The sequence below is a fragment of the Castor canadensis genome, chromosome 7 (genome assembly GCF_047511655.1).
Source record: "Castor canadensis chromosome 7, mCasCan1.hap1v2, whole genome shotgun sequence".
In the NCBI taxonomy this organism is placed as follows: domain Eukaryota; kingdom Metazoa; phylum Chordata; class Mammalia; order Rodentia; family Castoridae; genus Castor; species Castor canadensis.
The window spans coordinates 132,235,013-132,379,191 of NC_133392.1; the positions used below are offsets into that span (position 1 = coordinate 132,235,013).

General features: G+C 43.8%; 2 protein-coding genes and 1 non-coding gene across 12 annotated transcripts; 2 read left to right on the forward strand and 1 right to left on the reverse strand.

Moving 5' to 3' along the window:
• Positions 1-6,665: 6,665 nt before the first annotated feature.
• On the reverse strand, positions 6,666-67,314 carry Nfyc (nuclear transcription factor Y subunit gamma). 8 transcript variants are annotated; one of them, XM_074080461.1, is made up of 10 exons: positions 67,083-67,314; positions 33,074-33,186; positions 26,339-26,410; positions 24,819-24,932; positions 22,035-22,130; positions 16,871-17,044; positions 13,603-13,761; positions 10,734-10,841; positions 8,334-8,393; positions 6,666-7,420 (listed from the first exon to the last, which is right to left on the reverse strand). In XM_074080461.1, exons 2-10 carry the CDS (start codon positions 33,176-33,178, stop codon positions 6,992-6,994), a joined length of 1,317 nt encoding a protein of 438 aa, XP_073936562.1. In that variant the 5' UTR covers positions 33,179-33,186; positions 67,083-67,314; the 3' UTR covers positions 6,666-6,991. The 8 variants fall into 8 exon arrangements, with proteins under 8 accessions (XP_073936562.1, XP_073936563.1, XP_020028351.1 ...); XM_074080462.1 differs by lacking the exon at positions 67,083-67,314 and adding an exon at positions 66,652-66,775; XM_020172762.2 differs by lacking the exon at positions 67,083-67,314 and adding an exon at positions 54,244-55,164.
• A 20,110-nt stretch (positions 67,315-87,424) lies between these two features.
• Rims3 (regulating synaptic membrane exocytosis 3) lies at positions 87,425-126,883 on the forward strand. Of its 3 annotated transcripts, none has more exons than XM_074080466.1 (8): positions 87,426-87,735; positions 103,897-104,071; positions 108,623-108,870; positions 113,521-113,662; positions 116,663-116,775; positions 118,501-118,602; positions 118,916-119,055; positions 120,866-126,883. In XM_074080466.1, the coding sequence occupies exons 3-8, from the start codon at positions 108,654-108,656 to the stop codon at positions 121,076-121,078; spliced, it is 927 nt and encodes a 308-aa protein (XP_073936567.1). In that variant the 5' UTR covers positions 87,426-87,735; positions 103,897-104,071; positions 108,623-108,653; the 3' UTR covers positions 121,079-126,883. The 3 variants fall into 3 exon arrangements, with proteins under 3 accessions (XP_020027279.1, XP_073936567.1, XP_073936568.1); XM_074080467.1 differs by lacking the exon at positions 87,426-87,735 and adding an exon at positions 102,083-102,233; XM_020171690.2 differs by lacking the exon at positions 103,897-104,071 and having other exon boundaries at positions 87,425-87,735.
• A 2,781-nt stretch (positions 126,884-129,664) lies between these two features.
• LOC141425137 (U6 spliceosomal RNA) lies at positions 129,665-129,771 on the forward strand. The gene has a single exon (XR_012450229.1). It is a non-coding gene; the product is annotated as a U6 spliceosomal RNA (small nuclear RNA).
• The last annotated feature ends 14,408 nt before the right edge of the window (positions 129,772-144,179 follow it).

The window sequence follows — 144,179 nt, forward strand, 5'->3', positions numbered from 1 at the left end:
CCATTCCTTCTTGCACTGCTCCTCTTCTGCCTTCATGATTCTTCCTCCTTACCCTCTCCTGCTAGAGGACCATGCAGAAGGCAACAATACTTAGGTTCTGCTGGTAGGCTCCATGTTCTCAGAGGGAGCCACTGGGATCGTGGAGTTGTTGGGAAGCATAGAGGGAGGAGTGTTGTGAGTTGTTGAGTGTGCAGTAGAAAAAGCTTCCAAGCTCTCCTAGGAGAAACTTGGGTGAGGATTCCAGGAAGGTGATGATGTCAACAGGAGGGACTAAAGACTGAGTGGCTGGGAAGTGGGTTCAGAAAAGGAATGGATAATACTTGGTAAGGGACATAGGGATTCATGGAGGAGAATGGAAAGGCAAGGGGCTTGGTGACAGGGTGGAGAGGCTCAGAGAGCAGAACTCCCAGGTCTAGGTTGATCTCAAGCTATCTCAGGCTCCTGGAAGCTCACAATCTTACTTACTCAAACATCTATGGAAGTCCTTCCTTGAAATATTAGAGTTGTAAGAGAAATACTAGAGTATCTCTTTTAAGAAAATAGATATCCAAGCTCAAAAGCAAGAATGAGAAATCTTTAAGGGCAGAAGTGAGAGGGCATTCCTGGTGATGAGCATAAGTGGAGGCTACAACCTCTGAGGAGTCCAGTGTTCCTGTAGGGACTGGTCTTATAGTTGTAGACCTCACAAGTGGAATGGCTGGGGCTACAGTGGGCTCCCTGCTTAATGCTGGATCTGGGACAGAGCTAAACCATCTCTGCCCATCAGCCACCTGGCCATGACTTTAGATCGAAAGGGTACCTATATGACACCTTAGCCTCTCCCCACAGGCTGGAGGCTCAGGATCTAATATCCATGTCATGCAAAAAACTCAAGCCAACACTCTAACATAAGAGCTGTCTTGAGGCTGGTACATTCCCATATGGCTTGGGCACATACAACTGAGAAACCATTCCTTGGGGTGACCTCCACATCCCATGGTACAGTCAGGAAAACGTGTTAACAATAATCTCAAGGATAAACTCCACAACATACTAGAAGTACAATGCCTTGCGATACATAGCTCCCACAGAAGAATTCATACCTAAAGATCTAGAGATAATAGAGCAGTTCGAAAGGAAGTTTGATACAGTTAACGTTCAAGAAGATGAAAAAATAGCATCTATAAAACAAGAACAGAAAGACATCAAATAGGGACATGTAGCAGAAATGAACAGAACTACCTAGAACTTTTAGAAACCAAAGGCACTGGCATTTAAAAACAAAGCAAAACAAAAACCTCAATAGGTGAGTTAGTGAATGCAGGTGAAGAGAGAATTAATGAATTAGAAGCTAGAACTGGGGACATCCTTCATTATGAAGGACAGAACAATAAAATACAAAATATGAAAGAAGAGACAGACGATTGATGAGAAACTCCAGTATATGTGCTATTAGTTTCAGAAGGATACTGGAAAGTGATCAAGCTCTTTCTAGAAATAAGACATGAATTTCTAGATTTAGAAGACTCAGACTGCTTAGTAAGAGATCTTAAAAAACAAAACTACACCTAAACACCTTGTAGTCAAAAATGTAGACTATCAAGAATAAAGAGGAAATTCTACAAGCCACCAGAGAGAAAAGAGAGCTTATCTACAAAGGTCCAGTAATTGAATTGACAGTAAACTTCTCATCAGCAACAACAGATGCCAAAAAACAATGGAAGAAGATCTTCAGAGTGCTGAGGGCAAATAATTGTGAACCTACAATTCGGTATCTTGCCAAACTGTCATTTAAATCAAAGGACAAAATAAAGACATCTGGACTTGTATGAAATCTTAGAAAGCTTCTATCCCACAGACCTTCATTGAAAGATAGTCGCAGGGCCTTGGGGGAGGGGTTGGAAGCTCACAGAGGTGTCCTGGGGTTCAGTGGCAGCCAGGACTCAAAGGATCAGCAAGAGGCTCAGGGGTGTGGGTGAGCCCAAGGCTGTTTCGGATCTCACCTCAGCACCAGCCAGACTGAGGAGCCCAGCCCAGCCTGGCCCAAGTAGGACTCAGCTCCAGTGCCAGCTTTGCTGTCCTCCTGTCCCCTCTTCCTGGGCTGTGGTAGTGGCCTGACACCCAAGCTAAGGTTGACAACTATCAGCCTGGTTCTAGGGCCCTCAAAAGGCAATGCCCAAGTTACTCATGTGACTGGGCACTTGACCTCCACCCTACAGTCCTCTTCTCTAGGGAGACCAGATGCCACCTTACAAAAGCCTATAGATGACTGGTACCAAGACAAAAGCTAGGTCCCTGCCCAGGACTTGGTGAGAGAGATTTTCATTCTCTACAGGAAAAGAATCATAAACAGAGCAGACAAGACCAATGGGGGCTGAGCCAATGTTGGTCACCTTGGACAGGAGACTTTGGAGCATCTGTCTCCATTGCACCAGCCAGTAGCCTTGGACAACTTTTTTTCGATACTGGATTTGAACTCAGGGCTTCATGCTTCCTAGCAGGCACTCTACCACTTGAGCCACACCTCTAGCCCATCCTTGGACAATTTCTTAACCTCTTTGAGCCTCATTTTCTTGCTTACAAAATGGGAAGCAAGAAAAGACGTACTTAATGAGGATGTAAAAATGAAATGAGAATCCACTTAGGTACCAAACTTTAGCTATATTTTCCTACACAGAAATGTCTTAAAAGGATAATCTCTGACGGTCCTGCCTAGCACTCATCAGTCGTCAATAAAAAACTGTTAGCAAGAAAAAGTGATGGTGAGAGCAGACAAGCAGGGGTGGGATGTATGCACAGTGCTGAAGCTATAACAGCAGGGACCTCACCTAGCTTGTTTTCAGTTAGATTCGTAATGACCAAAACAACATCTGACATACAGAAGGTACCAAAGAAATACTTGGTGAATGACTGTGTATGTGAACTCTAATAAAGGTATGTAGAAGTTGATATGGAAGCATCAAAGAAGTCCTTGCTGACTCTGCCCCAGGAATTAGAAGTTTCTCAGTGAGAACCATTTAACTTGGGGCTTGATGGATGTATAAGAGATCAATACATGAAAAGGAGAGTAAAAGTGTATTCCAAGCATTGGAGACAGCACATTCTGAAAACATGGAGGTTAGGAAACAGAAGCACAAAGTGTAAGGGATGTGGAGAAGAGGAAAGTGGAAAGAAAGCTTGGGAGATAAGGAGGACCTTGAATGAACTTGGGCTGTCAGAAAGTCCCTATTAAAATCTAACCAACTGCCTTGATACAGTACTCTAGAGAGGGGAGTTTCCAGTCCTTAGTGTTTTCCCACAGGGGGCCCTTCCTTCAAAGAGTGAGGGTCTTGCCAGGATTGATGATTCACACCTGTAATCCTAGCTACTTGGGAGGCAGAGATTAGGAGGACAGCAGTTCAAAGCAGATCCCTGGCATATAGTTTAAGAGACTCTATCTCGAAAATACCCAACACAAAAAGGGCTGGCAGAGTGGTTCAAGAGATTAGAGGGCCTGCCTAGCAAGCATGAGGCCCTGAGTTCAAACCCCAGTACCACCTTAAAAAAGAGAGTGAGGGTCTTATCAGAAAGGGGGCTAAGCATCTGATACCCACTAAGAAAGGGGACAGTCACACACCCTTTAGTACCTTCTGGCACCTCCCAATGACCCAGGTAAGGGCTGTCTGCTGCCCCCTTGTGGCCTTGGCAGACTTGAGTAGCAAGGGAGACAGTCAAATCCTCTGCTCATAATCCCAGGGGTTTCCCATCTCCACCAGCCTCCTGTAAAGTTATCCTAGACCAGACCTGATGGCTTTATTAATTCCACACACACTCAGGGATGGGCCAGGGGGCTCACAGAGGTTGAGTAAAAGGAGACAGTGGGCATTTGGTAAAGCCCTGCTCATTCTTAAACACACACATACCAGAGAGAGCAACAGCGTATGTACAGGGGGGTCAGGAGACCAGTGTTTTAACTCCACCCCTAATTCATGGAGTGACCTTGGGCAAGTCACTGCACTTCACTAGGCCTCTCATGACTCCATCTGTACCACAGGGATCGTCATCACTCTCCCTGTCTCTCCTGCAGGGTCACTGTGAAGATCATCAAGAGGACGGATGGTTCAAATGCTAGGGAAAACGTTTAAAGACTGTTCCGGATGTAAGGGAATCGTGCTGGGTATTAGATAGGGGCTCTCTTGGGCAGCACCAAAGGGTTTATTTACACCAGGATGGGACCTGCTGGCAGGGCCATTTAAAGGGAACGTGCTCAGCAGAGAAGCTGCTTGCCAATCACAATTGATCAAAGCATTTCCAAAACAAGAGTGGAATTTATGGGAAAACAGACCCGCTGACCAGCCTGGAATTCCAGTTGTGCTTGGATTTTGGATTTCCAGGAAAAGTATATGGGACAGAGGGTGCCAGGAAATGGGATAGCAGAGCTTTTCCCTTTCTGAGACCAGGGCATGTCTGCCTGCTCGCTTTCTCGTGCACTCTGTGCAGGCCTAGGCACGTGGCCTCCATTGAAAACCTGCTCATTGCTATGATGTCTTAAGATATACTTGGGTATATGACAAATAGAAAGGCCTGAAGGCTCCCTTTAGAGACAAACCTAGGGCTAGAATGAAGATAGTTGGATATAGAAGGAGGGACTGAACAAGCATGAGAGGTCCAAATGTGGTGACTCACTTCTATAATCCCAGTTACTCAGGAGATTGGGAGGATTACAGTCCCAGGCCATACTGGAGAAAAACTTACCAAGACCCCATCTCAACCAATAAGCTAGTTGTAGTGGTTGTGTCTATGATGCTAGCTATGTGGGAGGCAAAGGTAGGACTGTGGTCCATAGGTGGCCCCAGGCAGAAATGCAAGACCCTCTCTGAAAAATAACTAAAGCAAAAGAAAAAAAAAAAAGTTTGAGTTGGGATTCCCCAACTCTGTGTGCTATATTAAATGGGCAGACTGACTTATGATGAAAGGGTACAATGTATCAAAAACCTTCAAACTAGGAAAATCTTTGCTTTATCTAAAGCAGTTATTTTTCTTCCTTTTATAATGTGAATTAGCTTTTATGTGGTCCCATCTCTTACACTTATTTTTGCTTTGGTGACCAGGAAGCTCAGCATCAAATCATTCTGTGTAGGTTGTGTTATTTCTTATGATCCTGATTTCCTACTCAATTATATTTTCCCTAATTCTAAATTGTCCTGTTATTTCATTGTGTGAGAAGGAGTGTTTTTCATGGTAAGCTGTCTGTTTTTTTTATGGAATGAGATATGGTACACTTAAGTAAGCAAAACAGGAGGATGACGCATGACAGATGATCAAGTATAGCCACCACTTCCCCCATCCAGAGAGTAAAGGGAAGAGGTGCCAGACCTGTACCTAGACAAGACACCGATATAGGTGTGTGTGTGGGGAAGTGATCTCAGGAGGAGCAATGAATAGTGGGGCCACCCTGAGTCTTCCCTAATTCTCCAATGCCATTTCACGTTCTACTGCCAGTTGACTGTGGTGTGTATTTGGTGAGGAAATCCTAAGAGCATCAGGTGCAGGCCTGAAATTGCCTAATACGAGCTGCTTCTCCTTTCCCACCTTACCCTTTAAATAGTCCCAAAGACAAGTGAATTGCTCATGATTTCATGGTAAACTGATACCTGCTTTGCCTGGAACCCAGCTCACTGCTCTTCTCACAAGAGGCTTGACTCTGGGTGTAAAGATGTACGGTGGAGGTCAGAAAAAAGTCTTGTCACTGGTTCTATGTCCCTGCTTCAGTGGACTGAAAGAAGCCCTTATCTGCTGGCTGACAAAGGGCTTGGATTGCCCACCATGGCATATGCCAGGCCTTCAGTAATGAGCATGGCCATACCAGGCATCTCTGAGGGCCAGCCTGCACCAAATAGAACTGCAGTGTTTCCTCCAGTACTTATTTGCAAGGTAGAGCCAGCATTCTCCAGGAGAGACATCCCCGGTCCTAAACCAAGTGAGCCACAATTCCATCGGCCTCACATGTGGTAATCAGTTAGGTGAGGCAGGTGGGCACATCTGAGTAGCAGACATGTTCTGTTGAAGTTCACCTGTAAGGCTGGCCAAGGACCTCAGTTTGAATCTGGTATGTGATATTTAGATTCCCTTAGCTTTGGGCCCCTGCTCAGTTTTCCAGAAACCCAATCTGAGGGCAATCTTTCCGAGTCTTTCCCAAGCAAGAGACCCCATATATGTCCCCAGACACAGAAATCGACTCTAAAGTGTCTAAAATGAGGTTTATTGCGTTTCATGCGGTTTGAAGTCCATGCAGCAAAGAAGACTGGCACAATATTTAATGTACTTAAAAAATAAAATAAAGGTGGAGGGGGCAGCAGATGCACCAAGTTCTAGTCTCCTTGGATCCCTGGGAGAGGAAGGTTGAGAATGAAACCATTGCTCTCTGTGGGAAATGAGTTCCTCTCCTAAAAAGAAGGAACACTTCCATGACCTCTGGATACCAATACAAAGCTCGGTGGAGGGCAGATGGGACAGAAGCACTGGTGGAAAAGGAGCTACATCCCTTCACCTGATTCAATTTGAGTGCAGACAGGATTGGTGGGGGGGAGAATCTTGGGGGCAACAGCTGTTCCAAGAGTCAGAATATCCCATGTACCCCTAGGAAGGATGATCTGCTCCTATGAAGTGGCGGTAGGAACCAAAAAAGAAAAACAAATGGAGAAATATTTCTTCAACCACACGCATTCAAGAAAATGCCATAAATATGTATTTAATTTTTTCATTTCATAGCATTGGACACACAGCTCAACATATTGAAGTACTGACTCCTTAAGAGAAAAAAATGGAAAAATGGAAATAAAAAATATTGCATCTTTCTGTTGGAGAATCTTGACACCCCTCCCCCCCAGGCGCAGGGTGCAGTGCACCAATGTCCTAGCCTGCAGGAGGCGCTGAGGTCGCCGGGTCGTCTGGGGAGGGAGGTTGTGCCCATCGCCTGGGGCTGTATGGCAAAAATTGTGTTGGGTGTCCTTGGCCTTGCCAGCTCAGGCCCTCAATCGCCGGTCACCTGGGGGGCCTGCCCGTCGGAGGGCTGGTTGGCTGACTGGATGAACATGGGCTGGGCGAGGTCCTGGCCTGCAGGCATGGTGACTTGCTGGATCTGGTAGAGCTGCTGCGAGGGGTGGAGAGGAGAGAGTGAGGTCACCCCTGGGAGAGGCGCAGGCAGCTCCCTGTGGGCCTCGAACTGGTTGGGGGCCCCAGATACCTCAACCACTACCCACTGCAAGGCGTCAGAGGGAGGAGGGGGGGTGGCGCTCTGCTGGGGCTGGGAGCAGCAGACACAGGAGGCACCAGCCTGATGTGAGGGGTGGGGTGTGGTGGGCAGGGAGGAGGTGCAGGGAGTTGCATTTCCTGTGGCTTTCACTTCTCTGGGCTCTGCCTCCGTTAGCTCAGAGCCTCGAGCTTGCTGCACGCTGTTCCTCTGTGACAAACACAAGCAATTCGAGCACTATACCAGCAGCTTGGAAGTCAGACTTTCCCCAGCTCTTGGTGATCCTCACTGGCAGGGGCAATAGAATTACCCACCTCTTCCTCCTTTCCTCAGAAAACCAAGCTCAGATGGAGGCTAAACTGAACCTGCACTTCCTACATGGGCCCTATGAAGGAGGCAGCCTGAAACACTTCCTACGGCCAAGCCCCAGGAGGGTGAAGATTCTTCCTCGGCCGATTAGGAAGATTAAGGCTTACTGACCTCTTGGTTTTGCCAAGACCCCCAACTACCTGGCAGGAGAACCTAGCATCTCGTGCTGGCGGAAGCCAGAGGGGGCCCTGATGCCTGTTCTTAGCCCTTTTGGGCAGCAGAGAGCCCAACTTTGGACATGTCATCCTGTCATGTACTCAGTGGTCCCTGGGACCACGCTGTGAGGGGAAAACAGGCAAGACGGAAGGTCCCTACCTCATGTGTTTACAATTACTGAATCCCAGGCACCCACAGAGCTCAAGAGGTCACATATTCTCTGCATTTCAACTAATCCACACTGTTAAAAAGCATCATGGCTTAGGAAAAAAAAAAAACAAAATGGTTCTACAGGGGAAAACAGGAGATCTCCATGCTGAATAAGCACGGACAAGGTACTTCCCATCTCTAGGGCTCAGTTTATTCATCTGCAAAAATTGCAATCTGGGCTATATAATCTCTAAGATTATTTTTAGCTTCCATAGTCTACAAATCTAAAGATATGTGCCCTCACTTAAAGACTACTTGTGTTAACAATTTCTGTCCACTCAGTGGAGGACAGGGCAGTTGCCCTAACCATCCAAACAAACATACCCCCCACAACCCTGGCCCCCCCCAACTCTTTTCCCTTTGCCCCTACCCAGGCTGGGCACCCTACCTGTCCATCTGTGAACTGGCTGAATTGCTGCTGTCCTTGCTGGACCTCTGTCTGTGTGATCTGTGAGAGGTGAGAAGGCAGAGCAGGCACATCAGCTACAGGGTCTGTCTACCAGTCCACCACCCAGAAAGAGCAAATGAGACAACACCTACAAAGCGCCCAGAACGAGGCCTGCACAGAACAGGTGCTCGAAGAGGGGCTGGAAAGCAAGCATCCCTCCAATCTCCTAGCATGGACAGCTACCCTAAGAGTTGGCACCAGACAGGCACACTGAGAACCGTAGAGCATGTAACACACAGCAGCCAGGCCCATATCTATGAATGCGTACCTCCTCCCACAACTACCCCTCACCTCCATGTCTGAAGTTCAAAGAGAACACCCAGCTCCTCAGCTTTAACATGAGAAGGCACAAGTTACGGCTTTGGTAGAAGCCCTAGGAGTCCATCTTTCAGCCAGCAAGGGTAGATTGCACAATGCTGGGCAATGTGGTGAGTGGCCCACCATTGGAAGGTGGGCTCAAAACCAAATCCCTATCACCCGGATTATCTGACTGGAATATGAAACACCCTGGCGAGCAGTGGCCTTGGCCCTGGCAGCCCTTACGGCAAACCTTCGAAGTATTTTCCGAGAGGCAAAGTGCAGCCCTCTGGGCCAGGGGGGTGGGGCGCAGTAGGGTGCAAAAATGGGACAGGAATGGGGGGCTGTAGCAAGAAAACATTTATGGTGTGCATTTAAAATCTTATGTGGGGATTTTAAAATGAATTTGCTGACACGCAGAGCTGTAGCACATATTGACAGGTGCTGGGAGCAGCTTGTCAACTAGAAAGAAGACTAGAGCGAGTGTGTATGTGTGTGTCTCATGGATCATCTGACTGGCAATGGCTTCTGTGTATCACCTCCTGAAATTGTCACAGCCAACCTGCAAGTCCTCTCAAGTGTCCTCATGATAGTCAAACAACCCCTGCAAGCTTCCCCATGAAGCTATGAGTAGCAAGCAAGGGGACAGGTGACAAAGGCCTTCTTAAGATATTTTTTCTTAGTCTGGTCCTTCTTCTCCCATAGGTCTATTACCTGCATGAAGATAGGAGCTATGTTTTGTCTTTATACGCCTAGTACAAAGGAAGCATTCAAGAAATGCTTGCGGAATGAATGAGCCTGAGACAAACGGAAAATCCTTCTATGAGATGGCTAACTGTGCCTTGGGGCCAGAAGGACTGCTGCTCACAGTAACTAAGAAAGTTTCATTTACTTTTAAATCACATACACATTTTATCTGGCATTTATTCAACAAACATTTATTGAGCACCTACTAAGTGCTGAGTTGTCACAATTACATGTTATTACAGAGGTTTGCTTCTCTTCCCTCTTTTCCACTTTGCTTTTGTTCTGTTCCCCAAACTGACCTCTCAGGAACAAAGAACCCTTCTCACTTCCTCTCATTCCCATGCCATAAAAGGTTTTGGGATCTCAGGAAGAATCCTTTTAAAGGGAGATGGACCTAAAGGCATGAATAGTCTTGAGATTTTAATCAGTGTCAGAGAGCCCTAAGAAAATAATGGAAAACCCTTCATCTATAGGCAAGCAGGCAGCATGTCTTGAAAGGGCCCTTTAATGATCCCAGAGACTACATGGAGCTCAGAAGCCTTGCTTTTGGCTCATTCCTCACATTTTCCAAGTGAGACCTTTGGAGACCTGTTCTACAAACTCAGCTCTGTCACCACCGTCAATAGATACATCACCAGAAATGCAACTGGGCCAGACGGGTCCAGCTCTTAAACGATCGCTGCTTTTTTTGGGTCTGAGGCAAAAGAATCCATTAACAATGCCTCCCCTTGATCAGAGTCTCCCATCCTCTGCAAATGATGCCCACATCTCTCAAGCCCCTAAGGCCAGGAGGGCAGCCCCCTCAGCATCTGTGGCTCACAGTCTTCAATACTGTAGGGCAGGGCATGTGTACAGGGGGGTGGAGGATAAACTAAGTAGTCTACTCCAGAATTACTGGAGTAGTTCTTTCCAGAGGTGCCAGAACATAACTGCCATTCAGATTTAAAGATGAAAACAGCCTGAGGTCTAAGCTTCTCTGGCCTGATGTGTGTGCGCGCGCACACACACACACACACACACACACACACACATTGGGGCGTCTTTCAAGTACCCTTGAGGCTTCTGCTTGAGTTCCTTTGCTCCTTGAGAACAAGATGGTAAAAGACACATTTTGAACCCAATCCTCCCATCACTCCCATCCATTCCTTGGATGCCACACAGATGTGTGTATGGAGGGGGGTGTTCTTGCTGAAGGATGAGTTGGTAAAAGTTGTGTGCTGACCACTCCTTTCCCATCAGAAGTTGGACAGCTGCTGCACATCTCCAACTCAAACTCTGGATCTCCAGGGTACATACCTGTTGGGCATTGGTGGCAAGTGTCTGGATCTGTCCCTGCACGACCTGGGTGCCTGATACAGGCTGGGCTAAGCGGATATACTGCAGCTGACCGGCATTCAGCTGCACCTAGGATGGGACAGAGACAAAGAGAGCAAGGGGAATGAACTCAATCACCTACTGGCAAACTTTCTGTGACCCCCTCATGCCCTCCAAAGCAGCCTACCCTGAAAAAAGTATTTTTAAACAGAAATCAAAACAAGCAAAGCACCACCCCCACCCTACAAGTCACATAATACAAAAGGACTTTGGAAAAACGTCCCAGATCTTGTCATGTATGGAACAGCATGGCTGCATGTTGATCAGAGCTCATCTAATCAGAGCTTGTCCAAGGCACTTATCTTAAAGACTAGCTGACATTATCAGTATGCCTGTCCTTTAACTGTGGGCCTCCTTCTCTCCATCTCTATACTTCCCAATACTGTTAAGCATTCTAGGGTCCACCAGGAGCCCAGATGGCTGTCATTCTGTGTTGCAGTCCTAGTACTGCCCAACCCCATGCTGCACATCTTGGAGGAAAACGCTCGTCTGTTTTATTGTCTCTGTCTCCAGAGCCAGGTCCAATGGGGGTCTCTGGGCTTTGAGGATCCTTGGTGTTCAGCACCAGCTTCTGGCCAAGTATCTCCCAAGGGGAAGCAGAATCAATAAACCTCTCACAGAAAACCCCATCATGGGAAACCAAAGCTACAAAAGTGCCCTTAGAGTCCCTCATGCTTACGATTAAGTCTCAGATAATACAGTAATACCACAGGCTGCATTTAATTGTGTGTTAAAAGCCTTAACTCAGGCTCTTAATGCTCCAGTGTGCCATGAAATTCTTAGTACTTTGAGCTGGGGTGCAGGGAGGATGAGGCAGTTACATGAGGAGTTGTGGCTCAGCAGAGACAACAGGTAGTAGAGGGCAACCATTCCTACCCATGACAGAGGGGCTGAAAAGGGCTGGGGGCACAGGTCAGTTTGATCTGTCTGTCTGGAGGACAGAAAGCACCCTCCTGGCTGCCCGGCCCACCTTTGTTGCAATGGGAGCTTCTTCAAGCTGACAGTGTCATATCTCTGTCCTGGCACAAGCTCCTCCTGGCCTTCAGGAGCTAATCTCACTGCAGGAATCTAACTTCCATAAGGAAAACGCTGTTAGGAAGCGTTCAATCACTTACTTGCAGTGTTCAAGCAAATGGTTCTCTGAAACTTCTGCCCTCAAAGAATTTAAACCACCAAGAAAAACTCACTGAAGTTCTTTGGTAGACCATTTCATAATTGTCTGCTTGAGGTAAAATGGAGGAACACAAACTCTAAAACCATTAAGCATCTGATTCAAATGAAACAGGGCAAGAGTATTATGACCTATGGTCATTTCTTTCCTGAGATTTTGACAAGAGGAACTGCTGGGGAGTTGTGATGCCATACCTAAATTCCCTACCAATTGTAATGCAACTTCCTGGTGACAGTGTTAAGTTGCTTATGGGAAGGAAGGCAGCTGGGAAGAAGCCTGGGAAACCTCAATTATTGATACTGATAGTGGCTGGTCCCAGATGTCACCAGAAAGTCAGCCAAGGATCCCAGAGTGAAATACCAGAGGCTTGCCCCAGGGGAGGAGGAAGGGGAACTGACAGTCACAGGTATTTTAAATTTCCTAGCTGGAAAGCTTTATTACAGAGAAAATAAGCCTATCCCTTGGGTTTCTAAAAGAGAAGTAAAGTTTCTGTCCTGAAGGTTATCACTGTTATAAGCATACTGCTGAGCAGCTTAAAGGGTCTAGTAATGCAGACTCCTAAGAAGGTGTCCAAGACCAGTGAAGATAAGGTTGTGGATTCTGCAACAAATCTGAGCTAAACCTTTATGCCACAGAAGATTAAAGTTACTGTGACATGGGAACTTTTCCTTAGTTTAAATTACCTTGTTTTGGTTCTTTCACATACAAAAGGAGAACCATTCATTAAGGTCTTGGGGCTAAAACAATGAGGCAAGGCAGAGCCCAGGCACCTGGAATTGGTGGTGTGGGTATATGTGTATAAGAGACAGACAGAGGCAACAGGAAGACAGGCCAGACACACACACACACACACACACACACACACACCCCATTTTCCTAAATTTTCTCCTGGCTTATTATTTGGTAACTTAAGTTCCTAAAACTGAGCTCAAGATACTTTTTGAGCTTTTTTTTTCAAAAGAAGTGGCTATCAAGTGAGTATATGCACCAGTCTGCATACTCTATGATACTTCCCAGTTTCTGGTGGCAAAATGGCCAATATACAGACTGTGATTGTTTTATATCTATAGTATATATAAAATACATTTTATAAAAGAATAAGTAAAAAAGATTACAAATCTTTTTTACAAATCTAAGAAATGAAATCCCTCAGGGCACACAGTAAGCAGTAATCTACAGCAAAGGAATGCGTAAGTTAAATGAAAGCCAAAAATATACTTTGCTGCAGGCGCCACTGGGAACTGACTCATGAATATGCAACAAGTGTATTTATGGCCTTCCCTATACACCTCCCTCTTGTTCTTTGCTAATCGAAAGACAGGCCAACCTCACAGGGCTTTTGGGCCCTGGATTGGGGTAGTAGTTACACTGACTTCTCTGTATGGGGGGGGAGTGAGGGGAAATCGAGAAGAGCAGCCCCAATGTGGTGAACCTGAACCTGGACTGAAGCAAAGTAGAGTAAATATAGTGAAGGAAGCTGGGGGACAGGGAGAAACAGAGTGTAATGGGAACACAGATTTTAAAAGAGACACACATATTGTGTGTGCAGGGCATAAAATGTTAAGATACTTCCATCACAAGCTGAGAACAGAGCTATGCAGGCCAGGGAAACAGGCTTACCGGGATCTGCTGGATCTCTCCTGTGTTAGTGATGATCTGCTGCATCACCTGCATGGTCTGTCCAGTGCCACTCTGGGCCTGCTGGGCTTGACCCTGAGGCTGGGCCTGCACAATCTGCACCTGCTGGCCTTCTCCAACCTGCATCGTCACAGGCGTGGTCTGGAAGAAAGAGTCAAGAGAAAGCTGCCCAAGCTCTGGCTGAGAGCCTGAAGGATTACCAGAGGGCTAAAAATGAATGGTTATGCAAGAGTACACACTTTATTAATGTCTAAATTCATCTCAACACTATTAAAACTCAACCTGTAGCGTCCTTTGGATCTAAAGCACTGAAGTTAACTCTCTTAAATGAGAGATGAGAAAGCCAAACCAGGCTTCAAGCTCAGAGTGCAGAATATTTGCCTGGGCCCCAAGCATAAATGCCTGGGCTTCAAATGTTGTAACTTTTTATGGCCCTTTCAATGGTAATGTGCATGCAGCATAGAAAAAACTCGAAAGCAATCACAACATTTCACTTGAGAAATGGTCACGGTCAAGCCTAGAGCACATGATTTGGAGGGCAAAATAAAACAGAAAGCGGCCCCGGGAATTTATTAAATCTAGAGTCTGAGCTCCTTCTCAGGCATGAATGACAACTCTGGACCTAGTCCATGCTAGCTTTCACCCCGTTCAAGGAGCAGAGCAACTCCTGCCTACATTTGCCAGATGGCTGCTCTGGACCACAGCATGGCTTCCTATGGGACAGTTGATACATTACACACTGATCTGACTCTTAGCTGAGCTTACCTCTAATTAGAATTTTAACTTTCTAGAAATGGAAATTTCAGATTAAAGAAATTTCTGCCCAATATATATGACTTGGCAGAGTCTGTGTTTTCAATCACAACGGCTTGTAGTTCTAGGAAGCTGATTCATTGGTGAGGTGGTAAAGATCTGTCACATGAGTTAATCATTCCTTCAAATCTCAAGACTTTAGCCCTCAATGTGACTTCTTACCAATTTCCCAGAGAAATAAGCCCAGCATACATGGTGGTGGCAAGTAGTGGAGGTGGGTAGAGTCCTTTAAACCACACCTGTAGTACCAACTTCAAAGCCCTCAAACCCCCACCTCGATTCAGACACAGCATCTCTCTGCTCTGAGCTAATCACAGCAATAACATGGCTCTGGGAGTTCCAATGAATTATGAACTTCAACTGATGTTGCTGTTCTGATGTTCTTAACTCTGACTGCAGAGGCCTATTAGACATTATAACTATGCACCTAGAGTTACAAGGGCAGAGGATACATTCTTGGAACAACAGATAAGATTCAGGAGATTATTAGGTAAGGAGAAATTACTGCAAGGAGGAAGATAGGGAAGAAAGATGAGAGGGTTCTCAGTGTAAGTACCTGTGGTAGGTAGGATACCACAATTTTCAACTCAACCTACCCCCAAATCCCCAGAAGTAGTTACCAATTGAGAACAGAAAACACAGAATTCACTTTACCACAATATGCATTACTCCCAGTTTTGCTTTAGTATGTATCCTCTTTCAAAGGATATTTGCACTCAACTTGAAACAGCCACCACTATAGGTCCAAGGCCACCCTGAAGCAGCAGGACAGCAAAACAATAGCTGGGAGGGGCCAACTTCATCATCCTCCCAAGCCTTATCAGCTGCAGGCCGAATAGATCTGGGCCAGCAGAGAAGACAGATGAAATTCTCGCTGACTAAAAAAAAAAAAAAAAAAATACATGCTGCCAACTCATCACTGTACGATATCAACCCAATTTTCCCAAGAGGATTTCCAAGGTATTTCTAAATCATTTCAGGAAAATGAGGGTTTGTGTTAGCATGGCAGCTGCCAAATCATGTATGGTGTGCCCTGCTGTCAAGGCAACAGCCCTGGGCTTCTTAGGCTAATCAGCCAATCAGGGCTAGCCCTTTGAAGCCTCCCTTGAAGTATACTCTGTAAAAGGATAAAGCCTTTAGCAGGTAAAGCTCTCTCTACTGTAGAAGCACCAGCATGAGATAAGTAAGGCTCTTTAGGTATCATGGTGCAGTGAACACCTTGAGGCAGGGACTGGACTGTGATCATCTTTGAACCCCTCCTGCCTAACAACATATCTGATGTACAGAAAATAGTTAATAAACTTCTGTTCTATGGATAAATTAGTAGAAAATAAACCCATCTCTACACCAATGTTGTTCTTCTAGGCAAATCCAGCTCATTTTTATAGTATTCAAGACTATCCAGGGTATGTTCCCTGGACTTGCCTAGATGGTCCCCTATGCTGACTGCACTTTCCATCACTTCCTGTACTGTTTCTCACTTCTAAGCCTTCGCTGTGCTGCACCCTCTCCTGGCAATATCATCCTTTCTGGCTTAATTTAACTTCTAGTGTTCCCTCTAAAACTCATAATATTCCCTTCAGGAAACTTCCTTAACCACCTCCTCTTCTACCACCTCCTCGTATCTTTGTTAGGTACTCCTTTTGATATACTCCCATAATACTCTGTACATAATTCTAAGATTGTCTTACTCTTCCCACATGGTGGAATATAACCTTTAAGTATCTGTACCACAACTAGATTGTGAATTCCCTGAAAATCAGGATTATTTTATTTATGCTTATGTCCCCAATACCTAGCACAGGACTTTACTCACAGAGGATGCTCACTGTTTGATGAATAAATAAAGTAATGACTGACAGAATTTGGATTCAGAGCTCACAGTACTGAGTCCTCTGCAGCCTCTCATGACTCCCAACGGATGGTACTGCTCTCAACAGTACTATGGGGGAGAGAAAAAAATCCTCTGATTACTATTGTAAAAAGAGAAGGTAACCTGACACAAACATGGTGGGACAGAGAAATGCCAGGGAGGAGAGAAGAGGAAGGCAAGCTGGCAATGATGCCTGATCTCCCTCTTAAGGGCACAAATTCCAGTTCTGCAACAAACACACAGACAGCAGGCATGGAGTCTACTGAAAAGACCTTCTACAGAGATCCCAGCACTCTTCACGGGCACATTAGAGAGATTTTTTTTTTTCCTTCTACAATGTCTGAGCTCATAGGGATCCTGGAGAACATCTTGTCCACTGTACTTTCCTCATCTGACCTATGAGGATAACAGGGTCCAGAGAGATTAGGGCGATACACTTTGCCTCTGTGCCTGAGTCGGGGAAGGAGGAAGCTCAGGTTTCCAGACTTCAAATCCAGCATTCTACCCGCTTTCCCTATCCAAACCTACGAGGCACTAGGCATGTGCCCTCAGCAGCTCACAGACCTGGCCCTGCTGGGGCTGTGCGATGATGATCTGCCCAGGCTGGATGGTGGTCGTGGAGCTGGTGGTCTGCTGGCCTTGCTGCTGCCCCTGCACTTGGACAGCAGTGGGCTGCTGAGCCAGTGTGAAATAGTACTGGACGGGCTCGGCAGGAGTCACAGACTGACGCACCTCCTCCTGTAGGGTGGAAGGAGAAGCAGGTAAGGGGAAAAGAACCGACTCAGCAACCGCCAGTGAATTTCCACTCTTCCCCAAACAGGCTATGTGCAGTTGCCTGCTGAATGCTGAGCTCTCCACATTTAAAGCCAAAGGAAAGTAGAATCTGGAGACCAGTTGTGCTAAATCGAACTAAAAATAACAGATTCTTTAGGCTTCACAAAACATACAGCCAATTTTCTAAAGCTCTGAGTAATCACCCATTGCATGATGAGTTGCAAACAGGCAAATAATTACCGTAACTAAAAACCAAGCAGCAGCAGTGCTTGTCAGTAAATGCTGTCAAGGCCTGCGATCTGAGACCAGTGCTAACCGCCAATGCTGGGAAGATGCTACCCAAATTCACCACTCAGGCTGGCCCCAAATCTCCCAAATAGGCAGCACTCTTCTTAGTTTGCTCTCACTACTTCAGGTGGGACGAGGCAGGGCAAAGGGGAACAGGGCTTTTCCTGGGCTAGAATTTCATAATCAAATGTCAGGTTTGAGAGCACTGGTAGGCAACTGCCCAGCTTTTCACAGCACACTAGAAGTTCTGTGGTCACTGAGGGCATGTCTATCCAGCGTCACATCTGGTTCTGGTTGTACTTAGCCACAGAAGCACAACCCAGGGGGCCTGATGGACAGCTCTCCGCTGGGATGCTGCTTGGCTGACTAGGGAGGCCACACTCTGTCCGATCTGCTGAGTGAAGAGACTTTTTCTTCAGCTGACGTTTTCCATGGCAGAAGGAGTAAACAACCCTCTCCCAGCCACTTTGAACTCACAGCTGAGAGTGTAGGATGTTTACACATACTACAACATGGTTACGGCCCAGGGAGTCCGGGGGGTTGGTTGGCCCCTGACCACTGACAGAGATCGGCTTCTGATCCAGAGTGACCTGTGACACACGGTGCCCCTGCCTAAACAACAAAAATACAACCATGTAGGCTGGCTGAGTGAAAATATTAGCTAAATTTACTCACTTCCTTGTTCTGAATTAAGTTTGCCAGATTTCAGAAAAGGAAAATAAAAAGTACCTCCCTCAAGGTACAGAGACCCTGTGGACTGCCTCAATGTTTCCCTAAGTGACATTTACAAGGTCAGTACTGACCCCTCCCCTCAATGAGTTAGGTACCCCCCACAAACTGTGCTCATTACTGTCCTCATTATCTTTTATTTTTTAACCTGAATATCAAGTTAATTGCTGGTTCTGCTCAAAAGTAAATAAAACATTACCTTTCTTTAGCTCCTCACTGCCCCTACTATCCCCACTGAGGCTCTCAATAAGTGCTGGGTGAGTGATGAGTGGATTTACATAGCTAAGCAGAAAGCTGGAGACAGGAAAGTACTTTCTTTTGCTACCTTTAGGATTCTGTGGCCAGTGTGTGAAGAAAGCTGGTGTTCCCTATAGTATGGGACCGGGTATTCTTTTGCTTGCCTAGTGACTGGTGGCCCAGGATATTAGAACTAAGACTGCTAAAAACTAGCCTGCATAACAAGGTTTTCTGATGGTCATCCACTCAGAGTAAAGATACAAAGTATCATTCTGGGTATCTAAGCAAGTCTTTAAACATAAAGTGAGGGCTGGGATGTAGCTAGGTGGTACAGCGCTTACCTAGCATACATGAGGCCCTGGGTTCAATCCCAGCACCAAAAAAGAAAAGACAACAACAACAACACAAAAAAAAAAACATAAAGTGACCTTGTATTCTATGTTTTCGACCCATACAGTTTAAATCCTCAAAATGATCATGCTGAGGCAGGACAAAAAGGAGATCCCTTTTATTTCATCTAGGTCGCAGTTTCCAGAACTTAACGTTGACAAAGCCAAATCCATTTCAATTCTCACTTCTTACCATTATAAGCAAATGCCAGCCTAACTAGGTCTCAGCTGAGGCAGGGAGAAAATACTGAAACTCTTTAATACCATGAAACAAAGGCTAACTGCTCTTTTTAAAACTGCTGAGATAGGTTCAATGTATTATTTTCCACTGAGGTCTTCCTTCCTATTTTATAAAAAACACAAATCACTAAAGTCCAGACCCAGCTTAAAAAGGCTCTTGGGTGAGGAGAGGGTAGAAGGTATAGAAGATTGAGACCCAGAACCAGCTCATAGGAGCCTAGGGAACAGGGAGGCCCTGGTACTTCCTATCTTTGACCTTTGGTTATTTGTCTCCAGGTGTCCATGACTACAGCTGATCTAGCACTGAATATGGTCTTTTTACCAAACAAAAAGCAAACCCTTTACATACTCCTTCCAAAAGCCAAAATACCCTTTTGTTAAAAGCTATGCAAGCAGGTAGCTTCTCTATGCTTCCTACTGCATCCTCTTAGGTAGTTAACAGTGTGTAGGGCACTGAGTATCAACTATTAGCACTTAGGTCTGTGTTGTCATGACAAGGCATAGCTGTTTTCACATCACTGGGATGGATCTTCTGCATTATGAAGACTCATTATTCTGCCAATGGAGGTCAAGCTAGCAAGGGAATGATTATGCTTGATTTAAAGAAATGAGTGAAAAGGTAATGACATTTCAATGGGAAGGAACTTTCAACTCATAGCTTAATGGGACAGAAGTCAGACCTCAGTTACTACCTTCTATTTTCAGTCTTTATTTGCTTCCCTGAAGAAAAGTGAGATTCCCAAGCATCTCTGAGAAGTCAGGGGTCCTAGACCCACAACTCAATATTCTGGTTCGTTCCTTCTCCCAAGAGTGGGACATTACCCTAAACACTAGAATAATCCCTCGATGCCTGGTTCAATCTAGAATGTGGCACTTGTTCAACTTTAGCAGTGGCCTCTCCAACGAGAGGGCTTGTCCTTGGAATGTTTTCAGAGGCTGACACTGACAGACAATGCCAGAAAGTGAGCAGCATCACATCTTAGAGCCAATACTACAGTGCTATGTAGTCAACCTCAGACTGGAAAAAAACTACACATGCTTTAGTAGCAAGAGTGCACTGCTGCCTCCTTCAGAGGGTGAATTTTGGAGAGTAGGTGCTTTTAAAGGACTCTAGGAGGTGTCAGCCAATTTGGAGTTTGGAAAAGCGTCATGTCTACAGAGGATTAAAAATGCTATCTTAGAATTTCAGGCCAGCTTTCAGAAATCTCAACCTTTCAAAGGCCAGGCAGCATCTGTCCCAAATAGGATGCCAATCAATAACTTGAACACCTACAAAGAACTAAATCCAGGCAGCAAGGAGCTGTTTCAGCTAGACACTCTTTAAAAGGAGATGGATCAGAGCATTTCAAGTCTGACACTCTGAACCAGAAGAACTGAGAACTTTGGAGAAAGGTTAGGAAAGGCCCTTCTCTCCAGTCAGTCTATTCAGTAGGCAGTCCACAAAGAACAAGAAGTTAGCAAAATGAGAGTAAACAAGGCCTGATTTCATCATAGCATTCATCACCTTCTTTTTAGGGGGTGCGCTGCCAAGTGCCAGTAGCTCACACCTAGAATCCTAGCTACTTAGAAGGCTGGGATCAGAAGGATCAAGGTTCAAGGCCAGCCTGGACAAACTGTTAGAAGAGACGCCCATCCCCAAAAATAACCAGAGCAAAATGGACTGGAGTTATGGCTCAAGTACCTGCTTTGCAAGCACAAAGCCCTGAGTTCAAACAGTCCCACAAAAAAAAAAAAAAAAAAAAAAAAAGTACAGGGGGCTTCTGATGGAGGAAGAAAAAAATCCCAACAAGGAAAACAGAAGTGGTATTTTTTGCTCTGAAGGAAAGGAAGTGGTCTGAATTCTTGTGACTTCTCAAGAGAGGAGGAAGCACCCCAAGAAGAGGAATTGAGCCCACGGGCACAAACCTGCAATATCTCAAAGCCGATGCGCAGCTGGGGATGACTGTGGCAGCCTGCCGCTGTAAACATCCGACTGAAAGCTCCTCTGAACACCTTACAGCTTCCAGTCAAGGATGTTTACAGTAGCAAAGACTGCCCAGAAAAATGGAGCTGTAGTGAGGCACAATCTGCTCCAGTAGGGCTTGCTAATCCATAGGTCCCCATGCAGGGTCACTGCTAATGTCAATTAGGATGCCCACCTGTCCTACACTATCTCTGACTGGTTATTAATATGGGCCAGCATAAGGAGAATGGGCACGAAATGACTGTGGTTCTAAGGATAATATACTATGAAAAAATTTATTAAAAACACTTAAAATCTACTAACAAAATAAACCAAGCAGAACAAGGTATAGGTTTGCTCCTATGAGACGCTGCCACTATTTCCCAAGTGTTTCTATTACACCTAGTGAGTCATGCAAACCATGTGCCTAAAACAATGAACTACACAGGATGGGGGTCTATTATAATTGCAATTAAGAGTTAGCTATATGCTCCCAAGTACTGAAAAAACAATTGGTGTGACCTCTGGCAAGGAGCAGGCAGAAGAGAGGGGCAGGAAGACACATTGTTTCTTGTGATTGCCAAGGAAACACTTTAAGTGGTAGTTCTCAAATTTGGTTGCACACTTTTAGTGTGTACTTAGGAACTTTAAACAGCACTGATGCCTGGGCCCCAGCATCACAGATTCTGATTGGACTGACAGGGAAGATAGAGCCTAGGCACTGGTCTTTCTTAAACCCCAGAGTTCTAATGTGCAGCCAGGGGACAAGAGAAAGCCACATACAGAGTAAGAGAAAACAAAGTCCACTCACTCCAAATGCTATTTTGTACACAAAGAAGCTGTTTTTTAAAATCTGGTATCTACAACTCACTGAGAATGTTCTCCCATACCAGGTTAAGAACTCTTGATAAGACTTCCTTAAGATACTAGAATCTTTAATTTTCATTTTGTCTCTTTTCACTGAAATAACACCTCAGAGGCACTGAGTTAAAAGTATCCATAAATGAAAAAGAGAAGGAGATGTTAAGATGGAACAGTAAATGCCTTGTGCAGAGAGTGAGGAGTGTATCTGACAGCATTGTGCCAAGGCTCTGCAGTCAGCAGCACAGCCATGTCTTCCCCAGCTCACCTGGCGCTTTGGAGGTTTCAATTCGTCTCTTGGCACAATATCGATAAGAAAGTCAAACTGATCAAATTTTGTAATTGCCATGGCGATATCATTCCTCTGTAACAAAGAAAAGAAGAATGAAAAACTGACCTGGGGAGAAATTAGTTCACCTGGCTTTATACTCTCCAAGTAAGAAAAGAAGATGACTTTAAGCTAAACTAAATACCCCTGGCCAGACTTGCTGGGCACAAATTAACAAAAAGAAAGATACATGTAGCTCTAAACAGGACATTTAAGCCTTCACTCACTACTATTCCTGCTACATCTGGTCCCAAGGTTCTCTGTGTGATTATAAAAGTATCACCCTCCAGCTAAATTAGGACAAAGCCAGCAACTTCAACTGGCAGATTTCTAGTCATTCTGTGGTTAGCAAGGCCAGCCTATCATTCAACCTTATAAGCTATTTTAGGCCCTAGTAAGTATTTTGTCTTTGCATCACAAGTAGGTATATTCTAGTCACTTGATCTATATATGTTAGTTCCCACAAGGCTATGACGTTTATTTTGTAACTCAAAATTGCAGTGGTAAAATCCATGGTTTAAATCTGGTCTAATGTGGCAAGAATGCTGAAGTTTGAAGTTACTAGAGGCAGGTAGAGAGCACAGGAAATCAGCTCAGAATTAAACCATGGTTTGTTCAGATGGGATTTTTCTCTCCAAGTGTGATACTTCCTTCAAGTAATAAAATGTTAAAGTTTTGGGTTTTTTAATTAAAAATCCAACACATTGTGTATACTTAAGATTTGTGTATTTTGATTGCTTATTTATTTATTTACTTATTATTTTTGTAGTCCTGGGGACCAAACCGTGGGGCTCACACATGCTAGGCAAGTGCTCTTCTACTGAGCTACATCCCCAACCCTGAAAATTAAAAAAAAAAAAACACACACACACACAAAAAAACCAGAATTCTAGTGAATGATATGCGTACTTGAGTATTTAAGAGAAAGTAAACTTTAAAATTCACTTAAAAATAGATGAGTTGATAGATGGATGAAATGATAGATAAGAAGATAAAATTAGTAAAATGTCAGTGTTGGAATTTGGGTAGAAAATACACAGATGCTGAGTGTAAACTTTGCTTATGTTTGAAATTTTTCCATAATAAAATACTGAAGGAAAAGTCAACACACTATCAGAGACACTTAGCAACCTTTATATACCACACCTTAAGTGAAGGTGACCCATTAGACAAAGTAGGAGGGGACGGAAATTTTCTGTTTTTTCCTTCCCTGGTATCTGTGATGGCCTCAAGCCACTGAAATGCAAAACTCCAGTCCACCCTTCTTGCCAACCACCAGCTTGATACTGAAGCAGGGCACATCTTAAAGACTGCCAGATGAACACAATAGAGTGTCACATTCTTGATGATGTCACCTACTCAAGGTATCTAAATGGCTCATCTATGGACAGAATAAAGGGAGAGGGATGAGACAAAACAATAACTTCCAAACATACACCAAAATGTTCTCGAGTATTCTGGAAATACATATGCACTTAAATTGATCTAAAATTTTTACTTTGTCTTTTTATTTGGGGAGGGGGGAGGTAGTACTGGGGTTTGAACTCAGGGCCTCATGTTTACTAGGCAAGCACTCTAAAACTTGAGCCATGCCCCCAGCCCTTCCTTGTCTTTATTTTAGCCATTCCAGTGAGCAGAAAACAGCATTATATTGTAGTTTTAATTTGTACTTACTAGATGACTAACCTCTTCATAATCTTATCAGTCATTTGGATACCTTCTTTTTGGAGGGCTGTTCAAGTGTTTTGCCCATTTTATTTTTTAATCTGAATTGATCTTGATGGTAGCTTTTACAGGGTCTCCCTAGATCCACAGACTTATTTCAAGGCAGCATACATTAAGTTTTGCAATTTGCACATGCTTATCATTCACTAATGTTCAGTATTTTTTTTCTTTTTTGCTTTAAAAGTAAAGTACACAAATCTTCACTTTATGTTGCAGTGTCTAGCTGCACAAGAATGCAGGCTCCATGAGGGTGAAGATTTTTGTCTGTTTTATGTATTGTTAATCCCCAGAGCCTAGAAAAGTACCTGACACATTGTGTTTAGTGAACATTTTATAGAACAAATAAATAAACGCATGTATTTTCAATTTTGTAGTTAAAGGGAAATGAGGATAAAACAGAATTTATTTTCTTGCCTTCATTATTAAAATACTGTCACTGTTTTGTATCTGGGAAACCTGTCCTCCAAGAAGAGGACCTGACTGATGACAGGATGGGGGGATGGGAGGGATTCTAGAGGGTTCCACATACAATGTGAAGATTGGCTTTCCTAGATTTAAAAAGAAGAGAAGAGAAGAAAAGAAAAGGATTGCCAAGAAGGCTGACAAGGAACAAAAAAGCTAATGAAATGAAGACTATGGAGTCTTTCTGGATTATTGGGTCCTAGAGTTTTCCAAGGCTCCCAACCAGAAGCTGTCACATCTGGAAACATAAATATTCTGTCACTTGAGCCTTTGCTTATATGAGGGCTCACCAAGTGAAGCATTCCATCATTGAGCTGTGAAAACCACGTGAGAACTGAAAAATTACGACTCTTGGTAAGGAAACGCTATTGCCACTGCTACAAGGTATGTCTGTATCCCAAAGAAAAAGGAAGATGACATTAAATGCAGCCTGACAAAGGGCAAAGGAAGAAGCCTATGTGGTCCAAAACCATGTAAGAGAAGCAGGCAAAGGCAGCTCTTTTTCCTTGTATTCAAGATATGAGTCTGCAATATTACCTGAAGAGTACGACGCTTGTTATCCTCTGTGTGGATCCAGGCTCGAAGAGTCAGCTCTGTGATAAAAATCTGGGCTGCCTTGGCAAAGAGCACAGGGGCTTCTGCACTGATCATCTGCAACAGATGTAGGCCCTCTCTGTCAATCACCAGTAAATTATTCAAACTAGTCAGTCTCTTGCCTCACAGCCTGCTATGGGGTGACAACTGAAAAAATAAGAAGGTATCAGAGAGCAAGGAAGGAGGAGAAGGAATGCTTCACTTACCATGTGCCAGACCCTATACAAGGTGTTTTCTTTTTCTTTTTTTTTGGTGGTACTGGGGCTTGAACTGAAGACCTCATGTTTGCTAGGCAGATTCTCTACCACTTGAACCACTCCAGCAAGGTGCTTTCTTATCCTCTTAACAGCCTTTCAAGAAAACTAGAGCTTAGGAGAGGCGAAGTGACTTGACCATAGCCATAGAGCCAGTAAATGACAGAGTTTGTTTTAATCTAAGGAAAGACAATGGTTTGAGCACCAATGATTTATGTAAAAAATCTCGGACCTTGTTTTCCTCACAATGAAAAAGAGGACAACCTTCCAGTGTTATTGTAGGACTCAAATGAGATAACCTCTGAACCCAGTACAGGGCCTGGCATGTAATAAGTGCTTAAGCAATGTAAGCTGCCTCCATGTGTCTGACTTCCAAGGTCAAGCTCTCAATCAAAAAAAAAAAGCTCTACACTGTTGGTGAAGTGTATGCAGGAAAGAGCCACACGAAGAGCTCTGGGTTAAGGAAAGAGATGAGAATCAGAATCTTGGTTCTACTAATATGTTTAGTGTAAGTCACTTCACCTCTTTGTGTCTACTTCCATATCTGTAAAGTGGAACCAAGAATTCTTATCCTATGTGAGGGAGCTAATAAAGGGGGAAACTGCTATCGACTGTTAGCTTTCTGTACAAATACAAGAGAACTATTAATTTTGAGAGGTAAAGAGACAGCTGTTCTTCCCCTCGGTGTTGTAATTGAAAGTAAACTCCTAAGAATACAGAAATGGCCAGTGCCAAGGAAACCTTCACAAGTATAATTCACTCATGTAAAATAAACTAATAAGTCAAAGATCAGAACAGGTGCAATATCATCATCGGAAATTTCTTACATCACAGATTAACAAAATAGGAGACGGCAGTAAGATGCTAAGATGATGGCACTGTCCTGCTGATAAGATGATACAAGCTCTTTATATTACATAGTGAAAAGAATTAGGGATACCACATGATTTTAAAAGCAAATACTCAGCATCTTCTCAGTATCTGGAAAAAAACAGGGTATCTCTAATTTTTCAGAGAAATACAGTAATTAAAACTGTTCAATTTCACCTTATTTATGAGATAACCTGTTATTTTGTTTCAGACAAAAACCAAAAGACAACAGATAATAACAATGCTTTCATTTTTGTTTAAACTCACCCTAGAGAAATGAGCAATATCCTACCCATCATTTTGGCTTCAAGATGAATAATAAAATAAATGTGAATTCACCTTCACATCTTCATCCAGTTTCATAATCTTCTTAATACGAGCCAGTGGGAGTTCCTGTACACGGAAATCTTTCTGAAATGAGCAAAAAGAGTGGTGGGGATGAGCAATAGGTGGCAGAGCACCACAGACAGTTAGCAAACACTGACTGGTTTAGACCCTCCTTTTAGGAAAAAGGCATGAGAGAAGGGATAGATATAATGAAGAAAATACAAGCTCCAGAGAAAAATTCTTCTTTACTTAACCCATGCAGAATCCCAAGAAATTACGGGGTTTTAAAAGAAAACTTACAATGGCCTTTAACAGTACTCTCATGAAGGGCAGCCCAACCAGTACCAGATTCTTTGCCTCAGCTCAATAAAGAGGTACGTTACAAGTGCCATCTTTTTCATATGTGCATACAATGTTTGGGTCCATTAAAATAAACAAAACAAAACAAAAAAAACAACCAAGTGCCATCTTTTTCTTCTTCTTCTTTTGCAAGTAAGTTTACCAGACTACAATATGCAGACTAAGGTGAAATCTTTGCCTCAGGAACATTCCTCTAAATCGTCAGTTCTGTGTTCTATTCAGGGACTACAAGGGCAAGAACCAGCAGCACCTGACTGCAGTGACTTATGGTTCTTTTCTTAGCTAGTTAGATACTGGCCCTTTCTGACCTTTGCAGCAATCTCACAACAGAAATTGGCAAAAGACTCCTTTCATATCACAGCACAAAGGCCTTGTCTCCAAAATTTATTTCAGAATGTGGGAAGAAGGGTGTAATAAAAGGGTGAGGGTGAATTTACCAGCTGCTACTTTTTCCTTAACAAATAGGACTGGGATGGGAAAAACATGCAACTTCACTGGATGGGATTTAGGAAAGGGCTTTTGACTGGCACTACTCAACTACGTGCAATTTAAGTCCTTTTTTTTGTTGTTTTATTTTGAAGCTGCTGGTATTTAAACACATGTCCAATGATAGATGCAATTCTAGAAATAAAAGTCAATTTTGAGTTTCAGAGCTGCAATAAAGAGAAAGGTACAAAGGCAAGACACTAAATTCAGAAAAATCTCTGCTGGGACTGGGTGTCAAATGATTGATTCTGTAAGTGCTCTGAAATGTGACTCATTAAACCCAGTATCATTACCTGGAAATCTGCATCATCAGATTATAGGTGGAGGGGCTATTATTTGAAGTTTTATGAAACAAGCACAAGTGAACGTTCTTCTGCAAGACCAACAGAAAATGTCAAATATATGTCAAAGGCAACATTCTGGAAAAATATTCCAGAATCTATTTTATGATTACAAAAGGAAGAGCATCTATTAGGATAAATGTACACCAAGATATCTAATTTCTCTATGCAAACCAACAAGCTGTTTGGTTATCATTAGGTTATGAATTTTAAATATCAATTTTTTCATATTATCCTTTTCCTTTTCCAAATTAGGTAACATTTTCCATGAAGGCGCTATTAAAATTAACCCCAGAGTGGCAGAGGTTTAGAAGTTCAATTTACTAAAATTTCACCAAATGGAGACAGCAGAGCATATTCTCTCTATTCTTATTTTTCTCCTCCTCTTTCATTTTCTTATCCATGCAAGCCAACCAATTGTGAATGTATGAAAGATGCAAACCTACTCCTACCTTTGAGGAGCTTAAACATTATAATCTCCATCTTACACTAGAGGGGAGGAAGGGTATAAAATCCCACAGGGACACAAAGAAGGGAATAACCAGGTGGAAATGTAAGGCTGGAGGGAAAGGAGTTGGGAATGTGTCACAAGGGGGATGGCATCAAGACTCTGATGCTGAGAATGAAGAGAAACAATGAACACAGAAACAAAGAGACACAAAAACATGGCCTCCTGAAGTTTTAAATATATGACCTGAGTATGAAAGGGATCAGGAAGAAAGAGGAAGCTACACTGGGGTCAGACTCTGAAAGGATTTTTAAAAATGTTTAATCACAGAAATCAATCCTTTGTCTTCTTTCTTGTGTGGCACATCACACAAGATGCTACCCTGAAATACCAGAGAAGACAAGGGATGGCAATTTCTTTGGAAAGCCTTTCGAGATAATACATACAGATCAAGATTATGACCACAAGAGTTCATTCTCTTGCAAGTGCACTGTCATTTTGAATCCATTGTTTAACATAATTTACACAAGATTGGTCCATGATTACTTAACCAAAGCCCAAAGCTGATTAGATGTAAAACAGGGAGAAATTTATAAAACGGTCTCCTCCCAAACTCTTTCTTTTGAGAGAAACTTTTTTTACGATCCCCAAACGTTGAGATTTCAAGGGGAAGTATGTGAAAAGTGGATCTTGAAATCACAGCTTTTTCTTTCATGTATTTGCCTATCTACCTATCAGCAGTACTGATGTTTGAACTTGAGGTCTTGTGCTTGCTAGGCAGGCACGCTTACAGAGCCATGTCTCCAGTGAAAAGCGGCTCCTGAGATGTGTGCGTGGGGGTTCGTTATTGCTATCGATATCCTGGTTTTGTATAATCCTATCATGGCTTTTCAGTCACATGTAAGGGTTCATTGTAAGCTTTTGAGGAGGGAAGCCACTCCACTACCAGTAAGCCGAGGCTCACCACATTGGTTTTCAATTCAGTGACATGTTGCCCACGTCAAGAAGTTAGGGGAGGATTAGATTTTTCTTTTCAAGATTCAGTATCATCACCCCCCACCGCAAAAAAAGACTGTTAACTTTCTCTTCCCCACTCCCAAAGAAGGCCAGAGGGGTAAAACTTAATGTCAAGAAGTCTGCTATTGGTGCCAGGCATGCTGGTACATGCCTGTAATCCCAGCACTTGGGAGGCAGAGGCTGGAAGATCAAGAGTTCCTTGCTACATAGTGAGTTCAAGGCCAGTCAGATACATAGCGTAAGGCGCTAAGTTTGATCTCCAGCACTACAAATAAATAAATAAAATCCATTACTTCTTGTTCCTAGAGCTTTGCTAAACAGGGACATAAAGTATTTTATTTAATCACTGTGGTACAGTCACTTTGGTATGCTTTTTACTCAACTTGGATCCCAGTTCATACCTGGATTTATGACAATTAGAGATTTTAAGAACAACAGAACACGGTGGTTATGCTGAAATAAGAGATAAACTGCTTTCATGGGACTCAGACCAAAACAACTGGGGGCCAGGGTGTCCAACACAAAATATATCAGGTGGCAAACTTAAATTACTCGCTTTTGAAACAATCTCTGTGTCCCCAGTCTTAGAAGAGACTTGGAGTATTCTTGTGAGTTTAAGCATAATGGATTGTTAAAAATCTGTTAAACATTTGAATGTTGACCTAAAGTGTTCTGACATATCTGAAGAAGTCTGATTTTAAGAACGTCTGAGTTCTGGAAAGGTACAGACTATTAAGATGTGTGGCCATGTTGCACAGGCAAAGGTACAATCAGAGAGGCTGACACCTTCATGTACTGTAGTCAGAGTCCTGAGCACAAAGAAAAATAAGAATCTTATAAAAGAGAAAAAAAAAATCAACTCAAACTTTATAAGAGCTTGAACTCAGAGCCTCTCATTTGCTAGGCAGGCGCTCTACCATTTGAATCACTCTGCCAGCCCTGTTTTGTGTTGGATATTTCTCAGACAGAGTCTCATGAACTACTTGCCAGGGCTGGCTTCAAACCATGATCCTCCTGATCTCTGCCTCCTGAGTATCCAGAATTATAGGTGTGAGCCATCAGCACCCAGCAAATCACTCCAACCTTACTGGATCACATTCTTACTGAAACTTGGAAGTGGTGTTGCTTTGGACTAAGTCTGAAGTGGAGGAGTTTGATTCATTCAAACTTCTATTGTGCAGCTGCTGCATGCCAGCCATTCTTCCAAGCAGAAAATGCCATAGCATGAGCAGTCTAGGAATCTTTTAAGAGGATACAGAAGGAAGATTTTAATTAAGTCACCAACAGAAGAATGATTAAAAACAACTGCCTTCTTAGCTTCTTTCTCTTCACCCACGAAACCAGAACCAAAACAGAATCTTTGAAGTAATCGACTCTTTAAATCTCTGACAGACTAGATGTCTAAATACTAACATTTGGTCAACACCACAATCTGCTTTGTCTGCAATCCAACTTAAAAGGAAAACCAAATAGGTTAAAACTCAAAGCCCAGGGTCTCAAAGAAATATATGAATATCCATGTACATTCTTAATAGGCAGTAGGTGGAAGCAACCAATTGTCCATTGACAGATGACTAGATAAAGAAAATGTGGTGTAGACACATAAAGGGGATATTACTCAGCCTTAAAAAGTAAGGAAATACTGTTACATCTACAACATAGATGAATTCTGAAGACATTATGCTAAGGGAAATAAGCCAGTCACAAAAAGACAAATACTGTATGATTCCACTTACATGAGGTAGCTGAAGTTGTCAAATTCACAGAAAGAGAAAGCAAGATGGCGACTACCAAGGGCTGAGGAAAGGGGAGCTGTTTAATGAGTATAGTTTCAGTTCTGTAAAATGAAAAGGTTCTGAAGATGTGTTTCACAACAATGTGAATATACTTAACACTACTGAACTAAACATTTAAAAATGGTTACAGTAGTAACTTCCATAATTTTTTTTAAACCATTAAAAAAAAAAAAAAAAGAGTCCAACAAAACACAGAAACAGTTAAGTGTTGTGCTTAACCTCCAGAGTTCTCTGGCCACCTACCCGATTCTGGACTTAGTTTCTGCTCTGAAGCTAAAGGACAGATTTGCTGCACTGACCTAATCCTACTACATCCCAGAAGGGTGCTAGTTTTATGCCAGGTTGAATCCAGCACATAAACCCAGTAAACTAAGCCATTAGATTATCTTCCCACAATGTGAGCAAAACACCCACTTTAACTATAATCTCACTGTTCCCTCCCTTCTCTCTTCTAGCTGAGTTAGTACAGATAACTACCATTTTGAGACTGCTGAAGAGAAACAAGAACTTTTCACAAAGGTCACTCTGGAAAGACCAAGTTCATCTGCTGAAAACTTCATATAAAAAATACCACCCAGGGGTACATGTAAAATATGAATTACCACTAAAGTCAATGGGCATTCATCACAGTGAAAAGTTAGTTTCATTTATTACTTATTTACAGTCTATCTCATGAAAATACATGTTCCACAAGTACAATGATCTAGTCTGGTCTACAAAATCCAGCACAGTCAAAGTAGGTGAAAAATAAGCATGTGTTGACTGAACAAATAAATTGATTTTGTTTTATCAGAGGAAGAAGGCCACTAAACTTGAGAATTGCAGTATTAGCTCTACATTAGGAAGAAATCCAGTGTCTGCCCTGCCAGTATGCTAATAGCGCTAAGGCAGGAATGTCACAAGTATTTGTTAAGATGACACCAAATGGAACACACTTCACTGAGGACACTACACTGTATTCTGAAAATACTTTGGTTCTAAACTGCCTCACCTTATGCTACATTCTCATGCCACATATTGTACTCCTAATCCCAACCTCTACCACTCTGAACTTGTGCTGTTTCTCTAAATACAAGGCTTGGAGGCCTGCAAACCTTTGCACATACTTTTCTTGCTGCCCAGGATATACTCTCCCATCCTATCCATCTGGTGAATGCTCACTCACGTTTCAAGACCCAACAAACATGATGCCTTTACTTAAAGCCTTCCCTAACTCAACCAGAGAGAAACAAGCACTATGACTTCTGTGCTCCTACAGCACTTTGACTTTTACTGCTTTGGAACTCATCACTATGCCCAGGGTCAGTAAGTACTTAGTAAATATTTAATGACTAAACGACTCTGGTTATAATTACTAAATTGTAAGCTAGACAGTGAATAGAGGCCAGGGATGCTGCTAAACATCCAACAATACACAGGACAAACCCCTCACAACAAAGAACTATCTGGTCAAAAACATAAATAAGGCTGCTATTAGAAACTCTAATCCAAGTATGTCTCTGTCTCTTTGTGTGTGAGTGTTGTTTTGTTTTTTTTGAGACAGGGATTTGCTATGCAGCTCTGGTTGGCCTTAGACTTCTGATCTACCTGCCTTAGCTTCCCAAATATTGGGATTACAAGTGTGTGCTACCACATCAGGCTAAGTGTGTGTTTTATTTTTGTTTGTTTGTTTTGGTGGGACTGGGGTTTGAACTCAGGGCTTCATACTTACAAACCAGGTGCTCTACCGCTTGAGCCACGCCTCCAATCCATTTTCCTCTGGTTATTTTGGAGATGGGGTAACACTAACTGTTGGCCTGGACTGGCCTCAAACCTTGATTCTCCCTGATCTCAGCCTCCCAAGTAGCTAGGATTACAGGCATGAGCCATGGCACCTGACTCTAAGTGTGTTTTTTAACACCTGGAAAGAGTGCCTGGCTCACAGTAGATTTGTTGGTGAAGAAATTGCTCAATAGTCCACCAAATTATAGAACTCTTGCAGGGCCATTAAATTAGGCCTAAGAAATGAGCTATTCCTACTACAAGAAAGTAATCTTTGCTATTCTCCATTCTCTAAAAGACATGCCTCACATGTCTTTTAGACTACCTCCAAGTTAAAGTATCTAATACATATCCACATGCCTACAGAAAGCCAACAAGCTATAAAGCATACCCTTATAGCTACCTCACTTTGGGTAAATTATATTTCCATTTGCACATACACAGAAATAAACTATGCCTTTATAATGTGTTTGAATTAAAAATGTTTTAGTCTTAAGTTTTTGTTAATCATCTTTAGAAGTTTCTCATTCTTCCTTACCACTGTTAAATTCCGGATTTCTTCCATGACACGAGGCCAGAAGGATTGGAGGCTTTGCTGGGCATCACTGCTGCTAGTACCACCAAACCCTCCTTCTGTGGACATTTCAACAACTGAAAACATAGAGAAATGAGACATGTTAGAAATAACAGTCAGACTTTATGTCCTCCTCGTTAGTCATTTAGCTTTCTTTGTGGATGTTTTCACTAATTTATTCAACTTTTCAGTCTTCCTGTGGGGGTGGAGAAAGCATTTTTTGCCCTAGTCTAGCTCGTAATTTTCAATGTCATTCCCTCCAAAGCTTTTAAGCTATCCATGGCTTCTCATACTCCATGGCATAACTTACAGCCAATACATTAAAAGGTCTCAAGTGATTAATATAAACCCGAAGTCTTTAAAAAAAACAAAAAAAGGAACTACGTTTCTTTTGTTTTAGACACTGACCCCACTTCTCTGGAGCTATTGATGGTGATTATTCCTTCTAATCTCAGGTAAATCTGTTTCAAATGACATAACAGCATTAACCAATAATTGTGTGAATAGTTTTAAGTCTCTAAACTGAAACAGCATACTTCCCAATTCTTTCCTAGGCTGAATCCTGCTTTGGCACAAAGCCAAACACAGCACACCAACAATTAGAAGCTTTACAGATATGGGGAGTTAAACTTAGGATACAGAGAAAAAGGTAAGAAGCTACATTTGGTCAACTTCTTCGTGACAAAGGAGGCAAGATGGAACAGATCCCCACACTGGCTGTCATCATAAATAGTATTGTACTATTATAAAAGATTTACAGAGGGAAAGTAAACAACAAACAAGCAACAACAAAAACTCTCCAGTTAGCTTAAATGCTTACCTGGCAAACAGTGAAATGCAAGAGACAGTTTAATTGAACACAAAGAGTTAGTGATCTAAGTCTTCTATCCCGGAGAATTATTTGAAAAGGTTAACATTCCGTAGACAAGAGCTATGTAAGTCATTTAGAACTAATTCTGAGGGGTGAAAGAAAGCACCAAAGCCAGGTGTCACATGAAGAAACATGTAACTTTCTAGGCTTCATGTAGATACATGTTGGGCAGATCTCTCTCCACCAGTAGAGAGGAATGAGAGCTGATAAGCCTAGGTTTGGACTTCAAGGATATTCCATTCACTCTTAAGTATTTGTCTGGGATTGTCTAAGTGGTCTCTAATTTTTTTTCCTTCTAAAGAAAATGAAGATCTATGGCCATACCACCCTGAATGCCCCCAATTTTGTCCAAAGAAAATGAAGAAAGAAATGGAAGAAAAACAGGCATGTAATCTTCAAAGCAGATTTCTCTCTGCTGTAATGACATTAGTGGGTGATGACGTAATGGGAAAAGATTTGGAGCCAATTTCTGGTGCTGGAGGCCTAGAAACAGTTCCACATCAACAGGAATGCTTTAAGTATCTGAGAAGCAGTATGATCGTGGAGTTTCTGGAGGGAGTTAAAGGGATGAGTTGAATCACAGCTGGAAATGACTAGGTAAAATCTTGAATCCTAAAAAACCCAGTGAGAGCCCCTCAATTCAGCTCCCATGACATTTTCACTTACCACCACATGTATATGGCCTATATAACTAGTTTAGATGCATTTAGAACATTAAAAAAAATGCAATCTAGAAAAATTTAACTTATTTTTATTGCTAGCTTCCTATAAGGTATATATGTGGTGAGAGTGAGAGAAAAAGAGTAAGACTCAATTTAACCTTTTTTTAAATGGACAAATTAAAAAAATCTTTCTAGAGGGGTTGGTGGAGTGGCTCAAGTGGAAGAATGTCTGCCTAGCAAGTGTAAGGCCCTGAGTTCAAACTCTAGTACCGCAAACAAAACAAAACAAAAAAAACTATAAATAACTATGAAAAAACTCTAGAATCCTCTTACCACTGATGTGATAAATCAAAAAAAAATTTAAAAAGCTCAAAAAAGAACCTAACGTTTCATTGCATGGATCTGTGGATAGGCGTTATCTTAACACAATCTGCCGTAAATACTGTCAAAGGAGGAAGATGCACTGTTTCAATGTGACATCTTTGGGACACTTACTAATGATGAGTAGGGTTAGCTGGAGTGCAAATGTCTATGAGATTTAGAAGTTTGGTAACAAGTTTTAGCTGTCCTCTTATCTCCCCTTAATACACAACAAAGGCACATAATTCAAGAAGCACTTTTAATAACTATCTGTGCAGTCTGCTTTCAAATTTCAAACTTCCCCAGCCATGGATGTGCTGGCATGAGCAATCACCAAACATCTGTAGTCAACAGATCATGAATGAATCTTTGGCTGGCTCAAAGCCAGGCACTGTTGTAGTGGGAGTTGTGAGCAAAACAAAAAATTATTAAATAGTTTTGGAACTGAAAATGTATCAAAGGTTAAGTTTTTAACTTTAGAAGACTATCTGCATTAGAAAATCACAGGTGAATAAAGACAAAAAATACAAGCTAATAACAATGTCCCTCATGTTTTAATGCATCAGAAGTTAGGGACCAAAAATAAGACCCAGGAGACATCCAAGCCAACCCCTCCATATGGGGCTCACAGCTTCTCTTTAACCTCTGCACCAAGCCCACAACTCTATTCTAAGTGAACATTCAACTTAAATTTGAGCGCCTGCCTTTCTAATACTGGGAAGCTGGCTTCTTGGTAAGGCATTCTTTTCCTTCTTTGGGCAGCTCTGGCTGATCTTCTTTAGATTAAGTTAAATTTACAAGCTCCATCTGAGCTTTGGATTTTGACACAGCCTTTATGATTTTTCCATTCAGCAACCTCTTTTTACAAATACCAACTTAAAAAGACAAAAGCACTCTTCCTATTCCTCTCACTAGGAAAAAGAGAAAAGATTTGTAGCATTCTTCTAGCATCTTTGCAGAAATGATTAGTAATATCTCTGTAAAGGACATAAGTTGTTACTGTAAATTCTTTGAAAAGACGAGTATTTTTATCCAAAATGCTTTCCCTAAGGCAGATCCATTCTTTGCATGGAGCTTTAAAAATCAGGCCAGGATGTGGTCTGATTGTGTGGGCTCAAGCAGTAGAGCACCTGTCTAAAAGTTGAAAGCCCTGAGTTCAAATTCCAGCACCACAAAAAAAAAAAAGATCATATCTCAAGCAACATATTTTCTGAAAAACAAAACTAGTGTTTTCAATATTGCCTTACTGAGGCATGACTTAACATTAAAGTAATAAGGCCTAACTGTAAACACAAACTAATTTCGCTGGCCAACCCCTCCAAAATATTAAAAAATATGAAGCAAACTTAGTTAACCATCACCTCTTGTTTTAGTGATCAATACAAAAAAGGTGATTGAATTGATTTTGCTACAGAAGTACCTATTTATAGTATCTACAGCCCATGGAAAAATGTGCATGGTTCATCTGAGTAATGAGAAAAAGCATACTTAAAAGTTAGAAGTGAAATAAATGTTCCTAATCCCAGCACTTGAGAGGCTATAAGAAGATCTCGAGTTTGAGGCCAGCAAAGTCTACAGAGTAAAATACTATCTCAAAAAAAAGAATTAAGAGAATTATTATTCCAGGATTCTTTTCATTCCATGCTAAGTCACTGTCTTATCACTGGATAAAAGCTGACAAAGACAAAACTGTCTTGGCTACGTGAGGTGGCTCAGACCTATAATCTCAGTTATGTGGGAGGCCATAGATGGGAGAATCAGGTTCCCAGGCCCATCCTGGGCAAAAATGTAAGAACCTTCCTGAAAAATAACTAAAGCAAAAAAGGATTGGGGGCATGGCTCAAGTGGTAGCAAACACAAGGTCCTGAATTCACAAACCCCAGTACTGGGGGTAGGAAAAACCAAACAAACCTGTCTTAAGACCCAGCACATTAACTTAAATCACTCTTATGAAATATGCAACATAGAATTTCCCAGATTTAATATATTATTAATATGTAATTTATCATCCATGTTCATTAATTACTTTATAAATACTTGCATAAGACTGCCTGAAGTATTCAACAGTGTTACTAGACATAATCTCAACTCTAGTAATAGATACTCCAGTATCTATTAATTTATCTGGTTTTAAATTATCTGTTTTTTAAAAGTTTACTTTCTAAAGCTAGAAAGGGAAGAATTAAAGTCCATCATAAAAAGGCTGTTTCTCCAATGCCTAACTTAATTAATATCTCTCTCTACAAAGTGTTCTCTAAATACCTTCATCTGGAAGTGTCTCCTCGTGAACCTTCAGAGACCTTGATCTGCAGCTTTCTGGCCTCACACATTACCTGGTATGATCATTGTTTATATAAGTATCATTTCCCCCTCCTGGTATACAAACTCCTTAATAGGGGAACCTGAGTATGATTCATCTCTGGATCCCTCATAGCCATCTAGCACATGTCTGATAACTACTCCTGAGTGAAGGGCAAGAAAGTCATTGGAGATGGTCTCTCTGAGAAAACCGGCAGCTTGGAAAGCTTGACCCTGAAAGAAACCTACTGGGATTGCCTGAACAACCAAAAGAAGTGGCTATACAAGCTATTCTAAGAATTTATTTTCCAAATAAAATGCTCTCTCCAATCCTTTAAGCAAGAAGGACTAAAATTAGAAATGCACCTAAAGTGGACTTAAATAAAAGGGATGACAGAAAGAACCACACACTCATCCAAAAAGGTCTTGGAAGTTGCAAGTCAGACTAAAAGGCTGGCAACATGGGGTGTGTGCCATTCCCAACCATAAATCTTTTGCAAGTCAGAGCCTCTTCAAAAAGCTAACCAAGATAGATGAGCAAAGTCTGAAAAATTAATTGCAATGGGTAACTAGAAGATAGAGGGCAAATACCTCTGTCTAGCTATACATCAGCAACAAGAAAATCTTGATGGTTCAATGAGACAACTTGAGAGTGGCCATTCTAGCTACAACTCTTAATATCACCCATGGCTCTTTATCTTTTTTTTTTTTTTTATCTTCTACTTCCTTTTTGATGGTACTGGGGTTTAAACTCAGGGCCTAGTGTTTGCCTAGCAAACACTCCAGCCCTTTTTGTTTTTAGTTATTTTTTTAGATAGGGTCTCACTTTTGTTCAGGGTCAGTCTAGGACCACAATCCCTCTGCCTTCCAAGTAGCTGCGGTTACAGACATGTACCACCATATCTGGCTTGTTCTTATATTTATTTTTTTGGCGGTATTGACGTTTGAACTCAGGGCCTCGAGCTTGCTAGGCAGGTGCTCTACCACTTAAGCCACTCCACCAGCCCTGGCTTATTCTTTGAGATACTATCTAACTTTTTTTTTTTTTTTTTTTTTTTGCTCACTTCAAACTGCAATTGCCACCTCCCAAGCACCTGGGATTAAAGATGTGACCCACTGCACCTGGACCTCTTTTACCATTCTTGAAGAAAGAAAGAGACCTATGCAGTTTTCAAAACATCCCAAAAGCAGAGTTCCTCTTGTAAGATTCTCTTGGGAAGCTGGAGATGTGGCACGACGGTAGAGCACTTGCTAGCATATGTGTGGGAATCTGGGTTCAATCCCCAGCACTGTAAAAAAAAAAAAAAGGGAGAAAAAGAGAGAGGAAAGAAAGGAAGGGATTTTCTTGAGGTCTTTCAAGCTCTTTCTCAAGAGAAAGAGAGTACTATGCTCACCAAATCTTCCCTTAGTGATAAGTCTGGGCATGGAACAGGACTTCAAACAAAACAAAAAGTCTCATAAAATAACAAAGAATTTAATTCTTTACTATAAGTTTTAACCTGGCTTCCAAAACTATACCTTTATTTTTATCTCCCTATTATCTGGCATCTACCTCATTCTCCATACCCTTTTATAATATGCCTAAACCTACAATATAGCTCTTTGAAGTAACTAAGACCAAACAGATGCTGCTGGGAGATAATATCAAAAATCCTAACAGCACAACTATTCAAAGAAACTTCCTTAAAGTCCCTTTTTTTTTTTGCTGAGCAAAGTAGTACATATCTATAATCCCAGCACTTGGGAGGTAGAGCCAGAAAGATTGTAAGTTTGAGGCCAGCCTAGGCTACACAAACAAAATAAAACAAAACACCCAATTCTTAACCAATGTTGTTTCCTATTAAAGTATTAGAGTTGACCTAATTTGGGGCAGCGAAGTTTTACCTAAAAATATCAGCTCTTGCTATTAAATGGAAACAAATTAATCTTAGCCCAGTACTCAGAAGCAATCTTAACAGTTGGTACTACCATTCCCTCTAAATGTTCCCCAGTCCAACTTACAAAGCTGCAAGCCTTAGGTGTTTTGGGCCATGGTGTCTCCAATTATTCTGGTGTGTGCATAACTCAACATATCCCAACAAACATCTTCCTATGCGTAGAGCACCTATGTTTTTCACTTCCTTTTTTACTTGCATTGTGATGTTTTTCAAGTCCATGGTTACAAGCATTTTTTGTTCCAATATTGCTTAAGTACCCAGTGAAGTTATTAGTTCTTCACTTGAATCAGCTACAATTGTTGTATTTTAAAACTGTTACATTTAAAATGAATGAGCAGTAAAGAGAAAGGAAGAATGTGAAAATGTGAATGAACAGATGGATAAGGAAGAAGGGGGGATTTAAGCTAATTTGCACTTGCTATTTTAGATATTCTTTCAATCTACAAAGAAAAGTAGAAACTAAATTTGAGAACTGAGACATTCAAAACAATTCCACCAACAATTTGGTTCTCAGGTTTATACAGCTGAACATATGCCACTATCAATAACAATGGCTAAAAATCATAAGCCTCAACTTCTCCATAACGCAGCCAATCTCAAACCAACAAATTCATTTTCTTTTTCTTCCTCTCTTTTTCTTTTCTTTCTTTTTTATTTATTTACTTATTTATATACTGGCTGTACTGGGGTTTGAACTCAAAGTCTTTCAATTGCTAGGCAAATTCTTGACCACTTGAACCATTCCTCTAGCCCTCAAACTAACAATTTCAGAAAGAAAAAAATAATACTGCTTTGGAAATTAAGAAACCTATGTCTGTGTACTGGACTGCTGCCAATTAGCTGGTGCCCTTAGGCAAGTCACTCCACTAAGCTATTCCTAAAGCAATGTATACTGAACACTTATGTCAAAGGGGTCTCCAGTGGTCTGGTGGAAAGTCCTACATACTTCATTAGTTCATGATGTAATATACAAATGAATCCAAGAGAAGGCAAAGATAACTAGAAAGAAGAGGGTTCAACAGTCTTTATTTAAGCTCATCTAAGGCTTCTACTTAAGCAAGAAAAGCACCAAGCCTAGGGAAAAAAATCTTACTACTTATATTCTGAACCCTCACATAGCTGGGTACCACCTGGTCATACTCCCCTGGCAGACTATTCCATAGTCCCCACTACAAGTCTTATTTCCCCAACTCTGAGTAATGTCAAGTTCAACCTCTTAAGGGTGTGTCTGCCTTTAGTTCCATGAAGCTGCTGTTCAAAGTGCCTACTGGAGAAGCATCCTTCCCAAAAGATGAGGGGTTGGAAATGGCAGCACACTGTTCTCAAAGATCTGCTCACAAAGACATACTTTTAAACTGGCAAGAGTCACTTTTTCTTCAAAAACATGTTTCTGTTTGCTCTCTATTAAAATACAATCTCTGAAACAATACAGTTGTGGTATAATGGGAAAAATAAAGGCACAAAACTGGTACAAGTGATACGCACAGACACAACATTTTAAATTTTGTGCATCTTGCTTCATACTTTTTTTTATTCCTTCATGAATGCTCAAATTTAAACCATCCCTGCAATTATGACAGCAATGAAATATTACCAGTATTTTGTAGGATGGTGTAAGAGAACCAAATATTGAGTCAAGTATGCCAAAGCATGAGCCTAACAACTTCAACCCAGAAAACAAATGAGGCACTGCATCTGTTCTTGTAAATGAAATTTTCCTGGAAGAACAGCAACCCTCCTTTGTTTACGTTCTCTGTGGCTGAGTTTACAATAGAAACCATATGACCTACAAAGCCTAAAATATGATCTGGCTCCTTAAAGAAAAAGGGTCAGATAATACTTAAAACCTTGTTAGGTGTTTCATTTATCCCATGTCTACTTATGGAGAAACTTAGCACTAGAGGTTGAAAAGCTTGTTTGGATCACAGATGTTATGTGGTTGGCATCTCCCTCACCTACTCAGCCTTTATTTAAGAGTAAGATGGGGCCAGGTGTGGTGTCTTAAACCTGTAATCACATCTACTCAAGAAGCGCAGATTGGGAGGATGGTATTTCACGACCTGCATGGGCAAAATGTTAGTGAGATCCAATCTCAATAATGATGCACAGTAGTGGCATGTATCTGACATCCCATCTATGTGGGGAAAAATGTGAGATCCTGTTCAAAAAAACAAAAACAAAAAAGCCTGAGGTGTTGCTAACAAGTTGTAGAGTTCCAGCTTAAAAGGCCCTGAGTTCAAACCCCATACTCCTACACCCCACAGAAATCAATCTTAATCTCTTTTGACCCTCTAGCTAAATTTATTCAATAAATTCTTGCAGGAAGAATGTAGAGTAACTGGTTTTTCATGCCCTGAGACCAAAAGGGAATTCTGACATGAGCTGGAGATAGAAATAGAGCCAATGGCCTAAGTGAAACTGTATTCTAGAACAAAGACCCATTTCGCTTCCTGGGTCCCTTCTGAGATTTACAAACAACCTCTTGCCAGGTTTCTGGCAGGATCCTGTGCTTGGGTGTCCAGAAACAAGAAGTGTGATTCTAAAAAAAAAGTTTCAAAGATGACAACTTACCAGTTTTACAAACTACTTGCCACATACATTACCTTTAACTGTTCTTCACTTATCTCAGTGATAATCTTATCATTATCATTCTAATTTTACCCATAAGGCTAAAGATTGGATACTTTGTCACTTGCTTAAGATCACAATATAGTAACTAGTACAGTAAGAATGAAAACGCTCTAAAATTCTGCTTGTCATTTAGAATAGCTTGCTTATTATCACTTTTTGCAGTTTTAGGTATATGTTTACTTAAACTGTTCAGAGAAATGAGCAGCCTCAGCTTGGAGCACTAACTTGAATCCTTACCCCAAATGATTTTTTTTTTTTTTTTTTTTTTTTTGCGGTATACTGGGGTTTAAACTCAGGGCCTCACCCTTGCTAGGCAGGTGCTTTTACAGCTTGAGCCATTTCTCCAGTCCCCAAATGATCATTTTTATCCACTTAACTACCAAAATCCCTGTGACAATCATAGCAGATGAAATGCCATTGGCACTATCTCCTATCATACAACTATCTTTCATTTCTTTTTCTTTCTCTCTCTCTCCCCCTCCTCCCTTCTACAGATGGCATATGTTGCCCAGGGTGGTCTTGAACTCATGGGCTCAAGTGATGCTGTGCTGGGATTATAGGCACAAGCCACCACTGTCTCTGTCTCTCCATGCTCAGTCAACCCTTTTCTTTTGCCCTTCCCCTTCTCATTTCTCTAGATATGTCAGCAGCACCTGCTGGGTAAAACAAAATGTATTGGACCTGGGAGTTCTTATTAGTATACCAGATGTTTATGATCTTCAGCAACTGACTTAACTTCTTCTTAGGGCCACTATTCATCAACTGCAACCAACAAATGGGGAAAAAGAATTAGAAAGCCTTGAAAACCACTGAGCTTCAATACAAATGTCAGATGACATTATACCATCATCACTGCTCAGAGCTGTGCAAGACACCTACCTTCTCCTGGCCCAAATAGTCCCAGGAATGGTATCAAACTAAAGACCAACAACTCCCTTTAAGGTATTGTAGCAGTGACTCAATCAACTGATTTCTCTCTCAGCTAGACCACTTTTTTTTTTTTGGTGGTACTGGGGCTTGAACTCAGGGCCTTCACCTTGAGCCACTCCACAAGCCCTATTTTTGTGAAGGGTTTTCCAAGATAGGGTCTCAAGAACTATTTCCCCAGGCTGGCTTTGAACCATGATCCTCCTATCTCTGCCTCCTGAGTAGATAGGATTACAGGCATGGCTAGTCTATGAAGGGAGGAGGGGGAGGCTAAACAATGTATACACATGTAAGTAAATATAAAAATGACAAAAGTTAAAGAAAGAAAAAAGAGCCAAGTTTCGAATGCATGGAAATACAATTCAAAATAGATGAAGATCTTCTTCCATCTCTTTTATAAATATGAAATAATTTTTAAAAACCTTTTAAACCACTAAATTTAGAATGAATTTTCTAGTTCCAAATATGCAAAGAACTAAAGCTGCAAATAACTAGGAATGGTTCAAATTTAAATCCCTAGGAACATCAATGATCAATACACCTATGCAGGTTTTCCTTTCAGACTAATCCAAAAACATTTAAATTCTTAGAACATGTCTTTTTCAACACTTCAGACTTTTACAAGCTAGGAGTATATGGCTGTTTCATCTTGTGAAGGAATCAAAACATGGAGTCTAGGCAGCTCCCTACTCTACCTGGCCCCACCACCTGTTCTGAGCTCTGAAGAGAGTTTGAGGGGCTCCATCTCTATCTAAGACCCAGGAGTAAAGGCAACATTCTGGAAAGCAGTAACTTTTGAGACTAGCTCATGGATTACAACCAAAGTTTAAGGATTTCCTAAGACAGCACTGGCAAGAAGCCTGTCTTTATGATACAGGAAATTAAATTAAATATACACATTCACTAACTAGTGTCAGCTAAATTTTTTTCTCTCCCCAAGAAAACCATTTCTGGCACACAATCAAATTTATTTCTGTAAGTAGCATTTTCAGACTTGTTTGTGTCGTTATTATTGTTGTTTGGATATATTTTTAAGCCTAAAAATTTCCACACTCCTTTCTCCCCATTTCTTACATAACTGTCTTTTTGTTTCTGGCATTTCCTCAAGGCAAACATGACTTGCACATACAGAGGGTTCAATGAACATCTACTGAATGACCAAACACAAACTACTAAAGAACTATTTTAAGACTTCAAGTATCCTTGGCCTCACTCTCAGTTCTTTTCTTTGAAATCTGCACATGAGGAGATTCCTTCTGAAGTACTTGTGTTCGGCTGTACAGCAATCTTTGTGCCATATAATGGAAGAGTCAGAATAAAAAAAGTCAGAAAGACTATTCTACTTTAGAAAAGGTAGCACAAACATAGACAATAATCACTGGCTTCACTGGAAAATGGAAGATTGTTCTGGCAAGTTAATCAGTCTAAAAACTACGGGTAGGCAGAAAATTCTCAATTAAAAAACCTGGAGGGTCTTATAAGAATGTTAATATGAGCTTGGCTGTACTGATTGGGTGTATGGATTCTGCTGACTCACAGACACATGGTGAATTCTGCCCTTTGCTAAGGAAAGGAGGAAGGGAGGAAATAAATGACATAAATCTATCAAACCAACCAAACCCTAAACTTCCAATGTCCATGCAAAGCCACAGAGATAGTGACATTAAATCCTAACATCTGTTTGTAGTTTACACTTTTTAAAGTAACTTTACATTATCTCATTTTTTTTTTCTCACTACAAACACCCATGATAATCAGCATAGGTACAAATCTTCCCATCTGACAAATACTTAATCTAAGGAAGACTAAAGGACCTGGCCAAGGCCACAGGTGAAGTATATGCCAGAACTGGAATTTGAACCCATGTCCCCTGATTCTCAGTCAGTTCTGTGCTCTTTCACTGACTGTTCTCCTCCTCTTAGAACTACAATTCAATAGAGAACCAAAACCTTAAGAATCTATGGGTTTTCTCCGCCTAAAACATAAATCTACTAAGTCTTTTACCTTGTTGGGGGGGGGGGGAAGAGGACTCTAAAATGCCAAGATGCCAGATTCTTACACATTTTAAGGTAGAAAACTTGAACAAGAGGTCAAAAGTTTCCCAGCCTGGTAAACTGCAGTTTCCTCTAAGGAGTGGGACTAGGCCATCAGATTACCAACCATTAACAGCGATGGAAAGGGCCCATAGACCCAGTTCACTTTCTGGAGTAGTTGGCAAGCTTTCATGATAGTTTAGAATAAATGGCCCTGGCCCAATCCCCTTGTAGGATATGTCTCCATAACTCCACACTTACAGGAAGAGTCATCAGGCTAAATTCTATGCAGTGTTTCAAAATTATAACTTGCTACACTGTGAACATGGTGACAGTGTTATCTTAATTATGCAGCCATCATTCCAAGAAATCAGATTTCCTTTGTACTAACTACTTCAAAAGGGATTATCAACCACAGCTAGGAAATCTAAAGCAACAGATTAAGAACACCATGACTCATCTAAAAGAACTAAGCTCCATGGTTCAAGCCAAGAACCCAAATTTGGGAACTTTCTAACAACATGTTAAAAGTGTGCATATGCATAGCTAAGGAACATAACAGAAATCCTAAGGCAATTCTAACCATATTATCTATTTTGGAAGTCATTTAACTATTTGACCATAGTGAATTTAGGATTCACAAAAACCATTTCTGAATCATTGGCAATGTCAATAATATCTATTTGTACGCTCCTTTGTTCTGCAAAGTGGCTATGGTAACTTTTTGACAAAAACTTTAAAATAATTCAATTTGACTATATATTTGCTTCTATAACATGGTAAGTGAACTCGTAAGTCTGTGAGAACTCTAGGAAAGTATTATTTTTTTTTCTTTCTAATGTATATCATTTGAGGGAGGAGAAATCACAGAAAAAGGAAAGCTGAGAGGAGAAATTAGTCCATAAGACAGACAAAACCACAGACTGTTTTTCACTACAGTAACAAGATACAGTGCAAAGAACACAGGCTTGTTTCAGTAGGCTGACTCCTTTTCTCCCATCCTCAAAAAAGGGGATAATCTGTCCGACCTATATTAGCTAAATATCAAATAAGAAAATGACTATAAAATCAACTCATTAGTTGTAAAGTGCTGTGCTTCATATAAACATTACATACTGTAGCTACCTCCAAGGGTAGTGGCCATTTGGACAATTACCAGGAGAGAAAAAAATGATGGAGTTCAGATATAAATAACCCAGTGAGATGGCTGGAAATTTACCACTATTTCTCTAGTGAAAAGTTTCTTATTGCCTTTATTTTTAGATTGAGGATAATTACAACATATGTAGCCTAGAAACTAAATACAGGTGCCTTATATTGAAAAAAATTCAGCTAAATCCTACAGATGAGGCTGATCCCATTCCTGGTAATTGTATATGCTGCTCACTGGTGTTACGGGGATCATGTGCCTATAAATCACTTGCTAAGCAAGCACCGCCAAATTCCTACACATATAATTTTGGTTGACCTCAAGCATTGAGACTTTACAAAGCTAACATCAGTAATGTCCAATGCAACTCAGAAATCTAATCTTTGCACTGGATGGAGATGTGTACACGCAACACACACACACAATCTCAAGGAACTGCTGAATAAGATCTCAAGGATGTATCTGTACATCTCCAGAACAAGTGAAGGCTACCAGATTCTAGGGTAGTATTTCTAATCTTGTACGTATCAAGGCATGCAGAGAAACATTAATATTAGTTACTTACATATTTGATTCATGAGCTGAAACTGATCCCTTTGCTCAATATCACGTATCATACACACGTTACTCAAAAGTATTCTGAGGAAGACATGGACTAACAATAACACTTTTCCCTTGGTGGGTATGCCTGGATACGGGAGGGTTATAGATATAGCCTCTAGTTTTAACTAAACTAACACTTAAAACTGAACAACTCTCTTTTTTTTTTTCTTTGGTGGCACTGGGGTTTCACACTTGCTAGGCACTCTACTGCTTGAGCTACACCTCCAGCCCAACAAGTAACTTTTGAAAGTAAAGAATACTAACTAGGTGCAGTGATTCAAGCCTATATTCCTAGCTATTCAGGAGGTGGAGACTGGAAGTATTGCAGTTCGAGGTCAGCCCTAGCAAAAAAGTTGAGACCCCATCTCAACCAATAGCTGTATGCAGTGATGTGTACCTGTCATTCCAACTACATGGGGAACCACAAATAGAATGACGATCCAGGCAAATCAGAGCAACAGGAAGTCTCTATCTCAAAAATAACCAAAGCAAAAAGGGCTGGTGGCATGGCTCAAGTGGTAGAGTCCCTACCTAGCAAGCATGTGGCCCTGAGTTCAATGTCTAGTACCACCAAAAAATAAATAAAACTACTTTTACATGTGACTTGCCCAGATAATAGGGGTGTACAATCAAAAGGGCTTAGACAACACTGACCTAAAGGACTCTACCATGCTTTGTTTCTGGATTTCTTGACTATAGAGGATAACCGTTTTTTGTGTTTCCATCTTCGACATGGAGCCTTTTTTCTGACTATTCTCTTTAATTCTCTCCTATCCATCCCCCAGGTTCAACTATAATCTCTGAGTTAAAATTCCAAATATACATTACCACTTTTGGTACTTCTCCAAAGCTCCAATCCTGCTGGGCATTTCCAACTGGAAAGCTACCTCAAATTGAAAGTCCCCGAGTCCAAACTCAAATTTATCTTCTTTGTTCAAACCTGCTCTTTTTAACTTTTCTGTTTCTGTCTACCAGTCACCCAGGCTTGGAATCTCCTGGACCTCTTTCTCCTCTGCTAAATTCTTTAAAAACTGTCCAACAGTGCCCATCTCCTGACATTTCTTCTTACTGCCACTATCTCTGTTCAGGCCCTTGTCACCTTCATGTAATAAAAATGATGATGACTGCTAACACCCATTTTGCAGTTATGTGCCAGGTACAATTCCAAGCCCTTTATATTACTACTTATTTTAAACTTCCTCACAGTGCTCTAAGGGCTGTAAACTAAGTATGTGAACTAACTTCACTGTTTAATTTCTAGTGTCTTTTACTCAAATTCACTTCACATGTGGATGTATAATAAATCTTTCAAAAGCACAGCTCTGATAAGGCCTCACCAATCTATTACTCTAAATCTTCAATGGTCACCATTAAGCAGACTGTTCACATTTCTTAGCAAGGCCCTCCAACATCTATTTCAACTTCTCCAGACTTCTTTCACCACTCCATTCTGTCCTTAACTCATCCCCTTATGCTCTAAGCAGAGTGGCCCATCTATTGCTCTCTTTAGCACAAGCTGTCCTTTGTGAACTATGACCTTGTCCCTGCTGTTCCCCATGCCTGGAATGTTCTTGTCCCTACCTCCCTAAGTCCAACACTCAGTTCAACTTCCTTCCTTCATTCCTAAACCAAGGTCTCCCCTCTTTGGAATTCTGTGTACTTCACTCAAACTTTCCACATCAGTTTCTAATACCTGATGTGTATCGTCAGTCTCCTGTACCTGATTGTTAGGTCAGGAGTAAAATTTTTCTAAAGTCTCCACATAAAAAACATGAATGCATGCCGAACAGGTGAAAGGAAGTATAAAGCATCCAACTTTAAGATTTCCTCAAAAGAAAGAACTATCTAGATTAGGTAAATACAGGAAAAACTATTTTTATCTGAATATTTCCAGTCAAGCAAGCAAGTCTTCCCTTTACTTTTCTATATAATTGAAACTATGGAGATGGACCTAATGACAGTACTTTCAAGAAAAAAGGATAACCAAGTGAATTTAGCACTGTGGTTGCCTGTGGTTATTTTAGTCTTCTTTCTTCCTTTGAACAAAGGAATACAAGGGTCACAAACTATGTTGTGCCACTTTAAAGTTAAACATTTACAAGGTGTTTTTTTCTTCAGTTCTCCCTTTACACTAGAATTTATCTTCATTTCTTATCCTTCAGCTGCCCTTTCTCACTTCAGAGTTCTGAACTGTAATTTATTTTATAATATTCTTATTTAAGAAAAACTTTGGATGGTGGGGTCTGGCTTTAGGATGCCATGGGAGAAACCTTAAGAGCTGGGCAAAATGTTGAGGCTACAGACAGAACAGATTGAAAACTTCTGCACAATTGCAGATATGAAGTGTGTGTATATGTATGTACATACATATACATATCCAACTATGTCTGTTATAATTCTCAATTGGTACACTTAAATAGTATGTAAGTTATATAATTCAATATTATTCAATTATAATTCAATATTATTCAATATAATTCAATTCCTCATTCTTTTAATAATCTGTAACTTTTGTTTAAATATATGAAGATGATAAGAAAAATTTAAAACTTTCAAAAACATCATGGCCTATCAGAGAATAGCTAAAATAAGAACAAAATCCATAACTACCCAACATATATGAACACATACATAAATGATACCATTTTGCTGATGGGAAAAAAGTAAAATTAGCATAGTTAACATATTGTTTTGGGAATACATAGGCCATAATTCCTATTGTACTCTTGTTAAATACTTAAGATGACCCTTATGGTTTTTTTTTATTACGTTTAGGTCATCTAAGGACACACTTGGAAGAACTAGGCCCAAACTTACTGGGTAATTAGCCTATTCTTGAAATGTATTAATTAAAAAGCACTAAATGTATTAAAACAAAAACACTAACTGACATGCAGGTGTTATGCTTGTATACCTTAGATTACTTCCTTGTAATGCATAAAAGTAACCCAGCTCTTTGGGACACCTCCACCAGGTAGGGACCATTAGCTTCCTAGCTGATTCTCATGCTTCTGAATAAGCAATTGGCTGAGGCAAAAGATCTTCAGATCCCAAAAGGGACACTAAGTCTGCTGCCAGAGCAAACTTTCTAACCAACAGACTCCACACGTAGACTTCTGAACCTCCTCCATGGCCTATTTATTTTTCTCTCTGTTCCTTCTGGGTCCAAATAGCAAACCTGTAAAGATGTACCAAATGGAAGAGAAACTTAAAAAGACAAAAGTAAAAACAACTTACGAGAAATAAAGGAAACATGCAATAATTTCTCATTTTGCACAGGCCAGTCAACAAAAGGCTGAAAAGCCTTAATAAGGACACTTAATCTCTATAAGCTTCAATTTCCTTTCACAAGAAAGGAATTTGACTAGACCCCTAAATGATTCCAGGGGGTTGGGGATGTGACTCAGTGGTAGATCACTTGTCTAAATGACTCCCATCACCCTAACTCTGGACAATATTTAAACTCTGTATTCTGATCACTGGGAATAGGGATGAGAAAAAATAATTTGTTTCAGGAAGATAATCATGACCAGCTTCAAGAATGCTTGCTTTTTTTGTGGGGTACTGGAGCTTGAGCTCAGGGCCTACACCTTCAGCCACTCCACCAGCCCTATTTTTGTGAAGGGTTTTTCGAGATAGGGTCTTGAGAACTATTTGCCCGGGATGGCTTTGAACCTTAATCCTCCTGATCGCTGCCTCCTGAGTAGCTAGGATTACAGGCCTGAGCCACCAGCATTTGGCAAACTTTTTTTTTTGTGTGCTCTTGGGATTTGAACTCAGGACCTCCACACCTGCTACAGAGGTGCTCTTTCACTTGAGCCAAGCTGCCAATCTCAAGTATGCTTTTTAAGCCAGGCACCAGTGGTTCACACCTGTAATTAACTACTTGGGAGGCTGAGATAAGGATCACAGTTTGAGGTCAGCAATCAGGAGAACCTACCTCCAAAATAACAATAGCAAAATGGACTGGAGATGTGACTCAAGACCCTACCTCCAAAATAATAATGGCAAAATGAACTGTAGGTATGGCTCAAGATGGTAAAGCACCTGCTTTGCAAGCATGTAACCCTGAGTTTGAACCCCAGTACACCCACACACACACACACACACAAAGAATGTTTTTTAAAGGGCTGGGCATGTATCTTAGCAGTAGAGTGCTTGCCTAGCATGTTCAAGGCCCTGAGTTCAAGCACTGCAGAAAACAAACAAACAAACAAACAAACAAAAAGGGCTATAAAGAATACTTTTTAGGTCACTGAAGCCCCCACAAAAGTATACAGCTTCTTATAAAGGAGACCTAACCTTATTTTAGGAACAAAAGCCCATAGTGACTATGATTGCTGTTTTCAAACATACCCATATCTGGAAATGGAATGTTATTTGAAGGCCAATTCAAATTTTGCAAAATTCCATTCTGTCTAAATATGAATCTTTCAATACAGGGAACATCAATGCTGACTGACCATGCCTGAAGAGGAAGTGACTTAATAGGAAAGGAAAATAGACCACAAAATATCAACCCATGGGGAGGCAGTCCTAAAACTAGGTAACACTAGGCAAATAAAAGGGAGTTTGAAAGAAATCTACATGGGTTTCCACCATTTATATTAGACAGATATCTCACAGTAAGTAAGAACTGTGTGACGTGCTTAGATTTCAACAAGACCAATTTTCTTTTTAAAGTCTTCATTTCAACATTTATTTACTTGCTACTACTCTAAAAGCTGTAACTACCTCCTTAACCTGAACACCAATGGAAAGGAGATCATATGACAACAAAGCAAACTAAAAAATGGCTCCATTTCACTTTATAACTATTTGGTGCACAAACATCAGCAACCATTACAACTCACCAGCATTATAATGTAAATCTCAGTATCCAATCAGAACAGGCTTCTAGTTTTCATTCTAAGAGGTTCCTAAATCTAATGCTGTTTTAAAAACAGCATTCCCACTTTATCTTATACTGAGTCCTGTAAATTTTGACAAAGAGGTTAAAATTCTTTCATAAGAATCTTGATGGGTGATTTGATAATCTCAACGCGTGCACTGAATAGATAGGGACCTGTTAACATAAATAGGAATATGCAGAGGTGAAGGCATATGCATCAGGTTTAAACAAACGTCTTGGTAAATATATTAAAATATTGGCATTTTTTTCCTTTGATATCATACCTATCTCCATAAACATTTAATCCCTCAATTAGTTTGGATCAGTAACTAACGTTTATGCAGTAATTCATAATCTGCAGAGCACTTTAACACATATGACCTCATTGAAGACTCATCACTAAATAAGAAGGTGCTATTTTTAGGCCCATTTTTACATGTGAGGAAGCTGACACTAAATGGCTGACTTGCCTATGCTCACAAAGCTGGAAACAGGGCTGAGTGGGACTTGAACACAGAACTCTTGACTATAAATGGCTTACACTGTACTGCTTCAAAATATTGTTACCAAGTCTCAGACCCCCATTCCTTAGATAGCCACACTCTGCTCCCAGTCTAGGTTACAGTTAGCTCCAGAAAGCCTTTACTCTTTCTGGAAATAAAATTTTCATCATTTCCCTTGAACACATTTACCTGTCTAAAGTGTTAATGAGGGGATCAAATAAATGCCCTTCAACACAAAGCAGTAAACATCACTTGGCTTTACATAGGACACCTATGTGCCTTTTCCCAAATAGTGGGTCAGATTCTCTAGAAGTCCATGACCCTAAAAAGATGAAGAACTTGGCTAGATGTCTTTCTAAACAGCTAAATTCGTACAGAAAGTTCTCAAGTTTATAAAGAGTTCTAGCTTGGCCTCATACTATAACACACCCTCACTTCTACCTCCCCTTCTCCTACAGCCAATAGTGTCCTTCAGTATCTCCACCTGTTTTTTAAATCATACATAAAACTCAAAACAACTAATAACATACAAATCAACAGCCTATAAAAAAGAAATTTAAATTAAAATAACTATCCCTTAAAATGTAATAAAACATATTCATTTCCTTTAGGACTTAAATTCCCAGAATGAACATTTTCTTATCACAAGCATTCCAATGTCCACCAAAGGATTTTCACAAATATAGCTACTTTGAACTTCTGAAATACCAGTCTTCACTAAGAACCCTTTAGATCATAAAGACGACAAGGTAGCATGCAAGGAATTCTAAATCTATTAGGCAGTTCACTCAAGTATCATACCAGAAGGATTTAGAATTTTTTACTAGGGGGAGAGAGAAGAAAGAAGAATGGGAGAGAGAATGAATGCAGTCCTATTGTCTTCTTGCTTAAAAACTCCTAATATAAATCTGTAACAGATTCCTAGTAACTACTGGACTTGAACATCAGAAGTACAGTCTTTTCATCTTAAAAGACATTTTCAGTTCTAATCTGTATAAACAAACTTTGTCCTTCAATCTTTCAACTCCTCGGCAGTTTTTCAAGGTCACTTTTCTAAGCAACGACAGAGGCCTGCATCCAGGAACTTTGGCTGCTACACACTCCAACTCAAACAGCCCAAAATCTAAACCCCTATGGATCCTCTCAGGTAAATCCTTTACTAAAGGCAAAGCAAGAGAAGACAACTCAACACCCTCCAAACTTCTCCTCTAACAGGGCCTGCTCCTTTTCCCTACCCAGAGGCTGAGTACTGCTGCTTCACTCCTCTAGAGTCTGCTGCAGAAATGTTTCAATGACCTTCATTTCATGTTCGCAAATAAAAATAAAGAATTACTTTTTAAAATCAGGTGTATTACAGATCTTAGTCCACAGAAATGAAGATTTCACTATTCACAAGAGCTGACTGGTAACTGATTAGTAACCTTATTAGCTTCAGATCCCTGGGGGAGGGGGGATATCAAGGGCAAAAGATAGGGTGCCTATACTCTTAACTTTCCTATTTACAAACTACATACAAATTACTATTTTAAATATTTCACACTGAAAATGAAAAGCATTTTTCTCTTATCATTTTAAAGAACCAAATCAACACCTGACAAAATGTTTGAAATTGGTAGAAAAGATTTGCTCCTGTCACTGTCAATATAACTGGAGAAGTATGTTTCTAACCAGCATTCTAAACTAAAATGTGCATTTTAAAACAAAGATTGTCACTAAGTTAATTAATACTTATTAGAATCTTGAGTCAGACAGGTAGATCAAGAAAGTTATGGGAGAATTTCACATTGGCATGTGGGCCTTTGCCATTAGAACCTACATCAGTTGCAAATCATATTTTCACACAAATTTCGAATAGCAATAGTGTGGCTTCTATCACTGAAAACACAGATGTCAATGAAGTGCATGGAAACAGAAAAACTCTTACAGCAACTCAGCTTATTCCATAGGAAAGCTTCAGTGCACTTGAACAAAGGAATATTATTTGGAAAACAGTTAAGTCTATCCGATGCAAAAAGAAAGTGCTTTGCTTCGGTGTGCCCCAGAAAAATGACCAGCCCTTCTTGCATCTGATCTTGTTAATACTCAACTAGGAAAAGAAATGCTAACTGAAGGACATGCAAAACCTAAATAGAGTAAGGTATTCTAGGTGCACCAAAAGGTATGCATGGAATGTAAAGTGGCCATTTTCTGAAACAGTGCAACTTGTCTACACTCTCTGAAGCTAAACAGTTTCTATTATTTCAACATAAAACAAAGAATTAAACTTACCGGGAACTGCATTAATTTTACATGTAGTTATTTATATCTCCTCGGACAGGGAGAATTTAAGTCACTCCTATCCCTCCCCCCAAAAAAAGCACGGAGAAAACAAAAGGCAGCAGGAGATGCAGAAACCAGAGTCTGGAATGTCCACTCCAGTGAAAACCCGAACAGCTGTCCTCCCACCCCCAAGCAAACTATTCGCCATTTTTCTTTGTCTTTCAGCTGACCCCTGCCTCAGTGAAAAACTCCGAGGCTCCAATGAAGCCCTGCAGCCTCCTTCCACTTTAACAGTCAAAGACATTCAATCTAGCCTGCTATTTGACACCAAACCTTGCCTCCAGCACAGTCCCATTGGCTGAGCTGCTTTATCAGCTAAGAACACAAAGCCATGATTGGCTATTCACGTCATCAGTTACCTCCTTTGTACACTTCCTGTTTTAAAGTTACCTTGAGAAGCAGAACAGGGGTCAGATTCTACACTTCAAACTACTGGCAATATAAGTATTGGAAATGCCCAGCAAATATACATAGCAAATGTACAGGGCCTCGTGTTCTTCCTAAACCAAGTACTACAAATAATTTACAAGTGTTCATAAAACCAAATGAAAGGGCTGTTATAGTTCCCACCCAAAACATTTCTTATTGGCTGTCAAAGTTCCATTTAAAAAAATTTAAGGTAATTTAACTGTTTCTGATTGGCCATTATGATGTCTGTAAGATATTGCTACAGTATCCTATGGCAGTAAACTAGAGAAGAAATGTGTACAAGGTTGGAAAGTTGTGTTTAACTACCTTTAGTTCCTATTGAGCATTAACAAAAGAAAAAGGAAACTAGGTAGGATTAATCCAAAGAGGCAGCTTCCTTAACAGTAAAGAAGAGCAATGCTGATGCCCATACAATAGTTTGTGGAATTTCTAAAAGGTCTCTGTTATTATGTTCATGGTCATTTTAAAAGCACAGACTACTATTTTCAAGGCACTTGATAGTAATTTTGAAACAAAAAAAATAACCAAAATAGGACAATCTGAGGTTAATGCTTGAAGTTGGTGGCAGAGATAATGGCATTTCAAAAAAATTTCAAGAATGCAAGAGGGAAATAAGATGATAATGGAGGGGAGGAGAATTGACAAAGACAGGATCTCAGTGAAAACACTGTTAAATGCACATTATGAGCTGTAGATGTAATTCAGTGGTAGGGCAGTTGATACATAAACTAATTTATTGAAGGTAGTCACAAATGTTGCTGATTAGTTTTCAATGTTATAGATGGTTTTTTATTGTTTTGGATTTGTTGTTTTGAGACAGGTTCTTTCTATATAGCCTAGGCTGGCTTTGTTTGAACTCTAGATCCTCCTCCCTAAGAATGCACCTAAGAATGCTGCCTAAGAATTACAGGCAAGTACCACCATACCAGGCCTTGCTATCATGGAAGATAATCTTTTTCTACCACACTTTCAAGAACAAACAGCAGGAGCAGGGAGTAGGGTTACATTCCTATAAACCCAGCACTGGGAAGGCTAAGGCAGAAGGATAGAGAGTTCAAGGTCAATGTGAGCTACATAGTGAGACACGGTCTTTTTTAAAACAACAACAACAACAAAGGAGGAAGAGGAGCACTAGCAGCAGCAGCAACGGGACTGACCTCAGGACAGTGTTTTTACTTGACTCACTGTGGTTTCTGATGACATTCTGGGGTACTAAAGATCACCAGTGATGATTACAGATTTATATAGATTTTTTGGCCTTACCTCTTAGGTTTTTTGTTTGTTTGGTTGGTTTGTTTTGGCTGCATGCAGATTTGAACTCAGGGAGTCATGCTTGCTAGGCAGGCATTCTTACCCCTTGAGCCACTCTGCCAGCCCACCTCTTAACTTTTAAAAGGAAGAGCCAGCCCTTCAAGTCCAGTCTGAACTACATAGTGAAACCTTGTCTCAAAAAAAAAGGGTAGGATCCCATTATGGTGAAAATCAATTAATGTAACCTGCCTTTTCTTTTTTTTTTTTTACAAAATATTCATATAAAAACATCTCACCATTACCTGAAGCATTTGACAATCTCCTTAGATCTGCTCCCTCCCATCAAAGCTAGGACTAAACTAAACTGCATAGTTGTTTTGTCAGGTAGATGAAATCTTTCATAGAATTTCCTAGCTTGACCCTACATGAGAACTTGTCCTTGTTATGTGTAGAGATTCAGAGAGCTAGAAATAGAAGGTTTATGTTATGACTCTGCCATATTAACTTCTTTACACACATTCTACTCATTTCCCAAAATGAAATGAAGTAATTTCTGAGCACCAACTAGCATCAAGTTCTGTACTAGGTACATTACAGACTTTACCCCTTTAATTCTCACAACTTTTTTACTTGTGAGAAAGAATAAGGTTCAGAGAAGTTAAGTCACTGGTCCCTAGCCACATACCTAGATGTAGATTCAGGTCCCACCTAGAGTTGTACTATCTCTACTGCACCAAAATGATTACTAAGACATGGAGCATCAGGGTACATCCAAGGAAACGGTTAGGTGCCACAAATATGTACAGATAGCATAAACCATTACCCAACTTCACTAATTTAAAAACCAGAAATCTGGTTAATGTTAAATTTGATCTGTCCATCAGAGATCTAGGTAAGTATCTGACAAAATGGCATCTTCTAAGTTGATACAAATTTTACTATTAAATTATTAGGATTAACCAGTAGTAAACCATACTTACAGTTTATAAGGGCTTGAAACAACTAAATATAAATAGCATACATTAAAATATTAAGGGATTATGAGGCAATTTCACTATGGTATCCAAAGTAGAATTTAGTTATGCCAACAGGATGTGTTATGGGGCAGTTCCTGAAGCTACACACAGTTACAGGGATAATTCTTTTCTCAAAAGTTAGATCAGCCAGGCACCAGTGGCTTACGCCTGTAATCCTAACTACTCAGGAGGCAGAGATCTGGAGGATCATGGTTCAAAGCCAGCCCTGGGCAAATAGTTCAAGAGAACCTTAGAAAAAAACCCTTCACAAAAAAGAACTGGAGGAGTGGCTCAAGGTGTAGGTCCTGAGTTCAAACCCCAGTACCACAAAAAAACAAAAACAAACAAACAAACAAAAAACCTGTAACACTGAGGGCCAAGTCACTCACAAGAAAAGGAAGCTCATTTGTGGGGTAGGGCAGAAAACTAGGGAAAACATGATCACATCGATATTAACTACTAGCAGTGTAGCAAAACAACTAAGCAGGGCTATACTCAGCTAGTTTCAAATTCTGGCTCCTCTACTTGTCAACTGCATGACATGGGACTAAGCCTGAGCCTCAGTTTGCTTATCTGTAATTAAAATATCACCACCTATATTACAGAGTCACCATAAGAATTAAATGAGCTGATGATAAATGTAAAAGTGTATTGTACTGTACTTGACAAAAGGCTTTAGTTATATAAGGACTCCCCTAAACAATACAGTATAACAACTATTTACATAGAATTTACATTTATTAGCTTATAAGTAATATAAATGTGATTTAAAGCATAGAGGAGAATGTGCATAGGTTATATGCAAATACTACATTATTTTATAGAAGGGCCTTGAGCATCTAAGTACTTTGGTATCATGGGGCATCCTAGAACAAACACTCTGCAAATACCAGGGACAGTTATATATACATGCATATGATAAAGTGTAATTTATAGACATAGCAAGAGATTAACAACAACTGCTAATAAAATGGAACGCATAACAAAAAATATAAAAGCACTAAATATCATCCAATCCTCCTTCCTTGTTTTATAGAGGGCTAAGGTGCAGAAAGGAACAGGACCTGCATAGGGCCTAAAACTATTCTTGAGGGAGTGTCTCTTCTATTCCCAGCACACCCTGCAATCCCACAGCAAGCAGTTCCTCAGCTACAAGGGGCAGTAAGGGGAGACTTCCAGCTAGTACAAAAATCTCTGGTTTTTATGCCGGAAGTCTATGCTGTTCACCACTAATCCCAGCAGAGGTCTAATTATTATTCTAAAACCATTCGACTTTGCTTTTGATGTACCAGATTAAACCAATCATGTTCCTTGCTCCTCTGTAAATGTCTTCAACATAGTTTTAATTAGTTCTTGGCAGTTTAAAAGAAAAACATTTCAACTCCTATTTCTCATCAAAAGTCACCATAGTAGAATTAAAACCACTGTGGGAAGAGAACTCAAATTATTTTTGAACTCCAGTTGGCAGACTGACCCACTCACTTACTGTAACTTTCTCTTTTCTAGCTGTCATTACTGTGGTCTAAAACACTCATGGATCTTTGAGACTCCAACTCCCATTCTTCCCTGGCCCTGAATCTTAACAGCCCTCTACATCAGTCAATTTTATCCTCTCACCCTAAAAACACTCAGATCACTATGAGATAAAACCAATGACTCTGGTACATGGTTCAAGAATCAATGTTCTCAAAGAAAGGAGAACGGATGCTCTCAGCCAGAGGACTGATTTTTTAATCATGGCTACCTACTTACTAGCTGTGTGATCTTGACCAAAAATAATCATTTCTGAGCTCATCTCCTCATGTGTAAAAAAACAAAAACAATGATTAATAGGAGTGTTGAGATAAGTGAAAGCATTCAACCTATCTGGAATATGGTAGGTCCTCAATAAATAACTAAATATACCCTCTACTATAGCACTTATCCTTTATAATTTCTAACATCTTCATTATCAGAAAAAGACTTCTTGAGGCAGAAACTGTGTTTTACTTATATCCACATATATTCCCAGTGCTCAGCACAAAGATGTAAACCAAACCCAACTTTAGCCAGTGCCAATGAAACAACAGGGAGTAGCAGAAATTGAGGAAAACTGAAAAGAGAGAATGTCCTGTCTTAAAGGGGCAACCACCATCAGCTCTATCAAAAAGGGCCATGTAGGAAAACTGGTCTACTGCTATTAATTTTAGATGCTTTAAAAGAAGCAACAGTCAGACTGTTTTAATGTAAAACCTTTCCATTTTAAATTTTCAAATCCTTTTAAAAAATTATAAGCAAATCAAAGAAAACCAAGGGATATCAGATTACATCTTGACCCGTATTTTTCACCTGACTTGGTCCTGAACAAAGTATTAGCTACTTCCCAAATCAAGGTTAAAAAAAAAAGTGTCAACACACTTTCAAAAGAACCTGACAGTTCTAAAAATAATCCAGGTGGTTCAGAAACATTTTGAGAAATGAACATCATTAGAATGAACAAACGACATGGCACTGGTGCTTACTAAATAGTTATTCAATCAATGAATGAAATAAACCAATAAATGGAATCTAAGTAGATATAAATTCTCATTTTTTAAACAAATTATATTCTTCACAGCAAACATTAAGACCAATGGATGGAAAATTAATCCAGAAGGACCCTACTTCAGCTCTCAGAACTGCCCAAAGACAGGACAAGCTACTTGGAAAATTATGAATGGGGTTTTTAGAGAAAGAGCAATCATGTGAAGTAGCAGGGAGGAAAATTCACTCTTTGCAGCTAGACAGATTTAAAATTTTATCTAATCCATCCTCACTACTTTTTAGCTTGATTTTCCTTGTCCTAGTAAATAAAATCCCACTTTGGTCAGTCTCCTGTATTATAAAACATTTACAAGGTTGTAAAGATTAGGATAATTTCACTTGTTCAATAAATACTTCCAAGCATAGGCAATGTGCTAACTAAGCCATGGACTCTAAAAAAGACACAATTCCTCTCCTCAAGGAGATTAAGATCTATTATAAAAAAGAAGTTAAAACAGGCAGTTATATTGCCGTATTAAGAGTTACAACAAAGAACAGGTACAGTGTTTCAAGTCTGTAATCCTACCAACTAAGGAAGTAGAGATTAGAGGATCACTGTTCAGGCCAGCATCTCAACCAATGGCTGGGTGTGGCACAGCTGTTATCCCAGCTATACAGGGAAGCACAAATAGGAGGAAGTACAAATAGAATGGCAGTCCAGATCGGCCTGGGCATAAAAGTGAGACCCTATCTCAAAAATAACCCATGCAAAAAGGGCTGCCAGAATGGCTCAAGCACCTGCCTAGCAAGTGTAAGGCTTTGAGTTCAACCCCCAGAACCACCAAAGTAAATTAATGAATTAAATAAATAAATGAAAGAGTTACAACACAGGGAAATGTATATTGCTACCAAGGCCCTCACCTTAGCACTGTCTATTATCAGGCTTCTTGGAGATTTAAAATCTTAAGAATAGGAGCCTATTAAGGAAAAGGCATGTGCAAAGACCTAGTGCTGAGAAAAGAAACACTGAACTCATGAAGGGATATACTGTGGTATAGTGGCAGCCCGGAGGTTGAAAAGTAAATATGGAGCAGGGCACAGAGTCACTCACCTGTAATCCCAGCACTCAGAAGGCTGAAGCAGTAAGATCATGAGTTTGAGGTCAGCCGGGGATACACAGTGAAACTGGGAGGGAGGGAAGGAGAAAGGAAGGAAGAAAGGAGAGAGAAGAAAGTAACTTCTTGCTTGCTTGCTATTATTATTGTTAACTGGATTCTATAATCTTTGAAGTCACATTAATCCCTAAGAGTCTATGTCACTTGAGATATATCTTGTTCCCAGAAAAGTCCTTTCGCACTATAGACCAAGCTATCCTATACAAAATGATACATTTTTTATTCACAGACTACCAGAACTGCTCAGCTGGACTCTACTGCACAGCAGTCATAATATGAAATGTTTGTTAGCTATTCTCACAAACAGGGTTCCATGGCCAAATTAAGTCTGAATGACAACTCCTAATGTATCCTCCTCCTTCTTGAAGAGTCATAAGGTACATGAGCACAAAGACTCTGAATAATAATTGTTTAATAAAAAAAATACATTTCAAGCCAGGCACCAGTGGCTCACACCTATAATCCTAGCTACTTGGGAGGCTGAAATCAGGAGGATTATGGTTCGAGGGCAGTCCAGGCAAAAATGTTTGCCAGACTTCATCTCAACAGAAAACAGCTGGGTGTAGTAACGGGAACCTGTCATCCCAGCTACAGTAGGAAGAAAGAAAGCATAAAATAAGTGGGAAGCATAAAACAGGAAGATTATAATCCATGTGAGCCTGTCTCCAAAATAACCAGAGCAAAAAGGGATGGAGGTATGGCTCAACTGGTAGAGTGCTGCCCAGAAAGCTCAAAGTCCTGAGTTCAAACATCAGTACGACCAAATAAATATATATGTATACATATACACAGATACATATGTATACATATATATGTATATATATGTGTATATATATACATATATATATATATATAAATAAGTAAATAAATTTCACTTCGGACATTAGATTGTTACAAATTTTAGTGCAATGAAAAAAACTATAGGCAACTCTATTCTGATAACCTTCCAAAAATGATTAAGAATTTCATACACATTATGGAGTTTGCCTTTTTAATTTAGTATTAAATTTAGCACTGAAAATGCATTAAATCCCACCATAAATAGCAATCCTCTGCCTCCCAAATTATTGTCAACCAAGCATGATCAGCTTTCTAAATTTTGTCATTTGATAATGAGCAAATTCTATGCTACTTACCTCTAGGGTACAGTAATAATTTTTAAGACAGTTTAAAATGACAAAGATATCCAACTGTGCAGAAGGGATATACTTTATTAGTGCTTTCTCTTTTAAAACAGACAGATGATGCCAGCATTGTGGGGGGTATGTCTTCTTAATACTGGGCAAAGAAATCTCATTTCATATAGATCACTGGACAATTTGCAGCTTGAGTTTAGGGATAATGGTAATTAGGTATTGGGAAACTTTTAGTAACTCAGCTTTAAGCTAATGACATAATACAAAATATTCTACATTCTAATATTATTTCGTAAGTCATCCCATTCCTCCTCTTACTGAAGCATACTGTTTAAGATCGCTATTCAGGGTTTATACCCAATAACTTATTTAAGAATAGAGCAATCCTTTAATTTTTTGACCAGCATACTGTCAACTTTAAATGGGGAGTATTTGTTTCTTTTTTTCTTTTTTATATTATATTCATATGTGTGGGGAGTATTTAAATAGGACACCTTTATATACCTTAGACATGGAGATACGTACCTTTAATTTAATCCTATTCTGGAAACAGTCAATGCAAAGGTTGGACTCTGATCTACCTCCCTAAACAGAACCTGAAGTTTATCCACTGCATAAAAGTACAAGGGATTTAGAAATAATCTGTCTGCAGATCGGAAACACCAAAGTGGAAAATAAATTCCCCATACTGGGAATGAGTTCAGGTGCTGTCTCACTGCTATCAGGCACATCACTGCTAAACATGAAGTGAGGGAAGAGGGGGCAACAAATCTTGCAACCTGGCAAAAACTTGTGCAGGCAGAGAAATTTTTTCCTGAACCATTCTACAATATCATCTTCCTGTTACTTCAAAGAAAACGACATCCAGGTTAACTACAAGTCACACACACCAAACTAAGTCTTACTTCAACCAACAATTTCTATAGTTAGAAAAACTAAGAATAGCCTAGGCACTAGTGGCTCACATCTGTAAGCCTAACTAGTCAGGAGGCAGAGATCAAGAAGGTTCAAAGCCAGTCTGGGCAAATAGTTCAAGAGACCCTATCTCAAAAATATCCAACACAAAATGGGGCTGGAGGAGTGGCTCAAGTGGTAAAGTGCCTGCCCATCAAGCGTGAGGCTCTGAGTCAAACCCTAGTACTGCCAAAAAAAAATTAGTAAGAATTACTATAATGCAAATGTCTCCTTCTGAACAGAAGGATAACACTGTTGTTCTAATTTTAATAATCACTGCTTTTGGCAAATATGAAAAAGCTTTTATCAGCATCATTACCACTCAGCAACTGGAGACTAACAGAAGATCATGAGACAACGTTTCACTGAAACAAATGATCATACTCTTTGCATATTTAAAAGTTTAAGACTGACCTCACACTGGCCCGGTGTCAACTTCTAAACCACCAAGAGCACAACTAAATTAGGATATTTCTTTCATATAAAGTGGTCGCTCCCCCATATGGAAATCTTGCTCCACATGACGGCAGATAACTGCAAAAGACCTCCTCTTCAGGGAGGCTCTAACTGGCTGTCAGAACAGATTTTATGCTATTACAAAAAGTAAATAGTGTGTTTTCTCATTTATTGAGAGAGTAAATAATGTGCCTACTCAGTGACAGGCACCTACCCTATACTATTGTAGTCATTTCTCATACTTACCTTGTAAGGTAGGTATAGTTACCACTACTTCACAGAGGCAGAAACTAAGGCTCAGATAAGAACCTACCCCAGCACAAGAGATACAATTCTTCCTAGTTCAGCAACTACAGTGCCCCCTCCCAAAGGCACTGTGTGATCAAAGTTTTTAAAATCCATTTCCTCCTGCAATTAATCTACTTAACTTATGCTGGGTGCTTTGAGTCTCTGTGGGAAAACTCTCAAATGACCTGTAACCTTCCTGACTTGTTATAGTGCATGCATGAAACACTGAGTAAACAATGAAAAGAGAGACTGTAAGACATCAGATAACTAACTCACAACCAGTTTCCTGTGAGAACAAGAAATCCAGTGGAAAAGAACAACTTGCTGGCTAAGGAATGTTCTTCCTAGGTTTTATGCCTGAGGCTGGAATAAACCTCAAGAAGGTCATTTGTGACCCTAATAATATCCTCTTCCATTCTCCTTCCTGTGACCTCCTGGGATAAATTCATTACTTAGTTATCTCTGGTGGTGCATGTCTATAATCCAGCACTCAGAAAGAGGCTGAGGCTGGATACCAAGTTGGAGGTCAGTCTGGACTAGAGTGAGAGACCCTGTGGGAGTGGAGGGGACCATCTCTGACATCAAATCAATGCTTCTACAGGGAAAGCAATACTGTCTAGTGGAATGAGCACCTGTCTGGGAATACAGTAATCTGGGCTACATAAGGCTCTGTCCTTACAAAGCCAAATGACCTTGTTAAGGTCATCTTACTCTTTAGGGCCTCAATTCAAAGGACATGCCTAAAACCCAGGGCCTTGCACATGCTAGGCAAGCACTCTACCACTGAACTACATCCCCAGCCCTGGAGATTACTCCTTGAGCTAAAATACAAGGACTTTTCTTTTCCCATAATATTCTATGGTGTCAAGATAATACAGTATTAAAGAGCAAAGGAACCAAATGTGATGGCGCTCACCTTTAATCCCAGCACAGCAGAGGCAAGATCTCAAATTCAAGGCCATCTTGAACTACATAGTGAGTTCCAGGCCAGCCTGGGCTACATAGTAAAACCACGTCTCAAAAAAGTCTTTTGGCTGGTGGAATGGCTCAAGAGAAGAGTGCCTGCCTAGCAAGCACAAGGCACTGAGTTCAAACCCCAGTATCACCAAAAAAAAAAAAAAAAAAAAAAAAAGTCTTTTGATTCACCGCTCTGCCCTCAAAACTTGATTTAAAGAATTTCCTTGCAAATATTTAGTCATATCTGGCTTTAATTTCACACATTGTTCAGGAAAAGTATATCCCAGAAGCAGTATCCCAGTTTGAAGAAGGTTCTAGACCTCTGGATATGTCCTGGTGCCTGGAGACACTGTAAGGAATAGGTGACATTTGAAAAAATCTCCCTAATGAGCTCTTTACACTGTACACTTGGTAGTTCCTCACTGCTTGGCATAAATTTCTTCCAAACACAGAAAGCCTATGTCAGCATTATTCTAAAACCTGGTTTGACAGAATGCATATGCTTAAAGTTTCTGTGCATTTTACCTCCCATTACCTACCTGAGTTCAGGACAAATCCAGCAATTTATTTTGTGAATCTTCTCCTTCACAATAGAAACCAGGGCTATGACTTAAATAAAGTACCTAGTTGAACAACCCATACTCTATGTGGGGCTACAATTCTGTGATCCAAATATTTCCATTTAATACAATCTTAACACTCAGAAGTCAAAATGAGTTGATCCACTAGGAAATATAAAACTATACAGGAATGTGACTAGTCAGATGTTGAGAGTATGCTGTAGCAGATAAAAGTACAGGTTTTGACATCAGGAACTCTGATTTGAATTCCAGCTTAAGCACCTTCTGAGACACGAGATAAGCGTCTGCAATCTGAGGATGATAATGCCAGCCTAATAGGCTTGTGGTATTAAATGTGCCCCCAAATATCCATTTTCATTCTCTACAAATTTCTCCTTCTCTCGTGAAACTTTAGTTGCATTCACATAAAACAGACCAAGTTTTGCTGAGCAGGATAAGTGAAGCTCAAAAACCCAAATACTACATTTTCACTCATGAGGAATCCAGACCTAAAATGATAATAATGGGACATAAAAATAAAAGGGGACTTCTGAAGTGGGAGACTCATCGGGAGGGAACTAGGGATGAAGAGAATTGAAGTACGTTACATACATATGTTTATATGTATATAAGATAGCATAATGAAACCCACCAAATAAAAAGGTAGGGAGGAGAAAGGGAGCTAAGGGAAAACAGAAGAGGCGAATTTTGTACACATCTATGGAACTATAATGAAACCCCCTTGTACTATTAATGTATGCAAATTTTCAAAAACTGACCAAATTCGAAAACCACAGTTTTCTTAAACTGTTTTGAAAGCATTAAGTTTAGATCTATCTAAATCCTAAAAGGGCCACTTAAAAACAAGTAATACAAGCCAGGCACTGTGGCTCACACCTGTAATCCTAGCTACTTGGGAGGCTGAGCATAGTTCCTGATACCCCCCATGTCCAAAATAACCACAGCAAAATGGACTGGAGGTGTGGCACAAGTGGTTGGGCGCCGGCTTTGCAAATCTCGAAGCCCAGAGTTCAAACCCCACTCCCATCAAAGAAAAAAAGAAACCCTCCAAATTGGCATGCTCCTGACATCTAATCAATTGCTCTTAACATACTTCTCAACTATGCAAATGTTCCCTAAAATGCTTTCTGTATCGGATATTCTCGTTTACAGAACTGATACTATCCAATGCTTTGCTGGGCCTGGCATTCAGTTACTAAGACTCTGCATCCTGTCCAATAAGATCCCTCTCTTTGATTATCTGCTCCTAACTTCACTTCCCAGGTCCGGTAACAGGACTCCAGAGCTCCATCGAAACCTCACTGTTTCGAAGGAAAATCTTTGATCTGATTCTGCCATTAGGGCCCTGAGGCACACTCTTCCCATATCATGCATTATGACCGCCAATTTCAGGGCCACTCTCAAACTGGGTCACGCTCCGAGTCTAGCACCTCCAAATCACTAAGACCCTTCTTGGCCCGTAACTCAGGTTTCGGTGTTTCCACGTCTGGAGTGGCTTGAACGCCACTATCCTAGGCACGCACGTAGCGGGGTGAGCGCCTTTGAAATCAGTGCCCCCTGTTGGAGGCCAGACCCCAGAACACCACCTCCTCCCCCGCTGAAGGACTCCAACCTCGCCTCCAGCCTCCTCCCCACGCCTGCGCCAGAGTGGACCATCACCCCCGCCGCCCGAGCCCCAAACGCGCGCATCCAGGCAGCCGCCGATTCCTTCATCACCCCCCAGGCCGGAGCCGGCACGACCAATAAGGTGCCAGGTCCGCGGCCTCCCCGCCACCGACCAATCACGAGCGAGCCCCCCCGCCGTCGCCTTCCGCCAATGGGAGAAAGCCCACGGGCCCGGCCGACAAGCCGCACGGGCCCCGCGAGCGCGGCGGCGGCGACAGCAGTGGGCTCGGCGAAGACACAACATGGCGGCGGCAGGCCGGACTGAACTGCAGCAGCGGCCGCAGAGGGAAGTGAGGTCTCCGCCGCAGGCGGGAAGCCTGCCCCTCCCCCCCGCCGCTGTCGCCCCCTCCACCCTCCCACAAGCTCCCGCACACTCACGCCTGTGCTCCGGAGTCCGGTGAAGAGCAGGAGTCGCCCCCGCGCTCCTGTGACGTCCGGCAATGCAGAGGCCCGGGCACGGCGGAGGGGAGGGGGAAACGTGTCACGGAGAACAGAGCGCGCGCGCGCGGAGCGGGGGTACAAACAAGATGGCGGCCACGCCGTTTGCACTGTCTCCCCTTCCCCTCCCCCTCCCCCTCGGCGCCCTGACTTCCAGTGTCTGGTAGTGCGCAGAAGCTGAGTCGCTTGGAATCTCGCGAGAATTGGGAAGGTGTGACTGGGCTGAAGCGGAATGTTATCTGAGTTTCTGACCCCGCCCCTTTCCAGGGAGATTCGGAGGCGTTGCTGGGTGACCTCCACGGGTGTTCTAGTGGATCTTCTCTGCGGTTTGCTTGCTTTTTAGTTTTAGGGAGTAAGTAATTTTCTGTGGGGTTTTGTTTTGTTTAATTTGGAGAGAAAGAAAGATGGGGAACGACGTGGAGTTGCCATTTGCCGTTTAAGAAGATAGCTGCTGGGCTGGGGATATAGTCAGTGGTTTAGTGTTTGCTTCGCATGCGTGAGGCCCTGAATTCAATCCCCAGTACCACAAAAAAAAACAAAAACAAAGATAGCTACTAAAGACCAGGCACGGTGACTCACTGCTGTAATCCCAACTACTCCAGACGAAGATTGGGAGGATCAGGGTTCTAGGTCACCCCAGGCAAAAAGTTACAGAGAACCCCCCCACCCACCATTGCTAAGTTAGTTGCAATAAGCTGGGGTGTGGGGTGCATCTCTCATCACCACTACAAGGAGATAAAGAGTAACTGTCCAGTCTGACCAGTGCAAAAACTCCAGACCCCATTTGAAAAACAACGCAAAAAAGGCTTTAGTTTGATTTAAATGATAGAGTGCCTGCTCAATACCGCCAAAAAAAAAAAAATAGCTACTAGCACTATAAATTAATAGAGTACTTAACATCCAAACGCTAGAACCATGTACTCCAGAATAACAAAGTACTTTCAAGCCGGGCATGATGGTGCACAGCTGTAATCCCAGCACTGAGTATTGTGAGTTTGAGGCCAATCTAGGCTAGATAGCAAGACCTTGTCCCCAAACAAAAAAAGCTGCCGCCCAAGAATTGTGAGCTTGGAACTTTATGTTGACGCTGCTTTTGGCATTTGAATGCAGAGTAAACAAAGAAGCCCCAGAACTGCCAAAAAAATTTTTTTTTCAAGGACGATAATTGGAAAATACGGCTTCAATGAGCACCTGCTGCTTTTTCATACTTCTGTTTCTTTCCTCTCCGCTATCACTTAATATAAGGCATTTGTATTATTTCCATTTTACAGGCAGAAAAACTGAAGCTCAAAAGTGTGAAGTAACTTGATCAAAGCTAGTAAGTGTAACGTAAAATTTGGATATTTGATATCCAAATATTCATCAAGTGCATATTGAATGGAAATATTTACAGTGAGACTGTGTTGGGTAGCAAGCACAGGGAAGAATAGGACTGCTTCTGCTGATAGTAATCCTGGATCTTACAAATAACCTTGAAACCTTGTTTGAGACAGGGTCTCCCTATATAGCCCAAGCTGGCCTCCAATGAAGTCCCCTGAGTGCTGAGGTTATAAGTATTTGCCTCCACATATTGCCCTCCAATTTTAACTTTTTATGCCATTTGTCTTGTCTGAAAAATGCCATCATTATCACTAATAACTTTTTGTTGGTTTTGTTGTTGTTCTTTTTTACTTATTTTTTTGAGACAGGGTCTTGATACGTAGCCTGGACTAGCCTCAAACTCATGATCCTCCTGTCTCTACCTGGAGAGTGCTAGGATTACAAAATAATTTCAAAATAATATATTTAGGCTGGTGGAGTGGCTCAAGCTATAAGAGCACCTGCCTAGCAAGTGTGGGCCCCTAGTGCCAAAAAAAGTAGTATGTTGAAAGGCTAGAGACATAACTCAGTGATAGAGTGAATGATTAGTATATGCAAGGTCCTAGGGTTAGTCCCTAGCACCAGAGGTTTAAAAAAAGAAAAAATAGCATGTTGAGATTGCAGAGCTACAAACCCAGGTAATAGAAAAGCTAGATAAGCCAGGCACCAAAGGCTCATGCCTATAAATGCTAACTTCTTGAGAGGCCAAGATCAAGAGGATCATGGCTCAAGGCAAGCCTAGGCATGGCGGTCACAAAGACCCCATCTCCAAAATAACCAGTGCACAATGGACTGCAGGTGTGGCTCAAGCAGTAGAGCACTTGTTTTGTAAGTGCATAAGCCCTGAGTTTAAACCCCAGCCCCACCAAAAGAAAAAAGAAAAGCTAAGTAAATCTCTAAATATTTGTTGAGCAATTATTACATATGTTTGTGAAAGATGTAAAAATGTGTAAGAAACATCTTAGTGTTATAATGATTATTGTTAGGACTGGGAATTTGGTTCAGTGGTAGAGCACTTGCCTAGCATGTGCAAGATCCTGAGTTTAGTCACCAGCACCATAAACAAACATTAAACAACAACAACAAAAAGGAACAAGGGATTCTTGTTATACTATAATAAAGTAATGGCAATATATATGGGCTGCAGTTGCTTTCTTTCCAAGAACCTGAAAATTTGGTTACCTTCAGAATTAAACTAAATACAAATCTACATAGTAGAAATTAGCCAAGGGAGATATATTTAACAATGAATAGTGCTCAAGCCTTGGTCAAGCAGATTAGGATGAACTACAGCACTGCTGCTTAACCGTGCACAAGGCTCTGGGTGACCCTCTGTGCTACATGTTCAACCTCCAGTTGCTGGTCTGTGACTAGTGTATCCCAGAGGATCCCAGGGGAGGGAAGATTTCATGAGGCTTTGGACAGCAGCTATGTACCAAGTAGGACTAAAGTATTTCAGCATTTTAATGATCAGTATTGCAACAGATAAAGTCATACTGGTACATACAAGCTGTAGACTGAATTATTATAAATATTCTTTGCCCCTCCCCTTCAGAAACCCTTCTTAACCTGGATTGTCCTTAGAAAATTATATTTCTCAATCTAAACTCATCAAAATTGGCCTTGTTTTGATCAGAGAACTGTAAATAGAAATGGTATGAGCCACTTCTAAGCAGGTATTTATGAGCCATCCCATTATTATGCCAGTATGTCCTAAATTAAGCTGCTTCTCCAGCTTTTACTTTTTGTTTGTTTGTTTTTTGGCAGTACTGGGATTTGAACCCAGGTCTTCCACACTCTGCTGCTTGAGCTACATCTCCAGTTCATTTTGCTCTGGTTATTTTGGAGATGGAGACTCTTATGAACTATTTGCCCAGTCTGTCCTCGAACCTCAGTCCTCCCAATCTCAGCCTCCCAAGTAGCTAGGACTACATGTATGAGTACCAGTAAACTCCTTCTCCAGCTTTGGTCCCAAAATGAAGAGGTACAGAACCACAGCTAACACACATGACATGTAATATCTTGTGAGCAAAAAATAATCTTTGTTGTGAGCCACTATGACTGTTCTGGTTGTTACTACAGCATAACCTAACTAGCCTAGGCTAATAGAGCCCTTCAACTAGTTATCTCTAGGGCTAAGCCAAGAGCTTGTCTATAAACATTAGAAAATAAACCAGTGGCTAAGGATGTAACTCAAGTGGTAGAGCACCTGTCTAGCATGCTCAAGGCCCTGGGTTCAAACTCCAGCACCCGCTCTCACACACAAGTCTTATGAGAACAGTGTCAATAAGGCAAATGTGATAGCCAGGCATGGTGGCACACATGCCATGCTCAGAAGGCTACAAAGGAGGATCTCAAGTTCAAGGTTAGCCATGGCTACCCAGTGTTTTAAGTAGATGTGATTGTAATTTAATTAATGGAAGCCTAATCAATCTTGCCAATCAATCATCCTCTTTGGAGAGAGATTCTTTGAACCAAAGGGCTTGATCAGCCATGACAACCCAAAACAAGCCTTGTGTTAGCACTGCCCCTACCCCTTCTGGGCCCTTTCTCAATCAAGCCACCCTGAACATTAGGATTTTTGTGTCCATCTCAACTGTGTGGTAGATGAGACTATCTCAGACTGCCTCAGCTAACAAATACTTCTTAAGATAAGCATGCTTTCCTAATGTAATTGCATACTTATCCAGCAAATGTCGATTTGAGTCAGGGTCTGTCTCTGTTGCCAAGTAGTCTTCAAACTCCTGTGCTCTTCTGATCCTCTCACCCCAGCCTTCTCAGTAGCTGGAACTACAGGTGTATGCCACCTCACTGGGTTAATTTTTTTTCAGTAATTGTATTTTTCATTGTAAACTAATCAGTTAGATTCTGGTTTATATAATATCAGTTTCTGTGAGCTGGAGGTGTGGCTCAGTTACTAGCATGCCTCCCTCTTAAGTGCAAAGCATTTGAATTCAAACTCCAGTACCACCAAAAAAAAAAAAAATCAGTTTCTGTGAACTTTGTGAATACAAGTCCTCCCCCTAGAGCACTTTGTTCCAGCCTGCTTACTATTAAAATCAGGCTTCAGAGTTTGCAAGGTTAAAGATCATTTTGGGGTCCATAATAAAATTCCTTAAGGTTGCAGCACCTTCTACAGTGAGGGACCTATCTAGATAACAACCAACAGCCAGCTAGACTTCCTGAAACTACACTCTTCTATCTCATTGATCTAAAAGAAAGGTGGGGGCCAGGCACAGTGGTTTATGTCTGTAATCTCAGGTATTTGGGAGGCAGAGATAGGAGGGTCTCAAAGGCCAACCAGGCAGAAAAGTTAGTGAGACCCTACCTCAACATTCCAAGCATGGTATCACATGTCTGTAATCAAGAGGTGTAAGTAGGAGCATCCACAAAAACCTGTCTGAAAAATAAAAGCAAAAAGGGCTGGCTCAAGTGGTAGAGCCCTTGCCTAGCAATTGCAAGCCCCTGAATTCAAACCCCAGTACCACCAAAATAAACACAAGCAGTTAGTCCCAAAGAGGTATAGGTCATGTGCTAATTTAAAGAGAGAGATTTATTGCCACTTATTTTTTTTTTTCATTTTTCTTTTATTATTCATATGTGCATACAAGGCTTGGTTTATTTCTCCCCCCTGCCCCCACCCCCTCCCTTACCACCCACTCCACCCCCTCCCGCTCCCCCCCCTCAATACCCAGCAGAAACTATTTTGCCCTTATCTCTAATTTTGTTGTAGAGAGAGTATAAGCAATAATAGGAAGGAACAAGGGGTTTTGCTGGTTGAGATAAGGATAGCTATACAGGGCATTGACTCACATTGATTTCCTGTGCGTGGGTGTTACCTTCTAGGTTCATTCTTTTTAATCTAACCTTTTCTCTAGTACCTGGTCTCCTTTTCCTATTGGCCTCAGTTGCTTTAAGGTATCTGCTTTAGTTTCTCTGCATTAAGGGCAACAAATGCTAGCTAGTTTTTTAGGTGTCTTACCTATCCTCACCCCTCCCTTGTGTGCTCTCGCTTATTGCCACTTATGAAATGGTAGGGAAGTTGAGAAAAGATTTGCAAGGATCGGGGGTGGGAGGGAAGGGGTACAGGAGAGTAATGGAAGGGGTTGAACAGACCAAGGTAAAGTATGCTCACAGAAGAGATACATTGGGAAACCCCTTTGAACCTTTACTTAGGAGTTAATAATGAAAGGACTATAAAATAGGTACAATGTATGGGGGGGGTACTTGTGGAAGAGGGAAGGGTGAATGAAGGAGATTAAGGTGAGGGAATATGATTGATGGACTTCATATACGGAATAGAACAATGAAACCTCTTGCAATTGCTTTAAGTGGGCAAGAAGGGGGTCAAGGGGGAGAGCTGGTGAGGGTAATCAAACCAATGTACAATATAAGCCCATTTGGAATTGTCACAATCCCTCCTGTACAAAGACTATATCTTAATAAATTTTTTTAAAATAGATTTGCAATGATGTGCATTAAACTGGATCTTGAAAATGAGTAAGACCGGACATGGTGGTCATGTCTGTAATCTCAGCTACTCCAGAGGTGGAAATCTGGAGGACTGAGGATCCAGACCAGCCCAGGGAAAAAGTAAGAACCTATCTCAGCAAATAAGCTGGGTGTAGGGGTTTACATCTGTAATCCCAGCTATGAGGGAGGTATAGGTAAAAGGACTGAGGTCTGAGACCTGTCCTAGACAGAAAAATGAGAGATTCTATCCAAAAAAAGTAAAAGCTAAGAGAGGCTAGGAGCATGACTCAAGTGGTAGAGCGCCTGCCTAGCAAGCACAAGGCACTGAATTCAAATCCCAGTATCACCAAAAGAAAGAAAAATGAATAGAATTGGTGAAGAACATGCCTTGTGTTGATGGCCATGAGCAAATGAAAGAAGCAAGGGATCAGTTGAGGAAATACAGAGTAAGAGGGAAAGGAAAAGAATCATGGAAAGTACATTATGATCAGATTATCAGAAGAGTTAGTGTTGGTAGTTTGCTTTTCTGGGTCCCCCCCCCACCCTTGGTTTTGTTTTTAGGCAATTTTTTTTTTTGGTGGCACTGAAGTTTGAACTCAGGGCCTCATGCTCGCCAGGCAGGAGCTCTACCACTTGAGCCACTCCAACAGTCTTGTTTTTAAGCAGTTTTAACCAATTTAAAATAATACAGTTTTGTGATATTAATTGCCTTCAAATTGTACAATAATCACTACTATCCATCACCAGAATTTTTTTCATCCCATACTGAAACTTTACACAGTAAACCTTAACTCCCCCTCAATTGCCCCCTCCACTTCTGATATCCACCATTTAACTATTCTAGGTACCTCATATAAGTGGAATCGTATGTGTCCTTTTGTGTCTGGCTTATTTTACTAAGTATAATGTCCTCAAAGTTCATCCATATTGTATGTATATATAAATTTTCTTTTTATTATATGTATGTAGAACATTTTGTTTATCCATCCATTGATGGAAAATGCTGTTAGTGAACATTTGTTGGAGTCCTTGCTTTCTCAGCTCTTTGGGGTATATACCCAGAAATGAACTTGCTGTATCATATGGTAGTTCTATGTTTAATGTTGTTCAAGGAACCATCCTAACTGATTTCCACAAGGTCTACAACATTTAATATTCCCAATAGAAGTTTTTCCCAAGGAGGGAGATGACAATGTTTATTTCAAAACTGCTGGTGGAGTGGCTCAAGTGGTAGAGCACCTGTCTGCCTAGCAAGCAAGAGGCCCTGAGTTCAAACCCCAGCACCACAAAAAGAAAAAGGTAAATAGCTCAAAACTATGTATAAGCTTGGCAGTGGGTGTGTTCACCTGTAATCCTACCTCCAGAAGCTGAGGGAGGAGAATTGTCAATTCAAGGCCAGCCTATGCTACATATCAAGATCCTGTCTCAAAAAAAAAAAAGAAAACAAGATCTTAAAACCAATCTGGAAAAGAGAACAGAATGGACTAGAGTTGCAGAATGATCAGTTGGTGACTTCTACAATAGTTTAGGCAGGATATAGTGAGGGCCTGAACACATCAACAGCAATGAGAATAAAGGGAAGAAGATACAAATGCAAAGGATAGGACTGAAGGGACTTGACCACTGATGGCTATTGAGGGGGCAAGGAGCAAAAGAATTAGGGTGCTTAATACAACTCCCAAGGTTTCATGCTGGGAGAATGCTAGTTGCCTGATGAAGAGTCAGCGTGTGGACACAGTCCAGTCACAGTCCAGATTTGGACATGTGGGACATTGTAAGCCAAGCTTACCTTGCCTGAATACCCCTTGCAGTTTTTGACTGGTGACAGCACTCTACTTTTTTTCTTCTCATTAGATTGTAGAGTCATCCCTTATCTCCATGTGTTACAGGGATGAGAGGGTGTGAGGCCACGAGAGTGTAATTTTCAGATCTCTGGCTAGGGAAATTGTAATTCAACAGTAGTCCAGCTGCTGGGCTCAGAAGTCTATTGCCCTTTACTCTGAGGCTTTAATTCCTATAGGTTGCTCCTAGTTAATGATAGAGCAACAGGGATTTTTGGGTAGGCCTATTCCCTCATGGATGACCTTGACTCAAGGACTCCTCATCGACCATGGCAAATTTTCCTTAGAATTTCCCTGCAGTCTAGAGGGCTCTATCTAGAACGCCTTCCTTCCTTCTGTCTTTCACTTCAAGTCCACCATGCATCACTGCCTTCCCCAGTTCATGCCCATTTTCTCTCACAGATGTTTTATATAATAAATTTTTTCCTGTCTAGGTGTCTGATTTCCTGAGAATGTGAACTGACATGCAGAGAGGAAGGATGAGATGCTCCCTACCATAGTGTCCTGTGTCCTGTCAGCCATAGGAGGTACATGACCCTGTCTCACCAGTCAGTGATGCCCAAATCTTGGCCTAGGGCCTCCTCAGAGTCACTCAGCATCATTTGGTTCCCAAACCATTAGCCACTTGATAACCTCACCACAGACATGGCTGACAAAGTGAGCACAGCCTCACAATGCTGCTGCCTGAGGCCAACTAGTGGCAAACTCAGAGTCTCTAAATTTTGTGCAACATCCAGACTAACAGAACATCCTTACAGAACATGGGATCTGGCTTCCTGACAAGCTGCTGAAGTGGCCAATGAAGCCACTTACTAAAAGGAACTCAGCTACCCATGGAACAAGCTGATCAATGGGAGATGAGACAGAAAAGGGCAGGATAGAACATTCTACTCTCCCTTCCTTCCTCTGATGGACTCTAATGTTTCAAGGCATAATTTTTCCATACAACCTGTCCAGAGCCATTCTGTATTGATCACATGGGTGCACCTGCGAAAAGACCATGTCTCTTCATAATTCATATTGTGAAGTAGTCAGCAACTATTTCCATGTGTTGCTTTCCATCTTTTCCAGCTTTCCCTTGTTCCTCCTTCAGTGCCCCAAAATTGTGCCTCCCACATAAAACTCCCACATGGCCATCATTCTTGCTTCATGGAGAGAGCATGCTTGAGCATGACAGCATCTGAGGAGGCTGAGTTAAAGAGAGAGGAAGACAGAGGCCCTACCATTCTTTGAGGCAGATCAAAGTATGTGTATCTATTTTCTTGTTCATCTCTCTGAAGACCAGCTTGCCAATCCATACCATATGAAACATGGTCACCCATGGATCCCACATCAATTCCATTCAAAGGATCATCCAAAAGTGGGACAAAGTGGTGTGCTTTGTAACCCCAGCACTCAGGATGCTGAGGCAGGAGATGGTGAATTCAAGGCCAGCCTGTGCTACAAGGCCTTGTGTGAGACCATGTCGCAAAAACACAAAAAAAGATTTTCCAGATAACTAGATTCTCAAGATCAATTTCAAGTTTCTGAGAGGAAAAGCTCCTGTTTGGGCTAGCTTTGGCAAATTACAGAGAGAGCGTCATGTGCAACCTGTGAGGTTGTATTCTGGAGGATGGGGGATTAGAATAACACTTCCCAAAAAAGTGGGAGTGGAGATTGGGCAGACCAAACAATGAGAACAAATAAATGGAGAAAGCTTAAAGAGAAGAGGTCAGAAGGCAGACCTTTATCTAAATCAATGCTATCCAGTAGAGCTTTTCTGCAATGCTGGAAATACTTTATGTCTGTATTGTTTAACATAGTAGCCATTGGCCACAAGTGGCTTTTGAGCACTTGAAAGATGTACAAGTGAGAAACTTGAGTTTTTCATCTCATTTAAATTTAAATTTAAGTTTAGCCTGCTGTGGTGGCACAGACCTGTACTCCCAGAACTCCAGAGGCTAAGGTAGGAGGATCCTGAATCCTTAGTATATAGCCAGCCTGGGGCTATATACTAAGTGTAAGGCCAGTCTGAACTACTATATATGGATACTCTGTCTCCTAAAACCAAAGGTTGAAAATGTAACTTGGTGGCATGGCACTTGCCTAGCATGCACAGGGCCCTGAGTTTGATCCTCAGCACCTCCCCCCCCCACAAAAAAAAAATGGCTGGCTACATATAGCTAATGCTATATATTAGACTATTGGTCCACTTTGGGAGGCAGTGTGGAATATTGACTACTGAATGTGCTTTGGAACCAGTCTGATCTGCATTTGAGTCCCAGCTCCATTTATTTGTTTGTTTGTTTATTTTATGGTACTGGGGCTTGAACTCAGGGCCTACACCTTGAGCCACTCCACCAACCCTTTGTTGTGAAGGGTTTTTTCGAGATAAGAGTCTCGAGAACTATTTGCCCAGGCTGGCTTCAAACCGAGGTCCTCCTGACCTCTGCCTCATGAGTAGCTAGGATGACAGGTGTGAGCCACCAGGGCCCAGCATCAGCTCCATTTATTTAACGTCTCTGAGCTAGAGAGTTGGAAGATGCAAAGAACACTCAATGCTATGTGATACCACAAAGAGACAAAGGAGCAAAAGATCTACAAAGGGTCAAAGAGTCCGTCACATTTGGCAATTGGAAAACTACAAGTGAATGAAGATGAGAAGGATTTAAAATGTGATAGGAGTTGGGCATATGGCACATGCCTGTAATCCCAGTATTGAAGAGGCTGAAGTAGAAAGTCACAAGTCCCAGACTAGCCTGGGCTATATAGTGAAACCCTATCTCAGGGGGAAAAAAAAGGCTAGATGGGGTAAAACCCACACCACCTGTCCACATACCTTTTGACTAAGTTCCTTTCTGGGAGGGAAATCCCAAGCAGGTAAAGACTGGTAAGGCAAAAATTACCTCTTCATCCTGTGACCATTGGTGAGTTGAGAATTCAAAGACAGGAAGTAAAGATAGCATTCTAAGCTCAGGTCAGAAAATCAGAATCAGAAATATTGTTAGGAGAGGGGGCACTGAGCCAAAGGTGGGGTTGCCTAAACCAAGGAAGCCACAGGAAAGACACTTCATGCATGCTGTCATTATGTGGTACTTACTGTGTTGGCCAGACTATGAGTCCTTCCAGGATTAGGTCTATGAGCATCTTGGTATCTTCAGTACCTTATAAGTGCCTGATACAATAGTGGGTACTTAACATCTTTTGGATGAGTGAATGCAAGTATGCCAGTCCACTCTCTTAGGTACTCTATAATTTAATGTTAATTATCGGAGGGAGGAAACTGCAGAAGGTGCCAGGGAATCCTTCTTGGCTTGGAAACTCTGTTTGTAAGGTTCTTAACATATTGGTTGGCACAAAGTGATCGCTAATTATTATTAGTGGGGGAGTAAGGTTTGTATAAGGTTGGGGTAAGAACTTGATGATAATGAGAACTAACATGATAATCTTACTGAATCCTTAAACTCAATGAGATGGATTTTGTTAGGATAATTTTACAGATGAGAAAATTTAGAGATGTAATTTATGCAAAGTGACTCAGCTCAGAAATGGCAGGACTGATATAGAACCTAAACTTACCTGACTTCCAGAGTTCAGTCTCCAACAACTAAGGTTTGGGGACCAAGGAACAGGAAGATTCTCAAAAACCTCCTGGTGCTACCCAAACTACTGTGGGTAGTGACTTAGCTAAGTCACTGTAGGAAGTGATTGTGAATGACTCCTTTCTGGCCCCAAAGGGACATCAGTGGCAAGAATACTACTTATCACCATGCACTTGTGGCTCATCCCTATAACCCTAGCTACTCTGGAGGCAGAGATCAGGAAGATCACAGTTTGAGGCCAGCCCTGGCAAATAGTTTGCAAGACCCTATCTCAAAAAAATGCAACACAAAAAAGAGCTGGGGAATGGCTCAAGTGGTAGAGCACCTGCCTAGTAAGTGTGAGGCCCTGAGTTCAAGTTCTAGTACTGCCACCAAGCACAGGTGGCTCACATCTGTCATCCTAGCTACTCAGGAGGCAAATAGTTCATGAGACCCTATCTGGAAAAAAACCCACCACTAAAAAGGGCCGGTGGAGTGGCTCAAATGGTAAGAATGCCTATCTAGCAAGCTTGAGGCTGTTAGTTCAAACTCCAGTACTGCCAGAAAAAAAGGGAATACTACTTCTCTTAGTAGGCCCTGGTCTGTAGCCTTTTGCAAGGAAGGGTTAAGCGAGTGCTGGGAAGAAAGATGTAAATTTAAGTATGACTCATGATTAGAAATCTTCTAGGTCCTACTTACCCATTAACTTGTTCTGTGATCTTGGACAAGTCACTTAAAAAGTTCAGTATTTCCATCTTGTTTTAAAAATAGCATGGGGATAATTTTTAAAAAGTATTTTAAAATAAATTGTTTTAAGGGGGTGGGTGTGTTGAGAGAAGTAATAGATGTTATCCTCTTCCTCTGCTTTTTGTTCATCCTCCCTGAGTTTCTGTGAGTACAAATAAAATGATTAGCAGGAAAATGTCCTCAAAAGTACAAAGCACCATACAAAAGCAAAGAAGTATTATTATCAACATAGTTTTTAGCATAGGAGTTTGAAGACTTAGGGCATAGGCCAAGAGACAAACAGCTGGAAGGCAGAAAATCTTAATACCAAAGGAGAAAACTTTCTTTGCTCAAATTCTTCCTGGAGTGGCATTATATTTGGAGTAGACCTGCCACTGAAATCTGCTAAGGTGCTGAAGTGGGGGTCTAGGAAGGTGTTAAGGATGCAGGTAGGACATTTAACAGCCAGAAGACTTTGGAGAAATTCCAGCCCTGGATCCTCAGTGTCTTTGTGGTCTAACAAAGAATACAGTGGAAGGGGAGGCAGATTGTATCAGCGGGGCTCAGGTTCAAAGCCAGGTGTGTTCAAAGCCAGATTCTCTAATAGGCTCTTTAACCAGACACTAAGTTATTTTGGGAGGTAGGATATCGGCATTCTAGTACTGAACTCGTTGGCCAACAACCTAAAACCATTCCCACTACATAATGTTCAAAAAGAACATTGAGCTGGGTGGTGGGGGCTCACGCCTTTAATCCTAGCTACTTGGGAGGTGGAGATCAGGAGGATCATGATTTGAAGTCAGCCCTGGCAAATAGTTCCCAAGACCCTATCTCGAAAATACTAAACACAAAACAGTGGTCGGGTGGCTTAAGTGGTAGAGTGCTTGCCTAGTAAGCGAAGGTCCTGAATTCAAACCCCAGTACCACCAAAAAAAAAAAAGAATGAGCATTAATCTTGAGAGGACTTTAGAGATAGTCAAGTCAAGGGGCAGAAGCTTGAGACCCAAAGGGGGACGGGGACTTCACCAAGACAATACAAGAGAAGAGAATTGGGCTCATTGGGCTGCAAGGAACCGAAGCCTCCTCAACCTAGCTCACATACAATAGAGCACTTGGGGTGCTAGTGTGTGAGGAGTGGAACTGAGGCCAACAGGAAGCCCCACTGTTCTAATCATTCTCTCTTCTTGCCCCATCCATCACTCCATGTCTGGACAACATGCAAGAGTCTGTTCTTTTTTCCTCTACATAAACTCAGCCTTCTGCTTCCTTTTTTTTTTTTTTTTAAAGACAGTCTCACTATGTTGTCCAGGCTGAGCTGGAACTCATGATCCCTCACCCCTCAGCCTCCTGAGAAGCTGGGACTATAGGGGTATGCCAAAACACTGGCTCTCTGCTCCCTCTTATCTTGGCTTGCACATAGCTTTCCTGGCCAAGATCCAATTGTCTTGGCCTGTCTATTTCAACTTCCTCTGCTGTCTGGCAATTTCCTTCTGTTCCTTGATCCTAGAGAGGTCTAATTGGCTTCTCTCAGATTGCTATACAAGGCTATTGGTCAGAAGTCAGCAGCTCATATAGGAAATGGGGACCCTTACCTCAGGAGCTGGCCCAATTGGCTCAAGTCTAGAGGCTGGAGGGGCAAGTGGTGGGATGCACGTCCATCAGCATTTATGGGCTGGATGGCTTTTCTTCAGTGTGGACATGATCAAGCAGAAACAGCACCATCACTGGGACTTTAATTAAAATTTAAGGTCCAGATTTCCTGCCTGGAACTTTCCCAATGGAATTATCATGTATGTCCCTTATTTATGTAGCAGACAGGTTTTAATGCCTGCTAAATGTTATCATGTATAACTTCCTTCTCCTCCTTCTCTTCCTCCTCCCTATATATAGGGAAGATAATGGCAGGCAAAGAATTAGGAACAAAAATGCTTGAGAAGAAGTCTAAACAAGGTAGTTGCAAAACAGTTACCACTTACCAAGTACCATGTGCCAATCACTGCTGATTATATACATTTTCTCATTTAATCTTTACAACTCCCCTATGAAGTCAGTGGCACATTTCACACATGTGAAAGGAACAGGCTCAGAAAGTGCTTCCCAGAAAATAAACATCACAGCAGGGCGCTGATGCCAAAGCCTGCTCTGTTCACGCAGTACAGCAGTGCTGTGCAGCCTGTTCCCTGCTGTTATAGCACTGAGGACCATCTTGGCCTAGCCAGGAAAGCAGGGATGATGGGGAGAGTAGTGGGCCGCCACAAGAAGGTGATATCTGAGCTGAGCCTGAGCAACAAGCATTCATAAGACCAATGCAGGAGAAACTGCATGTGTGAACGGCAAAACCCAAGTAGAGCACCCAGAAACAGGGTGTGAACAGGAGCACAGTGCATGGCCTGAGAGCTAAGGTCACCCTATTTCCAGCCCTGGCAGGGAATGTGAGAAAAAGGCCAGGGGAGCATGGAGGAGAAGGATCTAGGAGTAGAATATAAATTCAACAGATCCAAAAGAACTGCTATTACCAGGCCTTTGATCCTGGAATGGACTCTCAAGGGCACATGGATATAGTCCAGTGAAAAATTCAAGAGGAAGGAGGATCTTTAAAATATCAACACCTGAAGCCTGCCCAGTAGCTCACATCTGTAATCCTAGTTACTTGAGAGGCAGAGTTCAGGAAGACCAGCCTGGGCAAAAAGTTAGCGAGAACCCCATCTCAGCCAATAAAAATCTGGGTATGGTAGTGTGCACCTGTCATTCTAGCCACATGGGAAGCATAAATAGGATTGTGGCCCAGTTCGGCCTGGGTATAAATAGCATATTCAATCTCAAAAATACCCAAAGCAAAAAAAGGCTTGGAGGCATGGCTCAAGTGGTAGAGCACCTCAGCAGCAAGTGCAAGGCCCTGAGTTCAACCTCCAATACTGCCAAAATTTTTTTATCTATCTACCTACCTACCTACCTACCTATCATCTCAACACTTGAAACAGTACTAACAACCCTCTCTGCCTCTGCCCCAATATCCCTGCTCAGCTCTCCTTTGCTTGCCTTAGGTGTCACTTCTTCCAGGAAGCCTTCCTAGGTCTGTCAAGTCTACTTTAGGGTACTTGGGATACTAGTTTGTAATTGCCCTTTGTCCTCTGTGTTTCCTTGGGGACTGGATTGGGTTGTTGTTGTTGTTTCTAATGATTCTTAAATTAGCATACATTAATAGTACAAGAAATACTGCCAAGCAATCTTCTACTTGAGCCATGACCCCAGCCCTTTTGCTTTAATTTGTTTTTCAGGTAGTGTCTTGCACTTTTGCCTGGGCTGGCCTTGGACTGTAATCTTCCTATCTCCACCTCTTGAGTATCTGCGATTACATGCATGTATCAGCACATCCAGCTCCAGGGCTCAGACTTGTTCACCTTTCTATTTCCAGTTCAACCTGGGTTTCTTAGTAGCTGCTCAGTAAAAAGACACATGACAGATGAAAGAATAACAAGCAACCTCCAAGGGGCTTCATGTGGTCTTTCAGGCCACATGGATTTTTCTACTGACCTCAATACTTGGAGTCTTACATATCTTAACCAGGAGAAACTTTAAAAACCATCCTCCTACTTCATAGATGGGTGATTGGGGTCCAGTTGTCACTTATTTGTCAACAATCCCAATTTTATGTCTCCAGACACAATTCCTCCTCTGAGTTCCACACCAAATCAGTGGCCTGTGCAGCCCTCATCTGGGATGCCCCACAATACCTACCTTTGCCACGTCTGGAACTGGGCTCAGTATCTCCACAAGGCCTGGTCCTCTTCCAGGCTTCCTGGTCTTGGTGAAGGACCTTACCACCCACCCTGCCACTGAGACCAAAAGGTGGGGAGTCCTCTTAACACCACTGTGTTTCCCACCACCAGTAAAACATCAAGTCCAGTACAGTCTGTGGGTGACCTAAATCACAGACTCTCTCCAGTTTATCTCTGCCTCCTCAGTCCAATGCCCTGCAGCTCTGATGGACCCCTGCAAAAACCACCCCATTAGTTCCTCCCAATCTGCTCATTTGTGCCAAATCGTGCTCCTTACTGCAGCTGGAGGGATGTTGGTGAATGCTACTTTCTCATTTAATTCTTTTGCCAAAAGACTTCCAATGGCTGCCCATGTTTTAAAAAACTTAGCATTGACAGTGGCTCACGCCTATAATCCTAACTACTGAGGAGGCAGAGATCAGGAGGATCACAGTTCAAAGTCAGCCCAGGCAAAAAACCCTAGCTCAAAAAACTCCCATCACACACACACACACACACACACACACACAAAAGAGCTGGTGGAGTGGCTCAGGTATAGGCCCTGAATTCAAACCCCCATACTGCAAAAAAAAAAAACAAAAACCCTTAGTATTGATTAGTACAGCTAACATTTATGGCAAATTTCCTATATCCTAGGCCCTGTTCTAAGGATTTTGCACATACTAACCTATTTTACAACTCTAAATATCCCTATTATACAGGGGGAACTTGAGACTCAGAGAAGCAACATCAAGTCCTTAGCAGAAGCTCTCTCTTAAAAAAGTTTGTTAGCATAAATTAATTGTACAAAGGGCTTTCATTATAATGTTTACACACATGCATATACTGTACTTCCCTTCTATATTACTCTTTTTTTTTTTTTTTTTTTGTGGTCCTGGGGATTGAGCCCACTGTCTTGTGCTTGCTAGGCAGGTGCTCCACCACTTGGGCCTATATTACTCTAGCTTAACCTACCTCCCTCCCCGTTTTTTAACAGTTTTTAGTGGATTTCGTTATATACTATTTTCATTAATATATTGGGTTTTTGTCTCAAAAATCTTACACCCTACAAATTCCAGTTTGGTCCTGGTGTAGTTTATCCAGCTTTTTCTCCAACCTCCCCTTAAACTTGGGACTCAGAGACCACTGCTCCTCCCCAAGAGCTACTCTTCCTCTCCTTCCCATCCCACCCCTACCCCATAAAACTCCCCTTCAAGTACATCTTCCCTAGGATCCCTCGCTGCTCCCCCACTCCTTCTTGGAGTCTCCAGGATTCACTGCATCAGAAATTCTCTGCCTATCTCCTTAGTGACTCTTTTCCTCAGGTCTTTTGTTTTGCTTTTTGGTGGTACTCGGTTTGAACTCAGGGCCTCATGCTTGCTAGGCAGGTTCTCTACCATTTGCACCACTCCACCAGCCCTTTCCTTGGGTCTTAATTCCTGGCACCTGGTACAAAGCCTGGAGCAAGGTAAACCTCCAAAGAAGTTTGTTTTGTGGCCAAGTGTGGTAATGCATGCCTGTAATTAATCCCAGCACTTGGAAGGCAGAGTGAAACCCTATTTAAAAAAAAAAAAATCTTGTTTTGTTGAATTTCCCCCAGGGAGTTGGCTAAGATTAGGAATGGGACATGAAATCCTGGTGTCACTACTGAGAGGTCCTACAAGTAATTCTCCTCTCAAGCCTTGGTTTCCCTATCTGTCAAATGGAGATAATAATATGGTATTTTGAGGGTCAAATTAATACTCTATGTTGAGCGTTTAGCACAATACCTAGAACATAGAGCCCTCAAAAAAGAGTAGCTGTTATTTAAAGAAAAAAATTCTCTAACGTCATGAGGGAACCAGCCGAGTTTGCATTTCCCAGGATGACCACGCGAGGGAAGTGGTGAGCAGCTGGCGGGCAGACAGGCTCCGCCGTGCTAAGTCACCTGCTGAGGAACCAGCTGGCAAGGCTGGGGTTTCCGGGGCTTCCCGGTCCTTGAACAGGTGGTCGCTGGCCAGGACGCCGTGGGAGGAGCCTCCGTGATGTACAATGTCTGTACTCTCACAGCCCGGGCAGTCCCTCCTCCTCATCCCCTTCTCTGTTTAAGAGAGGGGCTGGGGGATTAGAGGGGGCGGAATGGGGTGCAACAGAGATTTATCTCCCCACCCCTCCCCCCAAGTGTCTTTCTAACTTGATTATAATCATTTTTCGGTATGGAAGTTTTTATAGTCAAACTTCTGGATGTTTTCCATTATAGTTTCTAGGTTTCATCAAGGCTAGAAAGTCCCATCTTCGGGATTATTGAGATGTTCACTCCTATTTTCTTCTTGTACACTACATTGTTATTATTTAAACACGTGTTCCACCCGGACTTTATTTTGGTGTAGGTAAGGACGTGGCTGCCTTCCATTTCTCCAAATTATCATCTACCTGAAGTGTTATCTTCACCATACATTGAGTTCCCACGGGTGGCCAAGTCCATTTCTTTTATTGACTGATTGTACAAATTTATGGCATACAGTGTCTTAATCCAATACATGTATACAGTGTGTGATGATCAATCAAAGTAGTTAACAGTTCCCTCTCCTTCAACATTTTTACATTTTTTTGATTACCACGTAATAATTGTATTTACTTCTGCAATACAGTGTGGTGTTTCAATACATGTGTACAATATGTACTGACCAAATCAGGGTAAGTACTTTATGTTTGGAGGCTTCAAGCTCCTCTCTCCTAATGTATAATAGGCATAGTTTGCCTTGTCCATTTCTGTAGTCCATTTTGTTCCACTGATCTATCCAGTCCTGCTTCAGTACTGTAGTGCTTTAACTACATTGACTTCATGATTTAATGTTAAATAAGGTAAACCCCTTTTCATTACTTTTTTCTATTTTTTAAACTTCTGAATACTTATTCTTCTACTGCACTGAAGAATCAATCCCCTAGTTATCTAATCCTTCCGGAAAGCAAAATGAAGTTTTGGAGTTCCTGAAATTACACAAGACATGTGCACATTTCTCCAGAGTGAAATCTGAAGTTTTTGTCCCATGTGCAAAGCAGTGATACTAAAGGGAGCGCCTAGTTTTCTTGTTTTTGTTGATAGGGGCAAGGAAAGAACACAGAGGAAGCCTGAGTCCCCTCTTTACTGTCAATTCTCACAGGCTCTGCTTTCCCCATCCATGGCTTCTACCCTTGTTGCAGAGGACTCTCTGGTCCTCATCTTGTCCCCCCCTGACCTAACTCCTCTGGCTGCTCCAGCAAGCCTTGTACCACATAGGCTCTATTCTAGGCCTAGGACTGTGCAGATTAGATGACAACACTATTTTAATTAATAGGTAAATAAAATAATGAGTCCCAGCTTCCTCTCTGACTATTGTTGGGCCTCCACATTGTTGGGCCTCAGTTTACTCTGGTGAAAGGGATGAGATAGGATGAGGGGTGTGTGGAAGAAATAGCTAGCTATCCCAGGAGGTCCTTTAATCCCAATCATTTCCCTCCTTCTTCCCACCTTCCCATTCCCTATTCACATTTTAATTTGGATCCTCTCCAGGGAGACTACTTGTTTTACCTGCCTTTAGCAAATATTAATGATACTGTTCCTCCAGGAATGAGTGAAATTCAGAACACTGGAGCCCAACACTGGAATTGACCAGTCCTAGGCAAAAGACATAGCAAGTCAGGAGCAGACATGATGCTTGGTGTTGGGGGTGATTAGGAGGGACATTATATAGTATCCTTAAGTACCAAGCTGCTGACAGACCTAACTAGGGAGTCCACTTGGAGTTCACTTAGGCAGCTGCCAGGCCCTAGAACAGGGTTTCTCAATCTCAGGCCCATTGACATTTTGGGCCTGATAATTCTTTGGTGAGAGACTGGCCTGATCAACATCCAGGGTCTCTTCTTACTGGATGCGGTAGCAACTCCCCAGGTAGTGAAAACCAAAATGTCTCTAGACAGTGTGAAATGTCCCCTGGGGATGGGGGGGGGAGGGTCAAAACGAGCCCAGGTTGAAAAATACTGCCTTGGAGGAGTTACCTTATGTCACAGGGTAGGATACTCTACTTTCTTACCTTCTGTCTGAAAGGGACATTGTAAAGTCTTTCTTCACACCAGGCACTTGGGAAAGTCTTTTCTCCTCTTTGAACTTCTGGTTTTTTCATCTGTAAAATGGACTTGTAGGAAAGTCGTTTCCCCTGCTCTACCGTTTAACGTTTCTGGATCTGGTCTAGGATAGAGCAGGGGCATAGCGATGCCAGTGAAGTCCTGGGATGTGCCTCAAAGACAAGGAAGGATGAGAACGAACAGATGGCACGGATGGTGGTGCTCAAGAGGAGTGATCGGGCAGAAGGCAGGAACATCCTACAGACAGAGAGAGGATTGAGGTTTCCCCAGACCCTGTTCTTTAGAGGCCTACCTCTTCCAGGCCTCATGCACCTAGGTTGCCCCCAATAAGGCAAACTCAGATTATCCGGTTTCCCTAGGCCCCGCCCACCACATAGGCTCCGCCCTTTGGTCCGCCCCCGTCCCTAGCCCCTCCCGTCCACCAGAGGCCCCGCCCCCAAAGGCCCCGCCTCCCTCCTCGCCTCCCGCCAGCCGGGGCTCTGGCTTTGCACCCGGCGGTGACCAAGAAACGGTGGCGGCTGCGGAGCAGGCAGCGCAGGCGGGCGGAGCGGAGCTGCCCTGCCCGGTGGCGGGCGATGCCCCCGTGAGTCTCTGTCGCCGCCCCTCCCCGCCCCGCGTCCCTACCTTCTCCGAGTCCGTGCCCGCCTGGGGCCGGGCCGCGCCTACCGCCGGGTCCGCGGGGCGGGGTCCCGGGGCAGCACCTGCCCCGCCTTGCGTAGCAGCCTCGGCCTGAGGAGCCCCTCGCCCCGTCTACGCCCCCGGCCACCTCCGGGTAAGTCTGTAGGCCTTGCTCGCCTGGGAGTGGGCGTGGGGAGGGGAGCTGCGGTCTGGGGGACCTCCGAGGAAGGGGGTTCCGGCCGGGAAGAGCAACGTAGGGATTTAAGTGTGCCAGGTCTCAGAGCTGGGGACAAGGGATGGCTCTGGGGCGGGGGCTAAATATGAGATGGGGACATGGGATGCTTGGGAAGCCTAGAAAATAGGGTAGGGGCCCCAGAGTCTTGAGTTCTTTGCTGACGCTCAAAGCGACTGGGGCCCTGGTCTTCAACAGCATTGCCTCGCATGGCATTTTTGGAAAGTGCTTAAAATCCCTCCTGGAAAGGGAGCTGGAAGGCAGCCTGCCTTTCTCCCTGCTGCCTGTGCCCTGGTTGAGAAGTGGCCACTTTTTCCTCCCAACGTGACACCATTGTGGTGCCCAGAGGAAACCACCCCCCTCCACCCTATGAAAAGAAAGGGATGGTGCTCACTCCAGCCTTAGATGGGAAGAGGGGGCTTCTGGGAGGCTGAGAAAGAGTTGGTCAGTACCATGGTGGGGTCCCCCATGGATCAGGGAGGCTTGGCAAGACACTTCATGGGCAACTTGGGCATCCTCTTGTTTTGGGGGAGGATATTCCTGGCTAGCCTCCTGGCTGCCTGAACTACCACACCCCCATCATCTTCTCTAACAACCCAACCCTGAGGACTGGGTCTCTTCCCAGTGTCCTGGGTCTGGAAACTCAGGATTGTCCATAACTCCTGTGGTCCTGGGGTGAATTGGGCAATGCCGTACCTAAGGCCAGAGAACAAGAGGCCCTGGCTGGCAGTGCTACCTGGGGCTGTTTGAATGTGGCCCTCAGGGCTTGGAAGTCTGGGAATTCAAGTCCAACTCTAGCCTCAAAGGTGTTGTCTGGGAGTGAGGAGGAAAGCTGATCCTTTACCCTTTGGTCCTGTCCTATACCCATGATGACTTCTAAGGCTGAGGTCCTTGAGTTTGGGATCTGAATGGTAAGAGAAGGGTCATTCTGGGTTGGGCCTGGACCAAGGGGTTAAAAACCATCTCCCCCCCACCATTGTTGTTGCCAGCCACCAATTAGTCTGTAATTATGCAGCTGCCAATTGACCTTAGTGGCATGTGAATAGCCTAATCTCTGACTGGGAAGGGGGCCCATGCAACTTGTGCTTAAACCAAGCACCAGGTGGAGTTTGCTTAGGGTCCACAGACCCTTTCCCTGCCCTCTGTGTGCAGCTGCCTAGCTTAGGAACTTCCTGGGGTTCTACACTTATCCTACCCTTTGCATCAAGCCCAGAGTCTAATAAACTTGACTTCAAGTCCAGGTCCTGCTGCTTTCTGGCTGTGTGATACTAAGGAAATCACTTCCCCTCTCTGAGCCTCTCAGTAAAACAGACCCTACCCACTAGGAGGAGTAAATGAAATGATGGGTTTGAGCAGCTTAGTCAGCACCTAACTCTCCGGAGAACTCAGTAGATAACTGCTGAACTATACAAGCTACCCTGTGCCAAGTACTCTCTGGGACAGGAGTGCTGGAGCCAAGAGCTCAGGACCCAGCAGAGAACATGGTCCTTTCCCTTGGGGCATGTGGTCTGTGTCACTGTCTTAACCCTTCTTGCTCTCTGACACTTCTGGTCTCTGGACACCAATTGTATTTTGCTTTGTGGAGCCCAGGCCTGAAGCTTCTACTCTCTGGGCTTCTCCTCTCTCTACCCAGGTGCTGAGCTCTGCGGGGTCTGTGGGGTGTGGGTGAGGTCTATAGCTGCAATAGCAGCAGGCCCTTTAAGGAGTGAAGAAAACAATTACCTGGCTTGGGCATTGCATCAGCTGGAGCCTGGAGGGTCTCTGGGGAGGAGGGGTGGGGGGAGGCTGGTGGTTGATTTCATTAGTGCCATGTGAGAACTCTCACCTGAGTCTGCCCCACTCCCCAGCCACAGGCTTCTCCCCCAGGCAACAGCAGCCCCAGGGCCCTCTCCTACCCCAGCAGCTCCACCTTGGAGGACTCTCTGTGCACCCCACCCATGTCATGAGCTCAGGCGTTGGGGGGGAGTATGTATGTGTAGGGTAGTGTCTCTCACTCTGGCCTTTTGCTGACTGTAGCAACGTCTCTCTTGTTAGCATTTTGCTGACTTGGGGTGCAGGGTGCACCTTCTGCACTAGCGTTTTTCTGACAGTGGAAGTGACTCCCCCTTTCATATTTGACTGACCTGGGGTGTTTCTTGCACACTGGCATTTTACCAGGAAAAGTATGACTTTGACACTAGCCTCATACCTCAGTGGGGCTGTCTCCCACACTGGTAGATTGTTGACCTGACAGAAGAGCTCAGTGGGCTGGGGTGTATGGACCGAGGGCATGGGTTAGAAACAACTGCTCTCTGGGCAGAGGTGACTGGCTGGGAATGGTGAGTCACAGGAATGTATGGTTGGTCTCAGGCAGAGAAGAGACTAGGGACTTGGGCATCAGACAGATCTGGGTTCAAATCCTCCACTTCCAACCTATCACTAGTTTAGGCTGTGGCCTCAGCTCTCCAGCCTCAGTCTCCTCTGGAAAACAAGAATAATTTCACCCGTACTGGTCCACCCCACCTGGAAGGTGATTAGGGGATCAAATGTAGAAGGTGATTAGGGGATCAGACGTAGAGTACATAGCCCAGGGCTGGCAGTGGAAGGTATACTTTGCAAGTTTGGGCTCTTCACACCTTGAGCTCAAGACACCTGGACAAGAAAGGAAGAGCCAAGAAGGAGTGACGGGAAGAGAGAAAGAGTACAGGGCCATTCTGCCTCTGTCTCAGGAGGGTGCACCAGCCCACCAGTACTGCTGATGTGCCAAGCTCTATGAACCAGGTTGCCCCTGCCCTCATGGAGCTGACATTCTAGCAGGGTCATGACCCAGAGAAGGTAGTTACACATGTGACAGAAGTTGAAAGAAGGGGCTCAGGGAAGTTCTGAAAGCTATCTGTCATCCTCTTGGGTCTGTGAAGGGCTTCTAGAGAAGGTGACAGTTAAGGCATGAAGGATGCCAAAGGACTTGAGGAGGCAAAGAAGCAGGGATGTGCAGGGAGCACAGTTCAGGTGGTAAAGCACTTGCCTAACATGCTCAAGGCCCTGGGTTCAACTCCCAGCACTGCAAGAAGGAGGAGGAGGAGGAAGAGGGACGAAGGAGGGAAGAATGTGTTTAGGGCCCTGTTGGTAGTGAGAACAGGCCTGGTATGCTGGGGAAGGAGTGTGTAGGCAAGCCTAGGGAAAGCCAGGCTAGACACACTGGGTCAGCAGGATACTAGATACTTGGGAATTTATCCTGAGCCCATTGTGAGCCCAAAAGGATCCAAGGAGCAAGGCCAGATTTGCAGAGGGTATGGACTGGTGTCTGTGGCCTGCAGACAGAGGCCACTTGTGAGTGACCTTTTGCCTTCTCCTACCTCTCCTCTGTGCAGCACCAGTGTTGGTGCCCAGGGAGTACTTGTTTATGTGGCTTGCTCCAAGAGGGAGGAGGCCATTCCTAGTCCCTCCAGCTCTCTCGCTCTGGGCTGAGCTGCATTTCAGCCTTGTTGATGAAGTTCAACCCTTGGGGCCAGGTTTTCCCAACCTCCCAGGGGAGCCGAGGGCAAGAGGCAGGGTTTTGGCACAAGCTGGCCTGTCTACATCCCAGCTCTCTAGTTCATGAGGAAGGCACGCGACTCTAAACTTTAATGCCCTCAACTATAAAATGGGGCTGATGTTAATCTCTCTATGGGAAGTAAGAAGTGAAATTCTAGATGGAAATCATAAAGCCCTATATCCATGTCAGTTGGCATTTTTACTCTATTGCATGGGGGTGGCACCTACCCGGGACCAGACCCAGGGATGCCTGAGGGTGGGGTAAGAGTCTATGGCCACACGGGGCCCTGCACTTAGAATGATCCCAGACTTGGTTTAATTTTCTACTGTCACCATCCTGAAACTCTTAATAGTTTTATAACAAAGGGTCCTGCATTTTCACTTAGCACTGGGCCCTGTCTGTTATATAGCCCACCAATCAGGGAGAGGTGGGAGAGGTAGGGAGAGATACAGATCTGCAAATAGTTCCCAAATGGAGGGCATAAAAGGTGGAGGGTCTGAATAACAGCCCTAAGGTGGATGGGATGTCAATTGTACTAACACTTATTTAGTGCTTACTGTATGCTGGTTCTTTACTAAGTGCTTTGCATGCTCATTTTCTTTCTTTTTTTTTTTTTTCACTTTTATTAGGATATATTCATTTCATTGTGACAGTTCCAAATAGGCTTACATTGTATTCATGCTCTTTTTCAAGCAGCCCTATGAGGTGGATACAATATTGGCTGTGGTATAGATAAGGAAACTGAGGTTATTTGGCTGAAGTCACACAGTTAATAAGTGACAGAACTGGAATTCACAGCCAGACTGTCCAGTGGCAGAGAGCAGACCTGGACCAGAGAAGTCTTCACCTACAAGGAGGGGCTTCCTGCCTTAAGTTCTTTTAAGTTCCTAAAAAAGAACGTGGCTTTTCCCAAGGGAAAGAAGGTGCAGAGGGGAAAGGAGGGTGCATCCAGCTGATAAGTGTTTGTGCTGAGGGTAGACTTCTTAGCCAGGAGAAGGGGACCCAAAGTCAGACACTTCCAGGATCTGAGAGAAGGTAACCTTTGGATTTCATGGTTCTGATTTTCCAAGCTCAGAGCCCTTGGTCACTTTGCCCCCAGGTCTTGCTGCTTCCATAGGTCCTCAGAGCTGTCCCAAGCCCTCTTCTCAGAGTATTGCTGCCTCCTTCTCCATCCCTCAGGTCATCTTATTTACCACCCTGACTTTAATGATCTCATCTGGGTTCAGGGTCTGTAAGTCTAACTGCTTTCTGGACACAATCAGCATCAGATCCAAACCTAGGTCCCCAGCTCCACCCACTCACACCTGCTCTGCTTCCAGGGTCTCCAGCACATCTCTATCACCATCACCCACCCACTTGCTCAAGCTGGAAGCTGGAAATTCTTCTGGACGCCTCCCTCTCCTCGCCCCCACATCCCACAGCCAAGCCTAACAAGTCTTGTTAGTTCTCCTACATACTTTGTCCAGTTAGTGAACCCTCTTCCTGCCCACAACCCCTTCCAGACCTCCACTATTTCTCACCTGGACATAGGAGACAGCCTTCTACCTGGGCTCCTTACACTTCTGCTCTTGCCCCACTTGGTTTCATTTTTCACACTGTAGTCAGAGCGATCTTCTAAAGATAAATGTTTGATTGTGTCATTTCCCTGCTTAAGACTTCCAGGACTTCTTAGAATAAAATCCAGTCTCACTGACGCAGACTCCAAGGCCTTGTATGATCTGGTCCTTGCCTACCTTTTTGCATTGCCTTCTACCATTCCTCCTGTCCCTCAGTTGTAAGACTTTCACACATATTGTTCCCAATGCTGGAATGTATACCCCCTCCTGGGTCCCTGGTAACTCCTATTTATCCTTCACATAGACCCCACAGGGAAGCCTAAAAACCAGGAACTAAACAGCTTTTCTCCATTGGAACTTACACTTCTTCATGACACTTGACACACTTAAATTGCTTTTCCATCGTCTCTCTTGCTTGCCTATACATTCTGTGGTTCAGGAATCCCATGTTGCTTTGCCCCCACACTTAGCAGGTACACAATGAATTAGTCGGCTAATGAAAGAGCAGAAGAACCATCGTGCGGCATCCTAAATGGCCTCTCTGCCTCCAGGCGTGCCTTTCCCAGTCCTTTCTTCATACAGCCCCAAAGCGATCTTTCCAAAACATAGAACTGACCCTGTCACCCCCTGCTACTTAAAATACTTCAATAGCTCCCCATTGCTGACAGGAAAAGGCCTCTGCTTCTTACCATGATATTCAAAGCTCTTTATAATCTGTGCCCATCTCCCTGTCCACCCCCATCTCCTTTGCTTCCACAGCATACTTTGAACACCTGGCAGTTCCTCTAACACGCCAGGCTGTTTTGTGCCTCTGTATACCTACACTTGCTATTCCCTCTGTACAGTCTCCCTGTCCCTCCTTGGCTCCATGGAGAATGTCCTTCACTCTTTAAAACGGGCTCAGCCACCACCGTTGCTGTGAAGCCTGTGTAGAACTCTTCATCCCTTCTGGACAGTTAAGCTACTCTCTCTCTGCCACATCTGCGCAGAACCTAGATCTCTTACTCGGTCTCCTGCTAGGCTGGGCTCCTTCACTGCAGGCACTGGTTGGGTTTTTTTTTCCAGGATTGTTCATCATTGTATCTCCAGTTCCCTATCTTAATTAGGTCTTTGCTTGCATACAGAAACCCACTAGAACCAGCTTCAGTAATAAAGAAAGGTTTATTACAAGGACATATGTGATTCCTGGAAACCAAGGAGAAGGAAAAGGGTTAGCCTCAGAAAGATCAGACATGGAATGCCAAGAGAACTTGCATCAGTCATTCTCTGTACTCCGCAGGCTGTCTGCCTTTTTGTCTTCACAGACTGGACTTCTCTGCTTTTCCAGCACCAACCCACCTATAGTTTCGGCCTTGTGACCCTGAGTTCCAGCCACATTCAGAGCTAGAACTTGGTGCATGGCAGAGTTGATCTGCCAGGAGAGGATCTGATTGGCTCTGAGAGGGTCAGCTGCCCACTCTGGGCCAATCAACTGCAACCTGTTAGGAAACTCACAAAATGAGATAAGTAAATATGGCTATTGCTGCCCTCCTCAAGGAAAGAGGGCCTTTTTTTTTAGCTGGACAAGTAATTCAAAATATATCTGCCGAGGTCCTTAGAGTTACAGGTGGTACAGGCAGGTGACCTGAGCCCCTGCCTTCCATGTGAACAGCACCTGAAGAAAAGGGACCTGGACCTGGAATTGTGACCTAAAGAGGACTGTTTTCCTAGAGTAACAGTGGCAAGGGTAGGCCCTGCAGAACCTGTCTCATGTGATTCAGAGCCTGAGCAGAGAGAGAGGAAAGTGAGACCCTACATTTCCTCACCTCTTTTTGGAATGGGGAGAGAGAGAGAAGGGACCATTTTCACTACCAAATCTGCTCTCAGAGAGAGCAGTCAGAACCATTTCACTACCAAATCTTTTTCCTTCTCTAAGACTTAACTCTTTCCCTTTTCTCAATGAAGAACCATACCATGCCCATCCCACCTCCTGCGGCTCAGTCATTCTTTTTCTATATTGATTCTTTTGTACTTCCCTGGTAATAAACCTTCTTTGCATGCATACTCTATGCCAGACACTGTACACATGCATTACTCTGTGTAATCCTTTTATCCTCTAAGAAGAGTATTATTATTGTCTCCATTTTAAAGACAAGGAAACTGAGGTTCAGAGAGGCAGCGTTTACACACAACAGTGTGATTCCAGAGTAAAAGCTCTTAATCTCAGCTACTTACTCACTTGCCTATTTGCTTTTTGGGACTGTGAGCATCTCACTGGCAGATATCAGGTTTCTATCTTCCCTCTTTCCCCACTGTCCAGCACAGGACCAGCCCAGAGCAAGGGCTCCTGACTATAGGACAGACAACTCAAGTAAAGTAGAAAAGGCATCTGAGGGGAGTCAAGTATCCTACTCATAGATCTATCTTGTGTAGCTGTGTGACTGTAGATAAGTCTCTTAACCTTTCTGAGCTTTATTTTTCTTATTGAAAAATGGTGATGAGACCGGACACTGGTGGCTCTTGCCTGTAATCCTAGCTACTCAGGAGGCAGAGATCAGGAGGATGGCTGTTTGAAGCCAGCCTGAGCAAATAGTTTGTGAGACCTTATCTTGAAAATACCCATCACAAAAAAGGGCTGATAGAGTGGCTCAAGGTGAAGGCCCCAAGTTCAAGCCCAAGTACCACACACATACAAAAAATGGGGATGATATTTCCTGCTGTGAGTTTTATATTAGTTGGGAGCTATGGTGACAGTTTATAGATAGGAAAGAGATGAGCACTTTCTACAAATTGCTATTCCTAGAATGGGTGGAGGCAACAGGGTGCAGCTGGTCACTGTGCCCAGTTCCTTCGAGAGATGGCAAGGTGGATGAGCTTCCCACAACATGGAGTGGTATTTGCAGCAGGACCCGAGATGACTTTCAGGGGCTCTTGGACCTGCTACCACATCTCAGTTTAGCAAGCTCAAGGTTGTCTCAAAGAGACAACCTTGTATAGATGCTAGTGTGTCTTTCACAACTTCCCAATACTTCTACCCTCCTTTTTAAACACAGATCTCAGAAGAGGCTGAAATTGGTTACTCCATGTAGCTTTTTTTATACTGTATTTATTGTCATTTTCTCTCTATTAAAAGTGATATTGGAGGCAGGTACTGATGGCTTTCACCTGTAATCCTAGCTAGTTGTGAGATTGAGATCAGGAAGATAGTCATTCAAGGCCAACTCAGGCAAATAGTTTCTGAGACCCATCTTCAAAATAACCAGAGTAAAATGGACTGGAGGAGTGGCTCAAGTGGCAGAGTGCCTGCTTCGCAGGTACAAAGTCCTGAGCTTAAACCCCAGTACCACCAAAACAAAGTGATATTGGCTTTCTCTTTATAGAAGCAACATAGAGTTTCTATTTAAAATAGATGCAATTAAAAATGCCAATTTAAAGAAACTAAATAATGTGCAATACAGATGTGTGTAGATTTGGTAAAAATCATTGAAGTGGTGATATACAGTATTCTATGGATAATGAAGAATTGGGAGGTGGCATAGGGTGTTAGAGATGCAAACTGTTGGTCTAACTAGTCTTGAAATTGTCTCCCTTCCATGACAAATGGGGGGGTGTCTTCTGCTCCCCTTGCGACTTTTTTTTTTTTTTGTAGTACTGGGGTTTGAACTCAGGACTTTGTGCTTGCTAGGCAGGCACTTTACTACTTGAACCATACCTCCAGGCCCCTTGTGCCCACCCGTCCTCCCTTCTTCCCTTCCTCCCCCCTTCCTTCCTTCCTTCCTTTTGTTTGTGCTGGGGCTCTAACCCAGCGTATGCTAGGCATGTGCTCTGCCATTGAGCCACAACCTCAGCCCTGGTTTGCGTTTCTCTTGAGGAATCGTTCCATGATTGTCCTGCAGGCAGAAGAGTTTGTGCCACAGTTCCCACAACTTGCTTGAGAGGGGGCTGTTGGAGCTGGGGCATCTGAATAGGTACAGGATGTACTTTCACTTCTGAGGCTAGGACTTGGGATGTCCTGTGGTGAGCCTCCTCCAGGCTTTCCAGAGGCCTGGAGTCCCAGGGAATGGATGGGGAGCCACAGGTGAGGGTGAAGCAGCCCCTGGAGCTTCACGCCCCAGATCTTGGGGTCTAGGGACAGCAAAGCCAAGAGGCTTTGGATTCTCAAAGGTCCCTTTTTTCCTTCCCCCACCTCTTTGTGCTGTTGTCTGCTTGCCCCTGAGGATTAGGCAGCAGATCCCAGAAGGCCTCAGAGGACACATCAGATTTCTTCACAGGGCCTAAGATCAGGACTAGAACAGAGAAAGTAGGCAGGAGGGATGGAGCCCTGTTTGCCTCCTGCCCAGTCACGTTCACAGTGGGAGTAGCACCTGGGTACCAGAAGGGTGGGAGGTGTGGGCAGTGGGGAGGTATGTTTGTGTATCCATGATTAATGAGGGTCTCTGTGAAAGAATATTATGTGTGTGTGTGTGTGTTTGTGTAGTGTGTCTATGGCAGTTGCATCCACACTTCATGTCTGAGGCTCTCTGTGAGGGAGTTTTTGTGCAGTGTGTATTTGTGTGTGTGTGGTAGGGGGTCTTGTGTCTGTGATGTGTATGTGAGTCTGTGGTCACTGCACCTCAAGATAATATGTGTCTGTGACGCATGTGTTGTGTTTCTTTGTGTGCATATCTGCTGCTTGTCTGAGCGCCCTAAGTGGCTTGTGTGCAGGGTGTGGTGTGTGCTTGCTGTTTTGTGTATGTGGTTGCCTTTGTACAGTGTATGTCTGGTTCTGTGGTGTATCTGAGTGGCTGAGTGAAGGTGTATGGCATGCCTGGAAGGGGTTGGGGTTGTAGACGGTGCTGGATTCACCACACTCTGGGAGGGGTGGAGTCTGTGCCCAGGCAGCCACGGCTGTGCTGGGTTCCCGTGGAGAGTCCCCAGGGTGAGCAGCAGGCATGGCGGTGCCTTCCGGCTTGGCGCGGGGCTGGTAACCGGAGCCCCTTACCCCTATGAAATATTGATGACCTATCAGGCGGCCCTGGCCAGGGGCGGGTCGGGCAGGGAGCATGCACTGATCGCTGTCCTTGGTGCTGACACGTGGCTGCCCCTGCAGGGGCGTCAGTGCTCAGGCAAGAGCCAGCCTGGGAGACAGAGGGATTGCCCCACCAACCAACACCCTCAACAGGGCCCCTGCTCTCAGGAGTAGCTTGCTTGTACCTTCTGTCAGTTCCCCCACCCTACCTATGGGAGAGGGAGAGGAGGAATCAAATATGTATCTTCTTGTGATCCAGTATCCCCCAGAGCTAGTGTGGCCAAGTAGCTGACTTTGCCTGGGGTAGTTCTAATTTACATATTTTCCTGTGGTCCTGGTGTGATTGTTAGTAGTGTCTCTGCTCAGTCTAAAAGGGTCCCAGTTAAGTGATAAGTTAAGTGCTTTCTAGCAATAAGACTTTGATCCAAAGACCTATTCCCCAGCTGGGCATGGTAGTTTATCTCTGTAACCCCAGCACTAAGAAGGCTCAGGGGCAGGAGGATCCTGAACTCCAGGTTGTTCTGGGCTACATAGCAAGTTCATGGGCTATCTATTAAGACCCTATGAATAAATAAATAAATAAATAAGACTGGGGCATGGCTCAAGTAGTTGTGCTCTTGCCTAGCAAGCATACAAGAAGTCCTGAGTTTTCAATACCCAATACTGAAAAAAAAAAAAAAAAAACCAACTTATTTCCCTACATCTGTGTTCAGCCCTGGGGGTTCTGTATCCCTGTTGGTGTGCTTTGCATGTGGGGAAGGGGTGAGGATTGCTCTTCCTGTGCTAGGACTGAGCTAAAATAAGTGCTTGGGAGCCCCAGGGCCCTTGGGGTTCTGCTGCAGTCCAGACCCTCCCCCAGGATATCCAGGCCCCTTCTCTACCAGTCTAAATGCTGCTTTGCATTCAAGCTGTGCTCCTTCTCAGGTCTGGGCTTCCCTGGTCCTCTGGTCTTCTTCCTACATGGGGAAGGCTTCTCCTTGGTCTCCACACCAGGGTGTTGTAAGGCTGCCAGGTTGACCATCTGTATATTCACGGCATCTCCTCTCAGATCTCCTTCTACTTTGAACTGCCAATTATCTCTCCTGTGGTTCTGTTTTCCTGCTGTCTCTGGGTATTACCTCTCACCCTGTCCTCCCCTGTCCTCTCCTCTGGGCATTCCTGTTCCTTCTGACACTCCACCTTTTCCCTGTGGGAGCACACTCAGTTCCTGCCCACTCATAACTCTCCTGAGCTTAGCAGATCCACTACCTGCCCAACGCCTCCACGCTGAAGCTGCAGTATTATCTCAGACTTGTCATGACTAAAATGGAGACTCATCTTCCCCTGAAGCCAGATTTGTCCTCTGGGACCTCAGGCTGCGTTGATAGTACCTCACAGCCCTATCTTCCTATAAATCACCTTGAATTCCACTTTTTTCCCTCTTCCCAATTTTGTTTCTTCACCACCCCTCAGCAGTCCCCCAGCCTGGCTCCTGACTCCTGCCCACCCTTTCCTCTTCACACATACAGGTCAGCAGTGCAGCCCTCCCTGCCTGTGTGGATAAAGCAGCCACCTGGCTGCTCTGCCTGCTCTGCCTGCTGTCAGCTTTCTTCTGATTCTGCACTCAGTATCAGATTTATCTCTGTAAAGCATTACACCTAAATCTTGTCAGATTTCACTCCTCCAGGATTAAAGGCTCATTTCTTAGATCCACATTCCAAGTCCTTCATTGGCCACTCCCAACCTCATGTTCCAGCCCCCTCTTCCACAGTTGTACTCACTTCCTGCTCTAACTGTGCTTCTCTATTCCCCAGCCTCTAAACCTGCTGTTTGCTCTCTGAACCTTCCTCATAGTTGCCACTACTTTCCTGTAGAGCTGCTTCTGCCTCTCCTACTCTCACCTATCTTTGAGGTGCTCTGCAGTGTGCTTCTTCATAATACCTTCTCTGGTCTCCCCTATCCTGAAGCATTCAGCCCTCATACAGAACAAGCAGAGTGTTTTATTTTTACTTCTCAGTGCATAGGGGGTGGTCCATGGACCAGCAGCATAAGCATCACCTGGGAACTTGTAAAATACAGAATCTCAGGCTCCACCTGTGATCCATGGAGTCAGAATTTGCATTTCAACAAGATGTTTTTGTATCTACATTAAGTTGGAGAAGGAATGGAAAGTATGTTCATTGGTCTTCTTAGGTGCCAAGTTTAGCAGTCCATCAGATGACAGGTGTCACTTCTGATCAGATCTCACAGGTTATGGGAGGGGGTGAATGGTGGAGATGGCCAAAAAGAATGTGTACCCTGCCTAAACCCAGGGCTCAAGCTCTGTAAATCAGACTCCGGAAAGTACTCTAGCAACATGAGGAGGAATCAATTAATCAATAAACAGCAGTTATCGAGCACATAGCAGAACTTTTCCCTGTTCACAAAATGCACATTGGTGGAAATGTCTGTTACTTTAGTGTGTATTTTGGAAAGAACAATGTTTATTGATGTTTTCCCCTTTTTATAGCATTAATACAGTTTCTAAAGTAGTAGGTTTAGAAAACACAATATGTCACACAAAGAAAATAAGAATGTCTCACAACTCCACCATCCATCTGTAAATACTGTTGATGCTTTTGGTTGCCATTCATTCATTCATCATCTACTGACAGGGCCCCGAGGTGTGCCAGACCTGTGTCAGGTACAGGGATTTGGGGTAAAGAAGACGACTCGGTTCCTATTTTTAAGCAGCTCACAGCCAGGGGGTGGGGATGGGAGACAGGGCCTGAACAAATTATGAACAGCAGTGTGTTCATTTCGTAGGCTGCTATACCACACACGGAGTGACTCAAAGCAACAGAAATTTAGTCTCTTACAGTTCTAGAGGCTAGAAGTCTAAAATCAAGGTTTTCAGGGGGTTATTTCCTTCTGAGGACTGTGAGGGAGAATCTCTTCCATGCCTCTTTCCTGGCTTCTGGTGACAGCTGGCAGTGCTTGGCATTCCTTGGCTTGTTGACACATCACTCCAATCTCTGCCTTCATTATCACATGGTATTCCCCCTTATCTCTGTTTCATGGCTATCTTCTATAAGGACACTAGTTGGATTAGGGAGGAAATGTATCCCAATAGGACCTCAATTTATCACATATGCCATGACCCTATTTTCAAACAAGGCCACATCCTAGGTATAGGGGTTACACCTCAACATTTTGTTGGTAGGGAGGAACACAATTCAACCCATCCCCCGCAAGGACAGTATAGAGTTCTCCACTGGAAGAGTATGACTGGGGTTCAACTTTGCCTGGGAAGACTGCCCTAGGAAATGACCTTCAGATGAAGACTCAGTGAAGAGTAGGAATTAGCTAGGCAAGGGTGGAGGAATAGACAAATCCTTGGAGCATGGAGGTGGGGGCAGGTTGAAGAAGAACACTCCAGGTAGATGGAGAGAAAGTGGCACTTCTGAGGAATGAAAAGAAGCAGGTGTGGCCTGAATATAGAGTTCAGGCAAGAGGCCCAAATGAGGTGGGACCAGATGAGAAAGTCAAGGGCTGTTTCACATGGACTTGGGGTTTTGGTAAAAGGCTGCTCCTTTACTCTGAAAGAAATGGGGAGCTATGGTAGGCTGTCTCCTCCCAAGATGGAGCACTCTGAAGACTGTGTTGTTCCTCTGAGTTCCTGGTTCTGAGGGACGACACAGAGCTATGTCCTCAGGAGCCCCTGGCTGGGTACAGGCACTTTGCAGTTCTGTCCTAGGAAGGAGGCACAGCCTGTCCTGCAGCATCAGAGGGCAGAGGATAAACCTAGCCTTCGGGAACCTTGTTCTGAACAAGAGGCAGAGTTCCTCTGGCTCTGGGTCTGCTGTATCCTTGGGCATGCTATGTCCTTGAAGCCTGAGGACATAGGGTGGGGCCTGGCTACTCCACCCCAGCACTGTATCCAAGGCCCATGTGGCTCCCTGAGGCCACAGGCCTGTATGCTGAAAGAAGCCAGGTTTTGCAGGGCCCATGTCATCAGTGTTCTCCCCTCAGGGGATATCTGGAGTCTGTTGCCTTTTTATACAGGATGGGGCTCAGCCCATCCTCTACCATACCCACCGTCAGAGGGCTGCCCCTTTCCTGTGTGTGTTGGGAGAGGGTCCACCCTGCCCAAATCTGCCCATCACAGTCTCGTCTGGGCTGAGTGGGCCAGCCTGGGTGGAGGAGAAGTGGGTCAGCTGGTAGCCATGGTGACAGCAGCTGCTCCCTGCCAGCCTTCCCATCTCCTCACCACAAACCTCACCGATGAGATCCTTTGTCCGGTCTGGCAGGGATGGGGGCCAGAACATGTAGAAGTGGATTTGCGTTCAAGCTCACGCAAGTGCCTGCTCAGAGCATGCCTCAGACCAGGGAGCCCAGGCTTGGGGTAAGACCTGTCTTGCTTCCCTGCTCACAGAAGTGATAGGGCTCCCTCTGGCTAAGAAGGGGTCCAGGGGAAGGTGGCAGGGAGCTGTGTGTGAGTGTGGGCAGGTGTGTGCACAGAATCTGAATGGTTGTGACTGTCTGTGTGGCTGCTTCTGTGTGCCTTTGTGTGGGTGAGTATCTTGGTGGGGGAGTGTGTACACATCTGTGAGCACATATGATTGTGTCTTTATGTGGGTATCATCTTTCTGGTGATCACAGAGCACACATATGCCATGTCTTTCCTTGTGGGTGTGTGTGGTGTGTGGTGTGTGGGTGGGTGGGTGTGTGTAAGCTGTTCTGGGGAGACAGAGGTCTTCCCAGCCACAGGAAGAGGTGTTGTATGCATGCTTCCCAGTCTGGCTGCCTCCCCAGCTTCCTTGACCCAGCATTCCTCCCCGTCACAGACCAACCCCTCTGACCCTCCCCCCTCTTCCTGAGTGGGAAAAGGAAAGGCTAGAGCCAAGGGCCCCCCTCCCCTTCTGTGGATGCAGGAACTGGCCTCCAACATGGGCTCAGATTGGTCTGAGTGGTGTGGTGGGCATTACCGGTGCTGGATCACGGTTGGGGTAGGAGTCTCAAGTGCCAGACTTATCATCCAGCAAGGGCTCTGGAGCTGAGGGTAGCACAGTTTCATGGGTCACCTCCTACCGCAACTGAAAGGCACAAGGACTCTGGTCCCACACTTATTCTGGGCACCCAGGGCTTCGGTGCAGGGTGTTAATGCTGAGCCTTCCCTTGAAGAGGTTGCACCTGGTGAATATAAACTAACACTAGCACCTGGACAATCGTTTACTGAGTACTAGGTGCCATTGTTAGTAATAACCAGGTAATTGCCTAACTGGATGTTGAGCACATAGCATTCCTTGCTTTGTTTTTGCAGTAGCCCTTGCTAGGCAAGTGCTCTACCACTTGAGCTAGCAAGCAGTCCTTGCTTTGTAATGTTTTATCTAACATTCTTAAAGGATGGTGGGGGGGTGCTGATATAATAGAAGCCCCCCATCTCTGGCTTGGGAGTGGCAAAACTAGGCTCTGCACTTTGTCTTTCTGCCTCCAGAGCACATGTTTTTTATCACTCTGCTGTCTTGCTTCTCATTGGCTCATTTGATTCCCAGTCCATCTGGGAGGGTCATCAGACTCACCTTAGAGAACAGGGTGAGAGAAGCCGAATGACGCACTCAGGAGTCACATGGCTGGGAGTAAAGCCAGAAGTGCTTCCCCACCCTGTCTGTTGGGCATGTCACAGAATGACTAGGGGATGCATAGACCCCATTAGTTAGAGAAAGGACAGAGGTTGGGTCTACAGCTCCTTAGCATTTGGTCCTGGATGAGTCTGTCACATGTGTTTTGTTTGTTTTTTGTGGTGCTGGGGATGAAACCCAGAGCCTCACATATGCTAGGCAGGCACTCTGCCACAGAGCTATATCTCCATCTCTAAAAATCTTGAAGTTGCAGGGCTTCAGCAGGTTGACATTAAAGTGCCTAAAGGCAGATTAGGAGACTGTAGTTTTACAAAGGAGAAAGTACAGAAATCCAAAATCTGTCTTTTCACTCCATAAGCTACTAGAAGCCCTTGAGGACACATGTCTTCAGTAGCCCTTCCTCTGAGCTCAAATCTTCCCTTCCAGACCCTATTATCACATCATCTCCTCCTGGGAGCCTGCCCTGATTGCCTTCACCTCGGTTACTGAAAATTGGTGTCTCAGCATAAGTGAAGCCTTGTGTAAATGCCCTAGGGGTGTGCTGTTGGGAGGGGCACAGCCCCCTGTGATGCAGAACTCCACGCTCAGATTCATCAGTTCGGTGAGTTTGGGTTTTCTTCCAAGTGAAGGGTGGGGAGGGAGTACCTGACAGGCAGTCTGGGCCTGGGATTGAGGAGACTTGGGTTGGAACTCTGTTTTTACCACCAACTTTCTGTATGACCCTGGATGTGTCTCTTCCCCATTTGGGGTCTTGATTTCCTGCTCTACAAAATGAAAGGCTCAGGCCAGAATAGAGATGGTGAGTCTGTTTTAAGCTCATGAGCTTGTTCTTAATCAGCTGGACCATTGTGGTGAGAGGATTCTGACTATGGGAAAGAGATGGACTAGGGATGTCCGCTGTAGATAGAGAGCAAGGAAAGGTGGTAGGAGCCTCAGTCCCTAACAGCCTGACCAACACCCTGTGATGAATTCCTTGGTCTTTCCTGTTGAAAGGGTGGGTGGCTGGGTTCATCTTGGGCTTTCAGGTGCCTCATTGACTATCAAAAAAACCTCATGAACTGGCTAGACACATGGTCAAAGGGGCCAACGAGCCCAGGAAGCCTGTCAGGGCCTGAAACCTGCTGTCATCCAGATTCAGGACAAGGCTGGAGAGCCTTTAGCGTAGTGAAACCCCAGGCAGAAATAGCAACTGAAGGTTGGACACACTGGGCCTATTTCCAGGGAGCTTAGAAGATGTCTCTTTAGTTTGGGCAGGAGGGAGGGGAGTAGCCCCTTCTTCCTGAATGATAAATGAGACCCGGCTCCTTTGCTGCCACAGTAGTGGGTGGGAGTTAGTGCGGAGAACTTTAGAGGGAGGTCTCTGTGGCCCAGTGAGATCATAGGAACGTTCCCTTGAGGTACATAAACTGGGCAGGAAAAGGGACAGTCCTGCTCAGAGGCAGGGGAATTGTCAAAGTGACTTTTCCTGCAAAGGGTGCAGTTCATTCAGCAATGGTTTAGAGCCACCAGTATATGACATGCTGTATTCTGTGTCCCGCCAGCCCCTTACCACTCTGCCCTCATCTCCACTCCCATCGCTGTTGTCTGATGGCTCAGGAAGTGCTATGCAGTGCACTTCCCTCCTTAGAGGGGCCAGGTGGCCATCTTTGTCTCTATCTCTGGCTTGCCCTTTCTGAGCTAGACTGGCTGCCAGAGAAGGAGCTCAAGCCCCAGTTTTGAGCTCTCCCTGCAGTACACATTTACAGACTCAGCTCTCCTGTCAGCAGGACTTTTCCAGAGCACCTAATCTGACCTCTTTTTTAACACACAGATGAGGAAGCCAAGGCCCAGAGAAGTATACATGAAGAATCTGTTCATATTCTAATCTTATGTCCTGATTTCTAACCCTCTCAGTCTGCCTGCCCTTCCACGACCCCTGCACCAGAGGCTCAGGCCTTAGGACTGTGGGTCTAGTACTTTGGGTCTGGATCCTCCTGCTCCCTTGGGGAGTGGCCAGAAGGCTGGGTTCCCCCAAGCATTCATCAGTTCTCCAGGTTGGGTTCCCCCAAGCATTCATCAGTTCTCCAGGTCCCCTGGATGGTCCCTGGGTGATTGAAGATGAGAAAGTAGCTGTGTATAGTGCAGAGCTATGGATGTCAAGCCATCTGCTTGTCAGAGCCTTCATTATTCATGAGGAAACATGAGCTCCCAGGTTGGCAGGGTCAGGAATTCTGTCCCTTCCCCTGTTCCTTGTCACCCCTGGGGTGATGCTCAAGCATCCTGGAGGCTTACCAGGGAAGCACTTGCTGTTCCAGCTATGATCTGGGGGATTCCACCACTTAGATGCTCCTGATAGCTGAGGGAAGCTGGGCCAGAGACAGGATTTTCTCATCATGGGGCTTGAAGAATAAGTGCCTACCTTTGGATGAGCTCTGGGTTGAGGGACAGGGGCTGCTGCCTCTTTGTGGAATCAAGAGAACTGTGTTCAAATTCAAGCCTTACTGCTTCCTAGCTAAGAAGGATAGGCAAGTCCTTTATTTCTTTGACACTCAGTCTTCTCATCTGCCAAAATAATGAAGTGCCTCACAAAAGTAGTATAATGAGCAAATTAGCCTCACACTGTGGCAAAGTCACAATATCAGATAAGCTCTGCCCCATCTTCCACCAAAAGACCATGCAAACTGGCACCAGAATTGGAAACTAAGAGAAGAGATCACCATAGGCCATAGTCCAGGGGGACTTTCCATTAGCTGCAAGGTTGATGGGGAATAGAGAAATACAATCCGGGACTCTGCACACGTCACAGGGTGAGTGAGAACAGTCCAGACAGCCATGAAGAAGGCAAAACAAAGCTTTGACTCATCCCCTCTGTCAGCCTTAATTCTCTAGGCCAGCAGGAGTCATGCTGACCCGGAGACTAACCAGGTGACCATTCTCAGCTGTTTGGGGACCGTCTTCCTCACCAACCAGAGTGGTGCCTTCTCATGACCCCATCTCTCTTCCCCTTTTTATGTCCTTCAGAAAAGTCAGATTCTCTCAGGGTGATAGGCCGAGGACAAAGGGTCACGCAAAGTGCCCTGAAGTTTGGGGTGCGCAGCTGCCCCATGAAGAGAACTGTGGGCTGGGACAGAGCCAGGAGGATGCTGGGTGCAGAGCATGCTGGGGCGGTGGCTTCCTCTATTCAGCCTGAGCAGAGGAGCAACATCAGCCAAGTTGTAGCGCCTGACAACTGGAGACACCTTCCACCCCCGCCCTCCCCGTGCAAAACAAGGCCGCAGAGGCCTCTTGTCCCCTCCCCCAGAAGGTTCTTAGAGCCCTCTGTCCTCCTCTTCCCCAGCACTTATCGTAACCACCATTAAATATTTAATGGTATAATTAGTTATTTACTGTCTGTCTCCCCTTCTGGACTGGAGGCCATGGGAGGGCAGGACCAAGCTGGCACTCAGAATTGGCCTTGAAATTTTAGGAAATTAAATGTTTGTTGAATGCAGCTAATGAGAAGAGTATATCTCCATACTTTGGAAAGGAATTTGGCAATATAGTTGAAAAACATTATGCCCTCAGTATCAGGAAGGATGTGTTTGGATGTAATAGAACTCTGATTCAAACTGGCTTAAGCAGTGGAGAATAGAGTGTCTCTCAGAACTGAAAGATCAGAAAAAGGCAGACTCCAGGTGTATACACCTATGGTATGCAACATACCCTGGATTCCTGGGTCTGGAATCCTCTGGGGGAAGGGGGTCTTGGGAAGGAGGGAAGGACAGAAGGAGAAAGGGAGAGGGAGAAACAGAAGAGGCAAACAAGGAAGGAGAGAGGGAGGGAGGAGGGAGACAGAGACAGACAGGCTCACCTCTCTTGTAAGCATGGAATCCAAAACTTTCCCTGTAAACAAATAATACCAAATAGTCATATGCCCACTCTTGGACAAGTGAGAGTTGCCGAGGAGAAAGCCATTTACTGATAGCCTTAAAATAATGTCTGAAAGAAGGGCCAGGGTGGCCCTGAACAAATCACTACTCTGCCAAGCAGCAGGAAGGGGCTGGGTGTTGGAGAAGCTCCTAGCAGTACTCACACCTGCCCATCTAGTCAGTCAATTTCTAGGAGCCAATTCTAAGGAAATCAGCAGACAAAACCAGTGTAGAAAAATGTTTTTTCAGTGTTTATCTAAGGGGGGGGGGGAGATAAAATGAAGGAAGGAAAGAGGAGGGGAGGGGAGGGGAGGGGAGGGGAGGGGAGAGGAACTTGGACTTGATTCAAGAGGTAACTGTATTGAAATATTTAAGTCAATTATGCTACCTCTATACTATGGATTTTTTTTTTATACTATGGATTATTATGGTGGCATTAAAACATTTATGCAAAGTGTTAATGACACTGGGAAATACTAATATATTGTTAGATGAAAAATGCCAGAATTTAAAATTGTATTTACAGTATGAGTCCAATTATTTTTTAAGTGCACAGAAAGGTGCTGATGGTGGCCACCTCTCAGCAGTGCAGCAAAGGGTGAATTTTGCTGCTGCTTTAGACATTTCTGGACCAGCCTGTTCCCATAGGGACACCCCTCCACAGTCTGCACAGACCGGAGCCTGTTTTGTCTTTGCTCTTATTATTTGCTATGAGAGTAATCATCCCTACATGTACTGGGTATTCTCTCCATGGCTCATCATTGTTCTTGACATCCTACATGCAGTATCTAATTTAATCCTTACAGTAATCCTATGAGGTAAGGACTTTCATTTCTCATTTTCCTGAGATGTCCACTGAAACCCCAAGGTGCCTGCTCACAGGTCACCTAGCTAGTATGTAGAGGCCTTTGGAATTCAAGCCCAGGCCATCTGACTCCACAGCCTTGGTCTTCACCACCCTCTTCACACCATGTGCTAATAAGAATAGTCCTGTGAGGGTTTTTTGTGTTTGTTTGTTTGCTTTTGTTTTGAGGCATGGGCTCCATCCCCAGGGCCTCCAGCACAATAGGCAAGCCAAATGGTCTTGTGTATTGAATTAGATTGTGTGTATGTCCTTGAGATTGATTTGTTCATTTCGTCCTTACAGCCTCAGAGAGGCCAAGTGACTTGCCCAAAGTCACTTGGCTGGGAAGCAGTGGGACTGCAGTAGAGTCCAGAGTTGCTGAGTCTCATGTGGAATCCTTTTGTCTCCCACCCACCTTCAGAGTTGCCTGAGACCCTACCGCCTGGGGGACCATGTTTAACGGAGAGCCTGGTCCAGCCTCAGCTGGGACCTCCAGGAATGTGGTGCGGAGCTCCAGCATCAGTGGTGAAATCGGCGGATCCCAGCAAGCTGGGGGTGGGACTGGGACCACCACAGCCAAGAAGCGGCGCAGCAGCCTGGGTGCCAAGATGGTGGCCATTGTGGGCCTGACCCAGTGGAGCAAGAGCACACTGCAGCTCCCTCAGCCTGGTAAGGGGTGTGGGCACCAGAGGGTTGTGAGGCAAGAGGATGGGGGGTGTGGGGCGGGGATGTTTTGCTGTGAGACCCTAGGGACTGAATAGGTAGATATGCACCCCACACCCCACACACTTACCTGCTTCCTAGATGGCAGGCACTGTTCTAGGGCCAGTGCATGTACTGATTGAGTAATCCTCTGAGGACTCCACCTTGTCACACATAGCCACATGTGAATCCCACATCACAGAGGAGCCAGCCCTACACCAAGACCCCCTCACTTTGTGGCACTGGTCCAGACACCAGCTGGCTTTGTTTTAAAATTTCTTCCTGCTTATTTTGCTCAGAGTAACAACTTCCCCAAGAAACCTTCAAATAGGCAGCTGGATGGGGATGGGAGGGGCAGGGCATAGAGGATGCAGGAAGGATGTTCATCAAGCTCCCACTGGGGCTGGGGAGGGGGGCCTTCTCCAGGCCTTAAAATAGATTGTTACAAAGCCCTCCACAGGAGCACCTGCATGGTCTTTTCCAGCAGTCACACTGCCATGTGGTTTCTGCTCAGGGAGGGACTTCATGGAGAGGGGACTTGAAGTTATTAGTGCCTCAGGGTGAGCAGTGTAGGCAGGAATGAAGGAGTTATGGAGGTGGGTATTTGGGGGTCCAGGACTTGGGTTGGGACAGGGAGATCTGGGGTAGGACCAAAGGGTAGGGTTAGATCTAGGGAATTAAGAATAGGAGGTTATGGAGGTGTTGGACCCCAGGGGTCTGACTCTGGGAGACCAAGCTTGGGAATCCAGCTTCAGACCCAGAGTGATTGGGAGAGACAGTGTTCTGAGGCCAAGCCCAGGGCCTGAGTCACTGGGAGACATTGCAGCAGTCTGCCTCGACGTCTGGGATGGGAGCAGACGCCAGGAAGACCTTTTGCCTGGGGAAGAGATGAATGATGATGGGGTTTCTGGATCCCTTGTCTCCATGGTGTGTAAGGACAGGGCTGAAGGTCTGGGACCTAGGGCCAGGGGAATTGCCCAGATGCCCTTCTAACTGCAGGTCCCTGTGAATCATCTAATCACTGAATGTCAGAGCAGGAAGGGCCCTCGAGGTCATTCAGTGTGTACTCATTTATCAATGAGGCATCCAGAGCCTGGGGAAAAGGCTCTTCCCTGGAGAACAACCTCAGGCTGGCCCTCAGGTCCATACCCTGTCATTTGCTAGCTGGGTGATCCGGCAAGTTGCATCTCTCTCAGCCTACTCCTTGACTGTAGAATAAGGACAATAATACAGGCCTTGCAGAGCTGTCCTGGGAATTAAATGAGATAGTGTTTGCAAAGGTGCCCAGCTTCCTCGTGCCTGGCACATGGGACACACCCAGCAAAGTGTCAGTGCTGTTATTATTGCCCATGGTCACAGTACAGCCAAAAGAGAAGTGAGCTCTTCAGCTCCACACCTTTGCGCCTTCCCTGTGGCACACCCCTCTCCCATCTATATATTTCCTATTTTTTTCTCCCAAGTCTTGAGTATGCCAGGGTCCCAGCTTAAAGCCTCATTCTGGTGTAAGAGTCTGGCACCACAAGGATATATGAGGCCCATCTCATCATGGGTGTTGGTCCTAGAATCACTGTTCTGATAAAAGATCCCAGAAGAGTGCTCCCTGTTGCCCCAGATGGGATGGTTTGGTTCTCTGCAGAACTGGACTGTGTGGAGTTGGAATTCCTCTCCTGGATGCTGTCTTCTGGGTTCTGGGCCTGCCCTTGCCAGGGTTCCTCTTCCTCCTAGTTTTTCTGTAACCTGCATTGGCTGTAGTCCTGTCCACCCCTCTTTGTTTCAAAGCCTCTCTCAGTTCAGGCCCCATATCATGATTAGCCTGACTATTGCACTCTAGTTTCCCTTACTCTCTGCTCCCTTGCAGTTTATTCCTTGTGCTGTCCTAGAATGGATGCCAAAAACTCACCCTACTGGCTTTTTAGCAGGCTAATTCTGCTTCTGTAACTCTCCATGGGACCTTTGGAAAATCACTTTCTCACTGGGTCTCAGTTTCCTTTTCTGTAAAATGGAGCTAAAAATGCTCTCTCCCATGAGAATGAGATTTATCATTCTCTTAAATTGCAGGAGCAATGAGGGGTGGGGTCAGAGCTTTGGAGTCCCAGGGCACAGGTGAATTCTGGCCTGGCACTAGGCTGGATCCATTCTGGAACATCCTGAGCTAACCCAAGTCCTGTGCAGATGGCGCTTGTCTTTTCAGTACCAAGGTCAGCACCCCTTCCCTCCTGGGCTCTCTCTGGCTTCTGGGTCAGAGGCTCAGGGATACTGTCCAAGTGTTGCTGCCAGCTGTGACTGTTCCTTGTATGTGATAGGACAGATGGGATGGTTCCTGGAGTCTGTCTCCAGGGATCACAAAATTATTTGCAAGTAACTTGTCTGGGTTTGCTAGAAAGAAGCTATACAAAGTTTTTCCCTGGATCAACAGGGGTTGAAACTGGACAGATATGAAGCCAGTAGAGGACTTTGTCTCTGAGTTTATAAGACTTGACCTTTCCCCTTACCCTGAAGATATGGAACTTTAATCTTTGCAGAGTCACATTTCAAATAGATGGAGCATTGGGAGGGGGAAGAGAAGTACCATGTCAGCAGACTGAGTCTGAGGGACTGGTGTCTAGTTCTAACTCTTTTGGCTCAAGGACATCAGGTTCCCCATCTGTGAAATGGTGGAGGGGGCTGGAGAAGTACCTGAAGGGTTATACTGCAGGATTCTGTAAGTCTGCCACTCAGGGACTCACATTGGGTTGGGCAAGTCTTATCTAAGAAGTCAATTTCACTCCCAAATGGGTCAAAGCTTCCCCAAACTCTAAAAGAGTGTGTGTTCAGGATGTGAGGGGGAGGGAGGGTGACTTGCAGCCCCCACAGCCATCTGTCTTCTAACTGGGTTAGAGGGGAGGTGTCAAGAGCCAGGGACAGGGAGAGTTCTCCTGCACCCACCATTTTACCCAGCCCTCTTGTGTGGTGGGTCATACACCATGTGTGTGTTTGCCTCATTGTGTGTTTGACCAGATGAGTTCAATGTGAAGTATTTTGGTGTGAAGATTACATGTATGTGACCTGACTATTTGACAGGACATTGTTTACACATGACTAAGATCTGGTGGGCCCGTTCGTGATTGTGTGTCTTTGTATAAACGTAACACATCTTGTACGTGAGATTTTTACATTCATGTATGTGACGTCAGCACTTGTATGTATCTGCTTATGCCTGTCTGTGTGAAAGGAATACACAGACAGGGCATACGCACTTTATGTGCTTTATACACCTTAGTGTGAGCTAAAGTGACCATGTGAGTGTGTGTGAGAGAGAGAGAGACAGACAGATAGACAGATCGATGATCTCCTTGATTCCTGAGTAGGCTAGCTATTCCTCAGTTGAACTGATTTTAGAGAAGATATTCCTCTGTTCTTATCACCTCCACTCTACCAATATCTCATCCACTGTGATGCTAGTCCTCTCAGCCTTCCCTCCTCTAGTGGGGACTTCCTGAAAGATAAGTAGGACAAAGCAGAAGGAATAAAGTCTTCCTTTTCCCAGGCTGGGGTCTTGAACATTTCTTCCCCAACCACCACTGGATGGGGGCAGGAGAGGTGATTGCTCAGGTAATCGGCTTTCCTATTGACATTGCTTTCAGGGCTGTGGTGCCTGCCTTGTCCCAGGCCTCTCCCCACTTTTGTAGATAACTCCACTCTTAATTTTCTTGGGCCTCTAGCTAGTGACAGCAAATGGCTCAGTTCCTATCAGAGAGTCACTTCTCTCCTCATCAAGTTCCTCCATCAGGCAAGAAGGGGAAGTCCCTGCATATCCCTAACTTATCCCCTGTTCCCCCACCCCTCCCACCCAGGAGGAGAGCAAGTCTAGAGGGACCATGCTGCAATGCTAAGAAGGTTGCCATGGAAACCAGGCAGGCTGGTACACTGTGTTCCCTGCTAGGCTGAGGAGGGGGCTGTGGGCCCTAAATAGGAGGTACAGAGACACGGGTGTGGGGGTTGGGGTGGGCTAACAGTGCACTGCCTCTGGGGCTCTTCTGCAGACCTTTCTCTCAAAGCCAAAGTCAATCCAGGTCAAGCTGGCAGTCCCTCTCACAGTCTTGCTCCCTGAAGGCTTCTCCAGCATACCACTCACATCCCTCTGCATATAAAGACCCACCTAGAGAAGGCTTCATGGGTTTTTATATGAAGGCATCAGAGAGGCAGGTTATGGGATGGAGGTTACTGAGGGTACCTGGAAGAGGGAAAGTAAATCTGGGAGTCCCAGAAAAGACAAACCTTCCAGAAGAGAAAGGAGGAGCACAAGTTTGGAGCAAGGGTTGAAATAAATGTCAGAGCAGCCTGGGAGAAGAAAGACAGGGCCCCAAGGGCTGCCCGGCTGGGGCTCTGCCTGGTGGCCCCCCACCTCCCCAGCTCCATTCCACCTCTGTATCCAGCCATCTTTCTAGTCTGCTTTGTGTGTCACTGCCCTGGGCGGGCTAGGCTTCATGCTGCAGACCAGCACTGGTGTCAGCTTAGATGTCCTGCCTATAGTTAGAACTCTGTCTGCCCAGAGGGTAATTTGGCAGTATTTTCCGAGAACCCTCAGCCACGGGCTGACCTTGTTCCCTCTCTCTTCTTGGGGTCTGGGGTTGCCAGAAGGGGCCACCAAGAAGCTGCGCAGCAACATCCGGCGGAGCACGGAGACTGGCATCGCGGTGGAGATGCGGAGTCGAGTCACGCGCCAGGGCAGCCGTGAGTCCACTGATGGGAGCACCAACAGCAACAGCTCGGACGGCATGTGCGTGTGCCCTCCTCCTCCTCCTCCATCACTCAGGCAGGGAGGGAAGTTCTGCGCATTTGGTTTTCAGCCTCTGCCTCCCTTTACCCTCCTCTAGACGTTTCATGCCTGAGCCCTAGGTTTTCCCATTGCTCCCACTGGAATATCCCAGAGGCCCACGAGTACTTTATTCCTTCTGTTTATTTTAGGAAGGAACCCTTGCTTCCCACCTCCCACCACCTACTTACCGCCCTGCTGCAGAGGAGGAGGGTGGAAAGGAAAATACTTTGTAAGTCGAAAACCATTGTCATGCCTCAAATGAGTGGAGTTTTCACAAGGAGCCTGTTTGTAGCTTAGGGAAGGAGGTTGGACCAGATCCGTGTTTTTCAAACTGTTGGTGGTGACTCATAGGCAGGAAGTAAAATTGCCGTAGTATATTAAAACCAGCATTAGAAAAAGAAATAGAAAACTCTGGGGTATCCTGTGTCACAAGGATGAGTTACCTTATAAACTTTCATTTCAGTTTTTCATGTATAGATATACATAGGTCATGATGTTTAATCCTTTTCTTAGATGGGGCTTGCAGCAAGATGTTTGAAAGCCACTGGGCTGAATATTCCCCCAGATCTGCTCTAAATCTGTAAACTAGTTTCTGGCTAAGATTTTCTGTTTCATCAAGACCCTGCAGTGTCCAGTCTGATACGCCTGTGGCTCCATTATTTAATATTCAGTGATCATGTCTCTCACTACTATACAGTGAACCTTCAATATTCCTGGGTGTTGGTTCTAGGACCCCCTACAGATACAAAATCCACAGATGTTCAAGCTCCTTATATAAGTGTTGTAGTATTTGCATATAACCACACATATTTCTGTGTATACTACAAATCATCTCTCGGTTACTTAATAATACCCAATAAAATATAAATGCAATAGAAATAGTTGTTAGACTATATTTTTTAAATGGTTGAACTGGGGGTTTGAAAATTGAGGACTTCACACTTGCAAAGTGGGTGCTCTACCACCTGAGCCACACCTCCAGTTCTTTTTGCTCTGGTTATTTGGAAATGGGGTCTTGAGAACTATTTGCCCAGGCTGTCCTCAAACCTTGATCCTCAAGGTCTCAGCCTCCCAGGTAGCTAGGATTACAGGTGTGACCCACGGGCACCCAGATGTTAGACTATATTTTTTTTGGAGGGGCAGGTAACAGGGTCTCATTGTGTAGCCCAGACTGGCCTCGAACTCTCAATCCTCTTGTCCCAGCTTCCCAAGTACTCAGATTTCAGGTGTTTACCACCATGCCCAGAATAGACTGTATTATTTATGAACTAAGGATAAGAAAAACATACATGTATGTTCATCACAGACACACATTTTTTCCTTCATATTTTCCATCTGTAGTTGGTTGAATCCATGGGTTGGGAACCCAAGGATACAGAGGCCAACTGTACCTTCTTCCATGAATGTGAGGAGCCACTAGCACTTAACACATCTTATCTTGTTCAGAGCATCACCAGACATCTCAGAGCACTGATGTGATTCTCTGATCAGCCCAGGAATACTAACAGTGATTTGGGGTTTTTTTGGTGGTGGTACTGGGTTTGAACTCAGGGCCTCATGCCCTGAGGTAGGTAGGAGCTCTACCATCTACCACCTGAGTGACTCCACCAGGCCTAACAGTGATCCTTTAACACTTGCAACCATCCTGAAGGATGCGGGTACTAGCATTATCTCTATCTACAAGTGAGGAAACTGAGGCACTTTATCCACAGTCACAGCTATTACATGGTGGTGGAGTGAGCATTTTCACAAAAGTCATTTGACTCTATGATTTTATTCCCTCTCATCTCCACACCCTCTCATGAAGCTCCCAGTGTTCTGTGAGAGTCCATTTCTTTATTTAGCCTTCTCTGATCCCATTGGTATAAGAATGTGATAGTAAGTGATCATGGTCAAGAAAAATGGCTGCCTGGAAGTCCCTCCTTGGGGGTGGAAGCTGAGCCTAGTGGAGGAGAGACCAAACTCTCCCTCCCTGTCATTGGTCAGTGGGGTCTCCAGGCCAAACTGTCCAACAGAGGATCTTTTCCTGATCTGCCTTTCACCCCTCTAGCCAGGAGATCTTAGTACTTTGGCCCCTTGTGGCCCTCGAGCAGGCCTGAGCCAAACCTCTCTCATCTGTCCTTTCCCTAATGGCCATGCCCAAAATCTTAAGGACATGAAAAAGCAGCACTTCCCTCTTGACAATGACAATAGCAGCTACAATAACTACCTTTCACTGTCTATTGTTTGTGTGACACTTTTCCTGCACACCCCCATCCCAATCTGCACCATAACCCTGTGAGTTGGGCATCATCTTGGTTTTGCAAGCAAGGCAAGTCTCGTACCTCTCAGAGCCTCTGTTTTCTCGTCTGTGAAACTGGATGACAGTTCCTACTACAGAGTGGTTACAAGCATTAAATGATATAATGCACCTGGCTGGCTCTCAATCACTGTCAGTTTTTCTTGTTACTATTTCCAGGTTTCCCACAGCTGTGGACCATCGACCACATCACTTGCCATTCATCTCAACCTTGTAATTGTGTTATTTTGATCTCTGTTGCTTTTTTGGGCACTACCTCACCCTATTGACTTGGATTTTAAATTTATGGTCAAGTCAAGCCTCAGTTCTTGGAACTAGCTCCAGGCATTAAAGTGTCTAACCAATGTCTCTAGTTCTTGGTATTGACATCCTCTGGTGAGGACACAGGTGTCCAAGGAGCCCTGTCTTTTCAGGGTTACCTCAGAAATCCCGGGGCTTGAGGATAAAGTACCATCAGTATGAGATTTTTTTTATTAGCCTCTATAGTGACATAAAAATATTTTTCTTCAATATGCAAAGATAAAGAGTGGTTTGTCCCCACTCAGTGTAGTGCATTTGCACTGTAGAAGAGAAACTGAGGCACAGAGGGAGGGCCCAGTGCCCAGGGACACAGCCACTACACCCCACCCCTCCGTCACGTGCTCCTCTGCCTTCTCCTGCAGGTTCATCTTCCCTACCACCCGGCTGGGAGCTGAAAGCCAGTTCAGTGATTTCTTGGATGGGCTTGGACCTGCCCAGATTGTGGGGCGACAGACACTGGCCACACCTCCCATGGGTGAGTCTTGCTGAGGGCAGGGCGAGTTTGGTGATGGTGGCTGTGGTAGGAATGGTGAGCTCAGTGGGGCCTTGTGCAACAAGGTGCAGACAGCAAAAGGAGCCCTTCTGTGTTTTTTTGTGCCAGTGAGGAGGAGTTAGCAGAGCAAGCACCTGCCCCTCTCACTTCACTGCCCACTTACTTACTACCTGCTGTGTAAACAAATATACTCACAGCATTGACTGAACTTGATTCATTAATTCTCTGTATGACCCTGGAGAAGTAAGTCACTTCCTTTCTTGAGCCTCGGTTGCCTCATCTGTAAGCTGGGAACAATAATACATACTTCAGTTGTACAATCTAGCACCAATATATTTGAGCTCCTGTTAGTTGCTCCTGTTAGTGCTACAGGTGATTGTCACAGAGCCAATGGATCAGGGCAAACTCTCAAAGACTGGAAGGCACAACTTGTGCTTCATCCTATGGCAAGCACTGTACCAGGTACATTAATTTGCATTACCATTTATTTTCACAACCCAGTGAGGTATTCTTGCTCCCAGTTGATTCATAAGGAAACCAAGGTTCAAAGGACAGCAAGATTGCTCCCCAGGCTGCACAGCTAGTAGGGAGAAGCAGAAGTTGTTTTAATGTATTCCTTAGGAACTATGGCTGATGCCACCTGTTCCTAACAGTGCCTGGCACCTCAGAATCTTAGTAATTTTCTCATTCCTGATCCTTTCCACAGCACAGGAAGGTCTTCCTGAAGCGTACACTTGGTCCTTTTAGTTGCAGTCTGGCTCATTCCATGAGTTCTCAGGCTGACTCCTCCCCCCAACCTTTTAGGTATTGGCAATGTTAACTTTAAGCGGCTTCCCTCCAGGCTGGCTTCCCCAGGGGTGCTTCCTCACTTCTACTTCCTTCCCCATCAGTCTGACCTGAGCATTGTCTGCTCCAATGGCTATGCTCAAATGGCCATGCTGAGATGGCCATGCTCGGCCCCCATCCAGACAGTGCTTGACCTCTGACCTTCAAAGCAGAAGAGGAAAGGCAAGTGCAGACAGTGAAGCTGGGGTTGCATTCCAGGCCAGGACTCTTTCCACAGCACTATGTTGTCTTCCTGGGAAGGGCCCACACAGGAGCCCATTCTGGAAGAGAGGTCCTCAGGAACCCTAGAATGAGGTCAGCTTTCTTCTGGCTCTGGGGTTGGATTTTCCTAATACCTAGCATTTGCTTTCAGGCTTTTTGGGACCCCCTCCCTACCCCTGCTACTTGGCCATAAATTGGGAAACAGTGAGAAGAGCCAGCCACTTCCGCAAGGCTGATGCACCATCACAGTCTAGAACATTTGTGAGTGGTGCTCCCTTGTGTCCCAAACTGGAAAAGACAGGCTTGCATAGGCTCTTGGTTAGGGACACTGTAGTGAGATGTGGAGGAAATGAATTCCCAAGACCTTCTCTTCCCCTGGTGCCTCATGTCCTAGACAGGCTCTTAGCTTAGCATCACTTCATAGTGAACTTTCTCAGTATTTGACATATATCACAGGGAGTGGTTCAGGGCTGCCATGCAGCGGCAGATGAGGAAAAGCCAGAGCACACAACCAGTTGCTTTAAAAGTCCCTGAGAGCAGTTCTGACAGATGCAGCTTGCTCCACTGTGTTTCTTTTGGGGAATGTTGCAGCATCCTCTGCACACTGGCATTTTCTCCAGCATGCAGCTCTGCCTGGACTTTCCCTCTTCTCCCTTGCAGGAGATGTGCACATTGCCATCATGGACCGCAGTGGCCAGCTGGAGGTGGAAGTGATTGAAGCTCGGGGGCTGACCCCCAAACCAGGCTCCAAATCCCTTCCAGGTAAGGCTGAGCAGCTGGAAGAGGGATCTGGAAAATGAGGCCCTGACAAGGAGGGGTGTATAGCTGAGCTCTGGGTCTAGCAAACCCTCTGCTCCCCATTGGCCTAAATCAGTATTCTTGACAGTAAAACTGGAAGGCCAGTGAGCAAGGAGAGGGGTTAGTGTTTGCATCAATCAGCCTTTTCTGCCAGCCGTGCACTCATCATCCCATTCTACTCAGCTTGCTCACATCTGATGATCCTGGTGGTTGGAGATGGGGCAGACCATGGCTGTCTCTCCTAGACTGTCCCATCATACTTTTCCTTGTCCCTCAGCTACCTATATCAAGGCTTACCTGCTTGAGAATGGGGCCTGCTTGGCCAAGAAGAAGACCAAGGTGGCCAAGAAGACCTGTGATCCCCTGTACCAGCAGGCTCTGCTCTTTGATGAGGGGCCCCAGGGCAAGGTGCTACAGGTGAGTGTCACAGAGTGAATGGATTAGGGCAAACTCTCAAAGACTGGGAGGCATAATTTGTGCTTCATCCTATGGCAAGCACTGTACCAGGTACATTAATTTGCATTACCATTTATTTTCACAACCCAGTGAGGTATTCTTGCTCCCAGTTGATTCATAAGGAAACCAAGGTTCAAAGGACAGCAAGGTTGCTCCCCAGGCTGCCCAGCTAGTAGGGAAAAGCAGGATTGTTTGCTGGATGGCTCCTCCTCCTACCTGGTGCTATTGTTTATTGTGCCTCACCTCCAGTAGGAGCCAGCCTTTGGGTTAGGTGCTCTCCAGAGTAATCTGTTGTCATCCTCCAGGCCATCCTGTGAAGTAGGTATACATGTCCCAATTTTGCAAATCAGGAGCTAGGATCTCAGAAAGATGAAGTGACTTGCTTGGGGTTTCAGCAAGTGACCAGCAGAGTAGCACCCAAGTCCACCTACTTGAGAGTGACAGAACCCTTTTGCATACTTTGTCTAGTTGGTCCTTTACAATAGTCTTTTAAGGAAGGGCTCACTGTTGCTCTCCCATAGATGAAGAACCCAAGCTCATGTGGGCATATGGCACAATGGTGAATCTGTCCATGGATTTGGTCCTGGGTTCAAATTTAGGCTTAACACTCACTAGCTATGGGTGGTATGTTGTGATTAAAGGAGACATTGCACAAAGAGGGCCCTAACATAGTGCCTGGTGCACAGGCAGCTACTCACCAAGTATTAACCATGGTGGTGGCTGTTGGCCCTGTCTGAGGCCACACAGGTGGCAGAGAGGAGGCTAGAGTCAGACCTGTCTGACTTCTGGTTTGGGTTGTGTGTTAGTCAGCTTTCCATTTGTAACAAAACACCTGAGATCATCAGCTTAGAAAGAGGAAAGGTTTATTTTGGCTCCATTTTGGAGGTTTTACTCCGTCACTTGGCTGTGTTGTTTCTGGGCCCATGGGGAGGCAGCACATCATGGCAGAAAGGTGCAGTGGAGGAAGCTATTCATCTCGTGGCAGATGGGAAACAAGAGAGTCTCATGTTCACAGTCGCCTTCAAAGGCACTCCCACTAGCTGCCACCTCTTAAAGATTCACCACCTCTCCATAGCATCAGCTGGGTACTATTCCTTTAATGAAGGGAACTTTGGGGAACATTTATCCAAATCATAGTAGGCTGTTCCTCTGGGTTGAGATGGTTCTGTCACAAGGGCCTCTGGAGTTGCAAACCAAAGAACTACAGAACCCTAGGGTTCTGGGGTAAGGGGCTCATACTGGGTGGTTTTAAAACACAAGTTTGAAAATCACCAAGCTAATCTAGTCCCCTTTCCCAGAGTTGGAGATGGAAATACTGAGGCTCAGTAAGGGCCAGGGGCTCAGGCAAGACCCACAGTGAGCAAGAGCAGAGCTACAGCCAAGTCCCAGGCCCTGGACTTCCAGTCTTCTCCTTCCTGGGGAGAGCTATCCACCAGAATGCTGGAAGGCCCTGGAATTAGACACACCCGGCTTTAACCTCAGCTCTATGACAAACTACTGTGTATCTTTGGGGTAATTAGTTCTGACCTGCAGCTTCCTCTGAGTAGAAATACACAGCACTCCTACCACATGGCCGGTTATAACAATCAAAATAATGCATGTAAAGTCCATAGGATCAATTCTGGCATGTCTTAATTGCTCAAAAAGTCGTTGCCCCAGTCTGAGTGCTAGTATCTGTGCCCTAGTGAAGCTTGTAGTTTCCTGGGCTACTGCTCAGTCCTAGAGCTTCAGGGGGCAGCACAGCTTCTCCCTCTTCCTCCCCTGTTGGCAGGTGATTGTGTGGGGAGACTATGGCCGCATGGACCACAAGTGCTTCATGGGCATGGCCCAGATCATGCTGGATGAGCTGGACCTGAGTGCTGCGGTCACCGGCTGGTACAAACTCTTCCCCACTTCTTCTGTGGCCGACTCTACACTCGGATCCCTTACCAGGCGCCTGTCCCAGTCCTCCCTGGAGAGTGCCACCAGCCCCTCATGCTCCTAAAGACCTTGCTCAGGACAGGACGAGAGGCCAGGGTGGTGTGAGAAGGGAGCCTGCTGGCCTCACCTTCCCCCCTGTACATAGTCTCTGTGTCTTTCTGGATCCCTTGCCCTGTTGCATGCCTGTTGGCTACTGGGCTTGTCCCAGCTAGCAGTGGAGACTGTAGTACGTGTGTATGTGTGCATATATATGTGTGTATGCGTATGTGTGTGTGTATGTGTCCGTGTGTATGACCACATTGTGTCTGCTCATTTGTCTGAGTATAGTCAGTTCTGGTGACCACATGGACTGAAATCCATGTCTCTGTATCTCGTTGAAAAGAAACCCAAAGGAGTGTTGTGTGACATAACTCACCTTGAGGAGTCTCCAGGTGTGGAAGTGGGGGATATGGTCACTGGTCAATCTTGCCTGGTCCCCTGCTTTAGGCAGAGCCTGAATATCTTTGCCTGTGCCTCCTCTCAGTGGTCTCTGCTTGGTTTTCTGTCTTGTCTTTTGTTCCACTTTTTGCCTCCCCCAGCATTGCTGCTGTTTTTTGAGGAATGTAGCATCCACTGCAGCTGGCCACACCTGGGCACCTCTGGGAATCTCCAACTTTCCTCCTTGTCCAAGCCACTCTGGTGGTCCTCCCCACCAAATGCCCCTTGTAGCATGTGGCATGTTCATCCAGTGCCCTGACCAGGGCCCCAGGGGAGCAGAGGATGCCTAGGGAGTGGAAATCTTCAAGATTGTTTTCTCCCTAGGGCTAGAACCACCTCCTTCCTACAAGCAAGCACAAGGAGGTTGTAGTTCCCAGGGATGCTGACCAGATGCCCTCTAGAAAGTGCCAGGTGCCTCCCTGGCAATTGTTCACCACCTCCTTTCTTCTGCCAGCGTCTTGTCCTCCAACATGCCAAAGGAGCTCTCCTATGGGCCCAGGAGGTTGGCCTCAGAGGGGATGTCATCTGCCAAAGTAGAGGGTCCCCCTCTGGGCTCTTCCCTGGAGGGGCATGGCTTGGCAGAGATGGCAAGCATAGGGCTTTTTGCTAAAGCAAAGAGGGATGAGGCTGACTTATTCTGAGCCACCACTGAGAATCTCATCTGACCTTTGGGGGTTAGCTGCATGAAGCTGTTCACTTGGGGCTTTGGGGTATTGGTGTTTTTGGGGCTTTTTTTTTTTTTTTTTTTGGTTTTTGCTCATTTCCAGACATGGATCCCTGTCTGGAGTTCAGACACATTCGGGCTCCAGCTTCCTGGTTCCATGAGCAGCCTGGTTCTGGACTCTAGTCTGCCACAGTCACCAGCTCTGTACAAGCAATACTCACCCTGTCAACCTCCCCACCACCTCGCGGCTCCTGCTGCCCTCTGGGAAGTGGCCTTCTCGGGGGCGCCCCAGCTGCCTCTGCTTTATTGCCCACCTTTGTCTGATTGGGATGTTACCCAGTCACTCAGACTCTGACTCAATTTGACTACAGACTCTGTTGTGGGGACCAGTGCCTGAACTGAACCCTGAGGTGGCTGTGGGGAATCCTAAAGTCTGGCTCAGGAATGCCATATCTGTTCCTCTTCTTCCTCAACTCTAGAGTGAAAGGCAAGGCTGCCTGGGAGGTGGGCAGAACAGACCTGGGTCCATGTCTGATAGAAGGAAGTGGCAGAAGAGTATGAGGAAAAGTTTTGTTTCTGCCTCTTCCGCAGCTGGTCCCCAAGTGCTGACATTCCTCTAGCCCTGTTCAGGGACAGCTACTGAGAGAGCAGTGGGCAGGTCTCTGCCAAAGTGCATGGATTCCATTTGTACCAAAGTGGGAAGGGGAAGGGGTGCATAAGGCCATCTCAGTCCAAGGGGCCTCCTCGTCTGGCAGGGATCCTCCCTGGTCTGCAGCCAGAGTCCTGTAGCCTTCCAAGGAAATGAGGGGAAGAAGCCAGGACCCCACAGGTCCTGCCCCTGGCAAAATGTAAGGGCAGGAGGGAAACAAAGTTGGCACCTGTCTCTGGCCTGAGCCTCCATCCTGGCATTTTCAGAGAAGAGCTCCATTGATTGCACAGAGGAGGGTGAGGAGTAGCTAGGCTCAGTTTCCTTTTAAGGCAGAAGTTCTCTCTTAAGTCCCACTTGGACGAAGGAACACATTCATCTCCCATGTTCCTAAAAATGGGGCAGAGGGCTCTGTACTCTTTGACCCTAGTTGGGGAAGGGGTAGGCAGGACAGAACCTGGCTTGCAAAAGGCTCTTTCCATTCCATGTTAGTGGTGTATTCACCTCTAAAGCTGTCACCCTCTGCATACTGTAAAAATCCACTTTTGGAGTAGGGGGAGTGACCCATGGAGAACATAGACATTTTCTGATGTGGCCCTGAGTCACTCCCAGGAAATGGGGCTGTCAACACTGTGCAGCTTCTAGGGGTCCAGGGAGGCACAGGGAGAAGGTGGGAACTGCCAGCAGAGAGGCTGTCCCTTGGGCAGCTCTAGACCTTGGTGCCCTTGCCTCTGGAGGAAGTCAGTACGGGGAAGTTCCAGCCAGAAGAGGGGCCTGCTGTGCTGGGAACTTGGGCTGACCTGCCTACCATCCCAGGCTGCCAAAACTGCCCGGGAGTGGGGCCATTCCACAGTTCCACCTTTCTGATGGAATGTGAATCCTCAAAATCAACCTTGGGGAAATTATTTTTTTTAACCTTCACACCAAATAAGTTGCTAATCCCCACCTGGATTTTTCCCAAAGAGGGCAAGGTGGTATGAGGCTGTGTATGGGTGATGGAAAATGGCTGGATGTAAGGATTTGTTTTTCAGCATCCTGGATGTAAGGTTTGCCAGAGAAGCCACTCTGGAGCTAGCCTGTCCTATGGAGAGGGTACACAAGTGTGACTCCAGGCCTTCTCTGGGCTGGGAGAGATCTTTGAGGAGGGAGTGGTGGAGAAGGAAGGACCAAGATCCTTCTGAGTTCTCCCCACTGCAAGGCCAACTCCCATGCCCCCTCACTCCAAATGAAACCTGGCAGTGGTCACAGGAGAAGGTTCTTTGTTGTTTATCTCCTCTGGTCAGGCCAGATTCATTGGGGACATAGCAAGGACAGGAGTGGCCCTGCAGTAATGCTGGGCTGTGGGCAGGCTGTGATAGATGACTCAGAGCATCTGTCTTCATATTTCTGCTCTGCTCAGTCTGTTCCACTTTATTCATAGACTCCTTCCCTCCAGGGAAGTCTGCAATGGTCCTTTGCCATGAAGTAGGCCCCAGTAAATGGGCCAAGTCTTGGTTTGACAGGAGGTATTTGATCCTTCAGGGAAGAACCAGCTCTCAAAGTCCTCCCCATCCAGTCTCTTCTACCACCCAGATCTTGTAGGAAAGGCGCATTTAGGAGGTTCTGGGATCCAGCAGGTCCCAGGCAATCCCAGCATTTTATGGGGCAGAGGCAGAACCTAGTAGAGTTCCAGAGAGAGGGCACCTGGATCACACCTCACATGTGGAATCACTGCCGGTTGGAGTGCTAAGGTCAAGCCAGCTCTGCCAGGGTCTTGACTCCTACCAGGAAAGCATGCCTGGGCTCTTCTTTACTGCCAGCCTTGAGGAGAGCAGAAGCCTCCATTTTTAAAGACAATAGAGCCTTCCAAGAGCACTTCTTTGGAAATGAAATGTAGCACAATCCTAGACTGCATTACCAGGAGCCCTGATACATCTAAGGGCCTCACTCCAGACCCTGCTGCCCAGGAGATGCCGAGCTCCACTGCCCAATACCTCATGTTTCCCATTGCCCTCAGCCCAGAAAGCAGTAGGGTCTTAGTAAGTCTGCTCTTCTGTGTTTCTCTGATTGCTTCCAGCACTGTGCAAACTCTGTGCAAGAAACTGCTGCCTTTGCCTGATGTTGTGGATGAGCTGCTCTCCACCTGGGTGGGGAGACATGGCACTTCATTCAGGGCCAAAAGGTTGTCTGGCGGCATTTCTGCTGTGGCTGCAGGGAGGTGGAAAAGAAAAGGCCTGCATCCCTGCCTCCTCCTACCTTTCTCTTCCTCTCCTCAGTTGTCTTCTCCAATGTCCTGATGTGTACAGAGGTTCTTCAGAATGCTGCTCCCTCTGCTGGATTGTCTTTCACTGGATGATCAGAGAGGAGATAGAAATGTAGACTTGTCCCCTGCCTTTTCCCTCCAGTCTGCTTCTCACCCAGGTCAGGAGAGACTGGGGTGAAACAAAACAATCACTAGGGAAGAGCAGGGGAGCCCCTTACCATCAGATGTGGCCTGATGCTGTCTAGATTGGCCTGATCTGGCTGGGAAAGGGTTATTTTGAAAGAGTGCCTGAGCATCTCAGCAATGTCAGTGATGCCAAAGAGAGCGACTTGGCCTCCTTGAGCACCAACTCTGCTGGTGGAGCTGCACAGATGCAGCTCAGATGTTGGCATGCCCAAAGGTGGGACCTTGTTCTCTGACAAAGGGCTTAATCTTTCCATGTAGCAAAGCAACTTCCCCTCCCCCCAACCCTGAGCTTGGGCTTCTGCGGGCCCAGCACAGCTGTGCCTGTGAGAGAAGCCACAGTAGTGCGAGGAACTTGCATCCTCCCAGGGCCTAGCCTGGCAGGTGCTTGTTGAAAAACATGAGTGTCACTGCTTTGGAGGAGCCTTCCAGGGCTCTGGCTGGAAACAGTAAGGACAGAGTCTTGGGCCTCCCAGGGGTTTACACTGATGCTAGGAATGGTCCCTGGGACTGGGTTCTAGACCACTTGGCTAACAGAAACGGGTCCTGGGAATTCCAGGGACAACTGAATATCTGGCCTGTTAGCCAATGACCAGGACAGGGATGGCTGTTCTGTACTATTTTGCCAGAAATTGTGACCTTGTGTCAGACTCCTCACTTTTCTGGGCCTCAGCTTCCTCATCTGCACAGTCAGAGCATTAGCTGCTTCATTAGCTGGTGGCTCCGTGGTTCCCACCAGTTTCACAAGTCTTCGATTGGGAGCTGCTGAGGGTTGCAAGCCTGGTGTCTGGTTCCATGGGCTGGCTTCATTCAGCCCCTGGTGCCCAAGCTGGGTGCAAACCCTCATCTGGTCCATGCTCAGATGCTGCTGAACTCTGGGAATCCTAACAGACTTTGCTCTCACCTCTTCATGGTTTGCTCTCTCTCATTTACATTTGTATCACGATGAGAAGTAATTAGGGGTTGTCTACAGAGGACAGTTTTCAAGGTGCTGATGTGATGTCACAGCCTCAGCTGCATCCTGAGTAGGTCCATGTTACCACCAGCAGTTGAGGCTGGGTCATTCCTCACTTCTGCTTCTCACAGGCAGCAGTGGGACAAGTTGAAGTTTGAGAATTCTAAAGGAAATGCTCTCTGATGGGAGGAGAGAGGGAACATAGTTCCCTTCCAAGTATTTTGCTTTTTAAAACCACTCCTCCCTCCAAAACATATTTTACCAGATCACAGAAAGCAGAGTGGCTGTTTCCTTAGGGAAAGTGGGCCTGAGAGTTCTGTCAACTCCTGTAGCATGTAAACTCACAGAAGGCAGGAACCCTTTTTTCACATTTCCAAATGCATCCTGCAAAGAAAGAGAGAGAGACAGACAGACAGACAGACACACAAACAGAGAGAGAGAGAGTTCTGTTAGGGACTGACAAGCACACTGTTTAGATAAGAAGCAATTAGCCTTTTATATCTGTGCTCTACACATTTTCTATGTGCAGCATCTTTCCAATCTGTGGTTCCTGGGTGGCAGGTGGACAGCTGGGAGGGACTGCCAGCTGTTTCATACGATGTTCTTGCCAATTCCCTTGAGGAGATAATTCTTCACATGGCTTCTGCATGTACAGTATTTGGGCAGCAAAAAAAAAAAAGATTAAAGTCCGTTTGAAATTGGTCTCATGTTGCTTTTTGAAGATAGTTCTTAATTTCTAGAAGAAAGAAAACAGGGTTCCAAGTGACTAAATAGAGAAGGGGGCTGGCAGAGTGGCTCAAGTGGTAGAGCGCCTGCCTAGCAAGTGTGAGGCCCTGAGTTCAAACCCTAGTACCACCAAAAAAGAGAAAGAGGATGATGCCTTGCTCAGAGACAGGAGAGAACAGCACATCTCTGATCCGACCTGGGCCTTCACTCCATCTCTGGAGCTCTGTTGCCACAGCAATGTTCTTGGGCCATGGAATAAGACTCATCCAGGCAGCTTCCCAGCTGTCACCTGGGGTTCCTGTTTACTGGCCCTCAAAACCTGTCCCCACAGACTCCACAGGGATGCCCAAATAGAGGGGAAAATAAGATGGAGCCAAGACTCTGCTCAGGCGCGTGGCTGGATCAGTCTTCCTAACTGCAGCCACATCTGATTCAAGCAGTAAACACAGCACTTGACCTTCTAGTGCTATGAACTATGATCATTGACCCCTGGAGCACTGCTTGCCCTCCCTGTCTCATAGAGAGGAAGAAATGTATGTTAGCATTTAGTCACTTCTGGGCAGAACCATTGTCCCCTATGGTTGGGATTGGGGGTGCAAGAAGATGGATGAGAGAAATGTAGCATTATCATAGCATATGCTTGCCAGAGGAAAGGCTGGCATCCTCCATCCCAAGAACACCCCTGCCCAGGGTGATCTCAACTGCTTGGCTCTGGCCCTTGGGTTTGCAATAGCCCTGTATGTGCCTTGAAGGAAGTCTCATGAAACCTATATATGAACTTTGGTATTCCCCAGGATTCTGACTCTTACTTCTCTCTCAAAGGACAAAAGGATAGACAAGAAAAACAGATCCAGAGAAAGAAACTGAAAGATGCTCTTCAGACAGAGGGAACACAATACATTCCTCATAGGGTCATTGTGGATTAAGATGATGTTTCTCTGTCCTGTGTGGCTGGAACATAGTGATGAGGCTCACTTTGTCCCTGTGATAGACTGGCAAAAATGAGAAAGCTTAATAATGCCAAGTGATGGTAGGGAGACGGTGATGCCTAACCCAGATCCCACAAGTGAAGATGTAATTAGTGCAGCCATTGTCACCCACTAATCTGGTCTAATGACATGCAGATGCCATGACCAGTAAATTGGTATATAAATCCATCAAAGAGATGTGTCCAGTGATGTTCATTGTGGTGGTGATGTGGTAAGCAAAATAACAGTCCCCCAAAGATGCCCACATTCTAATGGCCAAACCTGGGAATTGCTAATTTACATGGCAAAAGGGAACTTGCAGATGTAATTAAGGGCTTTGCCACAGAGGTCATAATCTTGAATTATCTGGGATAATTACGTAGACCCAGTCTAATCTCCTGGCTTCCTTTTTTTGCGATAGGGGGGAATGGGGAACAGGATCTTGCTATGTAGCCCAGGTGAACTCTTGATGCTACTTGCCTTGGCCTCTTAGGTGTGTACCACCACACCTGACTGCCCTGGGTCTTTAAAATAAAAATAGAAACTCCTTCCCAGCTGTGGTCAGAGGAAGATGTAATTGCAAAAGAGTAGTCAGATGTGATGCTACTGACTTTGAAGATGATTGAAGGGCACATGAGTCAAGAAATGTGGGAAACCTTGAGAAGCTGGAGGAAGCAGGGAAGCAGATTCTAACCTATTGCCTCCATAAAGAACTCTTATAACTCAGTCAAAGATAGACAAGCAACCCAATTTAAAGATAGATAAAGGATCTGAAATGGCATTTCTCTAAAGAAGATCTACAAATAGCCAATAAGCACATTAAAAAGCTCATTAGCCACCAGGAAATGCAAATCCAAGCTATAAAGAGATACTACCTTGAATCCCCCAGAGTGGCTATAGTCAAAAAAGACAGGGCTGGGGGAAGTGACTCAAGTGGTACAGCACCTGCCTAGAAAGCATGAAGCCCTGAGTTCAAACTCCAGTACTACAAAGAAAAAAAAGATTTAAAAAAAGCTAAATGATTGGTGGCAAGAATGTAAAGGAATTGCAACCTTCTGGAAATTATAAAATGATGCAGCCACCATGGGGATCAATTTGATGGTTCCTCAAAAGGCTAACTGTTCAGTTACCATAGACCTAGCATTTCTCCTAAATACAAACAAAAGATCATTGAAAGCATATGGAAGGAAGGAAGATAAAAGATACACAAAAGGCTGGTGGAGTGGCTCAAGTAGTAGAATACCAGCCTAGAAAGCATGAGGCCTTGAGTTCAAACCCCAGCACTGCCAAAAAAAAGAAAAGGTACACAAAAATGTGTACCCAAATGTTCCAAGCAGCACATTCATGTGTTATATACAAAATGTAGAAAAAGCCCAAATGTGCGTCCACTATGAGGGGGGGGTCAAGAAAATGTGTGGTACAATGTGACAGTAGCTGGGAACTAAAAGGAAAGAAGCACTGATAGCTGTTCAAAACATGCTAAGTGAAGAAAGTCAAGCCATAGAAAAAATCACATACTGCATGACTTAATTTATAGGAAGTGTCCATACGAGGCAAATCTATAGAGACAAAAGTAAATCTGTGGTTTCTTAGGACTGGGGTTGAGTTAGAATCTGTTGCTGTCAGTTTTCCACTTCAAGACTAAAGGCTAGGGATTGGATACAGCTCAGGTGCCTGCCTACCAAGTGCAAGGCCTTGAGTTCAAACCCAACTACCACCAAAAGAGAGCTAAAGGCTAAAAGAAAATGATACCAAATTAAAATTAAGAGCTATACAAAAGAATAAAGAGGAGCTCGCTTCAGCAGCACATACACTAAAATTGGAATGATACAGAGAAGATTAGCATGGCCCCTGCACAAGGATGACATGCAGATTTGTGAAGTGTTCCATATTTTTTAAAAAGCACCATATATATATATATATGTATATATATATGAAATATTTCTTAAATGATTAGTATTTAAAATTAGCCAGGCATTGTGGTGTATACCCATAATCCCAGCAGAGACAGAGGCAGGAGGATCTCGAGTTGGAGGACAACCTGGACTATGTGGTGAGACCCTGTCTCAAAAAGTCAAGAAGCAGATGTAGCTCAGGCATAGAGCTCTTGCCCACAAGCATAAGGCCCCTGGCTCAATCCCCAGCACTGAAAAAAAGCAAGCAAACAGCCATTTATCATGCGGTATAAAACTTTACACAGAAGCAAAGTGTATGCCAATCATTGAACAAAAAAATGGTACAGGAAAAATGGCAGTACGGTATGTAAGATTTTACATTGTACTTTAAGCAGGATGGTATCATTGGAAGATTAATTAAAGATGCATCATTGGAAGGTAAACTAATTAAAGATATACAGAGTAAACCCTAAATAGTAAAACTAAAACAATTTGATAAATGGTGTGATACTAAAAATATTCAATCCAAAAGAAGGTAGAAAAAGGAAAAAAGGAGCAAAGAATGATAGGATGAATCAAAACCAAGGAGAAATCTGGGGAAGGTGCTGCACACCTACAATCCCAGCTATGCCGGAGGTGGAGGCAGGAGGAGTTCCAGCTATAAGCCAGCACTGGCAAAGTTATCAGACCCTGTCTCAAAAACAAATACAAAAAAAAAAAAATGGAGGAATGGCTCAAGTGGTATGGCACTTGCCTAGCATGTATGAAGCCCTGGGTTCAATCCCCAGCAACACACACACACTCAAAGAAAACCATGTAATCATCATCTCAATAGATGCATAAAAAGAATTTGAACAAATTGAATACTCATTTACAATTTTAAAAAAGCTAATAAGATTAGACTAGAAGGGAACTTCCTTAACCCCATGAAGTGCATTTATGAGAAATTTAGATCTAAAGCCAGATATGGTGGCTCATGCCTGTAATTCCAGCACTCAGTAGGCTGAGGTAAGAGGATCACAAGTTCTAAGCCAGCCAAGGTTATATAACAAGACCCTGCCTCAAACAAATAAAATAACCCCCATTAGACACAGCATGATATGTAATAGTGAAATCTGGACACCTTCCCCCTAAGGTCAAGAGTGAGAAAAGGCTGCTTTTAACTGCTTCTATTCAACATTATACCAGCAGTCCTAGTCAATTAAGCAAGAAAAGATAAATAAAAGGTGATTAGAATGGAATCATAAGATAGCATGATTATGAACACAGAAAAATTTAAGGAAAAAAACCTAGAATTAATATATTTTATCAAGGACCCAGGATGTGAGGTTAACATGCAAACACCAATTTTATTTCTATAGACTATCAAAAATAATTATAGAAAATGAAGTTTAAAAACAATACCATTTATACTAACATTTAAAAACATAAACTTAGGAATACATTTAACAAATATAAAACCTATACACTGAAAAACACCAAACATTGTTGAGAGAAATTACAGGATATATACAATTATAGGACATAACAAGGAGTTATACAATGTCCATGGATTGAAAGACACAATATTGTCAAGAAGTCAGTTCTCCCCAATTTGATCTCTAGATTTAATATACTTTTAATAGAAATCCCATCAGGATTTTGTAGAAATTGACATGGTAATGCTAAAAGTTACTTGTAAATGCAAAGGACCTTGAATAGTAAAGCAGTTTTGGAAAAGAAGAACCAAGATGGAAGACTTATGTTACCTGATTACAGGGCTACAATAAAGTAACTGTGGTAATGCTCTATGAATAGACATAGAGACCAATGGAACATGAGAGTACATGACCAACTGATTTTCAACAAATGTACCAACATAATTCAATAATTTTTTTTCAACAAATGGTGCTATGTTATGTACAGTCAGCCCTCCATATCTGCAGATTCTGCATCCACAGATTCAACCAACCATGGGTTGAAAATATTCAAAAAACAATTGCATCTGTATTGAACTTATACAGATTTTTTTTCTTTATCATAATTCCTTAAACAATACAGTATAACAACTGTTTGCATAACATTTACATATATTAGGCGTTAACATAATCTACAGATAAAGTAAACAGGAGGATATGTGTAGGTTATATATAAACGCTAACTATTTTATATTAAGGACTTTTTTTTTTTTTGGCAATAGTGGGGTTTGAACTCAGGGCGTTATGCTCGCTAGGCAGGCACTCTACCACTTGTGCCACTCCACCAGCCCTGTTTTTTGTGTTGGGTTTTTTAAGACAAGGTCTCACAGACTATTTACCCAAACTAGCTTCAAACCTTGATGCTCCTGATCTCTGCCTTCTGAGTAGTTAGTTAGGATTACAACTTTGCCATTGACAGTTTTTCATATCCATAGTGAGTCCCGGACTCAATCTCTTGAACATACAAGGGTATCCTGAGGATGACTGCATTTGAACAGAAAAACATTAACCTTAATCATCACTTCATACTATGTAGAAAAATTAGCTCAAAACAGATCATAGGCCTCAGCCAGAAAACATAGGGGGAAAATCTTTATAACTTTATGATAATATATGAGAATATGAAAAACACCCTAAAGTAAAAGTAAGAAGGTAAATTAATTTCATAAAAATTAAAATTCTTTTCTTTTTGAAAGACACCATTAAGACTCATAACAAGATGACAACTTGATAAGACAGCCCAAGTAATTGTGGGAAAGATTTGAGCAGACATGTTGCAAAAGAAGATTATACAAATTATCAATAAGCACCAGAAAAGATACTTATCACCATTAGTCACCAGGAACTACAAGCCCACCTGACTATGTCAAGCCTTGGTGGGAATGTGGAACAGCATTTTCAGTAGAAACATAAAATGGAACAGCCACTCTGGAAAACAATTTGGCAATTTCTCATAAAGGCAAACATCCTTATCACATGACCTGCTCAAAGACAAGAATGTTCATTATAACCCCAAACTGGAAACAATACAAAATTCGAAACAATAAAAAATTCTACTGTTAGGGTTTGATCCAAATATTAACCAGCTAACCAACCAACCAACCACCAACAACAAAAACCTCTAAAAAGTATCCATAGGCTGAGGGAGAGTACCCAAAGAAGGACCCTTCTCCAAGTGATGTGGTGAAGCATGCTGGGTTGCCCAGGCCAGACCTGGTCCAGGGTCTCCAGGTAAGCAGGAAACATCAATCAGGGAGGTGGAGACTAGCAGGGGTATGCCCAGAAGAGTCAAGAGAGTCAGGAGCCTACTTGCAAAGCAGAGTGATGCAAGGCCCAGGAGGCATGGTGTCCACATCTGGAGGGCCACAGGAAACAACCTTCCAGGGAATTTGGGGGACAGAACTTGGCAGTTGGCACACAAAGGGAATCAGAAAGTCAAGATCGGCTCACCTGAGGTTCACAGAGTCCTCACCGGGAAGCCTGTATCAAGGTGGGCCCTGGGCTCAGGTTGTTCACTCACAGCATTAATGTGATGGGGTGCACAGCTGGAGCAGGACGCTAATGGCCATCTCTATTGCCTGTGCCTCTGACAGCAGAGCAGTAAGAGGAAGAAAGGTAAGAGCAGAACTCACTGGAACCAGAAAGATAAATTCCTTCTTTCTTCAATGTCCCTCCAGCGCCATCTACTGACAAAGCCCAACAGTGTTCTCATTAGAAGGATAATCTCTTAAAGGGACTATGCCCCCAGGACAGAGTAGGCAGTGATGGGTACATTGGCAGTTGAGAGGCAACATATGTCCAGCTGTCACATCCAATGAGAAAGCAATGCTGGGCACATCGACAGAATGGGGATATTATTCAGTACTGTTGGTAATATGCAACAGCTAAATGCATACTCAAAACAGCATGCCAAATGAAAGAAACCAGCCACAAAGAGTAAATACCATTAAGTGAAATTCTGGAACATGCAAGACTAATCTATAAAGAAAAAAATGTCAATTAGTGTTGTGTGAGAATTTGGAATTGGTGGAGGCCTTGATTCTAAAGGATCACGAGGGAGTTTGGGGGAGCCTTGAAATGTTCTGGATTGGGATTGTGGTGGTAGGCACATGGGTATACGTGTTTATCAAAATGTACCACTGTACATTGGGTGCATTTTTATGTAAATATTATCTGTAAATCAGCTGCCTGTTGTGTGCTACCTTGTAAATTTTGGAGCATGGGCCATTGGCCCAGTTTTGGTAGAACATTGGAAACCTTCCCTCTTCCTCTAGGAGGTGGGTTCTCAAAGCGGGAAAGCCTTCATGGCCAGAGTAGAAGTTTATTCTCGATTTATTTCCAAGATACAGATGAGGGCTGGTGGAATGGCTCAAGCGGTAAGAGCACCAGCCTAGCACATGTGAGACCCTGAGTTCAAACCCCATGACACCAAAAAAAAAAAAAAAAGGTACAGGTGAGATGGTCCCTCTGAGGGTAGGACCCTGAATTCTCTAGCTCACTGTCACTCATCATGTGCCATCCGTAATTGGCCACAGGCCCAGGTGGAGTGAGGGAACAATTACAAAGTGGAAAATGCCTTTTAAGACCAGTCGACCAGCCAAGCAGGATGAAGGGGTGGGGAAGAGCAACCTTCCTAAGGTAAAGGAACTTGCTGAAGACCCCACCACCTTCTAAAAGCAGGAGGCACTGTGGATCGACATACAACAGCAGCATCTATAATAGTAATAGCTATAAGAACAAGTCATAAAGAGGTTGCAGAAGTGTTGCAAGCAGCTCCTTTATAAATAAAACCAACCATGGGCACTAGTTAACACTTGCTGGGCTGGCAGTAAACCGGGGAGTCTACCATATTGATTTGCACATGTGTGTGCTTGCCTCAAAACTCCATCAGTTGATAACCAACTTCTCCTGGGATCCAGGAAAGTCTGTAAAACGTAGGCCAGTTATCAAAATCAAAATCTTCACCTCAACAAAACCCGAAGTTGCCTTGTGGGTTTGAGAAAATCATTTCCCTTCCCAGGTCTCAGGCATGCCAATGGCCCAGAGAGGTGTCACTGAGCTGCCTTTATGAGTACATATCATGTATGACTTCCCATCCCAACAAGGACACCTGGACACGAGTGGTGGAAGTGCTCCCAGTGCTGGATATCTGCTAGAACTTTCACATGGCACCAAAAGTGTGTGTGTGTAAGGGTGGTCAGTTCACAACTGTCCACTATGATGGAGAGTTAGAGGCAGCCTGGGTGTCTGTGCGTCCCTGGGGAAATGGATGAGCATAACATGGAGGAGGCTCTTAAGATACGGTTAGAAATGACAGGTACACACACTGAGATCTGAAAAATAGAGTGCTGGGGGAAAGATAGAAAAAAATGAAGTCAAGAGCATAACATCACGCACAAAATTAAAGATGTACCCCACAAAATAACACCATATATTTTACAAGAATACCTACATATATATCAAAATAGTTTTTATTGTTTGTTTATTTATTTTTTTGGCAGTACTGGAGTTTGAACTTGAGGCCTTGTACTTGCTAAGCACTTGAGCCACACCCTCAGCCCTCAAAATGTTTTGAGAGGTATTTTTTGCAGGGTGGGGGGGAAATGGGCCAAATAAATAAAACAAGAGTGAGGGCTCTGCACAGGCCAGGCCAATGAGAAACGCAGGAGGGGGATGGTTAGCCCGGGCCTCTGCTCCTGAGGTTACAGAAGGTTTCCTCGCCCCAAGACCAAGAGTATTCCACAGGCAAATGGACTTCAGCTGATAAATACGACATAGAGGATGGAAAGAAATTGGAAGTCTTATACATTGTTGGTGGAAATGTGAAGAGGTACATCCACTGTGAAAAAGTAGGGCAGGTTCTCAAAATATTATCATGGGATCCAGCAATTGCTTTTCTGGGCATATGCCCCAGAGAATTAAGCATGGCATCTCAAAGAGATATGTGTACACCCAAGTTCACTGTAGTATTTATTCATAATATGTAAAATGAGTAAACAAGCCCAGTGTCCATAGACAGATGAATGGTATATCCATACAATGCAATATTACTTGGCCTTAAAAAGGAAGAAAATTTTGATGTAGATGAAACTTGAAAATATTTAGTTAAGTGAAATAAAATCATACAAAGATAAGTACTATATGATTCCATTTAATGAGATACCGCCAGTAGACCAAACGATAGAGCCAGAAAATAGAATGGTGGCTGATAGGAACTTAGATGTGGAGGGAGGAGATGGGGAGTTTATAATGTTTAATGGGTACAGATGAAAAGTGATACAGAGATGGATGGTGGTGATGGTTGCACACCACTAAAAGGTACTTTGTGTCACTGAAATGTACACTGAAAAATAGTTGGCCGGGCACAGTGGCTCAAACCTATAATCCTCACTACTTGGTAGGCAGAGAACAGGAAGATCATGGTTCAGTTCTAGTCCAGCCCAGGCAAAAAGTCCACAAGACCCTATATCAACCAATGGATGGGCACGGTAGTGAATGCCTGTCAGCCAGCTACCCAGGAAATACAATTAGGAAGATTGCAGACTGGTGTGAGCATAAGGCAGGCACCCATCTCAAAAATAACCAACATAAAAAGGGCTGACAGAGTGTCACAAGTGCTGGCATGCCTGGTTACCAAATGTGAAGCCTTGAGTTCAACCCCTAGTACTTAAAAAAAAAAAAAAAAACAGGTAAGATGGTAGATTTTATGTTACATGCATTTTAACCATAATAAAATAGAAGTTAAAAAAAAAAAGATGAGGAAGCAAAAAGGTAAAAATCAAGACTTCTTTGCATTTAGCCAGGGGATGGTGGTGAGAGCAACTTCAGCGGGCAGTGGAAGTAGTAAGGCAGAGGCTAGTACTGTCATGTCTAGTAACTCCAGACAGCCACGTACCTACAGCTTGTGGCCCCTTCTAAGGGGCTGAAACAAATTGCTGTCCAACCACCCTAAACTGCGGAATTAAGGAAAATTAGCTCAGTGGACATAATAACCCATTAGGTGACTATCAGACAGCTTTCTGCTACTGTGACAAAAGACCTGATACAATCAACTTAAAAGGAGGAATGATTCATTTGGGTTCAGCGGTTTCCAGCTGTGATGGCTTGGCTCTGCAGCTCAGTTGTTTTGGACCTGTGGAGGGAAGTGCATCAAAGGGGGAGCGTGTGGCAGAACAAAGCTGAATCACCTCATGGCCATCAGGAAGCAGAGAGAGGATGGAAGGGCTGGCTTTTCCACTACCCCCTTCAAGGGCATGTGCCCAGTGACCTAATTTCCTTTCTCTAGGCCCCACATATGACCCCTGAGAAAAAGAGGGCACTGACAACTGAAGCACCCCTTTCTATTCCCAGGGCTCTAGCTAAGCCAAGGGAGCAATGGCCAGGCAGGCCAAGACTGGAATGTTCAGAAGGCAGTGCACTGGGAACTGGGCAAGCAGCATTTCTTAAAGAGGGAAACTGTACACTTAGGCTGAGTCAGCTACTCCTTGGAAGGCTGGTCACACAAAGCAAGCCAGCAAGCTAACATGCTACTGCTTATGTGGACAGACTTCTAAAACCTGCCTCCCTGTGGTAAGCACTGAGACAAAAAGGGAGCTCTGGGGAGAAGACCAGGACTCTTGCTCCAGGTGAGTTTCCTGTCTAGCCTGCACCACTGCGTTTTCTCTCTGTATTAAAAAAACCTTATGTCTCATGGGCTACCAACAGGTGTTTTCTTAGGTCTCTCAGCAACCTCCTCCACTACCCTAGCACAGCTGGACTGTGGATGGATGCTACACCTCTAAAGGTGACATAAATGTGACCTACCTTTGTGGGGATTAATGTGTGTTGGGAATCAAGGTGTTGGAGTTCTCAGGACAGCTGGATCCTAACAGCTGAAGAACTTCCTGAAGGTGATAATACATGGAGCAGAAGTCTTGGGAGATGCAATCTTGGGAGACGGGTAAGCCCTTCCCTAGGGTGACTACCCTCTCTCCAGTACAGTGGTCAGCCTGTGCTGGTGAGTCCCAGCGTGGAGAAGGAAGGACCTTTCTGATGCAGCTCCCTCCATCAATGTGTGGGCCTTAGGCAGGAGAGGGCACCTCAAGAAATCATGGTAAGAAATACAATTTCTCTGCCTGGCAGAGTAGCTCAAGTGGAAGAGCACCTGCCTAGCAAGTGTGAGGCCCTGAGTTCAAAACTCCAGTACAGACACAAAAATATTTCTCAGCTCCTCTTGTGCCTTGTGACAGTTGAAGGTTTCTCCACTTAGGTATGAGAAAATACTGCAAGGCAGAGATTACTGTTAGGCTTGGATGGTTGATTCTGACCTGACTGCAAGTTGAATCAAGGACACCTTGATTCCCAACACACATTAATCCCCACAAAGGTAGGTCATATTTATGTCACCTTTAGGGGTATAGCATCCATCCAATCTAGGCCTGGAAACTGCTCACCCCAGGGGTTGGGGGCAATGACCTGGGGCTTGGTGACTCCTTGGGTGCACAGGGGAATGAGATGAACCCATGATGGCAGGGAGGCCGATTCGATCTTGCGGGAGGATGTGTCGCTGACCCAAGGCCTTCTGCACCTCTCATTTTGTGTCAAGGCCATTTTCCCTGGGTCATTAGGGCACAGAGGACTGGGCACGGTACCTAAGTACAGGGTGTGGGGGATAGGAAAGCCAGGGTTACCTGGGCAGGCCCAGGAGACTCAGGCCATTCCTCCCATACTGGGAGCACCGTCAACCCTTGGTTTATTCACAGCAAACAACCCGATTAAATAAAACCTTTTATGTATTTGAAAATAATTAGCCACCTACGACAGAGAGTAACAGCTACAAATTCTACCCTTCATTCTTACTAGTGGGGAAGACAGAAAACAATAGTAAATAAATAATGTCTAACAGATTTCATGCTGACTGAACTCTGGAAAAAAGTGAAGCTCGGGAGGGATGGAGAGAAATGGGGTGTCAGGGAAGCCTCTGTGCAGCACACATTTGAGTCCAGACCTGCAGGGCATGTCTGTGTCTTAGGAAACCTCATCTCAGTAGATACGAAGTGTTCTTTTAACACTTCTGAAGCCAGCATGTGCTCTACATGATCTTGGTAGGTGCCTGGGTCCAGGCGGCTGACCCAGGCTGGCTGTGTGTCCTGCTTTCCCTTTGTCCCTCATTCACTCACCTTTGCACCTTCCATTCAAGTGTCCATGGTGCCTGTGTGTAGCACACCCAAGATCCAGAGCATGGACTCGACTGGAAGGAATCCTACAGAACCACTGGGTGTGGCTAGTGAAAGTTCCTAAATACCCAGTGAGAGGAAGGGCTGAAGCTTCCAGAAGCAGTGAGGTGGGGATTGAAAATCCTGAAAAGCTTAAAACAGAAAATAAAAGTCACCCTCAACACTGTGAATACATTATTGCATTTCTTTCCAGCATTTTCCTAAACATGTATGACTTGACATCTGCTAATTGTGCACATTACTTAAGTCATTAAAAATAACCCAAAAGCATAATTTTTCTTGTGGAGTATAGTGCGCCATATAGATACATCTCTGTTACTATAGGTCAATCCTGTCCTTTAAACAATGGTACAAATGAAAATTTAAAAACAGTACAAAGTGTTAATATATACTTTTTGTGTGAGTGTGGTGCTAGGTATTGAACTCAGGGCTTCACACATGCTAAGCAACCCCCCCCCAGCCCTCTAATGTATGTCTTTTATCTGTAATTAATCTGATTATTTGCTTAACACAAATTCTTAGATATGAAATTTCTGAGACAAATAGTTTAGCCAGGCTCCAGTGGCTCACACCTATAATCCTAGCTACTGAGGAAGCAGACATCAGGAAGATCATGGTTCAAAGCCAGCCTAGGCAAATAGTTCATGAGACTCTCTTGAAAATACCCAACACAAAAAGGGCTAGAATGATTCAAGTGGTAGAGTGCCTGCCTAGCAAGTACAAGACCCTGAGTTCAAATCCCAGAACCACAAAAAAAGAAAGTATAAATATTTTAAAGGCTTTTGATACATATTGCCAAACTGTGTTCCGCAAAGCTGCTAAACCATTCAAGGGAAACTTAATTCACTGAAATATGTTTATTACAAAATAAGAGAGACTAAGAAAAATAAGCCCTTAACTGTACATTAAAAAATGGTAAACATAAGAAAGTACAGCATATAATAAAGATACAAAATAGCACATAGAAAGCAGCACAATGTGTCTTGATTAAGAAAAATACAAATAAACACATAGACACTCTTACTGAAATGTAATGTCAGGACACTTCTCTGCTTTTGAAGATTTTGTAAAATCTCTTTCAATACAAAGAGATACTATTTGAAAAGCAATCATATAGAAAAGACAGACCGGGTCAAAAGGAACAATAACTAAGTTAATAACAGACTTAGGTTTTGCTGGGGGTTTTTTGGGGGGGGCTGGTTTGGTTTGATTTGGTTTGGTTCTAGAGATTGAACCCAGGACCTTGACCACACTGAGCATCTGCTCTACACTGAGCTATTCTCCATCCTCAAATTTTTTAGTACCAGCACTAGAGGCGGAGGAAAAATAAAGGTGAATTTAGAATTCAGTACCCAGCTATGCTAAAGTACAAAAGGAAAGGGAGAAGTAAAAAAGTAAGCTGAGGGCTGCAGAGTGGCTCACGTGGTAAGAGCGCCTGTCCATAAGCATGAGACTCTGAGTTCAAACCAGGGCCAAAAAAAAAAAGAAAGAAAGAAGCTGGTTGGTGGTGCATGCCTGTAATCCCAGCACTCAGGAGGCTGAGGCAAGGGGATCACAAGTTTGAGGCACTGTCTCAAAACAAACAAACAAACAAACCAAACCAAACCAAAAAAATGAAAGAACGATTGCTATGCATTCATGGTAGCCTGTAAAGTACTTCTTTCCTTATTTTGATTGAGAAGCCCCTTCTAAACACATTGGTGTATACGGTATTTTGCATCCTGTAAAGAAACCCAAATGGATGAAGTCAGGATGTACGCCGTAACAGACACACAGTGTTAACCATGGTGCCTGTGATGTGACTAATGACTTCAAATGTGCTATTTTAAATATTCAAAATAAATTTTCATAAAAGAAAGAAAGCAAGTTATCACTCTCAGACTTGTTGAAAAACTACTGAGGGATTAATTTATTTATATAAGAAATACTTTTTTCAGCTTAGTGTGTGCCAGGTACTATTTTAATCATTCTATAAATATTAATTCACTTAATTCACTTGATCTTTATAACAACCCCATGAAGCAAACACCGTTATCATGCCTGCTTCACAAATGGAGAAACTGAATCACAAAGAATTTAAGTAATTTGTTCAATGTGATCAAGTATTAATCAACAGGGCTAGACACCAAGCCCACACAGTCTAGCTGCAGAGTTGGTGCTTTTCACCACTGAATAAGCCCTTCTGCTCTGGGAGGTCAAAGAAATTGAACTCAGAAGGAAAAAGGAAATGCAAGAACCAGTGGTAAGAAATGGACAAATGTTCATGTAAATCCAAACTTGCATCAGCTATTTATGACACTAATAACAATGACTAATTTGGGGTCATGTTAAAAACATGATAAAATTAAGTCACATACAATAGTAACATGGAATATGGGAGGAGAAACAGAGTTACTGTTCTATTTGCATTCTCTAAGGTTTTTTTTGTGGTACTGAAATTGAATTTAGGGTTCCCTATCACTTGAGCTAAGCCCTCTAGCACTTTTTGTTTTTGTCTTGTTTTGACATACAGTTTCACTAACTTTGCCCAGACTGGCCTTAAACTGACATCCTCTTGCCTCTGCCTCCTGAGTAGTCAGGGTTACAGGTATCTACCACCATGCCTGGTTTAACACATGCTGTAATGACTCCCATACAAAGGAATACTTCTCATTAATAGGGAACAAACTAAACATAAACACAGCAACCTATGTGGATTTAAAAAATATACCAGGTGTGCCAGGCACCAATGACTCATGCTTGTAATCCTAGCTACACAGGAAGCAAACATGAGGAGGATCATGGTTCAAAGCTAACACCAGGCAAATAATTTGCAAGACCCTATCTTGAAAAACAATCCTTCACAAAAAAGAGCTGGTGGAGTGACTCAAGGTGTGGGCCCTGCTTTCAAACCCTAGTTCTGCAAAACAAAAACCAAAAATACACCAAGTGAAAAAGCCAAATGACTACTATTGGGACTCAGTGAACAATAATCCATAAGTATGGCATTTTTTTTTGGCATGCTGAACAATTTTTTTTTTCTTATTGCAACCCTAGAGACTAAACCCAGAGTCTTGCATTGCCAAGCCAGTGCTCTACACTGAGCTGTATCCCTAACTTGTTTTGTTTTTTCTGGTCTTCGGGTTGAAACCAGGGCCTTGTGTAAGTTAAGCATACTGTACCACTGAACTACATCTCCAACCAAGTATCTTTCTTTTCCTCTCCTTTTTGTCCCTTCTGCAGTGCTAGGGACTGTGCTCAAGGCCTTGTGTGTGCTGTGCAGGCCCTCCACCACTGAGCCTCCCCCAGTACCAAGCAACATGACCTAAAGGAAATTGCAAGCCTTAGAAACCTCCTCAGAATCACGTACACGCAGATCTTCCCTTGTTTCTCTCCCTCCCAGTAAAGGAAGAGATACTGCAAAGTTTCCTTATCTGCCCAAAGTCCAGATTCACCAGAGAAGACACAATTACCTACAGCCCCTTCTTTGAGCCTTCATCAACTAAATTCCTATCACAAGAAGAAAGACTGAAGTTTGTCAACACACTTGGACAGAGTTTGTCACATGCCACTGTCCTCTATTTTGTTCCCAAAGAGAATCATTTACAAACCATGATCTGTTCTGAGCCATCCTATCATCCCAGCCTGTTGAGTTCTCATCATAAACAATAATCCTCCCCCTATTCTTCCTTACCTTTAAAAGAAGGGCTATGTAAGTTTCTGCATTGTGTAGGGCCAGTGGGTAATCACACTCTTGTGATTGTCCCCTGCACTGTAATTTCCCCCCTTTTGCATGTTAATAAATTTGCATGCCTTTTCTCCTAAAAAAAAAAATCGATGAACTAGTTCTAAAGCAGCACTAAAAAAATCTCAAAAATGTAATGTTCCACTAATAAAGCAAGTTGCAAAAAGATAATACACAATATGATACAATTGATGTGCCAATTTAAACCACTGTGGACGTGCTGGTAATAGAAATATAAACACATACCCAGAAACAGTACAGTCGCTTAAGCGTACTGGCCTCCTCTCAGCAGAGCTGACGGAGAGACACACCAAGAGGCTTTAGCGAGCTGTTATTTTATTCTTTAACAACACACAAATCTGGTGCTAATATGGCAAAAGTTTTCACATCTACTTAATCTCAACAGCGAGAAAATAATTTGTCATGTTCTCTGAACTTTTCTGTACATCTAAAATACTCTGCACTTAAAATATTTTTTAAAATCTAAAAACAGAAAAAAGATCAACAGAACAAAGAACGAGACAGAGGGAAAGCAAAGGGATAGCTGGAAAATCTCAGAGTTTCAAGGATTTTATTAAAGCCTCCATTCTGTGATACCCACTGCTCCCATGCAGCAGTTGACATTAGAGTCCTTAGAGACACCAACCCCCTTTCCGGACTAGAACCAAAAGTCCCTGGACAACCCAATCATTGTCTTTTCTAATCATGGGTATCCTTTCCAGGATGTGACTGCTTAGGGGGAACAGCAGCACACATTGCTCTTAGGTGATGATTTAGCAGAAATGTCACAATTTTCTCTCTTCCCACTCAGATTCAGTGCTGAAACTGGGTCACTGACCTCTTCCTAATTCCCAGCACCCCAGGACTTCCCTCTTCAGTGCCAGACCCCAGGCTCTGTTCTCTAGATTGACCCCTTTTGAAGGGATCAATCTATTATTGCCTTTTGAAGGGGTCAATCTGTTATTGCCTTTATAAATGATCCTTCCTGCCTCTGGAGGGATAATGGTCCCAAGAGGTTTGGGCTACTTGGAAAATGATGGAGTTTGGAGCCACCTTTCAGGGCCCCTTCTAGTAGCCCCTCTACTTCTGGTCTCAGCTGGCCCTGATGTTGGTGGGGCCCAACTCTACCCACTACAGACTACTCTCAGGTCAACGCAGACCTACCAGGAGAGTTTGCACTGGTCACTACTCTTGCTGGAGACTGTGAAGGACCCTTTGAGCTTTCATGTTCCCTACCTCACCACTATTCTCCTAGGCACTGCTGCTTCTCCCTCCCTTCTATAGCCATTCCCTTCCCTCCAGACTTGCTTACCTCTTCTGTGGCCTCCTTCCTGGAGTCTTTTCTGTTTTGTTTTGGGAACCAAAGCCATAGTCTGACAAAGTCACTGTGGCTTAGCAGCATTCCAACAAGGTCGGAATCTGCAGGTGCACCATGTCTCTATCACAGTGGGAAGGAGCGCTAAATGTTTTCCCTTGACTGAAAAGAAGTTTATACTTAGACAAGGACACTGGC

Coding starts and splice junctions, on each gene's coding strand:
- Nfyc (XM_074080458.1), bottom strand. CDS start 54,041: ATGCAAGAAGGGCTGGTCATTTTTCTGGGGCACACCGAAGCAAAGCAC. Junction 13,762..16,870: donor CACAGCCCCAGCAGGGCCAG/GTCTGTGAGCTG, acceptor TCTTTCTTCCAG/ACCACGCCTGTGACGATGCA. Junction 7,421..8,333: donor GCCAGTTCACAGATGGACAG/GTAGGGTGCCCA, acceptor TGTTTGTCACAG/AGGAACAGCGTGCAGCAAGC.
- Rims3 (XM_020171690.2), top strand. CDS start 108,654: ATGTTTAACGGAGAGCCTGGTCCAGCCTCAGCTGGGACCTCCAGGAAT. Junction 108,871..113,520: donor ACTGCAGCTCCCTCAGCCTG/GTAAGGGGTGTG, acceptor TGGGGTTGCCAG/AAGGGGCCACCAAGAAGCTG. Junction 116,776..118,500: donor ACTGGCCACACCTCCCATGG/GTGAGTCTTGCT, acceptor TCTCCCTTGCAG/GAGATGTGCACATTGCCATC.